The 144,179-nt window shown below is 38.0% G+C and overlaps 2 protein-coding genes across 4 annotated transcripts; one reads left to right on the forward strand and one right to left on the reverse strand.

Annotated features, from left to right (window-relative positions):
- Nucleotides 1-9,180: 9,180 nt before the first annotated feature.
- Nucleotides 9,181-44,994, reverse strand: MRPL14 (mitochondrial ribosomal protein L14). 3 transcript variants are annotated; one of them, XM_051997054.1, is made up of 3 exons: nucleotides 44,902-44,994; nucleotides 22,843-22,936; nucleotides 9,181-9,722 (listed from the first exon to the last, which is right to left on the reverse strand). In XM_051997054.1, the coding sequence occupies exons 2-3, from the start codon at nucleotides 22,914-22,916 to the stop codon at nucleotides 9,356-9,358; spliced, it is 441 nt and encodes a 146-aa protein (XP_051853014.1). In that variant the 5' UTR covers nucleotides 22,917-22,936; nucleotides 44,902-44,994; the 3' UTR covers nucleotides 9,181-9,355. The 3 variants fall into 3 exon arrangements, with proteins under 3 accessions (XP_051853014.1, XP_051853013.1, XP_051853012.1); XM_051997053.1 differs by lacking the exon at nucleotides 44,902-44,994 and adding an exon at nucleotides 44,731-44,836; XM_051997052.1 differs by lacking the exon at nucleotides 44,902-44,994 and adding an exon at nucleotides 44,722-44,831.
- Nucleotides 44,995-45,152: 158 nt separating this feature from the next.
- On the forward strand, nucleotides 45,153-81,259 carry TMEM63B (transmembrane protein 63B). The gene is made up of 25 exons (XM_051997051.1): nucleotides 45,153-45,244; nucleotides 51,895-52,068; nucleotides 52,454-52,533; nucleotides 52,858-52,896; nucleotides 55,650-55,740; nucleotides 65,642-65,679; nucleotides 68,582-68,724; nucleotides 68,979-69,030; nucleotides 70,386-70,494; nucleotides 71,073-71,143; nucleotides 71,307-71,387; nucleotides 71,807-71,930; nucleotides 72,521-72,654; nucleotides 72,931-73,068; nucleotides 73,316-73,469; nucleotides 74,381-74,487; nucleotides 74,981-75,067; nucleotides 75,325-75,390; nucleotides 76,899-77,061; nucleotides 77,818-77,923; nucleotides 79,530-79,697; nucleotides 80,099-80,214; nucleotides 80,428-80,499; nucleotides 80,640-80,750; nucleotides 81,163-81,259. The coding sequence occupies exons 2-24, from the start codon at nucleotides 51,922-51,924 to the stop codon at nucleotides 80,694-80,696; spliced, it is 2,343 nt and encodes a 780-aa protein (XP_051853011.1). The 5' UTR covers nucleotides 45,153-45,244; nucleotides 51,895-51,921; the 3' UTR covers nucleotides 80,697-80,750; nucleotides 81,163-81,259.
- The last annotated feature ends 62,920 nt before the right edge of the window (nucleotides 81,260-144,179 follow it).

Consider the following 144,179-nt stretch of genomic DNA (forward strand, 5'->3'; position numbering starts at 1 on the left):
TTCAAAAGTCTTCTGATAGTCCTAGGTCTGCAGGCCAGTGAGACCACTCCTCTAAGTTCTATTTCTAGGCCATAAAATTAGCATATCAATAACATGAAGAACTAGATAAATTTGTCTCCTTGCTTCTGGTTCTTTGCTAAATTCTTTTCCAATGATATTACAATTTTTTTTTTGAATTTAATATTCCTTTTTTAAAAAATTTTTATTTAATAATTACTTTATATTGACAGAATCCATGCCAGGGTAATTTTTTTTTACAACATTATCCCTTGCACTCGTTTCTGTTCCGATTTTTCCCCCTCCCTCCCTCCACCCCCTCCCCTAGATGGCAAGCAGTCCTTTATATGTTGGATATGTTGCAGTATATCCTAGATACAATATATGTTTGCAGAACCGAACAGTTCTCTTGTTGCATAGGGAGAATTGGATTCCAATGATATTACAATTACAATAAACTTGGCCCCTTGACTTAGATATAAGTTCAAGCCTGCAAATTCTTTCTTTTTTATTTTTTTTCCTGAGGCAATTGGGGTTAAGTGACTTGCCCAGGGTCACCCAGCTAGGAAGTGTTAAGTGTCTGAGGCCACATTTGAATTCAAGTCCTCCTGACTACGGACACGTGCTCTACCCAATGTGACACCTAGTTGCCCAGAGCCTGCTCGCTACACCAGTCTATGATCCCAAACCTTTTGGGGTCCCTTCCCAACTTCAACACTAGGACTATGTTTTATCCTATTTTGTACCTTCCCTAAACACTAATCCAGGACCTGGCACACAGAAGTTGCCTGATCACACTAACTGATTCAAATACAAGAATGACCACAACACTGACCGAAAAGAACTGAATTTGGATTCAGAGAACATGGATTTAAATCCTTATCTCTGCTCCTTACTCCCTTTCTATATGACTTTGGATAAACAGCAACTTCTCCCTGAGCCTCAGTTTCCTTACCTATAAAATGAAAAGACTAGAAGAGACAATAGTTATAGCAACTTCCAATTCAATTCCACAGGGCACTTGAAGGAAAAGGAGCTGACTGGCACATAACAATCTGATCAAAATGAATCTTCTTCCAAAGATGCCAAGACTATTTTCTTCCCTGAAATACCAATTAAGTTCAAAGTTTCTAACTTTTTAACATTGCTCTCTGATCAGAAAAGTTTTTTTTCCCCCCTTATTCCCTGATGTAAAAAAGGAAGAAACTTCACAATGGAAGAAAATTCTAGTTCCTTTATCTAATCTTAAATAATACCTTTCCCTAGTCCCCCAGTCAGGGACCCCCAGTCACAGAATTTAAGTTTCTTCCTCTTTTCAATTCCAAGAACACTAATTATCTCCACAAGTTTTGAAGGGAGTTACCACCCTACTGCCTTGTAATTCTCTTGTAAAGACTTCTCATCCCCCTGTTAACTAAGCTCATCACCAATCTGTCACTTTCTTTATGAATTTACCACCACTGTATAGGGGATTTTTTACTTATAAAACTAAACAGAAAGGCATCTGGCAGGTCATAATCCCAACCTTCTGAAAGGTACATTGCAGGGGAATGGTTATGTTCTCCTATTCTTCACCTCCTCCATGAAGGCTTCTCTGAATTTCCCGTAGTTAGTATCAATCTCTCTCCTCATACTTCACATATTTCTGCAGCTTTCTGATGCTCAAATCACATAGTAGAGTATACTTTACATATCTATATTTGTCTTAATCTCCTTGATAGACTAAAGCTCCAAAAGGGTAATTATGTCTCATCTAAACTTTCTAAAACTTTCTCATCTAAACCCTGAAGCCTAGCAGAGTGTCCTATATATTAGGAGCTTAACATTTGTTTGTGGAATGAATGGATTTTACAAATAAAATGAAACCAGGAGACCTAAAGTGAATAGCCAAGATAGCATAACAAATAACCAACAAAGTTATTAATTCTAGAAGCTGGACTCTACCCCATCTAGGCCAGGAGTTATTAATGTTTTTTGGGTTTTTTTTGAGGAGGCAAGGACTTCTCTGGTGGTCTAGTGAAGCCTATGGAACTTTTCTCTTAATGTTTTTAAATGCACAAAATAAAATATATAGGATTTTCAAGGAAACCAATTATTAAAATATAGTTAACAAAATATTTTTTAAAAAATTTGAAATCTATCACAGACCACTTGGAATGTAGTGCTAGAAAGGACCTCAGAGATTAAGTATGTGTAATTTTCATATTCCATACAGCAAAGTCACTCATCCACAGTCACATGGCATAGCTTTGGACTTAAAAAACTATTCCCCATCACAGACTGTACCTTACCTCTAGCTAGCCAGCTAGCTAAAGAAAAATCAGGCTTTTGGTCACAATGAGAACCAAATATTTGTAGAGAGTTGATTAAGTAAGAAAATGCATTTAATGATATTTATAGAGCATTTTAAAGTTTGCAACAATTCTTGAGGCTTACCTCTTTAGCATCTCACAAAACCAGTGGTGTCAGAAACCTAGGGACTACTGGCACTCTCCCCATTTTGGGAGATAAGGAAAACCAAGGCAGAAGGAAGCTATACAACTTGTCAGGCCACATAGCTATTAAGTATAAAAAGCAGAATTTGAATTCAGGTCTTTTAGACTAAGTCCAGTTCTCTACCATTCTGATGCTTTACTCTTTGTTCATTAAAGAAATCCCAAGGCCACTTCATTCTGTTCATGAGCTATGAGGGACATCTTACTATTATACTTCCTCCTTCTTCTCAAAAAGTTAACAAGGTAAACAGAGTACTTCAAGGACCTAGAAATGAATTACCTGCTTATCCCTAATCTGAGGAAAGGGAAAGAAAGGGAGAAAACACAACTAGTCTTTGCCCCAGTGACAACAAAAGGGAGAGAACAATCAAAAATTTAAGAACCTTCACATTAACAATTCACCATCCAGACTAGGACAAAAATTCAACTGATTTATTGTAGCTCTCACTACCAGCTCAGAGAATCCCATACATGGAAAACAACAATAATGGCTCATTTCAAATTTGATTTTAGTTTTAGAATCCCAACTACTGAATAGGCATCCTTTAATTTTTTTTTTTTTTTTTTTTACTATACTCAGATGCACGTTTAAAATCAAATTAAAGAATAGGCAAAGGTAATCATTTATATCTTTAGAGAATCTGGAGAGACAAAGGAAAAAAAAACAGCTGAGTTCACTAAGATAGCAATGTTAAAGTTTGGAACTATATTCGATGGGTTATAAAACTGTGGATATAAAAAACTCTTTGATTCAGTAATACCACTACTAGGTCTGAATCCCAAAGATATCAAAGAAGAAAAAGGACCTTTTTGTACAAAAATATTTATAGTAGCTCTTTTTGTAGCAGCAAAGAACTGCAAATTGAAGGGATGCTCATCAATTGGAGAATGGCTAACCAAGCTGTGGTAAACTTGTGAAAGAATATTACTTTGCTATAAGAAATGGTGGGGAGAATGGTTTCTGAAAAACCTAGAAAGAGTTATATTAACTGATGCAAAATGAAGTGAGCAGAACCAGAAAAATACTGTATACAGTAAAAGCAATATTGTAACAATGATCAACCATGAAATTTAGCTACTCTGATCAATACAATGATCTAAAACAACTCTAGAAAAACAGGGGAAGGGGGGAAGACAGAGGCAGAGAAACTGAACTTAGAGCCAATTAAAACACATTGTTTTGCACTTTCTTTTTCTTGTTTTGGCAAGCTGTTTAATATGGGGGGGGGAGGGGAAGATGGAGAGAACTGGCAAAACTTGCTTTAAGATATTTTACAATCATTTATTATCTCCTTGAGGGGGGTTTTGTTTCTTTTTTCATGGGTTTTTTTTTGGGGGGTGGGAGTGGTGGTATTTTTTTGGTTTCTTCATATGTTCTTTATGTATCTGAATACCTGTTTTTTTAAAAGAAAATTAAAATAAAAATTGACACAGTTTTTTAAAAAAAGACAACAATGTTGACTGAAAGTACTCCCCACTAAGAGACCAAAGAGTTCCATACTAAATCTAAAAAGATCTAGGCACAAATGTTACATAGCAAAGGATCTTCAGGCAATTCATTGTAGAAACATACAAAACTCCAAATCATTGGTTAGGAGTTAAGTCTAGACAACTGAAATCCACACACAAGTAAACCAAAAACTTCATTTAAATTCAGTTTCAGTCTTCTTCCACCAAATCTTAAACCAAAGCTGAAATTGTAAAAGGCTAATTAATTAGCTCAGCTGATGAGGAAAAGGATGCTAATGAAGCCAACATACAAAGAAAAACTCTTCAGGGGCCTCGGATTATACCAAGAGCTGAGGCAAATCCATGGTGCAAATGGATGCAATATTCACAAAGGGATCTGGCTGAATGTGTGTGTATAAATCAACATAACCCATACCTACGGCAAAATAATAGCAACTCAACGTCCTCCAAACTGTCGCAGATATCGGGCCAATCTGAAATCTTTAAATATTAGAACTGAGAGAGATCTCAGAGCTCATTTAGTATCAATATCTTCATTTTTTTAGAGAAGAAAGAATAAGGTGAATTGCTTAAAGCCACCCAGCAAATCAACTAAATTATAGTTAAGACTAGAACCCAGATTTTTTGACTCCTGATCCAGTGTTCTTTCCATCATACCATGTTTAACCCTTTCCCCACCCCTGCCCCAAATCCAACCTACTTTCTGGTGGTAATAAAGAGGTCAAATGTGAGGGTACAAAGAAGTAGAACACAAATGACTAGCACTTAAACCAGATAATCAGGTCTTCAGTTACCCAATGATACCTATATTTATCATGTACCATATTTAGTTTAGAACAGATTTGCAATCCTGCTTTCACAATGCTGGAGAGTGTTCTAGTCATCTCTGGAGGTGGTTATCACAAAAATCTCAAAAAAAATGTAACTTCAATCCACATTTTAAAAAGCAATCACACACAGATGATAGTCATTTTCACTGAGAAAAGGAGTCATAAACTCCAAAAAATTTGACACTGATAATAATGTTGGGGAGACTCTGGCTTTTCCAAGGCCATGGCCATGGAATCCAAGCTTTGGGAGTTTTTAAGGGCTAGAAAGACACTGAATGCTCCCAGCAATCTGTGAAGCAGTTTAGCTAAGTAGGAAAGGCCCATCACTAGTAGAATGGTTTCTTGATGAGGAATTCTTTGGCCCCAGAAACCCATCAAATAAAGAAAGTTAGTGGAAAAAACAATGCATCTCAAGTCAGAAAACCAGTTTTCAGTTCTACGTCTCACTAGTCATTGTGGCACCTTGGCCTGTTGAAAGTTGTGGGTCTTAGTTCCTCAGATGTAAAACAGGATAATTCAGTCTTTATTAGTACAAACAATGAATCTCCTGAAGCAGTTGTATGGATTCCAAAACACAATGTATACTTCCATTGGGTAAATTATATTTCATGTAAATATTTGCATTTCAAAAAGTATTTCAGAATTGGATTTCAGAAAAAGATCTGATGAATTGAGTGGAGACTAAAGCATACTTTTTTCACTTTATGTTTCTTGTTTTTTAATATTAGGTGTCTTGGTTTCTTGCAACATGGATAAAATGGGAATATGTTTTTTTGAATGGGCTTACATACATAATTGATATAGCTTGTCTTCTTAATAAATGGGGGAGGGGAGAGAGGAGAGAATTTGAAACTTAATTTTTTAAAAATGAATGATAAGGATAAGGAAAAAAGTGAACATTCAAATACTTCAGGGAACTCAATGTTCAAACTCATCAGGAGATATCTATAATTGAGTGCACTATTTGAATCAAAGAAGCTGTGAAGACAAGTTACGGTACTATATGTAAAGGACTTCATAACCACAAAGCACCACATATAAGGGAGAGCCTATTATAACTCTAGGGTATGACAAATCTAACAAAGGTTGGGAATTACTGGGAATCACAGAAACCCTGTATGAAGATGAAAATGGAACACAAATCTGTCAACCCCATTAGTCACTGAAGAGCCAAGAGATTTGGTAAAATACTCAATAAAACAGTATGGAAGGAAAATCAGTCCCTACATTGAGAAATGAATCCTGATCAATACCTACCAGAATGGTGCAAAAAAAAAAAAAAAACCCACAAAATAAGCCAATTTAAAAGATAATTTTAAGACAGAATTGTAGAATTAGTGGGAGTAAAAGCTACTTAGGACAGATTTGGATTCCATAGAAGTGGCTGATTTCAATGTCATACAAAAAGTCATGGCAAATAAGAATTCACAATAACTGAAACAAGGATAGTACAGGAGTCAGAGTGTAACAAAGTAATAGTAAAGATGAGGAAACAGACAAGTGATTTGCTCAGGGTCACATGACTAGTGTCTGATGTCCAATCTGAACACATGAAGATTAAGTCTTCCTGGATCCAAGTGCACTGCTCTATTCACTGCACCACCTAGCTGCCCTTAAAAATACTACAAGTATAATTTATCCTCCCACTTTCATAAAGGAGGAAACCGAGGCAGAAATTGAAATGACTTTCACTCATAAAATAATTAAGCATCAAGCATGAGATTCAAATCCAGGACTTGCAAACATAGATTGCTCTATCAAGTATACTTTCTATTGGCCATGGTCACCTTCCTCTACCCTCATAGTCTTCTTTTTTTCTCATTGGAGTCTCATCCATAGCTAAGAAAACCTCTAAGTCATCAAAGAATGAAAGAATCCTTTCATCTAGAATAAAAGAGTTTCACAATTTGGCTGAAACCTCTTTTTCCTGTCTCAATTCCCATTCTCCCCAACTTCTTCCACTCTAAATTACACCAAAACTGGATTAGCTGTTATCGCATCTCATCCCATTAGCAGTCACCATACATTTATGTGAACTAATACCTATAACTTTTCTTTACACATTTTCCTCTAAATATTAATCCCATCTTCACCCTTCAAGATTCAATTTAAATGTTACCTCCTCTTGAGGCCATTCCCTTCTTCCTACAACAGAAAGTCTCCCTCCTGAAATTTTCTTAAGAGAACTTTGTCTAGCTCTTTTCTTTGTATCACATATATTTGTATACCACATTTTGTATCCTAATTCCTCCCCATTAGAGTGTCCTTAAGGGCAAAGGGCTTGCCCATTTTCATCTCTATTATCTCCATACCAGGCACATAAGAGACACTTTATGTATTGAACTGTTGAGGGTCTCTCTTCTAGCAGCACGACTACGGCAAGAAATGTGGTCAAAAGGAACTGTGGGGGCAACTAAGATGTTGCAGTGGCTAGAGCACCAGTCCTGGAGTCAGGAGAATCTGAGTTCAAATTCGTTCTCAGATACTTAACATTTCCTAACCCCGAATAAGTCACTTAACCTCAATTGCCTCACCAAAAATAAAAAAGAATTGTGTAAAAGCATTATTTGTGATAACTAAAAGTTAAAAACGAGATATGCCCAAGGATTATGGGAAATGATAAACAAATTATGGTATGTGAATACCTTGTGGGATGATGATCAGTGATGAACATGAAAAATTCTACAAAGCACTAGATGACCTAGATAAAGTGATACAAGCTAGGACAAAAGAACAATAAACATAATGACTACAACAATGAGAATAAAGCCACCACTATGAGGTAACAAAGCTCTGGTCAAATTCAATAGTCAAGATTAGTAATACACTGTCAAAATTAAAGGACACAGCCCTTCTTTCTGTTAGAAATTGATAAACTAGCTTCTTTTTAGGGTATATACTTCGTGAGATTTGCTTGAGTGTTTATTGGGAAGTGTCTATGACAAAACAATATATCTATATGTTGTTTTCAAGAACTGAAAAGCAAAGAATCAGTGCAAAGTACATATTGGAGCAACAGGTCATTTCCATCATAGTCCTCCAAACCAAAGCAAGATACAGAAAACTCAAGAACTGTGGTGATGTAGTTAGTGCCCATCCAAGGATCAAGCTAATGATCTTGTTCGTTTTTGAGCAGCATGCTCTCACTCATTATGGTAACTGGTCTCAAATTTGGAAGTTGGCCTGAAAGGTAGATTGCAACTATGGGAACAGCTGTGTATAGCTTCAAGGAGACAACAATAACAAAAGATATATATAGGAAGATTAGAGGATAAGATACACATCTTCAAGGGATGGAGAGGGAAAAAAGGGCAAGTTTATAAACACCAAGAAACACAATCTGCGATCATAAATATTGCATGGGTAAAAGAAAGCTGTACCAGCTAAGAGCTAGCAGAGGGAAAGTGGACAGCAAATTAGATTCCAGTTTGCAAAGTGATAGGACAGCTGGAAGAAAAGCAAAGCTGAGGCTATTCTGGGCTGTGTATTGTAGGCAACTGCGTCACTGATGGGGAGAGGGTTCTGGCTGCCCAATCCTGCTGAAACCACAGCAGTTATGAGCTCAGCAAAGCACACCCTGGAAGGAAAGACTGAGTTCAAGGGAAATCAGAGAAAGGGACAATAAGAGTTAATGAGATTGGCTTTGAAAAGCCTCAACATCAGTACTATAAACTGAATTGGAGGAAGAAACCCAGGGTAGAGGAGACAAAGGGATATGAAATGGTAAGTTTCCACAATAAGTGTGTGAGACTAAAAAATACTTTCAGCTGACATAAAGGGCAAGAGGAAATTACAAGTGATAACTCCAAGAAATAAAGGTGTAGCTACAAGGGAAGCAGTCCTCCCTGAGCAGGATGTTGCTGCTCTGGGCCTAGAATCACTGCCCTCAAAGTCAAAGGCCAGCTGGAACTCAAATGCAGGGGACCAGAGTATACACAGAAATGTGCTGCAGGGGATAAGCTGAGAACACTTCTCCGCAGATCTCCTTAAACCAATTCAGAGAGCAATGAATCTGCGGGCAACAGCCACAAGTGTAACAACTTTTCTTGCAAAGGATGCAACAAGTGGGCCAATTTAATGGCTCCCCCTCCTTACCTGTGCTCAAACATTATAAAACAAAATGACTACTGCTACTATGAGACTCTTCAAAGCCCAAAATATAAAGGAAGCAGGGAAGGAGATACTATTCCTCAAAACACCCAATCCCCTGAATAAAGTTCAGGGCCAAGGATATTCCCTGGGACAGGAAACTTCCTGAATTAGCAAGATACAAAACTAAGACTCATGTCATTTGCTTGAAGTCAGTGTCCCAGAAGTCGCAGTGAAACCATTATATAGTGGTGAAGTGACTCGTCTAGAATCACATAATTAAAAAGTGTCAAAGGAAATATACATAAAATATTTTTATTACTTCACAGAATTTGGTTTCCCTCCCTCCTGGGGAAAGAAGGAGATAGAAAGGAGGAAGTCTCCATTTCCCCCAAGTCTTATTCTCAGTGGAGGACTGATCTGTGAATTTTCTCTCTCTAAGGGTACTTCCTGCAGTCAAGAGTCCCTGGCCTCTCATACGAAGGTCTGGGCGATGGCAAGCACTTTGGAATACTCGCCTTCCAGCCGCCGGAGACTCGTTGGAATTGGTACCTTGATGCGAGTACCCACTGGGTTTCCATTGTCCTCAATGAGGACTACATTGTTGGAATCAAACCTTGGTGTCATTGGGGGGCCAGGCATTCGGTGCCCCACAATGAGGGCCTTTTTCTTCTGCCCCTTGATGGCCAGCAGTATCCGGTCTCCCACCTTGCCCACTCCAGTCTTATTATAGACATGGATGCATCGAGGTGGGCGATGGTATGCAGTGTTGCCTAAGGCACTGTTGTCCACCACACGAACTCTGGTCATCTTCTGTATTGCTCCAAGAGCCTCCGTGGTGCTGGAAAGAGAAGAAAACAATCTAAAATTAGATTCTTCCAAGAAGCATCTCTTGGAAGCTTTACATTCACTATCAATTGATCTGGGAGGCTCCAAGAGGAAGACTACATATTAGTGACAAATTCTCTAGGTCACAATTCAACCCTGATTTTCCCTGTGAAAACTAAGAGATTCAATCTAGAACAGGAAGGTATATACTACTTTGTCCACGCTCACAGTTATTTCAGATCTCCTGAGTGGAAATTTCTATCACCAAAATCTTAATAAATCAATCCTAGGAAATTGATCAAGGTCACTATATAAGTAATCAACTGACACAATTGTACAATCACAAGCTAAAAAACATTAAAGGAAGGATTTGTACCTGTCTTCCTGATTCCATGATCAAAACCCTATTCACTGTATCATGCTGCCTCTAGTTGCTTGGTCTAAGGGAGAGAAGGAAGAGGGATTGACCTATGACATCAGTGAAAACTATCTGTAATGATATAGATGCTCCTGCTACCAAGGAAGATCTGCACTTTCCCTGGAACTTAGTCTTAACAGATGGACTGGGGCACTGAGAGGGATAACTGTCCAAAATGTGTCAGAAGTGGGATTTGAACCCAAATCTTCCTGACTCAGATGCCCATTCTCTCTCCACTAAGCCAATTTGTTTCTCTTACATGTCAATACCAAAGTCACTTTAGTGCAAAAATCTGAAGTCTTCTATCAGTGTTCAAAATCCCAACTTGTCAGATATGATAAAATATTCTTCAACTAAGAAACTGGACAATGCCTTTAGATTCATTTTAAAGGGAATCAGACTTGTCTAGTGTAAAGTATCTTCATTCCAGTCCTATCTCAATCTTTCTTTTCTAAGATAAAATTTTAAAGAACCAATAATAATAATAATATTACAGCAAAGTCATAATTCCTGAAAACTATTCTAACCAAATTACTCAAATCTGTTACTTTAGAGAAAACTCGAAAACTACTTCTTTCAAATGGCAAACCTTAGAGGGATCCCTCTAACTAGTCATTTATCATGTCTTGGCTACAAAGTAGCTATAGATTTGGAATAAGAATCCTTGATCATGAACCTTGAGCTCCTAAAACTTACCTATGTGACTGAGCAAGTGCCATAATATCTCTGTACTTCAGTTTCTTCACCTGTTGACACTACCTTTAAGATCCTCATTGAGATCATGGACCCCAGCCTGTGAAGAAGTATACCCACAGCTAACTTTGAAATATCAGCAAAATAGATATTCCTAATATAATAAAGAACTTAAACTCTAAATTTACTAACTCAAAAAAAAGTTTGCTAACTCCTCAATTAGAATGCCAATTTCAATGGTATATACACTAAAACTACATTCTTATTACATACCATCTTCTCTGTAGTCCAATTTCATAAGCCCATCTTTCATTCACCTATTAACTATTAAATGAAATGATAGATATACTTTTAAAAAACTGAATCTCTTGCCAGAGGAGAGTATATTCACAAAGTGCTTCACTTTGTTTTCTTCCCAATTTTTACTCTTTTGTACTAATAGTAGTTTATATATAGCTCTTTCAAATTTATAAATTATTTTCCTCAAGGCAACACTATGATGTAGGCAAGAAGGAAAAAAAATATTGGGAGATAGAGCAAAGGAAAAAAAGCATAGGAAAAGTCCCCAGCTGACTATAATACCCACTCACCAACACTTCTGGCTAAGGCAAGGCAGGTATCATGGTAAATAAACAATCGACCTTAAAAGTTTGTTGGAAAAAAAGGCATTTTAGAAACTTAAAAAATTCTAGAAATGTGAGTGATTGAATACAAAAGTTCTACTGTGCACCCTTGATTTCAGCAATAAATGGTTCCAAATAAAATTTCTCCACCACCTCTCCTCCAGGACAATGTCACATACCCAACTGCCATTCACTTACTATCATTATCTATCAAATGAATAATGGATGTAAAGTGCTTTGTAAACCTTGAACTGCTAGACAAATGGCATCATTTTCATCATTACCCTTCCACTAAAATACTCCTTCAATAGTTCCTCATGGAAGAGAGATGACCCTGGATTCTCAAAGGCTGAGTATAAATGCTGGCCAATCCTAATCACTCTGAAAAGCTTCAAGTACAGACCTCACAATATCTGTTGTGTGAGGACTAAGCAAGTCAAATAAATATGATGGTGAGAGATAGCCCCATCTACTCTCTACTACTTAAGAAAATTTACCAAATCACAGAGATGCTATGATTCCCATCTCTGGAGGGAAACCACACACCAATAAAATCAAGATTCTCAATATATCAATATCATCATGACCTAATCAAATTCTTATTCAGGAACTTTTCCTCATTCTTATGCTACCCTCTCCTCCAACCCTACCACCCAGCTCAGCCCAGTATTCACAATCTCATTTTCAGACCTTCAATATCTTTACCTATTATTCTACCCATAAACTCATCTCATTTCTAGACTCCTGCTGATTTCCAAACAGCTAAGTTTCTAAAGTCAAGATTTCTAATAATAAAAAATTTAGCATGCTGAACTTCTTGATTTAAATGAATGTTTAAATGGAACTATCTTTATGTTTTCAGTTGGAAAATTACCAGAAAAATAGTTATATCAAAAATCCTATAAAAAACTCATATTCAAAGTATATATGGAAATGATCCAACTCTAAGATCAAACACTTCCCAAGGGACAAATGGTCAAAGGATTTGAAGCAGTTAAAAAAAATACATCAATTAATCATAATTTAAAAAAATACTTCAAAGCACTAATAAGAAATGCAAAACAAAACATCTAAGGTTTGTCTTACATTCACCAAACTGGCAAAAAAAACCCACAATAGTCAATGTTGAAGGGACTGTGAGAAGACCTTGTTATGCCCATTGTTGGTGTTCTGAATTTGTCCAACTAAGCATAAAAACAATTCTGTATTATTAGAGCAAAATAACTAAACTATCCATATCTTTTTATCCAATGATCCCACTATTAGGCATATACTACATAAAAGGTTAAAGAGACAGAAGGAATGGTTGCATTTATATAAAAATATTCATAGCAGTATTTTTACTGATAAAACTAAACTGGAATTGATTGAGGAAAGACTAAACAAAGTATGGTTCATGAATGTAATGGAATATCACTACTGTAGAAACAGAGAACATGGTAGATAAATATAAAGAAACATAGAAAGACATAAAGTGATACAAACGGAGTTAAGTTGAGCCAAGACAACAATATGTACAATGAAAATGGAAAGAGCAACCACCAACTGAAATTAAATGCTGCTTTTACTTCAAAGATGAGACATGAGAAGACACTTCTGTCACTTTTAAAGGAATGGAAGAATTTGAATATGGGAAACTAATCACAGAGTCAGACTTTTTTTTTGATTTGATGGTTAGTTTGCTTTTCTTCTTTTTATAAAGGTGCCTTATAAAGGGATCTGGTAGAGAAAGATTAGAGGAAATTAGCACTTTTTAAGAATAAAATATTAAATGTAAAATTTTCAATAAAAAAACCACTATCAACAAACATAAAAAAATACTCAAAACTGCTATTAAGAGAAATTTAAATTTTTTCATACCCATCAAACAGACACATGGGAAAAAAAAAAAGGGAACACTGGAGGGGTGAGGAAAGGCAAATTCATTCAAACTGTTGGTGGAGCTTTCAATTCATCCTACTAATCTTTTAATGCAATATTTTAACACAATATCTAGGGATAGGGCCGAGAAGGTAAAGAAGCACTCACCTAAAGCTCTCCCAAGATTCCCCTCCAAATAACTTAAAATCAAATTAAACTCTGGAGTGGAAAAGCCAACAAAAGATTAGAGTAAGACATTCTTCTGGCCCAAGATAACATAGGTGTTATTACTTAAGATAGGTGATACAGTAGATTTGAGTATCAGGCCTAGAATAAGAAGATTCATCTTCCTTAGTTTAAATATGGCCTCAGACAATTACTATCTGTGTAACCCTGGGCAAGACATTTAACCTTGTTTGCCTCAGATGAAGTTCTAGGTAGTTAGATGGGGTTAGAAGAGAAACATCAGAAACACTGATAGAATTATAATACTTCCTAGGGCAAGCATTGAAGGTCTCCCTGGAATCTTCACAGCTTTCAGTGAACCTTTTGTTCCTAAGTAGGTCTTCTGTTCAAATTGACAGCTATTACAATCCCTTCCAGGTGGGGGACTCTAAAAAACTTTTTACTTATCCTTTAGTTATCCAATCAGAAAGCCAAGCTATGTCAACCCCATCCCCACCCCCCACCCCCAGGTTATATTTCCCCCTAGAAAAGATCCACTCAAGGTTTAGACTGACTGCTTTGCAAGACTAAGCCAGCTATGAGGTATTCTCTTCCACATTATAGCATCTTCCCTTTAATAGTTTCTTCCTTCTCCTTAATTGTGAGCCAGCCATGGGGTACTTCCTTCTCATGGCATCTTTCTCCTTATGGCTAAATCTCTTTTAGGGTAAACCCACCGATCAATGGTTAATCAATCTTTCTTTTTCCCTTCTGAGATATAGTTTGCTAAGCTTTTTTGCATATTTCTACTTCTGGCATTTTCTCTTTAATAATTTCTTCCTCTTGATTCTGAGTTCCACTAGGGAACTTGTCTTCCCCCTTGTCAATTGTTAAAAACTTGTTAATTTGTGTGCTAGTCATGTAATAAAATAGCAAAACCTTAATAACCAGTGACAAATTGATGAGGGAAAGATTCTTTTCTTTGTGACTCCCAACCCCCCTTCCCTTCTCCCCTCCCATCCCCCAGTTAATGTAATTAACTCACAAATCCTGGTCCCTTTGAATTCATAAAAGGGATGCGCTGGGACCCCCTCTTTGCAGAGGTCCCAAACATGCTAGCCATGTCAGGACTTTCTGTCCACTGGACCTCTGTCTGGTGTCCTTCTTATCTCTGCCTTCACCTATACTTTAACCTTGCTTCCAAATCCAATAATAAACCTCTTTTATTAATCTAGCTTTTTGGGCCGATAAATGCTTTTATTTGGGACTCATGCGGCTACTAGACCTCATTCCCTGCCATATCCTTGCGCCGAATCCAATGGGGTTGCAGGGGACCTTTGCTTGACTTCCTGTATCACAAATATGCCACTAGACCTCAACTAAACTCTAATTTCATTTAGGTCCCCCATATCTAGACCTCATCAAACTACCTATGACATAATTTCTTTGTCATGAATTGAATTGCTATTATATTTTTTATATAATCTTTTACAATCTATTGCTCTCATGAATCTATTTCGTATTATCACTCCTGGTGCCTATTTTATCTCTAATCAGTTTCCTCCATTAGTGATTCATTGAGGAGACTGTATCCCTCAAAAAAGCAAAAGGAGTGAATTACTATTATATTAATAACCAATTATTAATTTGGGATCCAGGTTTTCTTTATTTCCTCATTTGTGGCCCAACTCCTCTAAAAGGTCAGATTCTAAAGGACATAGCTGATTGAGATTACCATTAACCTTAGGGGAATATGCTCTTAGACCTTGGGTTGGACCCCACCCAACTAAAAAACCTTACTTCAGTTTAGAATTCAGTGGATTTCTTTGACAAAGAGACCTAATGCAGTTTCAATTGCTCAATGATGGACAGAAGTAGCTACACCCAAAGAAAGAACACTGGAAATGAATGTAAACTATTTGTATTTTTGTTTTTCTTCCCGGGTTATTTTTACCTTCTGAATCCAATTCTCCCTGTGCAACAAGAGAACTGTTCGGTTCTGCACACATATATTGTATCTAGAATTTACTGCAACATATTTAACATATATAGGACTGCTTGCCATCTAGGGGAGGGGATGGAGGGAGGGGAAAAATCGGAACAGAAGTGAGTGCAAGGGATAATGTTGTAAAAAATTACCCTGGCATGGGTTCTGTCAATAAAAAGTTATTATAAAATAAATAAATTAAAAAAAAAAAAAAAGAATTCAATGTAGACAAGTTTCTGTCCAAAGAAAACCTGTCCTAGTACCCCTTCATTACAGTTTAGAGTAACCCAGATCCTGAAGGAGAAAAAATAACCAGAGTGGTCTGGATGGATATAAATTTCCCTGTACAGATTTCTGCAGGCAGCTGAGCATTGGGATTAAGCCATATTCTCAGCAGGAGAACCTGAAGACTTCAAGCCCATCTCCTCATTAAATTGCCAATAAGGATTGATTTTCATTTGTCGGGCATTCCCTTTTGCAAAGGTACTTAATATATTCAGTGTCTCCATTGGTTGTCTTTGGTTGATAAGAAAAACTAGTAGGCATCAACTTATTTATTAGACTAAATAATAAATTGATTATTAATTACCCAGAAAATTTGTCTCTCAGAGTTGTTTTCATTTGTCACAATACCCACTTCTGTTAAATGGTGGAGAAAACCATTTTCATTCACAGTTCAAGGGTAGAAAGGAGAGAGAATGGAAACCCAGAAGAGCAATATCACTTCCAGCCCAAAGGGATTTAGGACCCTGAGGAATAGTAGTAATTACAATCCCAAGGGGTCCCTTACTGGTTAAAGACCATAGTGCAGATCAAGAAAACAGTGACCATAACTCTCCCCAGATCAGCCCCAAACCCCAAAACTAACTCTGAAAACAGCAGTGTGAAAAAGCCTGAATGTTGAGACAGACACCCCACACTACCAACACCACCCTAGCCCCCTGTGGCCAAAGTCCAAATTTAATATAAAGTTTCAAATGAAGAAAGACAGAGGGGGAAAAAGGGCAAACAACAGCAAACACCATAAAACCCTAACTACTAAGCTACTGTATGGCAGGGAAGATCAAGATGTAAAATCAGAAGTAGACTTTGAAGCCAGAAGTGCTACAAAGCCTCAAAGTAAAATGTGAACATAAATAAGCCCAACAAGAAGTTCTGGAAGAGCTAAAAAATTTATTTTCAAAATCAATAAAAGTAGAAAAGGAAAAATTAGATAAAGAAATGAAAATAAAGGCAGAAAATAATGAAAAGACAACATCTTTGTAAAAGAAGCACACACACACACACACAAAATGCTGGGGGAGGAAAACCAGAATTGGCCAAATGGAAAAAATGTTTAAAACACACACACACACACACACACACACACACACACACACACACACACAAAATGATGCCTTAAAATTTAGATTTGGGTGAGTGGGAAACTAATGATTCCATGAGACATCAAGAAACAAAATCAAAAGAATGAAAAAAATAAAAGGAAATGTAAAATATTTTATGGGGGAAAAAACTGAGTTGGAAAATAGATACAGCAGAGATAATTTTAAAATCACTGGGTTACTACTAAAAAGCCATGATCAAAAAAAGAGCTTAGACATTATGTTTCAAGAAAATTATGAGGAAAAATCTCTCTGATAATATAAAACCACAGGTCAAAATAGAAATTGAAAGAATCCATCAATAAGCACCTGAAAGAGATCCCAAAATGAAAATTTTCAGAAATATTGTAGAGAGCCAGGAGGAAATAAGTTTTTAAACAGTTCCACATCTTCCTGACCCCGATGCCCATCTCTCCCCACTAAGCCAATTTGTTTCTCTTACGTGTCAATACCAAAGTCACTTTAGTGCAAAAATCTTAAGTCCTCTATCAGTGATCAAAATCCCAAAATCCCATTCCTCTATGGTTTTAGGTTTTACTTGAAACTAACTCTCTGTTAGGGCTATTTCAGGCTTTTGGTTCACCATCCTTTCCAATAAACAATTGTAGAGACAGATCTGTTAAAAAAAAAAAAAAAACTTGATAGAGATTGCCTGTGACTGGAACAAAAGCATTCACTACTATACATAAATCAAAGACATACTTGGTGAACTTAGGAAAGGAAAAGGCATACTACAATACAATGAATCAAAGACTTTCTTGGTAAATTTAGGACAGTAATGAATCAAAGACATACTTGAGGTAAATACATTAGTATGATTACTTCTGCTCTGTAGTGGTAAATATCACAACTATTTGCAATTCTATTGTTGTTGGCTAACACCACAACTGTGCTATTTGCAATTCTGTGGACAAGCTTTGATAGTTAAGGTGGATACAGGACTGTCAAAGTATGATTGTATATTGACTCTGAAAAGCAAAGGACGCTAGTGACAACACTCAGATTAATAAAATAAAGATTGCATGGCATATCTTCTATCTGGTTCTCAGTTATTCATTCACACCCAGATCAAATAGAAAATACTTTAAAAAGCAAGTAAGAAATGAAATATTGTGAAACTACAGTCAAGAATACTCAAGATGTTGTGAACCCAAGAAGTTGTTTCTCAGTGTAATAAACCCAATTTTTTGTCAAAACCTCGCCCGCAGATTGGCACTGTGAATTCTTTTACAAAAACCTGCGATACCGGCCAGGATTCTCCATTGCTGTAAAGGTATCTCTCACCTCCCATTTCTCATATCTCAACAAAATCATAAGGCACTCCATAAAATTAAACTGTGTTCCTTTCTACATATGATGATGCATTGTATCTTCCAATAATTTTATCATTATTAAGGAAATTAAAAGGATTCAACGAGTGTAGAAGTAAATCAATTATGTTGGGGTGATGCTTAAAAAAAATGAATAGATCAGAAAGAGGGATGGCCTGGGAAAAAGGGATAAGAAAGAAGTAGAATGAAGAAACTAGGGATGGAGGGGTGGAGACATGCACTCTGGGCAATGCAGAGGGCAACATTTGAGCCCTCCTCACATCTAAATTGGTTCAAAGAGGGAAGATATATAGAGATATATACATACACTCAACTGGTAATGGATAGATATCTTACCCAACAAGAATTATATCTAATTAAGGGGACAAGAGACAAGAACTAGGGAGAGGGAGAAGAGAAGGGAGATGACAAAAGAGAAGGCAGATAAAAGAAGGCAGTGATCAGATGCAAAACATTCTTTAGAGGGGCAGGATAAAAAGAGAGAGCAGGATAAACTGAAGAATAAGGGATGGAGGAAAATTCATTTAGTAATCACATTGGTGAATGTGAATGGGATAAGCTCACCTATAAAACAACAATAGATGGAAGAATGGTTTAGATACCAAAATCCAACCATATGCTGTTAACAAGCAACACACCTGAAACAGACACACACACACACACACAGTTAAAATAAGAGGCTGAAGCAGAATCTACTTTAGCCTTAGCTGAAGTCAAAAAAAGGGAGAGATAGTATTCATGTTCTCAAACAAAGCAAAAGTAAACACTTTCAGTTGTTTTTCAGTCATGTCTAACTCTTCATAACCTTGTATGGGGTTTTCTTGACAAAGATACTTAAGTGATTTGTCATTTCCTTCTCCAACTCATTCATTGTACAATAAGGAAACAGCAAATAGACTTGTGATATGAACTCAGAAAAATGACACCATGCCCAACACTCCATTCACTGTGACATCAAGCTGTCCCCAAAGCAAAAATAAATCCAATTAAAACGGATAAGTAAGGAACTACATCTTGCTAAAAGAAATTGGAGACAAAAAAGCAACATGCATATTATTAACACATGCACTAAATAGCCAGCATCCAAATGCTCAAAGGAGAATTCTTAAAGTTAAATGAATTACAGGAAGAAATAAAGAGTAAAACCATATTAGTGGACAACCTCAACTTGTCCCTTTCAGAACTAGATAATTCTAACCAAAAAAAGACAAGAAAGAAGTTAAGGAAATGAATAAACTTTTAGAAAAATCAGATAAGCAAGACCTCTAGAGAAAACTAAATGAAAACAGAAATGAATACATCTGTTTCCCAGCAGGCTACAGAACATACACAAAAACTTACCATATATTAACTAAATGTAGAAAAGAAGAAATATTAAATGCACCCTTTTCATACAATAATACAATACAAATTACATTTAATAAAGAGTCTTGGAACTCAGATTAAAAACCAAATGGAAATTACATAATCTGATCCTAAAGGATGAATGGATCACAAATCAGAGAAACAATCAATTATTTCATTAAAGAGAATGATAATGAGACAATATTCCAAAATTTATGGGATCCAACCAAAGCAATTAGAAGAAAATTATATCTCTAAGAGAAAGAAAAAATATCAGTGAATAGGGCAAGCAAGTGAAAATTAAAAAAAAAAAAAAAAAGACAACCTAGAAAAAGAACAAATTAAAAATCCTAATTAAATACAAAACAGAAATACTGAAAATCAAAGGAGATTAATAAAAATTAAAAGTAAAAAAAAAAAAACACTGAAACAATAAATAAAACTGGAACCTGGTTTTATTTTTTAAAAAGAACCAACTATGAAACACACTAACCACTAATTAATTTGATTAAAAAGAAAAAAAGAAAAGAAAACATTACTAATATCAAATGAAAGGGGAAGAAGCCTAGCAGTTCTAGATTTCAAATTTATTACAGAGCAGTAATCATCAAACAATCTGGGTACTAAGAAAGTTGTGAATCAGTAGAACAGACTCAGAATGTCCAAACTGAGATGATGTGTCATTTGCAAGAAATGACAAGAAAGCCAGTGTCACTGAATTGCAGGGTACACAGAAGGTACACTTACTTATTTAGTAAGGTATAAGAAGTCTGGAAAAGCAGGAAGGGGCTAGGTTATGAAGAGCCTCAAATGCTAAAAAGGATTGATATTTGTGATCCTAAAGGAAAAAGGAAGCCACTGAAGTTTACTGAATAGGAAGGTGACATGGTCAATCCTATGCTTACCAAAGCAGCTATCAACCTGATAGCTAAATAAGTGCCCATTCACTGGGAAATAGCTGTATAAATTGTGGTTTTAAAACGTAATAGAACAATACCATGTAGTACTATTATAGAAAGGTTCATTAAAAGAAGACAAATATGAACAATTCAGGGGAACTCGGAAAGACTATTAAGAACTAAGTATACACAGTGCAAGGAAAACAGAACCAAGAGAACAACATATAAACAACCACAATAATGTAAAGAAAAACAAAGGAGTTCGAATTCAGTTTAATGTAATGACCAAGCTTGATTTCAGAGGGCGGATAAAATAATTTTCCTCTTTTCAATAGAGAAGTAATAACCAAATCAATCAACAAATACTCATTAAATACTCATTATGTGTCAGGTACTCTGCTAGGGCTAGAAATACAAATATAAAGAATGAAAATAATCCCTATTCACAATGAGTTTATAGTCTAATGAAAAAGAATGTTAATTATAAAAATGCAATATAAATACAAATCAATACAGACAAATATGTATAAAGAAGTTAAATACAAGGCAGTCTGGGAGAGAAGGTACTAAAATTTGAGGGATCAGAAAAGGAAAATGGATATAGAATATTGCAGATGTCAGACAATGGATGTCAGCTTGACCCTAACTGTTTCTCTATTAGAAGGTAGAGGTCTTTAGCAGAAGCAAATTATTAAGAAATTACTGTGATGGGAAAAAATAAAGTACCAATTAAAAAAAAGTTAACAGAGATTATAAAAGATGGGAAGTCAATAGTGGAAGAGTTATAAGAAGAGAGAGACACTACAGCATTACTGGGGGGGGGGGGGGGGGGGGGGGGGGCAGGCGGTGAAAAGGCCCAACCATACTGTATTTCAATTTGGAATTATGCACAAGTAATTAAAATATCCATACCCTTACACCTAGCAAATCCTCTTTATTAGTTAAGTTGTCTTCAACAGAACCACTTCCTACCAGGCATTTCTTCCTCCCCATCTTCCTTCAGAAGGTTAAGCTAATGAATGGCCAGGAAAATAAAGTGTAGCCCTGTCTATCTGGATTAATCAAGTCTTGAAAAAAATTAGCCCGATCCCTGTTGTTGGGGGATAAGGGAACCCTACTGGACTGTAGTTCTACTACATACATATCTCAATGAAATCAAAGAAACAGATTATTTGGGTATGTGTCTGCTCTTCAATTGAAGAATGGCTGAAAAACTGTGGTACACAAATGCAATGGAATAATACTGCACAAAAAGTTTGTAGCAGCATTCTTTGTGATGGCAAAGAATTGAAAAATGAGTAAATCCCCCATCAAATGAGGAATGACTGAATAAGTTATGGTATATGAAAGTAATGGAATATTGTTCTGTAAAAAAATGATGAACAGGCTGATTTTAGAAAAGGCCTGAAAAAATTGATATGAACCGATGCTGAGTGAAACAAGTAGAATCAGGAAAACACTATACACAGCAACAGCAAGATTATGCAATGATCAACTATTACAAATTTGATTCTTCTCAGAGGTTCAGAGGCAATCCCAACAAACAGGATGGAAATCGCCACCCACATTCAGAGAATGTGGGGAAAAGGAGCAATTTCCCTTTTGTTCTGATTTTTCTCTCCCAACATGATTCATAAGGAAACGTGCAAAAAAAATGAATGTACATGTACAACTCCCCCTTGTTTTTTTACATGTAACTGGGAAAAATAATTTTAAAAAGAACATTATTGCACAACTTTAAAAAGTGACATTTAGAGAAAGAGGAAGATTTGTATAAAGTGATGCAAAACAAAATAAGCAAAATCAAGACAACAAACATGACAATAACATGAATGAAAAGATCACTAAAATAAAATTAAACTGAGTAATGGGGGAGGATGATAAAGGCACAGGAAAAGTATTAAAACAAACTTCCTCTTTCATGGCAGAGGTAGAGGAATATTAAGATAGAGTATTATATACAATCAAATAAGTTTCCACAGCAAATATTTTTTGCTTAATTGTTTTTCTATGTCATTCATTAGAGTTAAATTTGTAGAGGGAATACAAAATGATTGTGATGTAAAGGCAAAAACCATCAATAAAATATTTTTCTTAGGTTTTAAAAAGATATTTCACTGATTTAAATATATTGAATAAATTTCTCTTGTATCCTTCTTTTATCACTTCTATAATTAAAAGAGGAAAAAAATCAGCAAAAGGGATCACTATATTGAAAGAAGTCTGACAACATATGCAATATTTTACATGAATAAACTTCCCATGTCTGCAAAGGAGTTGGGGGAGGTGTCTTCTCAAAATCTTTTCTCTGGAACCAGGCAGAAAGAAGGAAATAAGGAAGAAGGGAGGGAGAGATGGAAGAAGGGAGGGAAGGAAAAAGGAAGGGAAGGAGATAAGGAAGAAGGAAGAAATGAAAGAAAAGAAAAATTACCTGAAACAGCGTTGACTTAGTGCTCTGCTGGCAAGGTTTAGAATGCTCCCCCAAGGCCCCATAGAGAAAGCCATAGGGATTCTGGGATGAAATCCTGCAAAAGAAAATATATATTTATAAGACAAAGTTTTTACTAATAGCTCATTTGCACTTTGAAAAAGGGCTAGGCTTCCTAGCTGTGTGACCCTGGGCAAATTACTTAAATCCAATTGCCTCAGCCAAAAAAAAAAGAAAAAGAAAAAGAAAAAAAAAAGAAAAAGGACTGGGGACACATGTTGAAAATGGACAGAGAGGCAGCACTTAAAAGTACAAGCTTTTATCTACTTAATTGGCACAACATACAGTACCTAAAGAAGTTCTGGATTAAAAGTTGTTTCCCACGTTCCAACAATTACCCTACCAACCAGATTTCCCAGAACTTATATTCTAGTTGTAGGGTTGGAGAGACAGGAATATTCTTTTATTTTGTTTGCCAACGGCTAAGCAGCTACCAAAGCTCAAAGGAATCTAGCAGGAAACAAGTTCCTGGGTTATTTTCAGTTATACACTATTTATAGATAAAAAGCTAGTAGATATACCTAGTTAGAGAATATCTCCCAGTTTCTCCATAGAAAGGGATTTTGTAAATACTCTGAGCTCTGAACAGAAGTGTATGTCTTTCTTAGAACTGGACTCTGTGATCAAAAAAAGGGGAAAATACTCATGTGCAAAAATGTTTGTAGCTGCCCTTTCTGTAGTGGCAAGGAATTAGAAACTGAATGGATGCCCATCAATTGGAGAATGGCTGGATAAATTATGGTATATGAATGTGATGGAATATTATTGTTCTATAAGAATCAATTATCAAGATGATTTCAGAAAGCCCTGGAAAGACTTAAATGAATTGATGTTAAGCGAAATGAATAAAACCAAGAGAATATTGAACACAGAAACAAAAAGATATGATGATTAATTCTGATGGACTTGGTTCTTTTCAGAATTGAAGTGATTCAGGACAATTCCAATACACTTGGAATGGAAAGAGCCATCTGCATCAAGAAAGAGGACTGTGGGGCCTAAAAATGGATCACAACATAGTATTTTTACCTTTTTTTTTTCTTTTTTCATATGATTTTCCTTGTGCAGCATAGTAAATGTGGGAAAATGTTTAGAAGAACTGCATGTGTTTACCCTAGCTAAGGGAAGGAGGTGGAAGGAAAGGAGAGAAAAAATTTTGGAACACAAGTTTTTGCAAGGTGAATATGGAAAACTATCCTTATATGTATTTTGAAAATAATAAGCTATTATTAAAAATAAATAAATAAATTTGAAATATTTGGGGGGAAAAAACTGGATTCTGCTAGAAGAATTATCCAGCAATGGTTAAATAATGGCACCAAATAGTATGACTAAACTGGTTACTGTCACTTTTACCCCTAAATGTTTAAGAGGTAGGAATTCTAAGTAGCAGAGGAATGTATAACAGGGACTACTTCAAGGCAGTTATAGTTTTCCTCAACTAAACCCCAAAGTTAATTCCCCAAAGGACATTTTTTAACACCTAATTCCCCAAATCACCAGTTTAATACTAATCAGGAACCCTAAAATAGGCAGCTAGACTATCAGAAGGAGACATAATTAGGGTTTAAAAAAAAACTTTATAAGAAATTAAAGAAAACAAAAGGCACAAAGTAAACTTATAAGGTCATTTTTCACTTAGATCCCTCAGAAACTTGAAAAAGCCAGTCTATTCAATTTTTGAACCTGGTCAAGAAAAAGGAACAGAGCTCCTTTTCCCCAATGCTCCCACTCATTTCGTAAGAATATGCCAGCAAAAATCTAGGGGTGAGCACATCTCAGTCTGAGTCCTTATTCTGTCATCTGTACGACATGTGACCTTGGGCAAATCATTTAATTTTTCTAAACATCATTTTCCTCATCCAATGAAGATAATATTTACTCTACTTAGCAGGGCACAAGTTTGTTCTTTAAGACAAAAAGATAGTTCATGTGAAAGTACTTTTAAAACTTTGAAGAGCTAATCAAAAATAAGCTATTGTAATTATTTACTTTTTTTCAGAAAAGAAAAAAATAAGAATTTCAAAAATAAACTTACAAGATAAAGTAAAGGAATATATATTCTATAATCACTGGCTTCCTCATAAGATGTCCTCTGAAGAAGAAAAATCAAAGCAATTCTTTGTATCATAGGATAGTCCTAGGAAAACTAGGTGCCAAGAAGCTAATTTTGTTAGCAAAGTCACTGACTAAATAGTAAATACTGGAGACTTAAGATGAACTCTCAAATATGAGCATAATCTGACAAGACCAAACACATTATTGGCATATATTGACTAAGTATGTGCCTTGTACAACATTGGCTAAATAACTTGAAAGAATATTCAGAAAGACAGATTAAAAAAAAAAAAAAGCAAACTATGTAGCAGTTCTTTTTGTAGTGGCAAGGAACTGAAATTTTTTTTTCTTTGTTAAAGCTTTTTATTTTTAAAAACATATGTGTGAACAATTCTTCAACATTAGCCCTTGCAAAACCTTGTGTAAGGAACTAGAAATTGAGTGGATGCTCGATCATCACTTGAGAAATGGCTGAATAAGTTTTGGTATATGAATGTAATGGAATATTATTGTTCTATAAGAAATGATGAGCAGCCTGATTTCAGAAAAGTCTGGAAAGACCTACTTGAATTGATGCTGAGTAAAGTGATCAGAACCAGGAGAACAAATTTCAAAATTATTGTGATGATCAACTATGATGGACTTGGCTCTTCTCAACAATGCAGTGATTCAAGGCAATTCCAATAGACTTGGGATGGAAAAAGTCAATCACATACAGAGAGAGAACTGGAGACAATGTAAGTCAAAGCATAGTATTTTCACCTTTTTGTTTGTTTGTTTCTTTCTTGTGGGTTTTTTTTCCCTTTTGGTCTGCTTTTTCTTGTATCACATGACAAATATATAAATGTGTTTAAAAGTTCTTCACATATTTAACCTATATCAGTTTGATTGCTATCCTGGGGAAGGGGAGAGGTAAAGAAGAGAAAGAAAAATTTGGAACATAAAATCTTATGAAAATAAAAGTTGAAAACTACATTTTTACATGTCTTTGAAAATAAAATACTATTTAAAAAGATCACCCATATAAGTTTTAACTATAAAAAACAAACGAGAAAAACAAAGATCTCATATATACAAAAATATTTATAGAATTTTTTGTGGTAGCTAAGAATTTGAAACAAAGTAACTGCCTAATGACTAAAGTAGTTAAACTAACAGTAGCACATTAATGTAATGGACTATTATTGTGCCACAAGAAATAATTAATATGAATAATACCAAGAAACATGGAAAATCAAAATGAAATAAGCCACACCAAGAAAAAATATGTTCAATGATTACAATATATATGGAAAGAATAACAGCAACAAAATAATTGAAACTGTGCTGCAAAACTTCAATAATCAAGCTTGGCCACAAAGAGGAGATAAGACATTTCCCCCACTTGAGAAGCAGGAGACCAGAAGTGTAAAATTATGCATATAGTATCAGACTTTATAAATGTTGGATAGTTTTTTAAAGAACTTTTCCTCCCATTTCTTCTTTTTCTGTCATTCATTATGAGGGCTGACTTTCTGGGTATGGATGAGAGAAGAAAGTGGAAATGGAGACCAAAAAAATTTTTTTAATCAATTTAAAAATGTAAATTGTTTTTACAGGACAGTAAAGGACTTGTGTTTGGTCCCACAGGTTACCAAAAACCTTTAGAACAAAATAAAAATGGGCAAAACAAAATGGCTTTTTCAAAGCTCATGTTCTATACAAACTGATTTGATGATCCCTGGTCCTGTACCCTTAAGAGGCAATCTTGACCAAGCTGCCTCACAGCACTCAATATAGCAATCCTAATCACATGCAGCAAGAGTATCTCTTCTTTCTTCCTCACCTAGGTCACAGTTTAGGGCTGGAATGAAAGGAAATCCCCACAAGTGTCCAACAAAGGCACAGCTACCAGCCTGCTTTACCACCAAAAAACTGCACCACTGACAAATTTAAAGGATTCAGGTGATTAAACATCCATGTTTCCACTGCTACAGTACTTACACATAACCTCTTTCTTCCCTTAAGTTCAAAGCACTAAAGATAAGTTTTTACTAATATGAGTGGAAAAAAAAAAAAAATCACAGCTTACCTCCTCAAGAATACCTACCAGAGTATTCAATAAATATTTACTGAGTACTAAATCTCCTCCCCTCCCCAATTCCTAACCCAATTCTCTCATATTCTTTAGGGAAACAGCTTATACAGAACAACAACAAAAAAAAGTCACCTAGTCAATGTCCTTGCTTTACAGATAGCAAACTGAAGCCAAAGAAGTTAAAAGATCACACAGAGAAGTCCTTTGGGAGAACCAGGATTTCAATCCAGCCACTGGACTCCAAATCCATACCTCTTACCACTCAATTTTTTCCCAGAGAAACACTCGAAACAGTCTAAGAACAAGCAGAAATCTTCATTCCAAACGCAGTGGTAGGAAAATCAAGTGCCACATAAAAACTCTAGAATTTGAATATCTGACAAAGAATTGGCCACTTTTATAAAAGATTGCCATATCTCTTAGATTCATTCTCAGAACTATTAGAGCTGTTTAAAATTCAAATATGAATGTTATTCCAACTGTTAAATCATTCATGTTGCAGAAGCCAGTTTTCATTCTGAAAGCAGACATGCATTTTACTCATCCCAATGTTTGCACTGTCAGTTAAAATGTAATCTAAAGAGGGAGATCTAGGGAGAATGATCATCCAAAACAACTTTCTTTAAATGTTTATTGTCCAAATTCAATAATTCAAAGGGTGAGTTCTGTGGAAAGAAGAACTTGAAGCTGCTTTAAACGAAGAAGCATAATTGAAACAAATTATACAAAGTTTCCTCTTAAAAACAAAACAAAACAAACCACAATGTCTTGAAACCTGGTCTGCAATAAAATAGAAAATATTAATTACTTAGGAAAAAAAAGAGAAAGAGACATGGTCTGATACAGATTCAGTATAACTATTAGCACAACTTTTGAAATAATCTCTCAGTTGACTTGTAAAAAAAAAAAGCAGACCCTCATGAAAACTTAAGAGGAAGTACAGAAAGCAGCTACTTAATTTCTCCTAAGAAATATTTAAGGTTAATACATCACCATCCACATTCTTCTCTCTAGAGCATTGCAACATTCTCCACCAATTCAATGCTTCAAATGAATACTCAAGATATTTACATTTAATCCAAGAATTACAAATGGGCTCTTGGGACTCCCAGAAACTGGATTTAGATCAAAGGAGGACATGATTGAACCCACTATTTTAGACCTTTGCAGAAACAAAACTGGGCCTTAAGCTTCTTATCTATAGTCATTTGCTACAATCCCACTTTCCTACTTGTTCCTCAAACTTCTCTTCTCAACCTATTTCACATCTATCCAGCTCAAGCCTCTCCTAACACCTCTCATACTACCTTTTCTTCTACTTCAACATTTCCATAAAATTTAGTTTTTAAATATTAAAGTATTACTAATATGTCACCTATTATTAATTCCTTATATCTTTACTCACAATTAACAAGATGTTAACATAATCATCTATAATTAAAAGCAGGCTTTTAAATGAGTCTGTTGTATATATTGGAAGGAGTGGGAATGCTAGCAAATAACGCCCACCAAATTGTGAATGCATCCAACATTCTGGGGAGCAATGTGGAACTATGCTCAAAAAGTTATCAAACTGTGCATATCCTTTGATCCAGCAATGTAACTACTGGGCTTATACCCCAAAGAGATTTTAAAGGGAAAGGGACCTGTACATGTAAGATTGTTTGTGGCAGCCCTCTTTGTAGTGGCTAGAAGCTGGAAATTGAATGGATGCCCATCAATTGGAGAATGGCTGAATAAATTGTGGTATATGAATATTATGGAATATTATTGTTCGGTAAGAAATGACCAGCAGGATGAATACAGAGAGACTTATATGAACTGATGCTAAGTGAAATGAGAAGGACCAGGAGATCATTATACACTTCAACAACAATACTATATGATGATCAATGGACGTGGCTCTCTTCAACAATGAGATGATCCAAATTAATTCCAATTGTTCAATAATGAAGAGAACCAGCTACACCCAGCAAAAGACCTATGGGAAATGTGGACTACAACATAGCATTTCCACTACTTCTGGTATTGTCCATTTGCATTTTTGTTTTCCTTCTCAGGTTATTTTTACCTTATTTCTAAATCCATTTTTTCTTGTGCAGCAAGATAACTGTACAAATATGTATGCATATATTGTATTTAAGATATACTTTAACATATTTAACATGTATTGGACTACCTGCCATCTAGGGAAGAGGGTGGGAGGGAAGGAGGGGAAAGTTAGAACAGAAAGGTCAGTGCTGAAAAATTACCCATGCATATGTCTTGTTAACATAAAGTTATAATAAAAAATAAAATAAAAATAAAAATGAAATAAAAAAGTAATGCCCACCAGAATCACAAAAACAAAGATTTAAGAGCTGAAAGGAACTAACTACCATCTAAACCAACTTCTTCATTTTATAGATGGGGAAACTGAGGCTAAGAGAAATTAACAAGGCCCAAATTATAAAGATACTTAAAGGTACAAGTCAAATTTTATATTGAAATCCTGACTCTAGATCCACCTATACCATTCAACCTTCTAGGCAAGAAATCACTATTTCAAGCAACAACCACTGAATTTCATTCAAGAAATGTATACTATACTTGAGTTTCATTCAATGAAACAAGATCCATTTCTCCAAGTAAAATACCATACAACTAAAGTATCTTTGCATCCATGTCCATATGTTTATATGGACACATATATCTTGTATATTACAAGCTCTCCTAAAAAAGTATGTGTCATAATATGTGAACTGGAAGAGAAATGTAGGTTTTTTTCCCCCCAAAAGAGATTTCTCCATGAAAAACTGCAATCTTGGGGATTATGAAATTTCTTTAGAATAAAATATTTGAGATATTTGAAAGAGGATGTTTATCTATTGCTACCAAACTATTTATTCCCCCCAAAGCAATTTTTTAAAATGAGAAGCAGGAAGATTTCTATATCAACCTATCTACAATGTCATGAAAATATAATTCTAAGCATAATACAACTACTCAGTATAAACATTAATAACTTTAAAACACAAGAACAAAATAAATACATTTCTATCTCAAAAAAGCATGGCCATTTTCATAACAGAAAGAAGAGCAACTTAAGGGGGTTTTTGCTCGAGTACTTCCTCTAAGTGAGGAAGACTACTTTTTTTGAACTAGCAATTTAAGGGAAACATTCCTGCACTTCTAATTAGGCCTCAAAGGACTAGAAGTTGAGAGAAGAGTAGCCAGAGTATCTAGTTATTCCTGGAGAGATTAGGAAATAGAAGCTTAATATCCTGCTTGCTCAAAGAGCTCAGAATAGATTAAGTGCAAATCTAAAGATTTTTAGAGATGAAGTCTGGTAACTGGCTGCTGAAGAACCATTAAAGAATTGAAAGTATTCAACAAATATTACATAATATTATATTTAACTTTCCCATAAAAATTCCTACAACATATTTTGGAAGGAGAAGAGAGGGGAAGGAACAATGGAAAAAAGGGACAAAGAATGTTCTCTCATGCTTAAAAATATTTTTATTTTTAATTTTAATTTTACATCTCTGGTCCACGTGTTTTATAAGTGATCTATGTAGATAAGCATATAGTAATTCACCTAGTAAGGTTTTAATAAGATGATAATGAGAGGAATAAGATTTACAATACCTATCCTGGTGTGTGTGTGTGTGTGTGTGTGTGTACACACATATATAAAAGAAGTATTATCATGGTGGGCTCGATCCAAGATTGAATACTTTTTCTGAAACCAAATTCAACAATGGTCACTTTTTAAGCATCTACTATGTACTATTAATACACTTGGACTGGTTAATCTAGGTTGTATTCATTCGGGGGTGATTTTATGCTCCGCGGTCACCCCAACCAAAGACTATAACTCAGTGGCTTATACAGTTTGTTCCGGTAGGTTGGATGGTAGCATGTGTTGAGTTATGCGACTTAAGCTCCATAGGGTCTTTTCATCTTAGGTAGGCATTCCTGCCTCTGCACAAGAAGGTCAATTTCACTAAGTGGGAATAAGAGACAGTTAAACCCTTGTTGTGTCATTCATACTAGTCCCCACTTAAGAGACAAGTGATTATGCTACCTTTGCACCGTCAGGATACCGCGGCTGTTAAAGTCACAACTCAACCGACAGGCAGTGCCTCTAATACTGGTTAATGCTAGAGGTGACCTGTGCTGAAATATGACAGTAAGGAAAAATCAGTTTGCCCTCAAGAAGTGCACACTACAAAGGGACAGGAAACAATTACATACATAGAACATAAAGAGAGCAAATTAGAGCCAGTCTCAGTGGGAATGCATTAGCATTAAGAGGAACCCGGATATTCAGGAGACAAAAGACACTTATTTTGCAAACTCTCATTAAATGTATACGTGTGAGAAAGTCACATGACCAACAAAACAGACTAGACATTTTACCTGCTTCCCCTCAACCTCCCTAAAACAGAAAAGTTATATGCCAAATAAAAAGCAAGTTCAGTTATCTCTATAATCGAGTATATCTAGAATCTAAAAGGTTTAAAAATAATCAGAGGAAAAAACACAGGAACTGCCACTTAACCTGAGCTCCTTCAACTTCCCCATAGTAGCCAATTTAAGGACGTAAAAAATGGATTTTCTGTAAAAACCCAATGACCCAATACACAGGCTTGCAGCAAAACCTAATATCATACTCTTGTCTTCCTCTAAACAAAAACAGAAACTCCCAAAGATTCAAAGACCAGGAACATAAGCAGATAAATCTACAGGGAAAACATTAACAATAAAGGAACATGGCCTTCAGATCTAGCTAACAAATTCAGAATCTATGAATACTGAAAAGCAAAGGAAAATAATCCAAAACTTAGTGAAATAGAGAACCCTGTGGAACATGAAGAGGACATGACCCACAACATCCTGTTAAGAAGCAGTACAAAAAAGAAAGAAAGAAAGAAAGAAAGAAAGAAAGAAAGAAAGAAAGAAAGAAAGAAAGAAAGAAAATTTATGACCGACACAACAAAAAAAACCAATCATTTAAAAAATAAATCTGCAATGGCAAACCTCACCAAAGAAACAAAAAAGAGAACAGGTTGTGATTGCAAATACACAGAAGCAAAGATTATATAGAAAAAAAAAGCAAAAAACAATCTAACTAAAAGAAAACATGGTTAATAATCTAGGCTAAACATAACTGATCTCAAAGATTGGCTTAGTAGAAACAACTTAAGGATCAGCATTATATAACCCAGAAGAATATGACAAGGCAAAAAACCTGAATACCATAATAAAAGTAATAAAGAATTACCCAGAACTTCAGAACACAGAAAATTAAATAACTGAAATAATTAATAGATTACCCCCCAGGAAAAAAAAAAAAAAGCCACAAACTCTTAGACATAGAATAGCTAGATTTAATAAACCAAGTAAGAATACAATAAATTCTGTGAGGGATCAGTAAAAAGATCTTTAAATAAAAAGGAATTTGACTATAACATTCCTGGGAGTTTTCATATCGGAATCTTTTTCAGGTGATTAGTGGATTCTTTCAATTACCTTTACTCTCTCGTTCTTGAAAATAATGATAGTTTCTTTGATAATTTCTTGAAAGATGCTGCCCAGCCAGCCTTTTCTTCTGATGATGACTTTCAGGCAGTCCAATATTAAATTATCTCTCCTGGATCTATTTTCCAGGCTGGTTATTTTTCCAATGAGGTTTTTCACATTTTCTTTTTTTTCCTTTATTTTGATTTTGCTTACTTGATTCTTAATGTTTCATGGAGCCAGTAACTCCCACTTGCCCAGCTGTAATTTTGGGGAATTATTTTCTTCAGTTAGCTTTTGTCCCTCCTTTTCCATTTTGCCAATTCCATTTTTTAAGGATTTGTTTTCTTCAGTAAATTTTTGTACATCATTTTCCATTTTTTGGGTGCTTCTTTTACTGAGATACTGACTCTTTTCATGATTCTCTTACATAACTCATTCCCCCCCTCCGCCCCCAATTTTTCTTATATCTTATTTGATTTTTAAAATCTTTTGAGCTCTTCCATGAGTTCTTTTGGGACTTGAGACGAATTTATATTTCTCTTGAGGCTTCACATGCAGGCACTATCATTGTTCTCTTCTAAGGTTGTGTTCTGATCTTCTCTATTGGCATAGTAGCTTTCTATGGTCACAGTTCTTTTTTGTTTTTGTTCATTTTCTATGTGACTTTTAAAATTGAGCTTTGCTCCTGAAATACTGGAGGCATTCCTCCAAGCTTCTTGAGCCAGGGGCCTGGCCACTAGTCACCGGGGTGAACTTGGACATTCACCTGCTATATTAGGGCCTTCAGTGGCAAGAAAAAAGTCAGTAGATGACCTTTGATGTCTAACAAGTGCTAGGTGCTCCGGATCTCTGATTCAGCCACTTTCATGGCTCCTGAAACAAAATGTTCTCATCCACCCATCCTGTTGGGGGAAGTCTTCACATCTTTGAAATAAGACAATCCCCTAATTCACTAGGTTTGAGGCTTATAGATTATCCTCAACCTGGTCTAGATCATCTGCTGAACCAGGGGGAGAGTGCTACACGTACTATATGCTTCTTGAAGCCTCAGATGAAAGTTGGTTGATCAGATGGATACCAAAGGTAAAAAGCAGCCATGAAAAGGGCTTGGCAACCCTCATACCAGAGGTACTTGTCTTCCCTGCACACCCATATATGCCTATGTGATGAATACAGAAAAGCACGGGAAAATCTACATGAACTAATGTAGAACCAAGAAAAGAACACACACAATAACTACAATATAAATGGAAAGAACTACCATATATCATAAAATTAGAAGTTAATGTGGCAAAATTATAAAGATCGAGCAGGACTCAAATTAAGTGACATGAGACAACATCCCCAACTTAACTCTTCAATGGGCAATCAATACATTTCACACATTTCATGTACTTTCACACTTTTTAGCTATATGGGCCAGTTGTGCTGATTTTTCCCCCCTCTTTAAAAATATATTTATTAAATGGGATGGCTCTTTTGGAGGGAAATGGAAAGAGGTATCTGGAATAACTATGATGATGCAAGAAAAAGAAGACATCAGTAAAACTTGAATTTTAAAAATATTATTTTTTGCTCCCAAAATCAAGACTCTGCTAAACAACTGCCACAGCTATATAATCTATGATCATTTGCCCGTTCTACTATCCTCTTACTGGCTGTGTGGTCTTGAGAAGTCACTAAAAAAGTAATACCAATAATAATGGCTACTATTTTTATAACACTTCAATGTTTAGAAAGCATTTTACATGTTATTTCATGAGTCAGTACTATTATACCTATTTTGCAGATGAGGAAAGTGCGATACTGAGAGGTTAAGTTACTTGTCCAGGATCAAACAACTATTAAGACTCTGAGGCTGGATTTGAACTTAGATCTTTCTGAGTCCCAAGTCTAGTACTTAGTAAATCCACCATTCAAACTTGGTAAAATACAGAGCAATATACTTGATCTCTTTGGGTTTGTATTTTATATGCAACAATGGGCAAGAATAGATGACTTCTAATGTCTTTTCTAGCATTAACATTCCAAATCTATGCATACTCAATTGTATAAAATCCCCCAATTCTATAAACTCAATCTAAACAGGAGAGCTGAAAATTAGGTTATACCATTGGAGATTAAAACTGATTCTATAATTACATACCAAGTGACTTGGAAGCAAATTTAAATCACTTCAGACAATCTATATAATATTTTGTTACTCAAAAAAAGTGTTAATATAGAAAGATGAACCAGATGGTTTTAAAGAGTCTTAGTAAGAGTCTTTGTATCTAAAGAGGTCATAAAAAGGGGGAAAAGTTACTTTAAATAACTCTTTTTGTGGTGGTAAAAAATTGGAAATTGAGGGATGCCCATCAACTGAGGAATGGCCTGTACAAGTTGTAGTTTATGAATGTAATAGAATACTGTAGGCTCTATAATAATGAATATGCAGATTTTAGAAAAACCTGGAAAGACTTACATGAACTGAGACTGAGTGAAGTGTGTAGAACTAGAATATTGTACACAGTAACAATGACATTGCAATGATCAACTGTAAATGACTTAGGTCTTCCTAGCAATACAAAGATCCAAGACAATTCCTAAAGATACATGATGGAAAATACTATCCACAACCAAAGAAAGAACTATGAAGTCTACGTGCAGATCAAAATATACTATTTTCACTTTTTTGTGTTATTTTTCTCATAGTTTTTCCCTTTTGTTTTGATCTTTTTAAAAACATGACTAATGTAGAAAGATGTCTAAAATGACAGTACATATAGAATTTCTATCAATTTGCTTGCTATCTTGGAGGGAAGGAGAAAGAGGAAGAGAGAAAAATCTGGAACTCAAAATCTTACAAAAATGAATGTCAAAAACTACCTTTATATGTAATTGAAAAAAAGTAAAATACATTAACTGGGTGGGAAGGGGGGAGAGAAAGACTGCTAGTAATGTGACTTCTATTCCCAGGGTATTTGTTTAAACCACTTCCTAGTCTATACAAGAATTCTCCTCATAATCCCAAACACAATGAAATAAATTTATTCAATTAAAAGAATATATTTTTCATCCTAACTAATTAATGGAAGACTCCCTACAGCTATTTAGAGACCAATAGCAAGAATTACCCAAGTGACTTATTATTAGCCTGTAGTCAAAAGATGACTGATTGTTTCAGTAGTTCTCTAACTTCAAGAATTTATCCAGGTTAGATAAAACAACATAAACTGCCTTCACTACTGTTTTTGAGTAAAGATTTTTCTTAAGTTCATTATACATATTCTAGAGCCCAAAGACTCCAGGAAGCATTCTAGGTCAAAACAACTAAACTGAGCATGCTATTTTAAATACACTGGCAATGAGAACAGAAAATAGGATATAAGGAATCTGCACTTCTTCTATTCAATAGAAAACTAGAATAATTACCAGCTCTTTGAAAGCCAACCAGGAACATTTCCAAAGACATTCCTATGTATGCACAGAAGTGAAACAGACTTCTTTCTATACAATCCACAAATAAAGATTTTTACAACCATAGGACTTTTTGGTAAATATATATATTAGTACCATCTTAGGGTTTCTACTATATCTCCTCAAAAGACTTTTTTTCCAACTACTAGATATCCACAAAATTAATGGGGGCTAAAAAAAGAGAGAAGAAAGTTTAAAAAATTCCCAGAGATCAAGCTGCTCTATACTTATTTCCCCTTCCTAAGGAAAAGCAATATTAATAGATCCTGCTAGAACCAGAAAGCAACTCTCTAGACTGATCAACAATGATGATTTATAGACAGATTATTTTTAACTCAGAATCAAACCCAGCCACTCTTTTAGTGATGACTCAGGTCTTCCCAAAATCTATGGGCAGATCATGAACTAAACCACCTCAAATCAATGAAAATTAATACCCTATCCACTATTACAAACTAGCTGGTCAAAAGCTGAAGCTAAAACTGATGGGTCTCTCAGTAACTGAACTTTTTTTTTTCATAGCATCCATCAGCAAACAAGCCCAATTCTCATTATTTATAAACAAATCCTTTTATCTTTTTTATCTACTCAACCCCCTAACTGCCCTTTTTTTCCTTCAGTAATGTGAAAAGAAAAGTTATCTCCTCAAACCTACATATAAACTGAGAGAAGAATACAATTTATAGACCCATTGGATTTTGGTTTGAATTTTAGCCCCGGACCACTTGAGCAATTCCCTTTTTTAAACATTCATTTTTTAAAATCTGAATTCCAAATTCTCTCTCCCCTTTGCCCCTCCCCCATCCATTGAGAGGGCAAGCAATGATATCCATTATAAATGTGAAATCATGCAAAATCAGCCTGTTTCTTCATCTATTAAATGAGAGATTAGCCTATATATGACTTCTAAAGTCCATCCTTCCTAACTCTTGACCCTATGACCTACAGTTAGTTAAAATCTTTTTTTTTTTTCTCAACATGATCTACAAAGGAAAAATGAAATACTTATAGACAAGGTACTGTATTTTCAGAGATCTTTTTCTATAGCTACAGTATCATATATTCCAAACCAAACTCAATAATGGTATAAAAAAAGATATTCCTTTTGTAAAAACTCATGAGGTTCATAGATTTGAGAGCCTGAAGAGAGGCCTTTGAAGTCATCACGTCCTAATCCACCTTACAAATGAGGCCCAAATAAATGAAGCAATTTAACCAAAATAGTAGGTGGTAGAGCAGAGATTTAAAGTGATGAGGTCTAGGTTTGGGGGTTTCCTTTAGTAGGGAACCAAATGATGAGGTCTAGATTTATGGAACCAAAATGAGATTAGGGTTTCTGATGGTCAGGGAGTTAAATGATAAGGTCTAGTGGCAGGTTCGGTGTTCAGGAAACCAAATGGAGAAATTTGGTTCCCCTGCACTCCCTTGGGATTCAGTGCAAGGGTAGAGAGTTTTAGGGACTCCCTTCTGGAGGTGCAGAGATTCTCTGTAAAGGAATTTGCAGACCCAAAAACCTAGATTGCTAAGAGATTTATTATAGGAATTGGGAAGTTAGAAATCCTGACAGAAAGGCATAAAGTCTATTTAGGGAAATAGGTGAGGATAAAGAGAGGGTGGCACTGGAAAAGAATTTTATCCAGTGGGCAGAGGTTTCCTTGGCATCACATGACATAGCCTAGCATGACATAGCTGGCATGTTTAGAACTTCTGCAAAGAGAGGATTTTAGTTTGGCTCTTTTATAATAGGAGCTTTGGCTACAAGCTGAAGGAGGCTCATGGGTGGAATCCCAAATTGGCTCATCTACTTGCTGGGTTTCAGCTTGAGCTGGAATTTGAATAGAATTCAATGAGTTTCAATAGGATTGGAATTCCATTTGCTATATAACAAAAAGAAACTGTCTAGTTTCCCTTGGGTGGGGTCCCTCACTGAGGCAGAGCTGAAGATTTTCTCCTTCAAGAAGTTTTAGAGTTTTGGGGTCCCTTTTTCAAAAATAAGGTTCTCTGTCTGCAAATACAGGAGCCTATCCGCAAGCTCCAAAATGAAATACAATGCATTTTCTTGAAGTTAGAAATAAGAAACTGGCTTTGCTGGAATATTTTCTACAATTCTCTCCAATCTCTCCCCTCTGAAGTGGTCACCCTCCATGCCTGGAATATCTTACAGAATCTCTCACTTTCTTTAAGACTATGTTTAAGGCACTTTCTTCTATACTAAGGCTTTCTGGATGGGATTCCCCAACTGCAACTATCCTCTTCCCCAAACTACTCTTTATTGAACTAGTTTGCATTTATTCCTTATACTTATTTATGTACATGTTTCCCCTAACAGAATCAAAACCCCTTAAAAGGGATATTTCAATCTTTATCTTTATATTCCTACTGCATAGCAAAAAACCTGGAACTTAGTATCCATGGCTCTATTATATTTCTCCTTCTGGCTTTTTGGTTTCCTCCATCAAAAAAAGGGAAAATAAGTCTCAATACTTTACAAGGCTTGGCTTTCATAGCTTCTTTTTTATTATTCCAAAAAACTGAGTATTGAATATAATGAAAAATGGGAAGTTGGGGGCTGTGAATTTCATTTATCTAAACAATCAAAGCCCCATCTCTCAATCTCACATATTTATCATATCCTAAAACCAAGCTGTACTTACAAATAAGCAAAAAGTTTTGGTGGTCTTTGCAACACAAGCAACCAAAAAATTCTTCAAAGATTTAAAGTGGAGTGTGGAAGCTAATTTATTCAAACATATATTTCAAACATTTATCCAAGGCAAAGTACAATGCTAGTATAAAAAATACAAAATTTGTGAATATAAATGGAAAAAGCTCATATTTCACTACATATACATCTGGCTCTCAAAAGTATATATGCCCAAGGCTAATCAAAAGGCAGGGAGCTAGTACCTGTGGAAGGAACTAATTCATAACAGCATTTAAAGAAATGGAAAGATCTTAGAGAAGTGTTGGTTGGGGTAGGAGAACAGAAAAGTTGGGGAAGGAAGAGACAGCATTAAATTCTAGATAGGAGGCCGGTTTAGGGTTAAGAAAACTTGAATTTAACTAGAATAAAGCACAGATACTACCACTCCCACAAGATAGCAAACTTCAAACTGGTGATAAAATGTGGAAAACCCTTCTTAGCCAAGAGTAGCAGTACAAAATTAATAAACTGAAAGTTTATTGAAAATGGGAGGTAGGGGTGAGGAAGAAGGGTATCTCCTCCAAAAATGGTGGTTTTAAAATGTTTTACATAGTAGGCACTTAATATTTGTCAAAAACACACAACAGAAAAAGAATTTTGCAAAAATAAAATGAATAAGCTTATTCCCAAAGAGACTTGAGAAGATAGCTCCCACAACTTCTTTAGAGGAGGAAGAAAGGATTGGGAAACCAGAGGTCCATAAATGCAGAATATTCCACATTTTCTGATTTTTTTCAATCACTGCTTTTGCTGATTTTTTCAAACTCTTTCTCTTTTTTTCATTTTTAAAAGAATTCTATGCTAGTTCTCTGAAAGAAAGAGAGAAAGATAGTAAAAGAAATTTAGGGCATGTAAAAAAAAATTCATTTAAAAGGCAATTTTAATGCTGAATTTACTGACATCCCATCCTACTCCCACTCTGTTCTCTTCTTTTGCTTCTGGATCAATACGATGATTGAAATCACTTAAAAATGTTTTTAAGATTAAGAGGGAGCTAAAAAAACCACTGTATTCCCAATCTCCTTAGAGCCCCATATGATTTTTGAAAAAATCATTCCCTAATCTGAACCTTGTTTCACTAATGAATAATTTACAGTAAGCATGCTATTTGGCAGCTTCCTTAAGAAGGGACTAAAACATTTGACCTACAACTTTTCTTAGGTCTAAATTGGATTCTTTGGCACACTGATCTGTACTTGTTAAACATGCAAAAACAAGCACCAAGAAGAATAAAAACCCAGAACAAGCTACCAACCCTTCTAAGTAGTTCCCTTGGTTTCAACTATCACTTCCACCTAGGTGATTCTGAAATCTGTTATTGGCAGATGATCTGAGTGAATTTTAAGGCCTCTAAAATCAAAATTACATTTCCCCTAAACTTGCTTCTCCACCTGAGCATCAAGAAGAAAGAACATCAAGTTTGTATTCAGAAAATCTGGGCTAGAATTTCACTATGACCTTGAACAAGTTATTGTCTCTCTGGACCTCATTTTCCTCATCTAAAAAATGAGGAGAATGAATTTAAGATTTTTCTGAGGTTCTCTCAAGCTCTGAATTATAGCAAATTTTTCTAGTAAGGTACTGTGATATATAAAAAGAGTCCATTTGGAGTCAGAATACCTAGAATGCAATTCTAGTTCTACCACTGTGACACTGGGTAAATCATATCTTCTCAGAAACTCACTTTCCTCATCTATAAATTGAGAGGACTGAAATAATTTCTATGATCCAGTAATCCCACTTCTATCAGTGTCACCACCATCAATTCAATGAGCATTGTTCAAAACCTCTTTCTTTAATCTACTATATCCAATAGGTCACAAAAGGCCTGTCCAAATCCACTTGCACAATATTTCTCACATTCCCTCCTTTCTATCCCAACTGGTCCAAACCAGCATGGGCTCATTACCACCCACCTGTTTACTATAAAAACATGATTTTAAGTCTTCCTACCTCCAGTCCATCATTCGAATGGATGCCAGACTTGTTTATGCTCCTGCCAAACAGGATCATTCACCATTTCCCACTCTCCATGTTCCCAACTCTGCATCTTTTCTGACACTTCTATACTCCTGGAATGCAATCTACACTCCCAAAATTCCTATCTATTCTTTAAAACCCAACTCAAATACCACCTCTTTCACTAAGCTTTTTCAGTCTTTTCCTACTCTACAGCTACTAAAGAACTTCCACTCAATCCTGTCCTCACAAGAGAGGTACAAAACAAAATGCTCTTATTATAATTAATGTGGCATTAACTGGATAGCCTCCAATCTCCCCCAGATGCTAGCACAGTGTTCTGCTCTTAAGCATTTAATGAGTTTCTGGAAGTGAAAAATAACTAGGACAACACTATATGACCAAATTTTAAAATAAAACTTTCCTCCCCACAAACCTTCAAAAGGGTCAAAAATATTTTTGAAAATTGACAAATGCTGATAAGTAGGTATAGCATCACTCAAAGACAAAGAAAGAGTTCTACTAATTCACCTCTGAAGGATTCTTCTAACCTTAAAGATCCTAAGCTCCTACAGGGATTGTGATATATTCTGAAACAAAAATCAATAGATGTAGTTTGACAAGGAATAATCCTTTTTTTCATGTGAAGCTTAATTATAAATACACCTTCATGTCCTGAAATCAGGACTATCTCAGGAAATCTAGAACATGGTCACTATAGACAAGGCAGCACTGTCTGAACACAAGACTGTTCAGTAGAGTGCCCGAGACAGTCTTGTAACAGAGCTTCAGTATCCATGTCTAGTAAAGGAAAATGAATATCAATTATATTCTCAGATACCTCTTTTTTTTTTTCCCTTGGTGTTTTGAGAAGGCACTTTTCTTTCTTAATGCTTTCTTTCCTTGGTTTTCCTCCAAGTGTACTGAGCCACTTCTCTAGTTGAAAACATTATGTTATAGGTCATAATAATATTCTCAGAGCAATTTGAAGTATGTGGAGTACTTTCTTTACAATATAGGAGTATATTAGTCATATTTTGCAGTTGAGGAAACTAAGGTTCAAAGATGTTAAGTGACTAGTCCTCAATCATACTGCTAGGGCTCTAAAACCAGGTCTTCTAAATCCAGTGTTCTTCCTACTATACTACATTGCCTCATGTACTCTCTTCAGGCAAATCTAGAAAGCAATGCATGGTAGAAGAAGCACTGGATTTAGAGTAAGATCTAGATTTGGGTCCTAGGTGTTTTTTTTTTTTTTTTTTTTTTTTTTTTACTAGCTAGAAGTCAAAACATATGTGAGCCTCAGTTTCCCCATCTGTAAAATGGAGATAGCAATATTTGCATTATCAACATATCATAAACCTCAAAGTTTATAAAGAAGAAAAATAGCATAGATACAAAATGTTTATAATCCAGAAATCAACACATTTTATATTCACAGTGCCTGGCACACAGGAGGCAATTACTAAATGTTTGTTGATCTATTGATTCACAATTAATATTGCTACATTATCTTTAAATAGCTCAGGGTTAGCTGGGTTACACAATGATAAAAAATGCTGCACAAAATACTACAAGATTCTGTACTCAGAAAAATAGAGTCCAGATATAGAGAAATTCCTCCTATTTCAAAACTGAGAAAATAGGCCTCAAGTTAAATGATATGGCTAAGGGCAATGCACATATATATGTTACATATATGTATATGCGTTCATATATAATACATACATTTATACACACAGAGAGAACCAAGATTTAATCCCTATCTCCTGACTCCAAGCTCAGGAATCTTTCCACTATTCCTCACTGCTTCCCTAATAACCAATATTTTTGACAATATATCTTAAGAATGTCTCCTATGAGTAACAGACAAAACATTCAAGCTTCTTATCATAACCTACTGATGAAGGGGAAAAAAGGCCAAAATACTGAGATACTGAAAAACCACAAATCTCTAAAAGGAAGCAAACATTTAAAGGATCAAAGGGATATTGAGAAGACATCATATAGGATGATATATTCATTAGGTTAGAGATCACCTAGTCCAACTCCTTCAGTTTTAAGATGTAAAATTAAGGCCCAGAGAGGCAACAGATTTACCCAACAGTAAGCAAGCACCAGTGTTAGCATTTGAATCCAAATCCTGATTTCTAATCCAGCATTCTTTTTTTCATACCACTGTTTCTTTTAGGGTTTCCTTTTGGTTCTGCCCTATCAAGACAAAGATTATTATCAATCTGCAGATGACAATGCTGGGATCAGCTAAAATGTCTAATTGTGATTGAATAAGAAATTAAAAGAAATAAAAAATGTCCTTAACAGGTTAGAACCTTGGGCTAAATCTAACAAGATAAAATCTAAAGGACAAAAAAGTAAATCTTACATTTGGTTTCCAAAAAAATTTTGCTATGACAAGCTAGAATGTTTAACTAGCATAGCCCAGCGCTGTCTGAAATAACAAAGATTACCTGAAAGAGAGAATAGCAGTTACTCTCTGATGCCATTGGACCAGATTAGGGCTATAGTTTTAATATCTCTAGCCCTTGAACTCAATAAAATGTTCATAACATATTCACAAAGCATGCCATATGGTGACTAAGTACTTTACTGTCTCACTTGTTTTTCACATATATTATTCTCCTCAAAGAAAAAAAACAAGCTCAGAGTGGTCAGGGCATACAAGCAGTAGGTGGCAAAGATGGACTAGGTCAATTCTGGGGCTTTCTATAACTGCCCAACATGTTCTAAGAAATATTTGTTGAATAAAGGTTGATTCCTTATAGAATTGTAAGCTTGAAATTTATTATGGTAATAACAGTTAGCATTTATAGTGTTTTCAGGGTTTGCAATTTTAAAAACTTGAAGCTATTTACATTTTCAAATTATACAAACCAATTACCAATTGTTATGGAAAGTAGTAATTTCATTAGTCCTAAAACTATTTCCATAGAAATTCAAAGGGGATAGGATGGAGTCAGGACAGTTGTGTGGTTCTCTAGATTTGAAGAACAAACTGGGACTTTCCAGTCTTTTTCACAGTAACATTCTCTTTCAGTCCTTGGCAGATAGATTCTCTATTTCTAGTAAAATGAGACTGCAGAAAAATAAGTGCACTACAAGGAATTAATTTGTTCATCAGGAGTAATGAATTTAAAGCAAAAGACTGATCCCTATTCCACAAGTACACTGGACAAGAACATAAATAAAGAAGAGTTGGGGAGGGAAAGAGAAAGGAGGGGAAAGAAACCACACCGCCTGAAAAGAGAGAGAGCGGCTTCAGAGGGGTCATAGGCTGCTGCCGCCAGAAGAACAGAAGGCCAGGATCCACCGTCTCAATACTTTGAACTACAGTCAGGCCCACCTATGCACAAGCATCCTGGGAACAGAACAGTTACTCATTCCTAGGAAGACAGGTGAGTCCTCATCTCCAAACAAGAGTAATGGGGGCCACAGGTCTGGAGCAAAAAGGAAGAGCTAGGAGCAAATATCGGCTGAGGTCCTTCAGTTCTGTCAATTCCCCACCATTAGCAGCACCACCATTTCCCAAGGTGGAAGGGCAGGAAAAAAGCCGGGAAGATACATTACAGAGATGTAGGTATGAGGGCGCAGAGGGATGACACATCCTACACCCTTTCCTACACGTGACTTCTCCCCCAGCAACCTGCTCCAAGGAGGACTTGGTCTCTCCAATTTGTCCCCTAATCTTGCTTCAAGAAGTCCTTCTCTAGATCTTTCCCCAAAACCAGGCCTCTCCCTTACCATCCTTCGTTCCTTCACCCTCCCCCCAAGCCCTCCCCTCTCCGCCGCTCCTTTACTCTCAACAGGAGCCCCTCTCCCCGCCATTCTCCGTTCCTTCACCCCTAACAAGATCCCTTTTCCCCACCAGCTTTTTCCTCCTTCCCTAACCAGGACCCTGGCCTTATTCCCTCTAACAGGACCTCGACATTTACACTACCCTGAGTTCCCTCCCTCCTTGCCTCTATTAGGTAAAGGAACGCAAGAATAAAGAAGAATAAAGAAAAATAAAAAAATAAAAAAAAAAACTCCCCGCCATTACCGCTCTCACCGCCGAATTAGAGGAAACCTCGGGTCCCAGAGGTTAAAAGCACGCCCTACCCCGCCCCCACCTGCTCCAGCACTTCGACTCCACAGCACCACCCCCCAACACTCCGCCCCACCGCGTTTAAACAGCGCTTGCGCAATAGGGTCTCCCGGGCCCCATTCCACGCCTGCGTACCTATGTGCGTGTATTCGCCATGGTGCGTTAAGGGGTGGGCCCCTTACGGTCGGCGGCGACGCTGCCTCGCCCCCTGCAGCTTCCCCCCCCTTCCTCCGCCTTCCTCCCTCTCCCCCCTCCCTAACTTTGCTCTCTCCCCGCCCTCCTCCTCCTCCTACCCAATCTCTCCCTCCTCCTCCCGTGTCCCTCCTCCCCTTTCCCTCCTCCCCCAGCCGGGAGCCGCGGCCGCCTCAGGAGCCCGGAGCCCGAGCCGCCCAGCAACATCCCCTCCCCCCGCCCCCGCCCACCCCGGCCCGGAGCCCCGACTCGAGCCTCGGAGCGGGAGCCGAGTCTGCGCCCGAGGGTGAGTAGGCGACCCCTTCCCGCGCCCCCACCCCCCAATTCCTGAAAATACACCCCAGTCTAAAAACAGGGAATATAATTATGCGGACCCCCAAAAAAATTTGCCGACCCCCACCAGAGTTCCAGATGTGCTTCGCACTGTATCCGACCCCCGCCCTCGGAGTACCCAGCTGTTTGGGGCCCCCACCCCACCTTTTCACCCACCTGCCCATTCCAGGTGTGTGCCCTTCCCCCCCATGATGCACCCTCCGGGGTTCCTTTCCCCTCCCCTGCCCACTCTTTTTACGGCGATCCAGATGTTGTGGCCTTCCCTCCCCCTCCCCTAGATGAAGCTTGAGTTTGGTGGTTTGGGGTTTTTTGTTGCTGTTTGGGGGGATTTGTTGGGGTTTTTCTTTTTATTTGTTTGCGGGAAGGAGAAAGGAGGGAAGTGTCGCATGATCTGATAGACTCCGTGGATTTTACCGCCGCCCCCCTAGACACAAACACGCGAGCACGCGCGCGCGCGCACAAACACATACACACGAGTGGAATCTTTCCCTGCGCTGGGCCCCAGGCTGCGGTATGACTGCTTTGTGCCCCCTGGCCCAGACTGGGGGGACTGAGCCGGGGAGTGGGGGAGGCGGGGTGACCGAGAGGGCCTGGCCGGGGGGTTGCGGGGTGAGAGCGTGTGTGTGGATGTCTCAGCTTAAGCTCGCTCGTGTCCTTCCCACCCGGCACAATGCAGTCTTATTCACGGCGCTAGTCCGGGGCTTGGAGCGGGCAGTGGAGAAAGATCTGGGCTAGCTGGAGCCTGGGAACCAGGGCTCCTCCAGGACCCTCCTTTTCTGGCTGAGGCTGGGAATTTAGTAACACTGGGCTGCTGCCCCTTGTCCTGCTCGAAGGCCAGCGGGATGCCAGGGAATGGCGAGAGGGTGGGGGGGAGCGCTGGCTGTCCTTGGTGCTGCCACCTGCCTGGGTCGTTGTGGACATAGACTTGGCATCCACAGGGGACGTCTGTCCACAGTTCTGGCTCCTCCAGTAGCAAGGGAGTGTGTGTGTATGTGTTTTGGGGGGAAGCTGCTGCCTACTAGAGAAATGGTGCTGATGCCAAGGAACACTGAGGTTCTGGAGTGGGGAGTGTCTGCTCCAAAGCTGAAGAATACTGCCTTCCGTCCCCTGAGTGAAAAGAAAAGGTTGGCAGGGCACCGGGATGGCATGAGAGGCCAGGCCCTGGCATGCCCAAAGGGTTGCATGCTGGGACCTGTAGTTCAGCCTGCTTCCCATGGGTCGAGGGATCCATATAGATTGGCATCCCCCTATCATGTACCCTCCTAGGTTATAGAAACACAGGAGGTCACTCAGTGTTGGAAGAGACTTGTAAGATCATCTAGCCAAACTCTGGTTTTCACACTAGAGAAGACGGATAAAGCAGTGACTTGGCCAAGGTCACACAGCTAATTTGTGGCAGACCTAACACTGGAACGCAGGTCTTGTGGTCTCCAGGCCAGAGTGCGTTTCCTTATACCACACTGCCTTCCCCTGGTCCTGAGGAGCCCCACCATCACTCAAAGGGAAGAGTAGACCAGGAAATAGCTCTCTGGAGAAGCCTCCAAGGATAGCACAGGAAAGACCCTAAGTCACATTTTCAAAATAAGCTTAGTCATAGCTATCTTTAAGAAGCCCCAAAATAAACCCTGTTGTTTTTGTGTTTCTTGTCATTTTTAATTTTTTTTACCAGCTCCTTCCCCTATTAAACAACCTGATTATAACAAGTCCCTGTTATGCCACAAAGTTTCTCTTAAGAAAGCAAAAGCCAAATTAGAACTAGAAAAAAGATTAGAGATCACTATTCATACACACACACACACACACACACACACACACACACACACACACACACACCCCAGTTTAATAGATGTGAAAAGTGAGATCTAGAAAGTGTTATGTCCCAGGTGACAGGACTCCAGCCTCAGTTTCCTTAGCTATTAGTCCAGATGCCTTTTTTCTATGAATAATAACTTAATTTTAAACCCAGGGCTTACTGGTGGGAGAAATTTACACTCCAAACCCTGAATCATAAATGTCCACACTTGATAGATATGTATACTCCCTGGGCTATACCCTGACGTTCTAGAAGATATGGAGAAGTTGGAGGTTGAGAAAAGAAATCTACCAGAGGGAAAATTAAATTTTATACTATCACTACCCAGTCCCCAATGCAGCTAATTGGTATAATGTGGATAAAGGATCAGGAAGAGCTGAGTTCAGACTATATGTGTAACCCTAGACAAGTCACTTCACTTGTAAGATGGGATCCTATTAGAAGGGTTGTTGTGAGGATCAAGTGAGATGCTATTTGTAAAGTACAATGTCTGGCACATAATAGATGCTATTTAAAATGCTTAATCCCTTCCCTCATTCCTTTCAAATTACTTTGATAATAAATCATCTTTTTTTATTCTCATACTACTTGTACTTTTCAGGCCCCTTCTCAAAGTTTAGTCCTTACTAGGACATTTCTTCAGAAGGCAAAGATGTTAACATCTCTGTGTTATCAACAGAAGGACTGGGCATTAGGGATTTATCCAAGGTCATAGTTACCTAACTAAAACTAGAGCTCTAGTCTCTTATATACCACGTTAAGCATCCTTTCAATAAATACACTGTCTGAATGTAATTACAAGTCCTAAATTACAATTTCTCTTTTTGTAGTTCTACAATAATAAACTTTAAACTGTGACCCTCACAATAATAAAATCCTGAATTGGGCTGAAAATAAACTCTTTTCCAATTTAAATTAAGCATCTCAATAAAACTAGGGAAATTTCTTGATACCACTGGCACCCCAATAAGAGGAGGAAAGTTGCTACCTGTTATAAGAATTCAACTCTTTTCTCTTATAGAAGAGGCTTATATATATTATAGGCTGTAATGAAAATTATACTAATTTGGTTGTCAGAGGACCAAATTTCCTAGTTTTGCATTATATTAGCTTTTTACTTTGGGCAAGTTATTCTATACCTAATTCATCTGTGAAATGTGGGCAATAGCTTACAAACTTACAAAACCAAGTTGGATTAGAGCTAGATGAGAGGGAATTTGGAAATCAACTTTAGTCCTTGAATTCTTGTGAATATCAAATTAAATATTGTATATTAAAGGTCTTTACAAATTATATAGTGTTATATAAGTAAATGAACTATTATATTACTATTCCAATCCTCTTCAAAATCCTAAACTGTATAAAACCTGTTCCTCTGATTCCTTTAACTCCCACCATAACCTCTGCCATTTTTCTCTTCCTTCTGCTCATTTCTTTTACTTTCATTGACTTTACAACTATAGCTAGAATAACAGTCTAGCAGAGCTCCTTTTCAATTTCAGTTCCATAAACTAGCAAAGCAACTGGCATGACTCTTACCTACTCACCTTGGTTGGGTAGTTAGGTCATGAAAGGTCTCTTGCCCTTCAGGATATGGAGAATGGGTGTGGATAGTGCCACACAAACTGCCAGGCTCCCCTGATATGGAAGGGAGACTGGAAATTGGAGCTTGAGGGGACTTTGTCTTTGTATCTTGACATCAGAATACACTGTGGTATAGGAGAAGGGTGTTGCAACAAACTCTGGAGTAAAGGAGAATGCTTTCAGGATGAAGAGGGACCTTGAAACAATATTGTACCCCTAACTTAAAGTAACAGTCTTCTGTATATTTCTGTTTACATACCCAGGTTCATAACACAAGTATACAACGTATAGAGACAGAAATGTACACTTTCATGTACCTGAGAGATAGGCCATAATTGACATGTTGCATTTTCACAGCAGGACTGACATTACACATCTTCATACACAAAGTTCAGTAATTTAATAATCACTTATTAATTGCCCTTACATACCTTACTTAGGCACTAGGACAGGGGGGAATAGTGTTACCCATTTACATAGATACAAACATCAATCTATGTGGTCTGTCAATTGGCTCTCTCTTCTACTTCCCTCCTAAAATTTCCCCATATGGTATGGTAGAAAGAATCCTTGTTTTGGAGTTTGAATCTCTGTTCTACTTCTTACTATCTGTATGATCCTACACCAGACTTCTTTACTCTGTACCTTGGTTTATTTCCCTGTAAATTGAGAGAAATTTCAACTATTTGATTTCTAATGATCCTATGAACTTCAGATCCATTATCATTCCTCTTTTCACTACAGCCTCCAGTTTATTAGATCAGGAAGATCTCTTGCCCTCCACATAGAGGCAACCCTTGGGGAATGACAAAGGGTTTGAGTGGGGGAGCAGAGACCCACTGAATCCTGTCTAGGGGAGGTGAGAAGAGGCTGCCTTCTCTCCGAGTCCCTGACACGCCCCTGCGCTTGTTGTTTGGCCTCGGGCTTGGCAGTTCCTGTCCCCAGGCCCCCAGCAGTCTCCTCTCCTACTCCCAGAGACCCCTCTTGGGAAGCTAGCAAGTGACTGAGTGTGGGGAGGGAGGAGGGAGAGCAAAGAAGCTGGTACTTTGGCCTCCTTAGAGCTTTCTCCTCTAGCCTGAGGTTGACACCCCACCCCCCACCCCTTATCCCTTTGGGGCCTGGGCTGCCTGCAGCTGCTGCCTCCCATTCCCCAGGCTCTCCTAGAGCCCGGGTGTCTAGGCCACAGATTGGTTGGTCTTTCTCTTGGGATAAGGGTACTATTTGCCCCACCCTAACATACTTCTCAGAGGGAGCTTAAAGAGGTCTATAAATAACAGAGGTGAAGCCAGGCCTGCTGAGTAAAAAAAAAAAAAAAAAAAAAAAAGGGGGGGGGGGAGCTGAAATATTATTGTTTCCTCTGAAATTAGCCCCCTCCCACCCTCGGAGGGCCTTATTGAGGAGGGTAAACCTGAAGACCTCCCACTCTCCCCTCTGGTCTACCAATGGTGCAACCTAATTGAGGGTGTGGCATTCCCAGATAGCACTGCTCTATGAAAAAAGCTTAGCATTCCGGGAATTGTAGTCTAATATGGGCTAAATGAGGAGAAAACGATAGGAAGAAAAGAATTTCTTTGTAAGATTTAAGAAATAAAAATTTTTATAAGAATAAATATAACCTAAAATATAGCCTAAAACAGCATTAAGACCGTTCTCTTTTTAAAATATATAGCAATATTATATGGGACTTTAAAAGATTGCAAATATCCTGAACATCCGTTGTTGAATGGCTATGTAAACAGTGACACAAAATTTTCATGATATTAAAAAAAAACAAAACAGATCTTCCTAACATTTAGATCTGTTGGTAGATGGGGGTTGTTTAGGGGTTGTGGGTTCCTCTACTGGTATAGATTGGACTATTTAAAAGTACTGAAGTCCCTTGAAACTGTAATTCTGTGATTTTCTTGGCAGCCCCTATGTAAGAAACAGTTCAGCAAGAACAGCTTGAGAAAGCTGGATTGGAAAGAAAGGGAAGAAGAAAGAATAGGTCACAGGATTTAGTATATTACCAGAATCCCTCCATCTCTGTGACCATGCATGGAGATACTCTGGTGAAGGGGACCCAGAAATCCATACTTCTATTTGAAACCTAGACTCCCCTTCCTTCCTTCACAAGGATAGAGGGGTGAGAATAGGGAAAAGAAATCTAAAGTAGTATAAGGTGAGCTAATATTCTGTTTTTGTTGATGCCATTTAAATGTGTCATAGTACCTAATACTCTGTCTTGATGGTAGGTGCTTGGGACATATTTATTGGATAAATGAATCAATAAGAAATTTTAGAACTAAAAGGAATATTTTCATTCAACCTATCCTTTTTGCATGTGACACCTAGTCTATAATTGATAACCATTTTTCCTGGAAGGTGGCTACACCTTCCACCCTTGCAACTGGAATAAAATACCTGCATTCTTTAATGATCTTCTCTAGTTCCATTGGCCAAAAGTATTAATTGCTTAGTGGTCAGCCCTCCAAACAGTGAACTTCTCTTATATAAACATATATACAAGCTATAATTAGGCTGCTTTTGAAGCCTTAATAATTTAGCAGGAGGCTCAACAGTTCCAGCTACATTGTCACAGCCTTCAAACCTAATCACCTCCACACTGTGATGGAGGAATTTAGTATGAACAGGATAGATTGCCTACCCTGACTCTTTTGTATCCTCCTACAGGCAGCCACACTGATGTGGTTTAATCTAAGACCCTCTCCATTTAACATCACCATCCATTCCTCTCACAGATACTCCAAAAGCCCAATTCTGTTCTTTCTTTCCCTGGTCTTCAAAAGAGTCTAAGCCTTAGAGGATGGGAGGCAGGAAAGAATTGGAAGGAAAAGGAAATGAGAAATGAATAGCAAGGAGCTTCAATCCTGTTCTTATTAAGGAAAGATAGGAGGAAAGGACTCTGAGTCCAATTCTATGGAGTTTAGGGTGGGGCAGGGCACATGAGTTAGACTCTACCTCTCAGGTTAGCCCCCTCCCTTACTTCCCCAACAAATCCATGGCTTCCTCAGTCAGATCTTCCCATTCCCAGAGTTCCTCAGTCTGTCTTTATCCTTCCTACTGGTTTCTCTGGATGAGAACTAAAGGCACCCCTTTTCACTCATACTGCTTCTTAAGGCTGGGGGATGAAAGCAGGTAAACCCTAAGAACTTCAGCTGACCCTTTTCTTCCCTCCCTCCCCTCCCCGCCCCACCCCCCAACAGGAGGACGATGCGGCAATAGCAGTCACGATGCCCTTTCCACTGGGCGACTCGACACTCAACAACTCAGAAACCAAGGATTACTGTTACAAAGCCCGGATCAGAAGCACTGTACTCCAAGGACTGCCTTTTGGGGGGATTCCCACAGTACTTGCACTTGACTTCCTATGCTTTCTTGTGAGTGCTCCCTCCAGTCCCTTCTGTGAAGAAGTCCCTTAGCTCTAATCCCAGAACATCATTGGGAAGACACATAGTTCCATCACTGCATCTCACAGTCCTTGAATTTCCCTCTGGATGCTACACAGATACCTATTCAAGCTGCAGACCTCCTAACCAAAGCCCCAGCCTTCCTGTTCATACATAACTAAGGGATTCCCCCATGTTCTTTCCCTCTTCTGCTAATGTGCCCAGCTCACATCTTTGGCCTCAGACCCCCATCTTATGTGAACCTCCCACTTACTCTAAACTCCAAGACCCCTAAATTGTCAACATTGTCCTTTCCATATGGAGGACGTGCAGAACCCTAGTTTTGCCAATCTTTTCCCTGTATCCTTTGCCCCAGTTGTTGCTGTTCCTGTTCTCTGTTCTGCGCAAGGTGGCCTGGGACTATGGACGACTGGCCTTGGTTACCGATGTTGACAGGTGAGGATGGAGGAGGGGGGAGGGAAATAGGAAGGGAAGAGACAGACAAGAGTTGCCCCTGTTTTCTAAACCTTTGCCTTTCCCTTTATGAGGTCCCCTCATTTTCTCTTTTCTGAATGAATATGACTATGCTATTCTCCTATCCCTATATCTATTGTTTTTTTTTGGATAGGGGCATATGCTTTAGGGTCTTGGGGGAAAGTACTGCACTAAGAAGTGATCTTCAGTTAGAAGGCGATACTCACCAGGGGGAGGAGGGTCATGGAAAGGGTGCTGCCACCCCCTCCCCTGCTGACCTTAATGCTCTCTATTCTCTGTCCTCAGGCTGCGACGCCAGCAGAGAGACCGAGTGGAGCAGGAATAGTACGTGGGGCATCAGCCCCTCTCTTTCCCCTGCAAACCATCTTCCCTTGTTCCCTGGCTTTCTCACTTCTCATCTCTTGCCATTTTGATGTTTTCTTTTGCAGTTTGTCTCTCTGCAGTCTCATGGTGGTTTCGGGATTAACTCAAGCGGTGTGCTTTGCAAAGCAGGGAGTTCCTCAGCTTGTCTCTGGGTTTTATGCACACATATACAGACACACATACACACACAGGGGGCTTGTGACATACACATTCCCAAAATTGATTATCAGAAGGATTATAAGACTGGAGCTGGGGCACTCTTCTAGATATTTTATTAATAAGAGGGTTCATGGGACATTGAACCGCTCCTACTTGGACACACTCAAAATCCCCCTCAACTGCAGAGACAAGAAGGAGGTTCCCTGTAGCTTCCTTCCCTCAAATCCCTATTCTTTAGATTCCAGGGTCCCCTCCTTACTTCCTTGGCCTGGTGGCCAGGAAGTATCTCCACCCCCAGCTGCAGGATCAGAACTGTCCAAGGGGCACCGTCTCCTCCCCTTCTCCCAGCCCCTCTCCTGGACCTGCCCCTCTTGCCTTGGTCTCTGTTTGCAGGATAGAAGCCGCTTTTGCTGCTGCTGCTCCTACTGTTGCTGCTCCTACTACTACTGGGGGGAGGGGGGAGCAGGGTAAAGGGCCAGTTCAACAGGTGTCTCCCACCACACACACACACCCTCACAGGATAGAAATTGGGAACCATCTCTCCTCCTGTCAGACTCAGAACCAAGGGAGAAGGGACTTTGGATCCTTTATAGAGCCTGCAGTTTCTCATGAGAATGGTACCACTGCCCCCTGCTGGGCAGTTCCTCACACTGCAATGCAGATATTCCAAGGCTTTTTCAGGCCCTTAATTCTAGTCAGGACCAGCCCCTCCTTCTTGCAGAAGCCAAGGTCAGGCAGAAGTTGGCTCAGCTGCCTTCTCCTGTGGACCAATGTCCAGAGTATCCTGTCCACACCCACCAGCAGGAAATGCTTGGCAGTTCACACTTTATAGTCTTTTAAGCTTCTCACAACTACCTTGTAAGATGGGTAGTACAAACATTATTATTCCCATTTTGCAGATGTGGAAACTGAGGTTCAGAGATGTTAAATGACTTGGCCATCCTCACACAGCTAGTAAGTGTTAGAGCTGGGAATTGAACATAGTTGTCTCCTAACTCCAGGTCCTAGTACTTTTCCTCTGCTCTCTAGTTTTTTCACTTCTAACTTCAGTTTCTCCCTTAGAACACAAAACTATTTCTTGCCATTGCATTCCCCATATTCACAGCTTTAATAATCATGTAACTCACATTTATATCGCACTCTCACAAGTTTAAAAAGAACTTTCCTCACATCAGCCCTTGTGAAGTAGGGATAAATATACAGACATTTCTTCTATAATCTCTTAGTAGTGCCAAAGCTAGAAGGGATCTTGGAACTTATTTAGTCCATTCCTCACTTCAGACAGATGAGGAAAATGGCATGGCTAAAGAAATATTATCCCAAAGGAGAGGTGCCACAGCAAAACAGAAAGTAATTTGGCCCTTCAGCCTGGCTCTTTCCCTGACCAGTCTCCTTTTCCAGGCTTCAGAAGGCTTTCGGCACTATCCCTCAAGCTCCCTCTTAGACTTTGGTTTCCAAGACAACTTCCATTTCTAAGAGCTGGCTAGGACTTGAGGGATCACCGACTTCTACCTTCTGCTTTTATGAGTCAGGAAACTAAGATGCCGAGGAATAAAACAATTCAAGTCACAGGGTATTAGAACTCTGGTATCCTGACTCCTAGCACAATAAACTTTGTTTATTATCAGATGTCTCTCTCTTCATAACATTCCCGTATTCCAGCTTTCCCATTTACTAATTATATGGTGATAGGCAAGTCACTTAACTTTTCTGGGCTTTAGTGTTCTTATCTGTAAAATGGGAGTAGTGATACTTGAAACTTCTACCTTATAGGGTGGTCGTGAAGAAAGTATTTTGCCAACACTAAATAGGAAGTCATTACAACTTGGCGGCTAGATGGCACAGTGGATAGAGTGCTGGGCCTGGAGCCAGGAAGACTCATCTTCCCGAGTTCAATCCAACCTCAGAAACATACAAGCTGTATGACCTTGGGCAAGTTACTTAACCCTGTTTGCCTCAGTTTCCTCATCTAAAAAATGAGCTGAAAAAAAGGAAATAATGAACCACTCCAGTATCTTTGCCAAGAAAACCCCAAATGGGGTCACAGAGTCAGACACAACTAGAAAATAACTAAACACCACCAGAATTACTACAACTCAGCTTGCTCGTTGGATTCCAAATAGATTTATACTCCAGCCCCTGCCTGACCATCTCGCCCCCATTATCTTCCCTAAGGCTAGCCCCTGCCCGTTTCTTACCACTGTCTGGACTTCTCCCTGCCCTCTTCCTTCTAACCACCCCATTCTCTTCATTCATGCAGCATTGATTGAGTACCTACTGTGTTCACAATCCTGTACTAGGCATCCCCAGGCCTTGAGAAAGAGAGAGGCAGAAATGGGAAAAAGGGAAGAGGAATCACTCCATCCATCCCTGTCTTTTACTCCCCACCTCCATCCCCTGCTTCGCCTTTCTCTGTTGCCCTGTGCCTTCCTTGGCCCACAGAGCTATGGTGTAGTAGCATCTTCCCTCCTGTCTCAGGTGGGGGAAAGCATCAAGCATCTCTTCTCTAACCCTTTTCTTCCCCCCCCTCCCCAACCCCAATCCCCACCTTTTAGTATGTCCTCAGCAATGCAGGCAGACAGCCATGACCGCTACGAGCGCCTCACTTCTGTCTCCAGCTCCGTGGACTTTGAGCAGAGAGACAATGTAAGTAACCTCCTTTCAACCACCATGAACATTGGTGACCAACAATCTCATCTTTATTTGTAAGGCACAGAAAGGCAAGAATTCAATCCCATTAACCCCTTAAAAACTGTTTAACCTAGCCCTAAGTGGGTGGTTTATGGGAGGCTTTAGGAGCTTTGACTTGATCCTTCCTTGGGTAGGCTTCCCTGAGCTGACCAGTCACCTTCCTTTGCAAGTTCAGGGTCCTGATGCTTCTTCCCCAATGGGGGGAAAAAAAACAGGGCAGACAGCCACCAAAGAACATGCCCCAATAGCCAGATGGCATTCTTACTCCTGGTCTGTGACTTCCTCCACACCCTGTAACATCTTTAATTACTCATGGTCCTTGACCAGGAGATGGTAGCTAGGGTTCTTTCTTATGATAAGAATATAGTGTGGCAGTAGCTCACCCAGGGACCAAAAGTCTCATCACCTGACAAGTTAACTCAGGATTACCTTTCAGCTGACTAATAGAGCAATTCAATTTAACAGGCATTTATATGTTAGGTTTTAGAGCTACAAAAATCAAAATGAGACATTTTACTTCTCTCAAAGAGCTTACTGCCTTTTTGTGTGTGTGAGGGAGCACATAACGTGCATGTTGATAAATAATAATGCTAATTAAGTATTAAGTGCCAAGGATTTAAGACTCTACAAAGTGCTGTGAGTAATTCTAGAAGAGAGAGTAATCAGAAAGAAGTAGGAGGTATCATCTGAGGAGGACCTTGAAGGAAAGAAAGGATCTCAATAGTCTTAGAGATGGAGGAAATCCATCCTAGGTTTGCAGGCGCAAAGGTGAGATGAGACAGATCAGGGAACCTTTAACAATTCAGTTTGGCTGGAGCCTAATATGACAAGAAAATAGTGTTAGGTGAATGAAAATGCAAATAACAGACCCTTGGTTAGGTGCTGAGGATAAAAATACAGATGTGATGCAGTAGCTCTTTTAAAAGAGCTTTCCTTCTAATAAGGGAAGCCTTTTTATACAAAGGAATGATGACTAGAGAAGGTCATCTGTCTGTAAACAAAGGAAGCCAAAGGGCAGTCATTTTCCCAGAGTAATTGGATTACTGATTACTATTTCCAGAGTAAATATCAGAGAGGGAAAGATATCCATGTTATGGCTGGGCAGATGGCAAAATATTTGAAATGGATCTAATCTGTGGCTAGCCAGAGATAGACACATGATCCAGAAAGCCTACTATTCCAGATGGGAAAGCAGGGTGGTCACTGGCAGGTTAGATGTTAACTAAAGTTGCATAGTTGTAAAACATTTTCTAGAGTAATTTTCTTATCAGTTTGGTGAATTTCCACTCATTTGACAGTCAAGTTCAGGTAATATTGGAAAGATAAACTAGTATTAACTGGTGGGAGGCTTTCCATACCAGGCTAAAAAGTTTGTTCTTCATACAGGAAAAGGTAAGAAGCCACTGGTCATTTTTTTGAGCAAGGTAATAGAAAAATGATTTGAGGAATGTTACGAAGAGAGAGACATTTGAGAATAAAGAGAGAGACTAGAGACCAAGGGATCATTGTTATAACAGTCTGTCAGAGGCAATGAGTAACTGAACTAGGGGTGGCATTGTTATCATAAAGAAAGAAAAGTCAATGAGTTTTAGAGAACAAAGCTTAACAATCCGTTGAATTGGAGGTGGGAAGGGAGACAGGAATGTGGGAAAGAAGGAGTCAAAAAATGATTCCGAGATGTTTAGTCTAAGATACCTGGGAGAAATAAAGTAGTTTTAACTTTTTTAAACTTTAAAATAAACCTGAAAAACATATCCCCCAGTATATGATCCAATAAAACAAATTCCCATGTTAGCTTTGTCCAGGAATGTGTATCTCTTTCTAAATCTTAGGCTCATCACATCTCTTTCAGGAGGTGAATGACATGTTTCATCTTCATTCTTTTGCAATCAAAGTTCATCATATGATCAGAATTCTGGTCTTTCAAAGTTGTTTTTCTCAATAATGTTATGATCACTATAAATTGTTATCCTAGTTCTGCTCACTCTTCATCTGCTCATAAAGTTCTTCCTAGTTTCCCCTGACATTGTCCATTCCATCTTTTTTTTTGTTTTTTGCTCAAGCAATTGGGGTTAAGTGACTTGCCCAGGGTCACACAGCTTGGCTGCTGCTCTATCCACTGTACCAACTAGCTGCCCCCTTTCATCATTTTTTATGACACAATAATATTCTACAACATACATATTCTTCAGTATGTTTAGCCATTTCCCCAGTATGGCAACACATTCATAGTTTTCCAGAGCTGCTAAAAATATTTTGTATACATGGATCCATTTCCTCTTTCTTTGAGGTGTAATAGTATTGCAGAATCAGAGGATCCTCAAAGATAGATAACTTTCTGGGCTTTGTTCCAAATTGCTTTCTTAAATGGCTGGGCCAAGTCCCAGTCCTCCAAATACTATACCTGTTTTGTCAAGTCCTTCCATCATTTTCCTCTTTTATCATCCTTGCCAGTTTGATAATTATGAGATGGAACCTCAGAGTTGCTGGAATTTGCATTTCTCTAATTATTAGTGATTTAGAGTATTTTAAAAAATATGTACATGTCAACATTATGGATGTCTTTCAAAACTTCCTTCTGATATCTTTTAACCATTTGTCTGTTGGAGAAAGGCTCTTAGTCATAAATTTTGAGTGCCATATAGTCTTGTAAATGAGACTTTTATCAAAGAAACTTGTTGCAATGAGTTTTTTCTCCAAGTCACCTATTTATCTTTTAAATTTTATTATCTTACATATGTTTAAACAAAAATTTTATCAGCTATCTTTTGTCATTTATGATCCTCCCTATCATTTGTTTAGTCATGATTCTTCCCTTATGCTTAAAATCCAAAAGGTAATTCTTCCTTGCTTCTCTGATTTGTTTACAATGTGACCTTTTATATCAAGGTCACGTCAAATGGAAACTTAAGTTGGTGTGAGATGTTAGCCAAACCTAAATTCCTCCAAAATACTGTCCAGGATTTCTCCCAATTTTTTTTTTTTTTTTTGAAATAGCGAATCCTTCCCCTATTAACTAAGGTCTTTGGGTTTATTGAGTACTATGCTGCTCCTTTTGCTTCTTTACATTTAATCTATCCCACTGATCAGCCTCTTTTTTTTTTTTTTTTAACCAATACCAAATCATTCCTGTTATTATTGCTTTGTAGTACAATTTGAAATCTAATTCTGATAGACCTGCTCCCTTCTGGTTTTATTGTTTTTTCAATATTACCCTTGAGATTCTTGATTTTAAGTTCTTCCATGTGAATTTCATTATTATTTTTAATAGCTCTTTTGGGAGTTTGACATAGCACTTAATAAATAAATTAGCATAAGTATTATTGTTGTTCTGTTATAATAATTTGACCTACCTATGTAGTTAATGTCTCTCTAATTATTTAGGTCTGTGTCTTTCTGCTGAGAGTGTTTTTTATGTGTTGATTCATGTAGTCTCTGAATGAATCTGAATAGAGACTCTCTCAAGTATTTATAACTTCAATAAGTGGTTTTGAATGAATTTCTCCTTCTAACTTTTCTTGCTGATTTCTTGTTAATTATATATGGAATGTGAATGATTTATGTGGATTTTTCTGAATGCCTACAACTTTGTTAAAATTATTCTTTCTTTTAATTTTTTGTTGACTTTAGGAATATATCATCATATCTACAGAAAGAGATCATTTTTGTTTGTGCTTATTTTCTCAAAATTTTTTTCCATGTCTTACTATTCTTGCTAGCATTTCTAGCAATATATTAAATAGTAGTGGTAATAATGAGTATCTTTGCCTTACCAATTCTAATCACATTGAGAAAACCTCTGGCTTTCCTCCATTACAATTAATTTTGAATTTGAAGAAATACTGTGTTCTATATTAAAGAAAAGTCCATTTATTCCTAAGATTTCTAAAGTTTTTCATAGAAATAAACATTGGATTTTGTTAAAAGCCTTTCAGAATATACTGGTTAATTTTTTTTATTACTTATATTATTAACATAGTTTGTTAAAAAACAAAGTTTTAGGTTTTTTAAATTATGTTGAACCAGTACTACATTACGAATATAAACCTAAGCTTGTGATAGTGTATGGTTTTTCTAATACGTTGTTGTAGTCTACTTGCTAATTTTTATTTTAAAAAAACTTGTGACAATCAATATTCATTGGGGATAATGTTCTGTAGTTTTCTACTTTATTGCTGATTTAGGCATCAAAACTATGTTTTTCATAGAAAGAGATTGAAAGGGTACATTATTCCATGTTATTGCAAACAGGTTAGTATTAGAATTAATTGTTTTTTGAATGCCTTAAAGGATTTTGTGAATCCATCTGGTTCTGAAGTTTTTTTTCCTTGAGAATTCATTTGTCTTCAATTCCTTTTTTTTTTTTTTTTTTTGATAAGGAGTTTTTAAAATAGTCTATTCTTTTTGTCTTAATCTGGCCATTATATCTTTTTGTGAATATATATTTCCTCAGTTAATCAGGTTTGTTAGCAAATAACTAACTGGATGAAATAGTTTCTAATCCTTTATTTCCCCTATAAATGGTCTGAGTTCTTTTTTCATTTTTGATTTAAACAGTTGGGTTTATCTCTGTTTAAAAAAAATCAAGTTAGTTCTTGATTGTATCAATTTTTTTAAATCAGCGTTTAGATTTATTTATCAATCCAATAGCTTTTTTGCTTTTAACTTTATCTCCTTTAATTTTCAGACTTTCTGTCTTCTTATTTGGTGAACTTTTGTTTGTTTTTGTTCATTTAGAAACTGCATGCTCAATTCATTAATTTCTTCTTTGTCTCGTATGATCATGAAAATGTTTAGAGGTACACAGAATGTTTTTGGCTTCTTCCTTTAAGTTTTGGTATATCATCTCATATTAATTCTTCAGGGATATGTTCTTTTATTTTTATAATTTGTTTTTTGAACCATGTGTTCCTTAGAATTATGTTGTTTAGTTTCTCTTAAAATTTTTAAAGGCTCTTTATTGATCATAATTTTATTGCTTTATGATCATTAAATAATGTGTTGACTATTGGGGGGGACATTTTTAGTGGTGTCTTTATGCCCTGTACAGTTAGCTTTTTTGGGTATGTGAATTCCTTTCTATTCCCTTTGAGTATTTGTCAGAAACCTATCATCTCTAATGCTTCTAAAGTTCTAGTCATTTCCTTAACTTCTTTCTTCTTTATATTTTGTGTAGATTTGTTTTAACCAAATCAATTGGGACAAAAGAAGATACATTAAAATAGCCCTTATTAACACCATTATAGTTTTACTATTTCTCCTTTCAATTTTATTTTTTCTTTAAGTGTTTAAGTTCATATTATTTATTAGATACATATTATTAAGTATTTATATTGATTTGTTATATATATCTTTGAACATATTGGCCTAATGTAATAGGGCCATATGATTCTGCAAAGGATACATTTTTTAGGAAAAGGTGATTCCATTTTTTGATATGTATTTATTGACACACCAAACATTTATTAAGATATCTCCTACTCTGTACATATCCTAATGCTTAAGCATTAGGGAAAATAGAACATTTAAATTAACTATTTCCTCCCCTCATAACTGTAATAGCTAGTGTTTACATAGGACTTTTAGGTTTATAAACTGGTTTGGAAGTAGGTAAGTGGTTCAGTGGATAGAGCACCAGATCTAGAGTCAGGAAGACCTGAGTTCAAACTTGGCCCCAGATACTATTAGCTTTGTGACCCTGGGCAAGTCACTTAACTTCTTTTTGTCTTAATCCACTGGAGAAGGAAGTAACAAACTACTCTTATGACTTATCTTTGCCAAGAATACTACATGGGCTATTGTCCGCAGGGTCAAGAAGAGTTGAATGCAATTGGACAACAAAGTGGCTTGCATGTTATCTCATTTGATCTTCATTATAACCCTGGGAGGCAGATAGTATTATTATACCTATTTTGTACATGAGGAAATTAAGGCTGAGAGATATTCAGTTAATTAGCTAAGATTACTCTAGTAGTAAATGTCTAAGGCAGGAATTAAACTTGTCTTCCTAACTCAAGTCTAGCTCTCTATCCATTGTGCCACCTAGCTGTCTCCCTTTATGGAACATAATATCTAATTGGGAACTAAAACACAAATAAAAATAGCTGCAATGCATATATTATATAGGATGTGTATTAGAGGAGCAGAATAATGTACCTTATGGTATTTGGGAGATTTTATCAGAACCAAGGAAGGCTTCATGAAGGAGATAACTTTTGAATTAGACTTTGAAGGATAGGGATGAATTCAAAAGGCAAGAAAGAAGTAGGAAAGCATAGGGCATATTTGAAATACAAGGAAGACCCATTTGACCTGAACATAGAACACACAGTGGAAATTAATATGAAAGAAGACTAGAAAATAGGGTGATGCCAGAGTGTGTAAGGAGTTTGAAGAAGCTGAGCCACAGGAATTCTGTTGTCCCCTGAGGTTTTATCATCTTATATCTTCTTTTCCTCCTTCCCCTTCCTGTTTTTCTTCTTCTCCCTGGACCATTCCAGGGAGCAAAAATATAATCTCCCAATTTGTTTTTTTCATTCTTGCCCATCCCAGAAGTGAATATACAACATTTTAAAAATTGAATATGAGTCTTTCAGAATCTCAATAAAAATTATGGCATTCATGTATGAGTAAGGGTTCAATTTTCCTACTTTATTCATTCTTCTTCATCTGCTTCTCCTCCGAGAAACAGCTGTATTTAACCTTTTCATCCTTTTATTCTTGGGGCTGGTTCCCTAGCCAAAAATTCTCCTCGTCTCCACATCCTCACCCCCTCTTTCTCTCTCTTCAGCTTCCACTAATACTTTGGACCTATCCTAAAAGTTTATATTTTAATAGCATTCCAGTTTCTTTATGTGTCTTAGCTCTCCTGTTGTTATACTGTAAACTCTTTAAGCAATGGACTATTTGCACTTCTGTGTTGTATTCACATCTAGTGTCTAGTACAGTGTCTTAGAAAAAATTAAATACTGCCTAGTACTTAAGAGTTAAGTACTAAAAAATTACTGCCTAGTACATGAGATTGACCCTGCCTCATTTAATGAAGAAAATTTAAACTCTGGTTTGCATTAAAAAGTCCTCCATAGCCTGTCATCAGCTCATCCCCCTGATCTTATATTGTACTTCTTCCCTGCCTAGTGTATGCCCCACTGTACTTGGAGAAATGTATTCTCTTCTCAAAGGGAACACTGGCTCTATCTCAGGATCTCCCCATTTCACAAAAGAAATTTTTTTAAATCCATCTATCTATTCACAGTAGATTTCAACCTCTAACTTAAAGACTTCAGTGTCTTCTTTTCCATCAGTTTCACAAAAGAAAACGCTGAGTCTAGGAACTGAAATGACCAATATTTCAGGATTAGTAAGAAGCTAACTTGAAATTTGAACACAGAGCCTCTTGATCCCCAATCCAGTGTTGTTTCCTCTATGCCATGTTGCTTCCCTAATCATCATTCTCCCCAAACTTGGAAATTGGTGCTCTTTTTGTTGTAGAGGTGCTGGGGAAGAGAGAGGAAAAGGTGTAGGCAAGGATTCCAGAAATCCAAGAGAGCCTGGTACCAGCAAGAAGGAGAGCAGCAAACAAGTGGTTCATAAGTCAAGTATATGTAGGTCTCAAACCCTAAGACTTCCTGTGTGTGGAAAAGGAGTAAGCCACAAGTAACCAGGTGGGGCAGAATCAAGCCAAGACTAAAATGAGGCAATTGCATATTATTTCCCATCATCCTAGCCAACACTGCTGGAGAGTGGAGCTCACTTTCCATCTAAGACAGCAGAGCCTTTTTCTTTCTGCCCTTGCACCAAAGTCTAATAGGGAAAGATTCTGTTCTTAGAACCTTCATCCTATTGTTTCTAGCCACTATTATGTCAGTAAGGGAGGTGGAAAGGATACTCCACAAGCTTTTAGTAATAGCTGAAAAACAACCTCTTGACATAATAGAACAACTGATTTCTTTGCAACAGTATCACAAATTTTTGTTAGTGTCAACTATGGGGATCCCAAGAGACATACTATTCTTTTCCTGTGAAGAAAACTAGAAATTTAACCCAGACTCCCCATGGACTCAGCCCCTTTCCTTTAAATAATTCCCTCTTACTATTCATTATGGAACCCAAACCCACTCAGATCCCCCCCCCTTTTTTTTCTTCCAGAACCCTAAGAGACATCAGTTGCATCAGAATCTAACTTTGACCACATTCAGTCCCCAAACATGCAAGAAAAGCCCTGTACTAGGTGTCAAGTCAACTACAAATTTAAATAAGATGTGGCCCCTGTTCAAAAGGTGGGGATATCCAGTAGACATCTGACTCATATACAAATAACTTATAAATAATTGAGTACAACAGTTTGAGAGGTACAAACAGCCATGCCATTGGAGATACTACTGCAGGTGGAGGAAAGGAAGGCCTTTTGTAACACATGGCATTTTAATTGAGTCTTAAAAGAATGGATAAGGATGCCTGGGGACTTCCAGTCATAGAGACTGATTGGAACAGGTGAAATGGACTTAGAAAACATCAAAGATACTAATTTGAGTGGAGTATAGATTGAATGAAGAATGGAAATATGAATTGGTGCCAACCTGTACAGAGCAATGCTACCTTGGAGAGTTTAGATTAGATTCAGTACACAGTAGGAACCAAAAGTTATTTAACTAAAATCGGAGCTTTTTTTTTTTTTTTTTAAAGAAAACTTTAAACATGTAGGATGGAGTACAGGTGGGGAGAAATGGACAGTGGAAGATTTCATTAGGAATCTTTATAGAATGAACCAGTCAAGTAATCATGAGAGTCTTCACTAAGATTGTGGAAATGGAAAGAAAGGGGCAGACAGAAATGCTAAGGTAGAATTGGCTGTAGTGTAATGATTAGATGTTGAAGAGTAAGAAAGTAACCTTATTCTTTTGAGCTGGGTATTGGAGTTCTATAAAAGGAGAAACAGGCTTTGGGGAGAAAACATGGCTAAGATCAGTTTGGGATATGCATTTAAGGTTCTTGAGTATTCAGATATATTGAGATTTAGTTTAATAGATCAGAGGATTATTTATATAGAGATAAATCTGGGATTATATAAAATGGCTAAGAGAAGAAAGGAGAGAGACAAGACCAAGACTTTGGAGAATGGCTGCATTAAAAGAATAAGAGAGTAGACAGAAGGTTATAGCAAAGAGATTGAAGAACTGAAGAAAGGGATATTCATTTGTATCACAGTTACAGAAATATCCAGGAGAACATGAAATGAGAAAAGGCCATTGATTTTTGGTGATTAAGAATTCAGTATAGAGACTTTTGTGACAAAAGTTTCACACAATTGTAGTAACAGAAGCCAAATTCGCAGAGGAGGAAGTGGGGATTTCAAGTGTAGCCCATTTTTTATGGCTCAGCAGTAAAGAAGAGAGGTTCATAGGTATGGCAGAACCAAGGGAAGGTGGGGGGGGTTGGGTTTTTGTGGGAGTTTTTTACAGGGAAATTCTGAATATGTTTGTAGGCGTCAGGAATGGAGCTAGTGAAGAGGATGAAAATGATGAAGAGCAATGAAACAAGATCCCAATTGTGGGAAATTGAAGGGAGAAGATGGTTCACATCTTCCATGTTCCATGGGTTTTGAAAATAAATCTCCATTATAGTCCAGCCATTCCTCTATTGAGTCTTTCCAGAAAACAAATACCAGAGAGAATTTTGATTTTTTTTCCCCTCTGTAGCCTTTTTTGCTAGAAGAGCAAAGCTGGAAATTGTGGTATCAGAAAGACTAGGGAATGCCTTAGGTAGAACCTAATTATCTAATGGAAAATCATAGGTAGGGAACCAGCTCCAGGTGACATATCTCTTTTGTTCTGTCCTTTTCCCTTCCCCAAAACAGGGTTTCTGCTCCTGGCTGACAGCAATCTTCAGGATAAAGTAAGTATAATGGAGCCTCAGGCTCCCCAAGCCCTCATCTCTCAGTCCTCAGTCAATGTCCATAATGTCAAAGCTAGAGCCTATGAGGACTCTGGCTTGATCCTTCCTAGAACTCACTATCACTGGGAACTCATCTAAGATAGGAATTACCTTTATCCCCATCTTCCTGTCTAGTATCATCAGTGGCCCATCCTGTCATCAAGATCTCCCTCCCACTCAACAGGTCTGGGTGGCCAAAATGGTAGGGCAGTTAAGTAGAACAGTTCCCTATTTATCAACAGGCAGGGTGAAGTATACAACGTGCCAGAACAAGTGCCCAGCAGGCAGGATGAAGTATGCAACAGGCAAGAGCAAGTGCCCAGCAGGCAGGATGAAGTATGCAACAGGCCAGAGCAAGTGCCCAGCAGGCAGGAACAGCTGTCCAGAGGCGCAGAGAATCTACCCAACAGGCAGGAGCAGTTACCTAAAAGGCAAGAGCAGCTACCCAGAAACACAAAGGAGCTGCTCAGTAGGCAGCACTTGCCTCTCATCAGGGAGATCTATTGTCCAGCTGGCATGGGCCAGTGCACAGTAGGGAGAAACTACTACCCGACTGGCAGGAACTAGTGTGCTGGAAGACACTGTCCCTCCAGCAGAAAGTGGTGCATAACAGGGATGTGTCAGCACCCAGTTGGCAGGAGTTGCTGACCAGTAGTAAGGAGTGACTTCAAGAGGAAAGGGCAAGACACCAGAAGACAGGACCAATCCTCCTCCTGGTAGGAATAAGCCTTTAGCTGGCTGGAGGAATCCTTCAGCTGGAAGGAGAAAGCCATCAGCATGCATCCACAAGGCAGACAAATTCAATGACGAAATCAAGGATACAGAGAAAAAAACAAGCATTCAGGCAATAATGAATGCTCTCTTCTTGAGGTTAGCAGGCTGCCTAATCAATCCCTTAGGCAGAAGGACAGAACCCCTTAACTCAGCCTTTCTGACACTTTAATGTACCATTGATCCACCAACAGTACCTGCTCTTCCTTCTCTCATTCCTATTTAAATTGTCTTCACTTTGCACTACTGCCTCCTTCCCTCTTTGTTCCTCCTCTTTGCTTGCCTCTATTTTCTTCCCATTCCACTCTCATTCTCCCCACTTCTTGCTTCATCTGCCATGTTCAAGCTATGCCTGGTGGTCATACAGAGGTGATACTCCCTACCAAAAACACACGCAAGGCATGTGTGATCAGACCAAAGTAGAAAACAAAACCAAGTGATATATTCTAGGAAAATTTTTTTAATGCTTTCAATTGGAAGGGTCAGAAAAGACTTTACAGGAGAGAAGGGTACCTGAATTCACTTTGAAGGAAAAGCAAGTTGGGGACAGAGCGGAGCATATTTAGCCCCTGAGGAAATAGCTGGGAGCCCACTATGGGCTGGAATAGGAAGCACAGAGGGAAAAGTATAATAATATGAAATGAGGCTATATAATATGCAATGTATAAAATACATAATGCCAGTTATTACCTGTATCCAGGTGGTTCCCCAAATACATATGTGTGTGTGTATATATGCATATAGATATAGATATATATAGGGGTTGGCAAATATATATTTGGGGAACTACCTGGGTACAGTTAATATTAAACTCATGAAAGGTGATGACATTCCCAAGGGTGCAAATGTATAGAGAAAGAAGATTTTAGGACCCAGCCTTTGAGGACATTCACACCTATAAGGTGGGACATGGATGATGATCCAGCAAAGGACTCATCATTCATTTAGCAAATACTGGGAAGAAGAAGTCAGACATAAAGAAAGAGAGTCAGAAGGGAGTAGTGTTGTGGCAACCAAAGAAGGAAGGCAGACAGAGCAGATGATTTTTCCCTAGCATTTGTCCATGACCTTGAGATGACAGAGACTAGAGGAAATGATTTTTTTTTTTTTTAAAGGGCAGGCTTGCCGAGGAAAGGTAATTAGAGGGCTTTACCAGAGCACCAGAGGAGGCTAAACTAAAGGAAAAGAGAAGTGGAAATAGTGAGGAGAGAGAGAGAAAGGTGAGAGGTGATCTTGATTTTCTCAGTTAGGAGGCAAGGCCCTCCACAGAGAGGGAGGAAGGAAGCGAGGGGGAAGGAATGGCCTGAAGTTTACAGAAAGAAGCAGTTATTTGAAACAGCCTCCACAAGCAATATAATTATCAAATAAGAAAAAATTGGCTATGCAATAGTGAGGGCCCACATAAACCTCATATGGTAGATCAGAGGAGGCTTCTGTGGTAAAAGGAAATCCAGTATGCACTTTGGCAAGGTGTGAGCAGTGATAGAAAAAAGAGGCGAGGAGAAGAGTGTAACTGAAGTGGTCAACTGCAGGGTCATGAATGAAGAGAGAAAATCGAGACTAGTGGCACTCACTGAATGGGGTTTGTGTAGAGGGACTAGAGGCCTCAATGAGGACAAAGAACAGTTTTAGCATGAGATAGGATAGGAAATTATTATAGAGAAGTGGTGCAATTTGAGCAATGACGAGAAATAAATGAGGAAGATATCGATCATGGGAGTTGCAGGAGTTGATCAACTAGAAGACCAGAGTATTTGAGGTGACATCAACATATACCTCTTTCTTCCCTCATCATTCTCACCTCTTTTTTCTTATTCATCCTTGCTCATTTTCTATTCCCGCTTTTTTCCCCCATCCTCCTCTATACTTTTCAATATGCACAAACCAGCCTTCGTTCCATTTTGCATCCCTTTACAGAGAGAAGAAAAGCCAAGGGGATTATATTTCCTTGTTTGGAAGTTGGAAAAATATAGATGTGAAGGTCAGAAGTTAGGAAAAGGGAATGGCAATTGCCCTTCCCTCCTCCGTTGATTCTGATTCCATGTCCTTTCCCATCTCCTGCTTGCCTATCCTTTCCAATCCTGCTCCCCAGGGATGAGGAGATCTTGGACAAGTGTGGGGCTGACGCAGTTCACTACCTGACATTCCAGCGGCACATCATTGGACTGCTTGCGGTCGCAGGTGTTCTCTCCGTGGGCATTGTGCTTCCTGTCAACTTCTCAGGGAACCTGCTTGGTCAGTAGGGGGAAGGTGTGCTTCCTATCAATTTCTCAAGGAACCTGCTGGAAAGGGTGGGGGTGGGGGGGAGTAGAGGAAAAGGGGAGGGAAATGGCTTAAATGACTGAACAGATGATGAATGAATGAATGGAATGAATTTTAAAATGTTTATTAAACCCTTACTGTGTGCTAAGCACTGGGCAGCAAGAGATGGGCCAGTTCCTGATGCTCACAGCTTCCTCTCTCTCTTCTCTCTCTCCCTTTACCCTAAGAAAACAACCCCTATAGCTTTGGGAGAACTACCATTGCCAACCTAGACTCAAGGTAAGGATATGGAAAACAGAAGAAAAAATATACACTAGTGTGGAGCTGGAGAGGGGGAGAGGAAAGGGTAATGTAACATGGAGGATAGAGAAGAAATAAGACAACCATGAGCATGGGTAAGAAGGTAAGGAGATGAATGGCTGGGAATCGGACATAATAAGGCAGCAGGAAAAAGTTAGGCTTGCTTAGTAAATAGATGAGGGTGGGAACAAGAGTGGGGAATGAAGCAAGGGCAGACAGAGACTGTAGGGTGTGTGTGAGAAGATTGTGGGAAGAACCATGGGGAGGGAGAGTCATCTAAGAAGAGGAGATAGTCTTAAACCACATCAGAAGAGAACACTTAACCTGGAATATGTCACCAGAAGGAAGGCTTTGGGCTCTGGAGGAAGGGAGTTTCCCAGACAAAACAAGCCTGTAGGACACAAAGTACAAAGATTTTCTCCATTTTTACAAACATAACTGTGATGGAGGTAATTAAAGGGATTTTGTTCAAGGTCATACAGCCAGTAAGTGGTGAAGTCAGGCCTCTAGCCTCCAAGTTTCTTGATTCCTCACTCCAGGAACCTTTGGTACATCAGATTGCTTTTTAGGAGATGTCAAGTGAACAAGCATTTATTAAGTGCCTTCTGTGTACCAGGCACTCTGCTGAGCACTGGACATGCAAAGAAAATCAGTCCTTGCTCGCAAGGGATTCAAAGTCTACTAAGAGACACAAGATATGGACTGAATAAAACAGAAATAATCTTGAAGAAAGGCACTAAAAGGGTTTCAGAAAGACTTCCTGCAGAAGGTGGGATTTAAGTTGAAACCTGAAGGAAACCAGAAAGGAAAGAAATCCAGGTCTGGGACCAGTCCAGAGAAAATGCTCAGAGCCAGGAGATGGAGTACAGTGAGAAAGGTGGCAGGAGGTCAATACACTGACTCATTGAGGGCACAGAGGGAAATAACTGAAAAAATAGGAAAAGCTTAAAAGCCAGAGTTTTGTATGTGATCCTGCAGGTGCTCCAGAGGGAATCACTGGAGTTTATTAAATAGGAGAGTAACATGGTCAAACCTGAACTTGAGGAAGTTCATTTTGATAGTGGAGTGAAGGAAGGACCAGAGCAGCAAAACGTTAAAGATAGGGAGCCCAGCCAGAAAACCACTGCAATAGACCAGTATGATCTATACTGGTGATAGACCTTTTAGACAGTGAATTTGGTTAGAGGAGAAAGAGAGTCAACGAGAGGATCAGAAATGTAGAGATCCCAAAGTGAATTATTTAATGTTAGACCAGGTTAGAGATTAATGATATGAAAACAGAGGATTTGCTCCCAGCTAGACATATTCTCCTTCAAAGCCCTGTTCTTTTGCAGTAACAACCTGCTATGGCTGCACACCTCGTTCGCCTTCCTGTACCTACTACTCACTGTGTATACCATGCGAAGACATACCTCTAAAATGCGCTATAAAGAAGATGACATGGTAAGCAGAAATTATGTCACTTCCACATCAGCTCACCTGATGCTCAGCTCTTGTTCCCTAGTCTCAAATGTACACCATCCATTTCCTTCATTCTTCATCTCTAATCCTACTTCCTCTTTCCTCATCTTCCTTTTTGTCTTTCCCTTTTTCCTATCTTCTTCTCCATCTTTTTCCCGTGTTCCCCCCTTCATCTTCTGCTTCCTCCCAAATCTGCAGCATCTTCTTCCTCTTTCATGTTCTTGTTTCTTACCCCCCCTTCCTATCTTCTTTCCCTATCTCCACTTCATCCAACAAATGCCATCTCTTCATGACAACCCTTGTGAAATGAGACAGATGAGGCAATGCTATTTCCAATCCAGGTCTATTACTGAATATTCTTAGTCTCCAAAGTCCATCCTCTTTATTATGGTCCCCTAGCACCACCTATCCCCACCACCACACGCTGTTCTCTGGGGCCTTCTTTGGCCTCGGTCCCATCCAGACTCTGTGTCCCCCCACTTTGAGTGCTCTGCCACCCTTGAAACTGTTAAGATCTATCAAAATGAACCATCTTCCTCCACGTCTCTTTTCCCTCTCAGGTGAAGCGCACCCTCTTCATCAATGGCATTTCCAAGTACGCAGAGTCAGAAAATATCAAGAAGCACTTTGAGTGAGTTGACCCTCCTGTCCTGCCTGCACCAGCTGGGGCCTTGCCTGCCTTCCCTCTGGAGGCCAAGTGCCAGTGTGGGGCAAGGAGGAGGGGGAGAGACATGTTGGGCACATTGGTAGAGGGCTTTGTCCCTCAGAGTTGGTGATGGGGGATTATGTCATAGGGAGGCGTACCCCAACTGCACCGTGCTTGAAGCCCGGCCTTGCTACAATGTCGCAAAATTGATGTCCCTGGAAGATCAGAGGTGAGTGGTTCTGAGGGAGGGTCATAGGATGATTCCATTTTCCTGTCCCTTCTGATGGCAAAACATATTGGAAGAAGACAAGCTTTGGGAATAGGTTGAAGAACTCTGGTTAGATTTTAGGAAGGACTTTGAGAGTTGACACATAGAGAGAAAGGTTTGTGATTGTCTCCTTTCTTGGAGGGTTCTACAGAAGAAAACATATTCCCTTCCTCTCTATTTGTGTAATTCTGTCCTGAGGGAGGTACATAGAGAAGAGGACTTAGCAAAGTCTCCACCTTCAAAGCCAACTGAGCTCTCCCACACATAGTCTAGACAAAGGTCCCTCAAGGATGAGAAGTAGTAGCAAAGTGAAAAGTTAGGGTGCTACCCTCATCTTGCCTCACTATTGATGGGTGGTCTTGTCCCCTTCGGTCCCACAGGAAGGAGGCGGAGCGAGGAAGGATATACTTCAGTAATCTGCGGGCCAGAGAGAATGTCCCCACTATGATCAACCCCAAGCCTTGTGGGCACCTTTGCTGCTGTGCTGTTCGAGGCTGTGAAGAGGTAGGGGAGGACAGGCAGCGGGAAGTGGCTGGGAGCTGGGCGGGGGGCTCCCCAGAGCAATCCTGAAGGAGAAGAGAAACAGGGAGGTACACTAGATGATACACTGAGAGGCCATATGCAAGTGCCTATATAGAGGTCTGGACTCCCTACCAAAAACCCAGCTTTACAGAAATACCAAAATATCTATGAAATGAGCTGGGAATGTGGGATATAAATGTATACACATGTGCACATCTCCCCTCATCCCCCAAGAGAGGCTCATGCCCATTAATGCCAACAGAATACAGACATAATCACCTCTGTGTGCTCCAATAGCCTTCCCTTCCTTGTGGCATCCAAAAGACTCAGCACAGGAGAGGGAATGCTGCTTGACATCTCTGAGCCTGTTGCCTAATCTAAAGCAATTCTACTTGCAGTGCCTGTCACAGAGGGCTATTTTGTGTGAAAAGGGACCTCTCTTTCCCCAAGGTCCCTCCAAACTTCACCCAATTTACACTAAAAATGTCCATCTTTCCTGGTTTATGCCTATTTTCCACAAAACCTTGAGCTTCTTCTCTCTCTCAGCTCCTTACCTCTTCTCCCTCCTATAGGTGGAAGCCATCCAGTACTACACACAGTTGGAACAGAGGCTGAAAGAAGAATATAAACAGGAGCAGGAGAAGGTGAACCAGAAGCCACTGGGCATGGCCTTTGTGACCTTCCACAATGAGAGCATTGCTGCCCTGTAAGTCCAGCCTGCTTCTCAAACATCCCTAAACCCTACCACCAGTCCCTCACTCCACCTTGCCAGAACTTCTGACTACCAGGTGCATTTTCTAAAGACACCATCCCAAATACAAAATATGCATTCTTAAGGTCTCTCTTCCAGTGCCCTCCAACTCTGTCTTGCCTCCCCTATGATCTTTTCTCTCCTTTTCTCTCAGTGACAAGTATCCTTTTTTTCCAATGTCATCTCCCCTATCCTAAATCATGTATTCTAGCTACCTTTTCCCCTTCACAGTATCCTAAAGGACTTTAATGCGTGTAATTGGCAAGGCTGTACATGTCAGGGGGAACCCCGAAGCTCATCCTGCAGTGAATCATTGAACATCACCAACTGGACAGTCTCTTTTGCCCCTGATCCTCAGAACATCTACTGGTGAGAGGAGAAGTTTGGGTGTATTTATGGGGATTGCTAAAGAGGCAGGGTCAGAGAAGGCTAAGAGGATAAGGAGGGCAGGATATCTGGAATCTATCAAGTCAGACCCCACCCTCACTACCAATTAAACGTGGAACAATAGGGCAAGAAAGCTGAGAGGACTGACTCGGGAGAGGGGAGCAGGTGGTCCTGAAAAGAGTAGACTGGGAGATGACATTCTTTCCCTTCATATTTACTATACGTACAGGGAAAATCTCTCCATCCGTGGCTTTACCTGGTGGTTTCGATGCCTGATTATCAACGTGGTGCTCTTCATCCTCCTGTTTTTCCTCACTACTCCTGCCATCATCATCACCACGATGGACAAGTTCAACGTCACCAAGCCTGTGGAATTTCTCAATGTGAGGTTCCTTTTCCCCAACATCAGTCCTTCCTCAGCACACATAGAAGCTAGCACATAACACTAACTCCTACTTGCTGCCTCTATTCCCCTCTCCATACAATATCTAGACTTGGATTCTTCATCTTTAAAACGAGTAAGTTGCATTAAATGATCTACAAGATGCTTTCCATTTCTAAATCCTATGGCCCTCTTGTCTAGCTAGTGCATAAATTCTTTCTGAGAAGTCAACTGCATGGTTTTCTTTCTGGAACACCCTCAAAGAGTTACACATACTTTCAAAATCAAGCATTTATTAAGTACTTACTATGGACAGTGCTGTGAACCAAGGAAAATAGATTATGTGCTTATTTTCAAAAATCTTAACTAGATAAGTTAACTTTTTAAATTAGTAAGCTATTTCTTCCTTCATCCCTGCCATGAGACACCTCAGCCCTGCCACCACGATAGTTTCCATATGAGCCTCTCCAGCTCCCTGTACAATGAAATATTCCCTGCTCAGCTCTGTTTTTGCCATCTGCACCCTCTCTCGTGCCCTTCTTCCTCTTTCTCTCCTATCAGGCCTAGAAGATACTCTCCTGAGAGCCAATTATATACACACATGCATTAACTCACCCATGCATGTTCACATACTGGACTGGGGAATTGGCTAGCCTGCATTTTAATCCTAATGCTGCTGCTAATTAGCTGTGTGACCAGGAGCAAATCACTTTTCTTAAGAACAAAGTCTGGATGAAGTAGTCTTCAAGATCCTCTCACATCTTTAGTATTCCATAGGTTCTTTGCTCATACTAGCATGTGATCTTGCATTGGAATTCCCAGAATTCCCCAGAATGGGAAACTGGAACAGGCCAGGATGGGTGACTCCAAGTTTCATGATGGCCTCACCTCTTTCCCTTGTCTTTCCTGCAGAACCCTATCATCACCCAATTCTTCCCCACTTTGCTGCTGTGGTGCTTCTCAGCCCTGCTGCCGACCATTGTCTACTACTCTACCTTCCTAGAGAGTCATTGGACACGGTGAGACACCCAGGAGCAGCTCTATCTCATCTCAGCTTGTGCTCCCCTGGGGAAAAGGCCATGTGGCTCAGCTGAGAAGCCCTCCCTGATTTCAGATCCCACATATTCCACTTCTCTTGGACGGCTTAAGCAAATCATTTCCCTTCTTCCTTTTACTTCAATTTACTGCCCATGAGTGAGATTGCCCTGAGATTTAAAAAAAAAAAAAAAAAAGATCTCTATCCTCCAGAAGTTTACATTCTCCTAATGGGGTGGAGGATGGAGATGGATACAGACATAAGTAAATGTAAGATTCTTTGAGGAGAGAGAGAACTAGGACATCAGGGAAAGGCTTGGAAATGAAAAGGAGAGTATTTCTAGGTCCCCCCTAGTGCTAAGTTTCCAGTCCTTTGAAGAGAAGAGAAAGAAAAGAATGGAGAGGTAGTTGGGGAGGAGGGCATTGCTGTCCCAGACATGATGACCAAGGTGATGACTTTCTCCTCTCCCACCCCAGCTCTGGAGAAAACAGAACAACCATGCACAAATGCTATACCTTCCTGATCTTCATGGTTCTGCTGCTGCCCTCTCTGGGCCTGACCAGGTAGGATGTGGGGCTCAGTGGGGTGGGAGAAGCTCCCTCTCCTCACTTTCCCCTCCCTGCTTCTCCTTAATGAGGAGGCAAAGGGAGATTTGGGCACCTGCTTCCTGGATCTCTTGCCTCCCTGGGGTAGAGCTCTTCTGGAGGGGAAGGGAAGAAGATAAAAAGACCGATCCCTGGGAGTTGTGAAGGAAAGGGAATGGGGAAGTGGTCTGGACTGGCCCTCACCAGCATCATTTTCCCCCTCATACTCCCTGCAGTTTGGACTTCTTTTTCCGCTGGCTCTTCGACAAGAAGTTCTTGGCTGAAGGGGCTATTCGGTTTGAGTGAGTGACCAGGGGGACTCACAGGAGTGATGGGGGGACATCTAAGTGACAGCAAAGGTGGAGGGGATGACAGGATGGCAGCCTCCCATGGGGATAGGGAAGTAGCATCAGCAAGGGGGTAGGCTCTACTACTTATTGGGGAGTTCCTGGGACACACTTTCTGTGGGTCTTTGTGGCTGATATGTCTGTGGGGATAGACTCTATTGTCTACTTTAGGATAGCTAGATCAGAAAGGGGGATGGACGGGTCACTGGCAGTGGTAATGCTGAGATTGTCCCCAAACAGGTACGCATTCTCAGGGTATCCCTGTTCACAAGCTCTGGAGTGTCTATGGGAACACACATTCTAGTAATCCCTATGTATAGGTTATCTTGAGTTCGAGGGGGCAGTCATGCTCTGGAAGTCTGAGACCCACACTCAGGTCTGTCTGTAGGGACACATGTTCTAGAAGACACTTTCACACTGAGAATACACGTACTGGGCAAAAGGTATCTGGTCTAGTTAGATTGGGAGTTCATATTCTGATAGCGTCAGTAGGAGAGATAATCAATAAACATTTATTAAGCGTTAAGTAGAAGGTAGGAGACTATAGGAGAGGCAAACTCCGACATATGTAGGGGTATCGCTGAGAGTCCATAATCAGCTGGTTTCTATGGGTAGGAGGTTTAAGAATATGCTGTGGTATGTGGGCGTGGTGGTCTCTCCGAGGGTACTTTTTAGGAGTCTGGGGACTTATACTCTAGTGATCTTGTCCTGAGAGTCTGAAAGCCACGCTGAGCTGTAGCTGTAGGAACACCTGCTTCAGGAGTGTCTGAGGGCCTTCCTGGGAATGTACTCCTAAACTGTTGGTGTGGACCATCTGTGGGAAACACTCATGGGAATTTTTGAGGCCCCCCTGGCTGTTTTGTGGGCACCTCTGCCATAGTTATAGGATCACACTCTGGTGTGTCCGTTGTCCACATTCCCTGGTGCTCTCAGGGGGCAAGGTGCTTGTGGGAGTGTGCTCAAAGGAACATGTTTTGGGATGTCTGTGGAGTACATTCCATGGAGACCTCTATGGGTATATTACCCATGGGAACACACTGTCTCCATGCAACAAGCCTTTCTGGGTAGTTTTTATGGTGGGGTGAGAAAGATGACATGCTTGGGACCATCTTTTGGGACATTGGGGGATCCTGTGGATGACATGTGCATGAGACTTAGACATGTGGGAGAAGCCAAACCGCAGTCGCTGGGGCACTGACTATCCTTGAATTGTTAGTTTTCCTTTGGAGCTAGATGGTCTGATGTTAATCAGATCCCCACAGTAGGACTACACAGGTCATCTCTCAGGGTGGACAGGGCCCCACATGGGCTGGAGTACACAGAGGGACACAGTGGGAGGGAGGCCCGGAGAGTGCTCCTGAGGGCTGGGGTAGGAAGGGCCAGTGAGTATGTGGATTGGGGGCTGAACCTTGTAGTGCCCTTCGCCAGTGGGCATGGTAGTGGAGCACCAATGGTGCCCACAGGTGTGTGTTCCTGCCGGACAACGGCGCCTTCTTTGTCAACTACGTCATTGCCTCGGCTTTCATCGGCAATGCCATGGACCTGCTGCGAATCCCAGGGCTGCTCTTATACATGATCCGCCTCTTCCTCGCTCACTCCGCCGCCGAAAGGCGCAACGTCAAGCGGGTATGGTGAGGGCCTCCCCCGTAAATACCTCAGGCCCTGGTCCTGGTGGGAGAGCAGAGCAGGGGAAAAGATGTCAGGGGGAGAGGAGGGGCTTAAGGGAGGGCATTGGGAAGGACAGAAACAGACAAGGTTGGGAGTGGGGAAAGGGAACAGAACTGGCAGCCATCTGCTATTAACCCCACAAGGGGACACTTCATCCTTTTTCTAAGGAGATAAACCTAGGGAGCTTGTTTCTCCTTCTCATGCTTTTGTCCTCTGACTTCTTCACGCAACTACCCACGCACACACGTCCCCAGCTCCTCTGTCCCCTTGACCCCTTCTCCCTCTGTCTTCTACTCTCTCTTTCCATTTGTCCTCTCTTCCCAACTCCCCATCATCTATCCTTCCTTCCCTCTAAATCCTTTTTCATCTGCCTCATTCCTTCTCCTGCCATCCATCCTCCTTCATCTTCTGTCACCCTTTCCATTTCCCTTTCCAGTCATTCATCTTCCTTCAGTCCCTATCACCTTTTCCCTTGTCCATAACATCTCCCTCACCTCCCTCATTCCTTCCCCTTCCCCTACATACTTATCTTCCCTACTTCCCTACTTCCCTACTCCATTCATCTTTCCTTACTCTATGTACGTCATCTCCCCTGCTCTGCTCCTATCACCCTAGTCTCCCAGCTCTCCATCCCTGTCCTATTGCCCTGCCTCTTGGGTCCCCAGAAGTCTCTGAGCCACCCACTCCCCTACCCCTGCCCCATCTCCCCCCCAGCACCAGGCCTACGAGTTCCAGTTTGGCGCGGCCTATGCCTGGATGATGTGCGTCTTCACGGTGGTCATGACCTACAGCATCACCTGCCCCATCATCGTACCCTTCGGTAGGCAGCGCCGCGCCGGGACTTGGGCCCTGCTGAGGGGGACTTCCCTAGCCAGGGCTACTCCTCAACCTGGGAAACATTATGCCGGGCTATGAGGGTTAGGTCAGGCCTGGCCCAGAGTGGGCAGAGCCCTGGGCTGGGAGGACAGAGCCCCTGGATCCTCCCACCCGGTCTCTGCCTCAGTCTGGGACCTGGCCTGTGGGTGGGAGGAGAGAACAGCCCAACCCAGGTCTGCCCCTTGCAGGCTCCAGGCAAAAAAAGGAGGGAGGAGGGAGGGCAATGGGAAAAAAGTCAGAGACTCTGAAGTGCTCAAACCACTGAATACTTAGGCACCTTCCTAGATGTACTCCCGTTCCATCTATCCATGCACACAAACCCACACTTAGGCACATTTAAAAGAGCCCTCAGGACCAGGAGAGGAACCTTTGAGTTAGGGGGGAAGTACTGGGGGACAGCACTGGAGGGAAGGCGAGTCATGATGCGGAAGTGAAAGCCTCGAGGAAGACTGTGCCTGAGATGTCTGCTGTAGGTAGGCTGGGCTAGCCAGCCCTTGGGATGAAACAGGGATTTGGCCACCTCAGAGACAATATTTATGGAGATTTCAGATCCTTGGGATGAATGCATATATTGTTAGCAGCAAAACCCCTCAAGGTACGAGGATATTTTTGGTGATGTCTCCCTAGTATCATGGAGATAAACTAGCAAAGGCCATGTGATTACACTTTGTCACACTTGGCCTAACTTGCACAGACCTCCCTGCTCTGAACTGCCAGACACAGTAGAACAGTGTATGCTCATAATTGGTTTCCTCCTGCCTACTGTCACCCAAAAAAACCTTACCTTGAGCTGTTATGCAAATAGCCCAGCAATGCAGATTTCAGCTTACTCCTTTTCCCAGGGTCCCATGGACAAAGCCAACTGGAAAATGATGGTTTGTCTTAATTGGCCTAGCCTTTTAGCCCTCCCCCAGACACCCTTCTCTTTAACCTACCCCAGTCCTTTTCTGGAGTCTCCCTTCTTCCTAGGCATTGTCCTCCATAGTTCTCCCTTCCTGTCCCTTTACCTAGAATCCTAGACCTTCAAGGCACTTACTTGTGTTTAGCCAAGGAAGAAGACCCATCATCTAAGTTGATTCATACTAAATGTGAATGATTGATCAAGTTAAGGAGTTGGCCAACTACCTTAAAGCCATTTACATTCAAAAAAAGTAGCTCAATTTCCATATCACTACTTAACATTTTTTGTGTCATGTACCCCTCTGGTAATCTAATGAAAGCTAATGGGCCCCATTTTCAGAATCAGAACCAATTATATTGAAATACAGTTTTCAGAATATTTCAGCAACCACAGCAAAAAGTTCACAGACCCCAGGCTAAAAGTCCCTACCCTAAAGGAACTTAACACATGATAGAATTTCAGAGGTGGGAGGAGGGAGGGAGGCAGAAAAGGAGTTAATTCCAAAGTAATCATTACAAAGTAAATTATCCTTTTATTGGGTCAGTGATTGATAAGTTACTGCCCTGTTGGGCTGTGGCTTGCTATGGGGAAGGGAGGGAGGGTTGTGCAGAGGTCAGAGGTCAGGGCACTGCCCTAACTGTCCCCCCAGGGCTCATGTACATGCTGCTGAAGCACCTGGTGGACAGATACAACCTATACTATGCATACCTGCCGGCCAAACTGGACAAGAAGATCCACGCTGGGGCTGTGACCCAGGTGGTGGCGGCACCCATCCTCTGTCTCTTCTGGCTCCTCTTCTTCTCTATCTTGCGTGCTGGTGAGGGAGGCCTGGGAAGAAATGGGGTGACCAGGGTGACCAGGGTGGGAACAGAAGTAGGGGGAGGTCTTGAGACATTAAAGTTGGGAAGCTAAGTAATGCCCCTGGACTTGTGTAAGCCATTTGGAAAGAGGAAAGGAAAAAGCCCAGGACCTTTTGGGGCTGAAATACGCCATAACTCAATTTGCACAGTTTTTCCTGAGTTCTGGGGGAGTTAAGTAATGGGAGAAGAGGATGGAGTGGGATGGGATTGAAAAGGTGGGGAAAACACTGCAGGAAGAGATTAAAGAATATAGAAAGGAGCAAAGGGATGGGGAAATGTGAGGAAAGAAGGCAGAGCTGTTACAGAGAAGCCACATCTCTTCCTACCCCAACCCTGTTCATTTCTCCAAATCCCACAGGGTTCACGGCTCCCACTTCCATGTTTACATTTGTGGTCCTGATCATCACCATTGTCATCTCTCTCTGTCACCTCTGCTTTGGATATTTCAAATATTTCAGTGCTCATAACTACAAGGTGAGATGGGAGAGGATATCCAGGTAAATCCATCTTAGGAACTACAAGTTAAGCCTCGAGGAATTTGGGGATGGCTGGGAAAGCTAGATGACAATGGAGGCTGTCTGGGCATTGTTGGACAAAGCAACTGGAACTCCCAGGGAGGCGGAGACTAACAAGTCCTGGAGGTCAGTGGTTTCTCCTCATTGTTCACAATTGAAACTTTGTCCGTAGATCGATCACACCGAAACTGGGGATGTCACTGACTCCAGAATCAATGGTAATCGCTCCTCCGTCAAATCTGCAGTGAGTATTCCTTCTTTCCACCCCTCATCACAGTCTTCCCTCCTACCTTTCCCTACTAAGTGCCCACAAGGAGAGAAAAATCAATGTCATGTTGGTAATAGGAGATTCATGGCAGTTTTCCATATTCCTCCCTCCACAAGTCAAGGGAGGAAGGATGCTGCCACTCCGGCTCTCACCAAGGACCACAAAGTTTTTGAGGGAAACACTTTGGGAACCTTAAAAAGATGTACAAATGGCAGGAGTTCTCCAAGGTACTGTAGTGTATTGGCAAAAGCATGAGCTCCTTGAGGGCAGAGCGTGGCTTTGCTTTTGCTTTTTCTTTGTATCTCCAGCACTTAACACAGTGCCTGGCGCGTAGTAAATGTTTATTAAATGCTTGTTGTTTTGATTAGAGTCAGAGAACCCAGTTTCAAATTCTGACTCTGCTGTTAGTACTGTGTGACCATAGGCGTTACTCCTCCACCAGGCCGCCGTTTTCCTCATCTATTAAGTAGTTGGGTTAGATGATGTCTAAAGTCTCTCTCTACCTTCACCCCTACTATGGAAATAGCTTTACCCAGAGACCCTTCATCCAATCCCATTGCTTCCACCTCGTCTCCCCTCCCTCCCTTCCCTGGTTCCATGCTACCTTTCATTCTCTCTCTCTCCCCCCTCCCCCCACAGAGGTACATTGCACAGGTGCTGCAGGATTCAGAAGAAGACAGGGATTCTGGAGACTCTGCTGGTTCTGGCGGGTCTGGGGGTTCCAGGACCTCTGAAGTCTCTGGGGTCTCTGGGATATCTGGGGCCTCCGTGAATTCCAGATCTATGAAAGAGGAACCTCCATTATCCTTAGAGCACGATGAGGAGACTTTGATAACCCAGGAGGAGCTCTCAGACACAGATTTCCAATCCTATGTGGAGAGCCTTATAGAGAATGAAATCCACCAGTAAAGGGGGTGGGGGAGGCCCTGGTGGCTCCGCCCCTGCTCCTGACCCTTCTTCCCCCACCCCCTCCCCAACGGACACTAAAACGCTAATAATTTATTAGATTTAAAGCCTCTTCCTTCCCCCACTCTGCTTTAATTAAGGTATTTCAACCTTGGGAATATTGCCCACTGCCTCCCTCCTTGGAGGCCAGCCTCTCCCCTGAGAGCCCTCCTCCTCTACCCAATTGAGGAGAATCGCCCCGAGCTGGCCCCGGGGCAAAGGGGAAGGGGAGGGCAAAGGGGAGGTTCCCCCCCAAAAAAAACCAGGGGCCCTTCTCCTCCCCACCCAGGGCAATGGCCAGAATGGAGTAAATGAGAGCCAGGAGGGGCCACTGTATATCTGGTGGGGGGTCAGGGTGGACAATGGGACCTACACCCTTTCAGCCCCCAATCCCCCACCAGGCCTTTATGCTTCGGGGACACCTCTATCCTTACCTACCCCATTTGGGGGTTGCATGAGAGGAGAGGGGGCCAAGTGGGAAGTGGAGCCTATCTGTCCCCCAGATAGTGGGGAAGGAGTCGGGGAGGGGGAGGGGGTTGGGAGAAAGGGGCACAGCTGACACTGGAAAAAGGGGTTTTGCACTTTTTTTTTCTCCATTAAAATAAAAATGAAAAACTGGTTAGCTTGTATGTCTGGTCTATATCCTAATATACCGTCCATACACCTAAATCCATCCATACACCTCAGCACTCTCCCCTTCATGCCCACTCCCCATCATCTGTTTCCAGCTGCCTGCCTATGACTTCCATGTAAAAGAAGGCAAAGCACTAGAGGGGAGGCCACCAGCCTAAGTGGGGCAGTGGGTCCCTAAGTGGGTCCCATTGTCCACCCTGACCCCCACCAGATATCCAGTTGGGCTTGAGTCCTTTGGGGAACCTGGGGAATGGTTGCAGATATTCCTAGACTCACCCCCTTTGCTGTGGGTCCTTTTCTCCGAGGGTCCATCAAGTGTTACAGGCCTAATGGATCTTTTCAAATATGGTGGCTAGCACTGAGCCCTGTAGCACGGAGACTAGCCACCCATGTTACATGACAGCCCTGTCTCTTCCCTTATCCTCTGTACCTACCACTTCTCATGATTAAGTCATCATTAGTAATAGGCCACAGCCTACATGGGCCCTCCATGATCGAGTGCCCCATCATGCCACTGGGAGACTTCTAGTGTTAAAAAGATGAGCCAGATTGCTGCAAATGGGCCCATGTATAGGGCAGCAGACATGCAAGGTAAAATCAACCAACATAATTTGAGCAATATATTCATTTTCAGTTAAGATTTTTCCCAAGCTCTTCACAAATGTTAAATTCTGTCCATAGATGTCAATTATTTTCATGATTATCCACCAATGTGGATAGCCTTTGATAAGCTATCATGCATTCTAAAAGTGCCCCCTGGTACTACCCTGGCGGTGGAGAGGTTCTGAGGTCTGAGTAGGATCCCACCTAATTAACTGTGGAGAAGGTTAGCTGTGAGCTAGCCATGCCTTCTTTAGTCATGCGTCTCAGCACGTTCGTGGCCTAGTATCTCACACACAGCAAGCCCCTACGAGTAAATCAGCTGTTCATTAGTGAGAGAAATACGTAGAGACGGAGCAGAGGCCTCCACACGAGACCTATGACCTATGAAATTAAGGGGGCCTAATTCAGAAAGGGGGGGTGGGGAAAGGCAATGGGCAAAGGGACCCACATCCCCTCCCCTTTCAGTTTCTCCTTACCATTTCCCCAAATCCTTTCTGGAAAAGAATGGAAAAGTCTAGGCCTGGACTCAAGAAGACCTGACTTCAAATCTGGCCTCGGACACTTCCTAGCTGGGTAACTGGGCAGATCGGCTAGCTCTGCTTCAATCCTCTCAAGAAGGAAATGGCAAGCCCCTCCAGTGTCTTTGCCAAGAAAACCCCGCGGCCCGTAACGGAGAGCTCACAGGCTCACCAAGACTCGCACACGACATCGTGGGCAAAAATAAATTCTGAGGGGAGACCAAAGGCTGGGGGACTTTCCCATCCCCCCTTTATTTCCGCTTTCCCCTCCCCCCACGCGCACGCAGGGCTGGCGAACCCGCTGACCTGGGCTCCACCGCCGGTCTGCTCAGGTTTTAAGAAGATTACGGCTGGATCACCTCCACAGCGGACATCACCGCGGGAAGAGCCTTGGCTGCAGACCAAATGAGGACCAATTGGAAACAAGCAGCATGCTTAGCCTGGAGGTGTGGTGCAAGAGAGGCCGCCAGGTGGCGCCAGAGTGCGCAGAGCGCCCAGCTGCATCTGCTCTCAGACACTTCCTGGCCAGCCGCTTCAGCCGGTTTGCCTCAGTTTCCCCATCTATAAAATGAGCGGGAGAAGGAAATGGCCACCCGCTCCCGCGGATCTGCCGAGAAAACCGCCGAGCGGCTCTTGGAGAGCGGATCATGACTGAAAAATGGCCCAGCCACGTACAGGGAGACCCGGGCGGCGAAATGAGGCGTTTCAGGGAGGCAGAGATGGGCTTGAGGTAAAGAAAAACGGAACCGTGCTTGTCAAAAATGAGGAGGAGTCTTGGCTCATCCGGCGCTGGGGTTCCGTTCTCTGGATTCTCTTTTTTTTCTTCCCCCTCCCCTTTTTTTCTGGTTATACATATACATTACTTTTTCTAATTATATTTTTCTTTATGAATCATGTTGGGAGAAAAAAATCAGAACAAAAGGGGAAAACCATGAGAGAGGGGGAAAAAAAAGAAGAAAAAGAAAAAAAAAATGTAGCGTCTGTTGATTCCCTTCAGTCTCCAGGCTTCTGGATTCTCTCAGGGCCGGTATTCTATCCACTGCACCACTTGCTGCCCTGATTATTAGATATAGTCTTTCTTTTTCAACACAGTTCATGTGAGACTTTCTGTATTCCTCCGAATTTCTTTTTTGTTTGTTGGTTTGTTTTCCTGAGGCAATTGCGGTTAAGTGACTTTGCCAGGGTCACACAGCCAGGAAGTGTTAAGTGTCTGAGGGCAGATTCGAACTCAGGTCCTCCTACCATCAGGGCCAGTGCTCTAGTCACTGCACCATCTTGTCCTTGTCAGCCATTCTCCAAATCCATGGGAATCCACATCATTTCTAGATTTTTTTTTTACTACTACAAAAATAATCACTGTAAATAAATATATATTATGTATTATATGTATGTTATATGTACATATATATGTTAATGTATATAGGAACCTTTCTGTTTTTGACTTTCTTAGGCTATCTGGTCATTGGATAAATTTTTTAGGTCAAAGAATAAGAAAAATTCAGCAACTTTTCTTGAATAATTCCAAATTATTTTCTAAGACTATTAAATCTTTTTACAACTCTACCAAGAGTATGTCAGTTTGCCTTGTCTTCTTATTGCACCTCTACTATTAATTATTTCTGTTAAATGTTGGCAGGAATATGGAAAAATTGAGATACTAATACATTATTGGTATCAAATTGTGCCTACCCTTTGATGTAGCAGTATCACTCCTGAGTCTATGTCTCAAAGAAAGCATAAAAGAGGGGAAAGGATCCTTGTGTTTTGGGGTTTGTAAGGTGAAAAATAAACATGATTTTAATTTAAATTTCCCTTTTAGTGTTTTGATGCATTTTTCCCATCCCTGCTTTTTCCAGTGGACACAAACATATAAATGTACTTGAAATGAAGTCTGTGGAATTACTTATCTGGAGGAGGGGATTGCTAAAGTGAAGTTTAGGAAGCTTCAGGGGACTTGAAGTCAGGAAAACCTCAGTTCAAATCCAGCCTCAGAAACTTCCCAGCATTGTGACCTTGAGCAAATCACTTAATCCTGCCACTGAAGAAGGAAATGGCAAATCACTCCAGTATCTTAGAGGTCCACAGGGTCACAGAATTGTACATGACTGAACAACAATAATCCCAAAAAGCAATATAGAATAATAGAATTTTAGGTCTGGAAGGGACATTTTAAAAGGAGACAAATAAGTGAAGCCAACCCTTTTCTTTGTGCTGTTTATCCCTTACATTTCTGCACAATAGGGAGCTAACTAATTCAATTATCCTTTCTTATTCTCTCTCATCCTTTCTCTTTCATCTTCAATCTTTCCTCTTTCCCCACACCTACAAATATGACTAGGTATACCTTCACTTGACAGACTTTTTCAACCGTTGGTTGGTTGGTTGCTGAACCAATTTCCATCCTCCTCCCTTTCTTTATTCTTTGTTTAAAAGGATGGTTCCCTAGAAGGTTTTGGGGAAGACTAGATGTCATGTGAATGTAAAAACAAGAGTTCATGTAAAAACAAAAGATATCAATTTAAATTTTACTTAAAAATAAAAAAGCCTTAATTTAACCTTGCCATATTTTCAGGTTTTATTAAATAAATGTATGAGAGGAGGCACTAGGGAATGACAGGACAGTTCCTGATATCTTGGATCTTCCAATCTGCTAGGGAAAGGCCACGAAGAAAGAAGAGCTAGAAAGCAGCATAGATAGCTTGGAATGATGCCCAGGAAGTGATGTAGAGGCCTTGTTCAAGGTAAAAATATAATAAAAGAACACTTCTCAGAACCTAGCATCCAGAGGACAGAATCCAAGATTGGGGACAATATGGGGAGGAGGATGAGAGAGAAGTAGTAAGGCTGATGGAAGGAGTGTAATCAGCATGGTTTGAAAATGATGAAGGAAGAAAGGAAGGAAGGAAAGAAGGAAGAAAGGAAAGGAGGGAGGGAGGATTTATTAAGTATCTATTTTGTGTGAACTACTTAGTATATAATGCTAAGTATATAAACTATACTATATAATAGTACCATACTATATAATAATTCTATACTAACTATATATAATATATAAGGCTTAGTATATAAGCATTTTACAAATATCTTCATTTAACGGTTTCATGATTTAGACAAAGTATGACACTATAAGCAAATTTAGTAGAGCAAGGAATAGCATACCTGTCAGATCAGTGGAGAAGGGAGGAATTTATGCCTAAAGAAGAACTAGAAAACATTTTGAAATACAAAATGGATAATTTTGGTTACATTAAATTAAAAATGTTTTACACATACAAAATCAATACAGCCACGATTAGAAGGGAAGCAGAAATCTGGGAAACAATTTTTTAACATCCCATATTTCTAATAAAGCCCTCATTTCTAAAATATATAGAGAATTGACTCAAATTGGTAACAATATAAGTCATTCCCCAATTGATAAATGGGCAAAAGATATGAATAGACAATTTTCAAATGAAGATATTGAAACTATTTCTAATCATATGAAAAAATGCTCTAAATCACTATTAATTAAAGAAATAAAAATTAAGACAACTCTGAGATACCACTTCTCATCTCTCAGATTGGCTAAGATGACAAGAAAAAATAATGTTAAATGTTGGAGGGGATGTGGAAAAACTGAGATACTAAGCAGGGGTCCTCAAACTTTTTAAATAGGGGGCCAGTTCACTGTCCCTCAGACTGTTGGAGGGCCGGACTAGAGTAAAAACAAAACAAAAACTTTGTTTTGTGGGCCTTTAAATAAAGAAACTTCATAGCCCTGGGTGAGGGGGATAAACATCCTCAGCTGCTGCATCTGGCCCGCGAGCAGTAGTTTGAGGACCCCTGTAATACATTGTTAGTAGAATTGTGAAATGATACAACCTTCTCCGGAGTAATTTGGAATTGTGTTCCAAGGGCTATCAAATTGTGCATACCCTTTGATCCAGCAGAGTCTCTACTGGATCTATATCCCAAAGAGATCATAAAAGAGGTAAAAGGATCCACATGTATAAAAATATTTGTAGCAGTTCTTTTTATAGTGATAAGAAACTGGAAATTGAGTGGATGTCTATCAGTGGGAAATGACTGAATAAGTTATGGTATATGAATGTAATGGAATATTATTGTTGTGTAAGAAATGAATCAGCAGGATGATTTCAGAAAAGCCTGGAAAGACTTACATGAACTGATGCTGAGTTAAGTGAGCAGAACCAAGAGAACATTGTACATAGTAATAACAAGATTTTGTGATGATCATAGACAAACTTCTGAAAACGGGTTGTCTACACGGGTTGTCCCTCTTCCTCATCTCCCATTTCCTTCTTAACTCCTTAGAATCTATTATTCTAACTTCATCACTTGATAGAAACAACTTTCTGAGCTTGCCAACAATTTCTTAACTTCTAAATCCAAGGGTCTTTTCTCAGCCCTCGTCCTCTGTTCCCTTTCCCCACCCCCGTCCCTGATATTCTTTCCTTCCTTAGCTTATTTGGCTGTTCTCTGTTGGTTCTCCTATCTGAATTGTCTTTCTCAGGTCCTTTGCTAAAATTTTTATGTCTTATTCCCCAAAGTTTTCCTGTAGGCTTCTCTTTTCTCTATATATTTCTTCTTTCATCTCATAAATTTTTAATCTCATTTCCTCTTATAAAATCAATGATTATCTTTCTATCCAGATGAATCCCAAATTTGTGTATTCAAACCCAATTTCTTTCCCTCAATTCTCTTACTTGTTCTACAACATTAACTACTGAATTGGTCTTTCAGATTTTAGTCTTTCCTTCAATCCATTTAAACCATAACTTCCAAAGATAACCTTCTTAAGGAACAGGTCATTCCCTTGTTCAAATACCTTCATAAGCTCCCTATTACCTCTAGGATAAAGTATTATGAAGCCTAGCTTGGCCTTGAAAGTCTTCCACAAACTGACTTCCACCTCCCTACTTTTACAGCCTTATTTCATAATGCTTCCTTTTTTACACATACTACTTTCCAAAGAGTGAATTTTAACCCATCTCCATGCCTCACATACACTCACATCTACCAGCTCTCCAAACTCTGTGGCTGTCTCTTCAGTGAATCCATTCACAACTCCACCTCCACCCTTACTGATAGCTCACTCATCTTCTTTAAATTACTTTCTATAGAGCAATTTGGAACTGTGCCCAAAGGACTATCAAACTGTAAGGAACAGACCTTTGATCCAGCAGTGTCTCTATTGGGTGTGTATCCCAAAGAGATCTTAAAGGAGAGAAAGGACCCACATGTGCACAAACGTGCCCTTTGTGTAGCCGCAAGGAAGTGGAAACTGAGTGGATGGCCGTCAATTGAAGAATGGCTGAATAAGTTATGGTATATGAATGCTATGGAATATTATTGTTCAATTAAACAACATTCATCAAGACTATTTCAGACTTACATGAACTGATGCTAAGTGAAGTGAGCAGAACCAAGAGAACAATGTACACAGCAACAACAAGATTATGTGACGATCAACTATGATGGATGTGGCTCTTTTCAACAGTGAAGTGATTCAGACCAGTTCCAATAGACTTGTGATGGAGAGAGCCATCTGCATGCAGAGAGAGGACAATGGGGACTGAGTGTGAATCACAATATTGTATTTTCACCTTTTTTGTTATTATTATTTGCTTGCTTGTTTTTTTTTTTCTTTTTTTCTTTTCTCTTTTGATCTGATTTTTCTTGTGCAGCATAATCAGTGTGGGAATATGTTTAGAAGAATTCCACATGTTTAACCTATATTGGATTGGGGTTAGGTGTTGTATAGGGGAGGGAATAGAAGGGGAGGGAGGGAGAAAAAAATTGGAGCACAAGATTTTGCAAGGATGAATGTTGAAAACTATCTTTTTGCATTTAGTTTGAAAAATAAAAAGCTATTATTGTTTTTAAAAATGCTTCCTATATTTCTATGTGTGTATTCACTCTCCCACCTCAGTAGAATATAAGTCCTTCAGGGGTTGGGGCTGTTTCATTTTTCTCTCTGTATCCTCATAATTTAACTTACTGCCTTGCCTTGTACATAGTAGGTACTTAATAAATATTAGCTGAATAGGACTGATGTATCTGAACCTTAACAAGAACAAGTCTAAGCTTGCTGATACCATGCTATATCTTTTTTTTGTTGTTTTGATACCACGCTATATCAAAGCAGTTTGAGGATATTCCTAACTCAGGAAGAATCCATGACAAAAAAGAGAAAGTATAATAAAGCTCAGCCCAAGACTTGTGGGAAATGGAAAAGTAGGGCTTCACAAAAAGGTTAGAAAGCCCTAATGGAGTCCTTTCATTTCATAGATAAGAAAACCAACAAGGTAAATAACTTGCCCCAAGTCATAGAGTTAATTAGAAGCAGAGCTGGAGCTAAAGTCCAGCTGTCCTGACAGCTCATATTTCTATAATGGCTTAAGGCTTATAAAGTACTGTGAAACCTGTTTTATCCTTGTTTTTACAGATCAAGATACTGAGAAATTAAGTGGATTTTTCCTTTAAATGATGAAAAGCATCTACATTAAAAAAAACAAAACCATTAGCAAATATTATTTAAAATGAGTACAAACTGAAAGCCATGCTCCCAAAAATCAGGAGTTGAAACAAGGATATTCATTATCACCAGTATTATTCAATATTGTATTAGAAATACTAGCAATAGCAAGAGAAGGAAAAGAAATTGAAGGAATCATATTGAGCAATGAGGTATTAAAGCTATCGCTTTTTGCATATAAGGATAACATACTTGAAAAATCCTAAAGCAACTCAAAAAGTAGTTGAAACAATAATTTTAGCAAAATCACAGGTTATAAAATAAATACATAAATCATCAGCATTTCTGTATATCATGAACTAAACTCTGAAAGAAGATATAGTAAGAGATAGCTCATTTAACATAACTGTAGACAGTACAAAATATCTGGGAGTATACTTGCCAAGACAAATCCAGGGACTATATGAAGATAATATAAAACACTTTTTATACAAATAGTCAGATTTAAATAATTGGAGAAATAGTAATTGTTCATTGGTGAGTAAAGCCAATATAGTAAAATAAAATAAAAATAAAAGTGATTATTCTACCTAATCAATGCCACCCCAATTAAGCTAACAAAAAGAAGCTTATTGAGCTAGGAAAAAATAGCAAAATTCATTTGGAGAACAAAAAGTCAAGAATATCAAAAGAATTGATGAGGAAAATATAAAGAAGGAAATTTAGCAGTAGTAGATCTTAAACAATATAATGCATTAAAACTACCTAGCACTGGCTAAGAAATAGAAAGGTAGAACAGAGTATACATACAACACATAATAGCAAATGATTATAGTAATCTTATATTTCATAGATATAAAGGTTTAATTTTGGGGGATAAGAATCTACTATTTGGTTAAAAAAAAAAGGATGAAAAAACTAGAAAGCAATCTGGCAGAAATTGGATCTTGGCCTATCTTACACCATTTATACCAAGATAAGATCAAAATGGATATATAACCTAAATATAAAGGGAGATATCATAAGAAAATTAGAAGAACATGGAACATGTTACCTATCAGTCTTATGAATAAGAAAAGAATTTATGAATAAACAAGAGATAGCATTGTGAGATGTAAACCAGATAATTTTGATTATATTAAATTTAAAAGGCTTTGTACAAATAAAACCAATGTAGCCAAAATTAAAAGGAAAGCAGATGTGGGAGTCAGGAAGGACTATAAGCCGGTTCTGATATAAAAGTCTCATATCTCAAATATATAGAGAGTTTTATCAGACTTATAAGAATATGAGTTATTTTGATAACTTTTGATTATAATTGATATTATTGATACCAATTGATAAATTTCCAAAGGCAATGAACAAGCAGTTTTTCAATGAAGAAATCAAAACTATATATCATTACATGAAATAAATTCTATAAATCATTACTGATTAGAGAAATACAAATTAAAACAACTTTGAGATCTCATCTTACATCTATCAGATTGGCTAAAATGAGAGAAGAAAAAAATGACAAATTTTGCAAAGGATGTGAGAGACCTGGGACGTTAATACACTGTTGGTAGAACTGTGACCGAACCAACCATTTTGGAAAGCAATCTGGAATAATGCCTAGAATTATAAAACTATGTATACCCAGAAATATCACTCTTAGGTCTGTTTCCCAAGGTGATCAGGAGGAAAGGGAAAGAGCCTACATAGTCCAAAGTATTTTTGCAGGTCTCTGTGGTAAGAAAGAACTAGAAATTGAGGGAATGTCCATCAATTAGGAAATGGCTGAAGAAGTTGTGGTATATGATTGTGATGTAATACTATTGTGCTATAGAAAATGATGACCTGGTTGATTTTAGAAAAGCATGGAAAGACTTGCCTGAAATAATGAAGAATTAAATAAGCAGAACCAAGATAACATTGTATACAATGACAGCAATATTGTTGAATAAACAACTAGTGAATGATTGATTAAGTTATCCTGAGTGTAGTAAATACTCAAATCAACTACAAAGGACCCACGCTGGAAGTATCCACTCCCAAAAATAAATGGAATTATACATCACATGATTTTACACATGTATATATGTATACATAGACATACATATATACATATACACATGTACATACACAATGCTCTTCTGGTTGTGTGACAAAAAAAGATGCAGGATTAAACATTTTCTGCGATCCCCATGACCTTCCAAATTTTTCCAAAACAGAAACTATGCACCAAAGATAAAGCAAATTCAGCTGTTTTCCATGATCTAGAACATTAGGAACCCAAAAGAAATTTTTTAAACCACTAATATAAACCCAAGCTTAATTAGCACCTCCTACCACAGGGAGAAAAGCCATACTATCCAATCCAAGGAACTAATGCACAGTTTTATAACAAATCCCAGCCCCATACCTTGACCCTTCCCCCTTTCTGTCATTCTAGGATCATGGAGATCTGAGCTCTAAGCTCTTGCAATTTGCTGAGACCAAAATACCTTATGCTACAACACCCTATGCTACAAAAGATCTCTGCAGGTAAGTGGAGGGACAGAGCAAAAGGGGCAAGACACGAGTCTGGCTTTGAAATAAAGCTTAACTCACACCTGCCATGGGGCAGCGATCTCTATGTCATTTGCAGAGATTGACATTATTTTAGCAGCACGGGATTAAAAAAAAAAGAGAATGTGCAAGATAAATTCTACAAAGCCGTGACAGAAAATGTCTAGAGGGAAGAGTTCATCATGGATTCCGTGAAAGTTTTGATTCTATAAGGAATACAGAGAACAGAAAGCTATTAGAGACAAATAGAAAGAAATATAAATATATCTCTCATAACTTTAAATGTAAATGGATAAAATAATAAAATGAAAATGATTGACAGCTTGCATAAGAAAACAAAACCCTATAATCTATTGATTAAAAGAAACAAAAAACATTCAAAAACCAAAAATAAAACTGAAGGAATAGGGAAAAGGTTATTATATATTATTAAGTGAATACAAGAAAAGCAAGAATTGTAATCATACTATCTAGCAAAGCAAAAACAAACATTCAAAAGATTAAAAAGGTCAACAAGGAAACTACATTATGCTGAAAGGCACCATAGACAAATAACCAACATAAATATTAAACTTTGCTCCAGAAGCAGATTAGTTGTGAGACATAGGGGACCTTAACACAGGGCCTTAGAATATAAATTCTTTCAGAGCAGAGCCTGAAGATTTTTTTGTCTTTATCACTATATTATATTTTTTTATTATTATTGGGTCATTTCAATTGTATCCAACCCAGCTGGAAGTTTTCTTGGCAAAGATACATAAATCATTTGCCATTTCCTTTTCCACTTCATTTTACAGATGAGGAAACTGAGCTAAACAGAATTAAGTGACTTGCCCAATCACACAGCTAGTTAGTGTGTGAGGCTGAATTTGAATTCAAGAAGATGAATCTTCCTAACTCCAGATCTAGCATTCTAAACATTGTGTCTCTCAGCACCCTCTCCCCATTACCACTCCCCACCAAAAAAAAGAGAAGAGAATAGAAAAACAAATAAATAAAATAGTAAACGAACAGGGTGAAATTATAACAAAACGAAGAAAGAAAAAAATAATCAAAGCATGCAATGCACAGTTGCTAACAACTAACAGTTACTAACAATGCTAACAAACTATAAAGAACCACCAAAAAAAAAAAAAAAAAAAAAAGAAAGAAACTCTTGGTCCTGAAGTATTCACAGGAGGATTTTATTAAATCAACATTTCAGAAATTATCCTCAAAAATTGAGAAAGAAAGCACCCTACAAGAATCCCTTTATGAAATAAATATGAACCTAATATTTAAGCCAAGAAAAGAAAAAAACACAGGAAGAAGACTACAGAATAAAATCATTAATGAGTATTGACTTGAAAATTTTAAACAAAATCCTATCAAACTACAAAGATTTATCCAAGAAATCATTCATTATGACCAAGTGCAATTTATACCAGGGAACAAAGTTAGGCTCAATATTAGGAAAATAAGCAACATAATTAATCATATTAAAAATCAAAATATCCAGGGCAGTTAGATGGTGAAATGGATAGAGCACCAGTCCTGAAATCAGGAGGATCTGAGTTCAAATGTGATCTCAGACACTTAACACCTCCTAGTTGTGTGACCCTGGGCAAGTCACTTAACTTTAATTACCTCAGCAAAAAAAAAAAAGTCAAAACATCCAAAACCACAAAATCATCTCAACAGCAGCAGAAAAAGTTTTGAGAAAACATAGCATTAAAATGCTAAAAAACTGACAAAATATAGCCATAAGGATCTTTTTTAAATATCAAAAAAATTATCTAAAATCAAAAACAAGCAGTATATGAAAAGGGGATATATCAGAACTTTCTCTAATAAATAAATGAAGCAAAGATGCCCACATTCCCCAGAATTATTTGATATAGATGCAATGCACACTTGCTAACAACTAACAGTTGCTAACAATGCTAACAAACTATAAAGAACCACCAAAAAAAAAAAAAAAAAAGAAAGAAAGAAACTCTTGGTCCTGAAGTATTCACAGAAGGATTTTATTAAACCAACATTTCAGAAATTATCCTCAAAAATTGAGAAAGCACCCTACAAGAATCCCTTTATGAAATAAATATGAACCTAATATTTAAGGCAAGAAAAGAAAAAAACACAGGAATTGCTAGAAATAACAAGAAAACAAGAAAAAGAAAGTAAAGGAATAAAGATTTGTAAAAGGAAACAAAACCTATTTGCTGACAATATAATGGTTTACTTGGAAAATTCTAGTGAATCAGCAAAGATACTAATTGAGACAATTTATATAGTTTTAGCAGAGTTGCAGATTGCAAAACATACCTTCAAAAATCAATAGTATTTCTTTATCATAGTAATAAAATGCACAAAGAAAAATAGAAAGGGAAATTCCATTTCAAATAACTACAAAATGCATAAATATTGGGGATCAAGCTACTGAAGCACACAAAGACTTGAAAAGTTTCAATAATAAAGTGTTCCTTAAAGAAATAGCAAGCAACTTAAATATCTGGAGAAATAGTCCTCATAGTTATACTAAATAATTAAAATGGCAATACTACTAAAGTAATTCTATACTTTTAATGCCATACCAAATTACTAAGGGGACACTTTCTAGAACTTGTTAAAATGATAATACAATTCAATCAGAAAAACAAAAAACCTAGAATATTAAAAAAAATGATGAGAAGAAATAGAGAAGAAGGAGAAATCACACTTCCAGACCTTAAACTATATTATTATAAAACAGTTATCATCAAAATTATGTGGAAGGAAAAAACAAAACCCAGAAATAATTTTTTTTAAAAAGTTTTTTAAGTCATCTGGCAGAAGGGGAGAACCAAAAAAGGAGTAGTCTGCTATTATTACCAAAGTGTCTGTAAGATACACATTATATAAGATTCAAACAAAGAAGGAGGCTAGTAACCGCCAAATAATAGGTCATTTGGATTGTTTGAAATACTTAGTGGGAGGAAACTCTGTTCATCAATCTTTAGATCTAAAAGGTGTCGCGTGAGCATATCCTGAGTCTTAAGTTAAGCATTAAACAAATCTGGTCTCTAAGTAACAAGTCTGGTCACTCAGCCTTGCTCATTGTTTGAGCTAGAGTTCAAATAATGCAATAATGTTTTCCCACAAAAGCCACCTATTATTGATTTAAAAAAAAATAGAGAGAGAGAGCAATGGAACAAAATTAACAAGAGAATCAGAGAGGAGGGAATGGAATTCAATATCCCAGTATTTGATAAATAAGAAAACATAAATTACCTGGGGGGAGGAGGGGACCTCCTTATTTGATCAAAAAAAAAATGTAGGGAAAACTGGGAAGCATGCTGGCAGAAATTAGGCTTAGGTAGATATTTTATACCAAATTCCACAATACATTCCAAATGGATTGTAATCTTAATATTAAAATTAATGCTATTAAAAAAATAGAAAAGAATGGCTCTCTCATTGGTATGAGTAAGAGATGTATCAAACTAGAGATAAAGGGAGTTACAAAAAGATAAAACAGATAAATTTTAATTTTGTGAGAAACTTCTGCACAGACAAATTTAATACACCCAAAATGAGAAGAAAAGTGGTGAAATGGGGAAAAAAACTTTGAATCATATTTCTCTGAAAAGGATTTAATACCCAAAATATAGAAACAATTAGTAATAATGTTTCAGATTAATAATCATTCTCCAATAAATAAGTGGTCAAAGGACTTATACAAACAGTTCTCAAGAGGAATTGCAAAGTATTTGTGACCACCTAAAAGAATACTCCCAATCAGTAAGAATAAAAAAATGCATATCAAAACTATCCTGAGATTTCATACCCTACAAATTGGCAAAAATGACAAGAAAAATATAAAATACTCAATATTAAAGGATTTGTGGAATGATAGGCACAATAATACATTGTTGGTAAAGTTGTAAAAAGTTATACAACCATTTTGGAAAGCAATTTGGCATCATGTAAATAAAGTAACTAAAATATTCATAACCTTTTGAAACAGATACTTCATTATTGAGCTTACACCCCAAGGAAATCATTGATAAGAAAAAAATCCCCATATGCTCCAAAATATCAATAGCAACACTTTTTGTGATAACAAAGAATTGGAAACAAAGTCGATGTAATAACAACTGAGGAATAGCCAAACTATGATCCATGAATGTAGTGGATCACAATCAAAATGATGTGTCATTATTTCATTTGAGCTTCAAAACAAACTTGGGAGGCAACTACTACAGATATTTATGTATTACAAATGAGGAAGCCTAGACCCAGAGATTTTATTTGTCTATCATTACAAAACAATAAAAGTGGGGAGGATTTGAATCCAGGTCTTCCTGACTCTAGATCTAATATTTTCCACTACCATTTGCTGCCTCTCTAGTAAGTCTACTCAAATATTATTTAGCAAAATAAGCTTCAGAAACTTCTTGTTACAAATAAAAGATTAGAGAGAAAAGGCATAAGATGACTTTATTTGTTCAAGTTAGGTAATATTTAAAATGGAGACCACTTGTCTGAATTCATACTGTTCACCTAGTAGAATCTTTTTGGGGGAAAGCAATCTGTCAGTTCACATGAAAAGTTACAGAAGTAATAATACTTTTGAATCATAATCTGTGGTTGGGAATATACCCTAAAAATATGACCCAAAATTGTCAAGGATTTTCATAGTAGAATATTTCAAAATTGTTTTTAAAAAATGGAAGCAACCTAAAGTTTGACAATAGGGAAGTGGTTAAGTACATTGTATTACATTGTTTGATGAAATATTATAATGATAATAAGCCTAACAAATATGAGCAAAATATAAATATGAATAGACTTTATGAAATAATTGAAACTATAAAAAAGCAAAACTAGAAAAATGGAATATACTTAATATAAAAAGAATGGGCAATTAGAGTCCTGATTGAAATGACTGAAAAGTAATGACATCTGCATTGAAATTCATTATTTAAATGTAAATAGTTGCAAAGAAAGAGGGGGAAATGATATATGTGATAACACAGAGAAACATGGAAAGGTCTACATGAATTGACGCTGAGTAAAATGAGCAGAACTATAAGAACATGGTACATAGTAACAAGATTATGTAATGATCAGTGTGATGGATTTGGCTTTTCTCAACAATGCAGTGATTTAAGGCAATTACTCAAGGCAATCACTTGAAATAGAAAAAGCTAATCACATCCAGAGAGAGAGCTATGAAGACTGAATATATATCAAAGCATAGTATTTTCACCTTTATGTTTGTTCTCTCTCAAGGTTTTTTTTTTTCCTTTTGGTCTGATTTTTCTTGCACAACATAACAAATAGAAAAATATATTTTAAAGGATTGCATATATTTAACCTATATCAGATTGCTTGCTGGCTTGAGCAGGTTAGAGATAAAGGAAAGAGAGAAAAAAAAATTGGAATGTAAAGTTTTACAAAAATGTTTGTTGAAAACTATCTTTACATGTATTTGGAAAAATAAAATATTATTTTAAAAAACAAAATTCTTTATTCCATAAAAAAAGCCATTTGTTATATGAAATGACACTCTGGGAGAGAGAACAGAGACACTTAGGTATCTATGATGATGCAAAAAACAAAAGATACTAAAACATATTAAAAAACATTTTAAAATATCAACATATCTCTGCTTCCCCTCAAAAAAACCACTTTTTCTAAAAAAGTACAAAAGAAAAAAAAGAGGGTTTTTTTGATTGACAAAGATGCAAACATAAATGATTATATAACCTGTGGGTTGATTGGTTCCAAGACCTGATACTATAGGTTGAGAGCCATCTTAAGGGTATATCTCATAAATATCTGTCTTATCATGTAGAATAAATGTGATACCACTACATGAAAGACTAATGTCCTAATTTTCAAAAAAGAGAAGAGAATGGAATCTGCAGTTCACATAGGCCAATAAGCCTAACTTCCATTCCTGGGACAATCCTAGAATGCATTGTTAAAGATGATAAGGGCTAAGGAAGTAGTGATTCCCAAGAAGCTAACATGCCTTTGTCAAGAATATTTCATGCCAACTTTACTGCCTTTTTTGACAGTTACTAAATTTATGGAAGAGGAGATTGACATAGATTTTACTTATATTTAAGTGTTTTTTAAAAATCTCTCATGCTATTTTTGGAAGAAAAGATGGCAGGATGACAATGTTATATATTTGGAACTGGTTGAATAGTCAGTGACAAAGAGTAGTCATTCCTGGTTCCAGGTCTTCTTGAAAGTGGGTTGCCAGGAAAATGTTTTAGGGATTTGTGCTTTGTCCTGCGCTGTTTAACAATGTTATCAGTGATGTAGATAAAGGCATAGATGATTCACTCATCACATTTACAAATGACACAGCTATAAGGGTTAGCTAACTCAGAATCAGGATGCAAAACAACCTGGCAAGCTAAAACACTGAACTAAATCTAACAGGATAATATTTAATAGGGGAAAATATAGCATCAGGTTTGTAAATACACAATAGGAGATGCACAGCTAGGCAGCTCATTATCTGAAAATGATCTGGCTTTTAATATTCTGAAAGTTTAATCTGAGTCAGCAGAGTAATATGGTTGCCAAGTCAGCCAATCTGACTAGGAGTTATATTAATAGAGACATTATTGTGTAGCATTTTCTCTGGATGCCCCCTTCAGCCTGAAATGCTCCCTTCTCAACTCTGCTCACTCACTTCTCTGGTTTCCTATAGTTCAATTCAGTTCAATTAAATAAGCATTTATTATATGCCCACCATGTGTGGGCAACCAGGTTGTTTAGTGGATACTGGACTCAAGAAAGCTCATTTTCCTGATTTCATATTTAACCTCAGACACTAACTAGCTATGTGATCTTGAGGACTTTACCCTGTTTGCCTCAATTTACCCACCTGTAAAATGAGCTAGAGAAAGAAATGGCAAGTCATTCTACTGTCTTTGCCAAGAAAAGTCCAAATAGGAACACAAAGAACTGGATATAAATTAACAACAATTTGTATATATCAGTGTATACTATATATTAAACTTTGGCAGTTCACATAGTAGGAGTTAATAAATATTGATTGATTGATTGAATAAAAAATGGATAGTTCTGCCATACTTTGTCCTGGTAATGTCACATCCATAATACTATGTTTAATTCTAGACAATATAGTGAGGAAAGATGATGCTAAACTGGAAAGTACCTTGAGAAGAATAACCAGCATGGTGAAAGGAACTTGAGATCATGGCTTAAGAGGAAGGAACATAAGAGGAAAGAACAGAGGATTCTTGGTTGGAAGAAGAGAAGGCTCATTGGGAATGTAATCACTCTCCTCAAGAATCTGAAGAGCTTGTTCTGTTTGACATCAGAGGTCAGAATTGGGAGTAATGGATGAAAGTTACCAAAATACAAATTTAGACTAGATTAAAGGAAAAGCTTCCTAATGATTAGAATTATTCAAAAGTGGAATAAGCTGTCTCAAGAAGTAGTGAGTGCTTGTTGCTGGAAGTCTTTAAATTGAAGCTGAACAGCCTCTTTTCAGGTATATTCTACTGAGAATTTTTTGAGGGAATATGGCTACTACGATCCTTTTCAGCTCTGAAATTCTTCAATAAGAAGGGTTTCTTTTGGGCATTGCTAAATATGGTTTGTTTTTCTCCCTAAACAGTCTGCAGCTCCCACTTAGACATTCAGGCCAACAAGACATCAAATATTATGCAGGCTCTATTTAGACCAACAAAAACAAGTGACTTGTATTTGAGTTATTAATTAGGAAAATTCTTCCTTATGATCTACCCCACCAACCTTGGTTACCTGTAGTGTCACTCTGACTTAATAAGTATAGTAACTCTCTAATATGGAAAACATGACTAATATGTCAACAGGTCCAGTAAATAGAGTGTTGGGGCCTGAAGTCAAGAAGACCTAAATTCAAATCAGATCTTAGACTCTTCTAAATTGGGCAAGTCACTTAACCTCTGTTTCACTTTCCTTATCTGTAAAATGACCTGGAAAGGGAAATGGCAAACCACTCTAGTATCTTTGTCAGGAAAACCCCAAATGGGGTCACAGAGAGTGGGACACAACAAAAAAATAACAGCAAAATGAGAGTACGATCCCTTTAGTCCCTATTCCCAAAGAAACATGGATGGAGTTGGAGATTTTCACAAAGATAATGTACATATTTTGTTGCTTGCCTGATTCACCAGGTGGGGTTAATGGGATGGGATGGAAAGCAAGGGAAATATCTGCTCTGACATCCATATACATGGTCTGTACCCATCTCTCATCACTCATCACTCTACTTGAAGCATGTTTGCCTTAAGGAGCTAGTTCTAAATTACAAATCATTTCCAGAATTATTCAAATGTCCTTTCATGGCTCCTCTTCCCATAAGTCCTCTCTGTTGCTCATGTACTTTAGTCCCATGGTGTCACATGAAAACCCAGCTCCCTTTGAGTCTTTTTATAGGATACTTAGCTGCAATAAAGCCCTGAAGTCCTTTTCTATTGGCATATGTCCACAACATGGGAAAGAACATGGATGGGAGGATATTGACCATAACTCTTCCTTGTGATAGATACAAAGTCTTAAGTATCAATTTTAGTACCTAAGCCCAGGGACACAAAATCCTCCTGCAAGTTAAGGTCTCAACATCCTATCCATCTATCTCTCAGAGTTCTCTGCCTTCTAAACTCCCTCTCCAGTGCTAGTTGCTTCTTTACTCATGTCCCTTACACAACGGGGTGATGGGGAACTTCTTGTTCTCCACAACTACTTTCATACTCTTCCTTTGCCATCATCACGTATCAATCTCTCTTCCCTTGAGTTTGACTCATTCATTTTTTTTTATCATCCATCCAGACCCTTGTTTTCAACATTCCTTTTTGTAAGACTTTGTGTTCCAGATTTTTCTTCCTCTCTCCCTTAACTCCCCCCTCTTCAAGACAGAAAGCAATCTGATATTGGTTAAGTATGTGCAATCCTTTTAAACATATTTTCGTATTAGTCATGTTGTGTAAGAAAAATCAGATCAAAAGAGAAAAAAGAGGAGAGAGGACACAAATAAACAAAAAAAGTAAAAATACTATGCTTTCATCTACATTCATTCTCCATAGTTCTCTCTCTGAATGTGGATGGCATTTTCCATCCTGAGTCTATTGGAATTGCCTTGAATATATTGTTGAGAAGAGCCAAGTCCATCACAATTGATCATTATATAATCTTCTTGTCATCCAAACCCTTATTACTTGGATCTACTGGCACTCTTTCTCCTTTCTCAAAGATTTCTGGATTTAATATGTTTGTCTCCAATCTTATTCTTGAGGACTCTGTGCCTCCTCTAACATTCTGACTTCTCATTTGTATCTACTTCAGCCATCTATCAGGATGCTCATACCTTACATCTGGACCATAATTACTGCCTCTATATTCCTGAACTCTGAAATTCCTCTGATGTCCTCCCCACTCACTCCTCTTAAAATTATTCTTCCTCCTCACTGTAACAGCTTCACCTTCTATTCCTTCCTATTCTCCCTGTTCTCATCTCACTTTTTTTTGCATTCTTAAACCTTTAGTTGACCACATCAACTCTATACCATCGGCCACCCATGATTCACTTTTGGCCCTGCCCTACCATTGTTCATTCATTGAGAATCCTCACTCCTGTATTACCCTCTACCATTCTTCTAAGAACTTGTATCTCTTCTAGAAGAATCTCTGACCACCTTAGCTCCCTAGACATGATGATTTCTCCCTCCCCAGTATTCCTACAGCAAGAACTGTTTATAATTTCACAAATAATTTCACAAATTTCACAACTTTCCTGTCCCAAGTACAGGCTCTGCTCATAATGTGTCTTCCCAAAATTCCTGTTGAGTACATGAGCCTTTTTGCTTACTGTAGAGCTCCCCTCCCCATCTTCAGTTTTTCTACTCTTTCATATCCATTAGTTATAGAAGGCAGCAAAGTGCAGCGGAAGGAGTCCTCAATTAGCTGGGGTTCAATAGGTCTAAATTGGAATCGGCTATGTGCATGTGGGTTAAGTCAACTAACAAATTCTTGCACTTCAGTTTCCTTATCTGCAAAATAGGCATCATGTTGCCTCTACTACAATATCCCATTCACAAAGTATTGAGAAGAAATAACTGTATAAGCTTTAAAGCAACACAGAAATGCAAGCTTTAATAATTGTTCTTTTGTTATCAGGTAAGATCCAGAAAATAAAAAAAAAGAAGAAGACATGAGAGAGCAAGAAAATCCATTCATGAAGAGAGGGAAGAAAAAGGAAGAAAGATCAGAACACAAATATTATTGGGGCAGGGACAATTAATATTAGTCTATAATTATGTTGGGGTAAATAAATAGGAGCAAAAGCATCTTTTAGGAAGGGGTTTGTACAATAAATTAATAAAAGAGATGGGAGGCTAAACAGTCCCAAGAGTCTGACCTCACTCAGGGCAAATAGAATGTTGACATGTGGAGTCAAGAGCCTGACAAAGGCCAGACAGAGATTACATCACTAGTGGACATGGGCTGTGGACCCAAAAGGCAACACCAGATTTTGACATAGATGGGTTAGGGACATCCTGGGCCAAGACTCAGCTAATATTTTCCCCCTCTTTTTTGTTTTGTTTTGTTTTGTTTTTATTGAAGTTTTTTATTTTCAAAACATATGCAGGGATAATTTTTCAACATTGACCCTTGAAAAACCTTGCATTCCCATTTTCCCCTTCTTCCCCCTACCCTCTCCCCTAGATAGCACATAATCCAATATATATATTAAACATGGTAAAAATGTGTTAAATCCAATATAAGTATACATACCAATATAATTATCTTGCCGCACAGGAAAAAATCAGATCAAAAAGTTAAAGTGAGGAAGAAAATAAAATTCAAGCAAACTATAACAAAATGCTGTGTTGTGATCCACCCTCAGTTCCCACAGTCCTCTCTCTGGGTGTAGATTGGTTCTCTTCATCACAAGATCATTGCAACTGGCCTGAAATCATCTCATTGTTGAAAAGCACCACATCCATCAGAACTGAACCTTGTATAATCTTGTTGTTGCCATGTATGATGATCTCCTGGTTCTGCTCATTTTATTCAGCATCAATTCATGTAAGTCTCTCTGGCTTCTCTGAAATCATCCTGCTGATTGTTTCTTACAGAACAATAATATTCCATAACATTCATACACCATAACTTATTCAGTCATTCTCCAACTATTTGGCATCTACTCAGTTTCTAGTTTTTTTTAGCTAATATCTTTTATACACATTCAGGAAGGGATAGTAAATCTGGACAAGCCTGAAAGCTGACAGTGATGTGCAAGGCTTCCAAGTCTTGAGAGGGCTAGGAAAGCTGACTGGATGGGCTTATTGGGGAAGGAGACAAAGGGTGGCAGGTGAGTCTCAGCATGGATGAATAAAGGTAGAACATTGATGGAAAAATAATCCAAACTAGATTTTGAAGAAAACGCGTTCAGATTCTGGCATAAGACTCTGGTGTCCCTTCAGTCAGAAGATATTTGCTTAATGTTTTATACAAGCTCAGGAAGAATAGACCGTCTAGAGCTGGGCAGTACCTGATAGAGTTCAACTCCCCCCCCCCCCTTTTTTTTTAAACAAGTGAGGAAGGTAAAACCCAGAATGGTCACATGATTTTCCTCAAGTCACACAACTAGTAGCATGACTCCAAACCAGAGAAAGTTTAGTAACCTTCAAGAAACATAATATAGTGAAAAATTAACTGGATTTAGAATAAGAGGAACTGGATTTGATTCTGATCTTAGGTGGTCTTAGGCAAGTTACATTTACTCCAAGTTTAATTCCTCATATGTAAATGGAGGGGCTTCTCAGGTCCTTTCTGATTTTATGATGATCCTATGACCTAAGAATCTGAGACATTATCTAATCAAACCCCCTAACATTACAGAGAGGTAAACTGAGGTCCCTAGGTGACACAGATAAACCAGATCCTCTGACTCTCCAGTCAACAGCCCTTCCCACATATCACAACTGTTTCTTTGCTTCCAGTTCCAAAACCTACCATGCCCAGAACAATAATTTGATACTTTGGAAGAACCACATTTTCTTTTCTTCTTTTTTTTTAAAACTATAAGTCACAACAAATTTATTGATCTACTGAATATTTAATATGAAATATATATACACATATAAATTTTATAAACATAAATATGTATTTATAAATATTAAATACATATATGCATTTTGTAAATACATATGTATATATAATATGTGTTTCATATTATTTTTGGAAAGAACCACATAGGATAGGTGCTTCCCATCCAAAAGTAGATCAAAGTCCTTTTGAAAGTTATGGTAAATCTAAGATAAATCATCTAAATAGGGGAGCCCTCTCCACAATCAGCACTGAACCAAGAGACATCTGCACTTCCTTATAAGAGATAGGAAGAATACTATTATGGAGGTTCAGGAATTGTACTGGAAATAAATCAATTCTATTCAATGCTTCCATTTCTGAAAGGACGTGCCATGTACAGGTCTTGTCACTTTACCTTTCTCAGCTTCAATTTCCCTATGTGTAAAAGAGGGATAATTATAGTATTTCTTTACAGGACTGTTGGGAAAATTACATACAACAATTTATGTAAAGCCCTCTGCAAACCCTAAAGTGCTATGCCATAATAATAATATTAGCTAATATTTATATAGAATTTAGTATGTTTGTCAGTGGGCTAAGAACTTAACAATTATGATCTCATTTGATCCTCACAACAACCCTAAGAGATAGGTATTCTTTATCATTGTCCTCATTTTACAAATGAGGAAACTGAGGCAGAAGTTAAGTGATTTGCTCAGAATCATATAACTACTGTTGTTATTATTTTCACTAGCATGATTCAGCCTCTGCTTTAAGATTTCTAATCAGGAGAAACCCACTGTCTTTGGAGACAGCCTATTCCACTTTTGAATAGTTTGTTCCTTATATCCAACCAAAACCTATACCTGGGGCTTCCATCTCCTGTTCTGAGACCAAGCTTACTAGTTCACTTGATATAAAGTTCCCCTTGCTCTACCAACAATAGTCACCTGCTCTGCCCAGGGACTGGCTCCTCCACCAGATTGGGGGAGCAAGAAGTAGTAACAGAAGGTGCCCAAGGTGGGTAGGACATAGGGCAAAGAGGCAGCCAATCATAGGAAGCTGGTCTTTGCCAAGTGCGGCAGATTAGAGAATAAAAAGGGCAGGGCATAGTTGGTTGGGTGTCCTGAGCTGTTATCTTTGTGTCTGTAGCAGAGGACCCAGCAAGGGAGGAGTGAGCCAGAAACTGATTCTTGGGAACTTTACTCAGAGGTGAGGAGGGACCTGGAACAACTGGCAGGGGTGAGTGGGGCACCAGGGTCAAAGACTATATCTTATGCTTAGCATGGGCTATGATCATCAGGGAACTGGACTAATCTGCGAGTTCTCTGAGGGCAGGGACTGGCTTTTGCCTTTATTTGTATCCTCAGGGTTTAGCAGAGTAAACACATAGTAGGTTCTTAATAAGGGTTGATTAATTGTTTGGATCTACTACACTTTATATACTTAGGAAGAGAATCAATTTAAGGTCCATTTATATAAGAATCATTTATAAAGCACACTACTGTGTGCAGACCACTAAGAGCAATTTGTTAAGTACCTACTATGTGAAGAATAGTATGCTGAACACTGAGGGAAAAGTAGACAAATAAAATTGGTTTCCTGTCCTCCAAGGACTTTGATTGGCAGGAAGATGAGGCACCCCCATGAATAACTCTAATACAAAATAGAATACGATGTACATATATGACAAATGGGAATTATATACAACCAGAGATTCTAAGGGGAAAGTCTGATTGGGTCATCAGGGAAGGCTCCATGGACAAGGTGATATCTGAACTCGGTCTTAACAAATGGGTAGGACTTAAGACGGCTAAGATTGCATAGTAGAGATGAGGAAGACATTCTAGGGACAAAGAACAATTTGATCATAGACAGCAGGAACTCTGGAATGGTGAGCCTTTGAGGCTGGATGGTGTTCAAGAAGTGAAAGATAAGGTTGGAAAATTAAGTTGAATATACAGATTTTGAATATCAGGCTAAGGAGTTTGTTTATGATCCTATAGACATGAAAAACTTAATAACTTTTTTTTTGATCAGGAGAGTAATTTGAAAAGAACTGGATATTAAAAAGATTTCACCTTACACAAGGTTTTGCAAGGGTGAATGTTGAAAACTATCTATACATATATTTTGAAAATAAAAAACTTTTCAAAATAAATAAATTAATAAATAAGATAAAACGATTCCTCTCTCAATGATGTATACACTATTTAAAGATGCAGGGTGGGTTTCGGTTTAGGGCATGAGGGAGGGGTGCGTGTGACCAGAGGCAGAAAATTGGTTTTGGAGACCTGATGCTATACTAGATGAGCCTAGTATAGAATTCTCTACTTAATAAGTTTGTTGAATGATTGAATGGAACTGAATGATTAATTGAATGAATGAAAGGCTTCATGTTATAATGAAAAACTCACTGATTTGGAGTCCATAGTTCAGGGTATGAACTGTGTCTGCTATATATGTGCCACTTAACCTCTCTGGGCTTCAGTTTCCTTATTTATAAAATTCAGATGCTGAACTAGCTGGTCTTTGAAGCCCCAGTCAACTCTAAATCTGAGATTTTGTGAACTTGAGTCTAATTTGAGTTAATTATGCATTTGATCCTGTAGCCTGAACTCTCCATATCTATCTTTGGTTGTCCCTCTCCCTCATTTTAGGGCTCCTGTGCAAGGAGATAGGAACTGTGTGTGTTGTAGGAAACAAGAGAAGGAAGAGAAAAAGGGTTTGTGTATCTGCATTAAGTACAGAAATCATTTCAAACTGAATGGAGAAAATAATATTGGAATTCTCTATTGCAAAAAGTCATTGGTTTTTTATTTTTGGTAATGCATTGTTATTGGTGGTAGTTGTGTTTTGGGGATTTTTTTGGTTTGGGGTTTGGGAGATTTAGTATTTTATTTTTTCCAATCACATGCAAAGATAGTTTTAACATTCATTTTTAATAAGATTTTGAGTTTCAGATTTTTTTTTCTTCTAATCTCCATCCCACCTATCCTGTAAGATGGCAAGAAATCTGATATAGGTGACACATGTGTAATCATGTAAACATATTTCTACATTACTAAGGTTTTCACAAAGTCTTTGGGAGAAAAATAATTTAAGCCTCAAAAACCAGGAGAAATAGTCCAAGAAGTATTTTGTTTCATTGTTTTTCTGCCCACATTCCTCCCTCTCCCTCAATTGTAGAGTGGTTCTCTGGGCCAATCAAAGTCTTGCTGCTCACTTTCTAGACTTCGTATATACTAATTCTGGGGAGAAAAGTGTTAGAACAGGTTAGGTTAATCAGGGAATGCTTGATGAAAGAAAGTATAAAGTAGAGTTTCAAGGTGGAAGGGGAGGAAATAAGGAGGAAAAACAATGTTTATTGAAAGTGAGTTAGGCACTAGATATCCTAAGAGGATGGGGGGCTGGCCTTATCTCCTCTTTTGTTATTCTGTTTTTTTGTATAATAGTATTTTATTTCCTCCCATATACATTATGAGAAAAATTTTTGCATTCATTTTTGCAATATTTTGAGTTCCAAATTTTTCTCCTTCTCTTTCCTCCCCTCTTTCAAAAAAGGTAGGCAGTTTGATCTAGTTCATATATGTGCTATCATTTCCATATCAGTCATAGTTGTGAAAAAAGAAACAGATTAAAAGGGAAAAAAAATACAAAAAGGAATCAAATAAGTGAAAAAAAATGCTTTGATCTGCATTTAGAGTTCATCAGTTCTTTTTGTGGGATGGATAGCATTTTTCATCATTAGTCCTTCAGAGTTGTCTTTCATCATTGAACTACTGTACTGTCACGTCATTCATAGCTGATCATCTTACAATATTGTTACATTGTACATAGTACATTTCATTTTACATGAGCTCATGGAAGCCTTCCCAGGTTTTCTGAGAGCATCCTGATGACCACTTTTTAAAGCACAAAAGTATTCCATCATAAATACATACCATAATTTATTCAGCCCAACTGATGAGTACTCCCTTAATTTCCCATTTTTGCCCCCAGAAAAGAGCTGTTATTGATATTTTTATAACATAGGTCCATTTCCTCGATGTTTTTAAAATCTGTTTTGGCAAACAGATCCAGCAATGGTATTGCTAAGTCAAAGGGTATATATAGTTTTATAATTCTTTGGGCATAGCTCTTCTACATAGCTCTAGAATGGTCAAATCAGTTCACAACTCCACCAATAGTACATTCATGTCTCACTTTTTTTCACATCCCCTTCTTTGCTATCCTATTAACCAATCTAATAAGTGAGAGAGTCTCTCAGAATTATTTCAATTTGCATTTTTCCAATCATGTTATTCTCTTCTGAGTTTCTGCATATTGGGGCACCAGAGATGACTAGAATCTCCTTCCCTCCCAGCAGCCTCTAGGGCAAATCTTCAAATCCTACAGAAGTACAGTACCACTTATTCTTTGACATGCCATTCTGGGAATGAAGGCCCCTTCCACATCCATATCTTCTGTCATTTCCTCAAAATCTTATTTCTTCTGCCATCCACATCCAGAGAAAGAACTATGGAGACTGAATGTAGATCAAAAAATACTATATTTACTTTTTTTCTTTTTCACGGTTTTTCCTTTTTGTTGCAATCTTTCTTTCACTACGTAAATAATATGGGAATGTGTTTAAAATGAGTGTTTGCTGTCTTGGGGAGTTGAGGGGAAGACAGGAAGGGAGAAAAATTTGGAACTCAAAATCTTACAAAAATGAATATTGAAAATTATCTTTGCATGTAATTAGAAAAAAAACAAAACACTATTAAATAAAAAAAATCTTATTTCCTTGGTTTATTCTTTGATAGGGCAGCTAGTTGGCCCAGTGGATAGAATACAGGGCTTGGAGTCAGGAAGACTCATCCTCTTGAGTTCAAATCTGACATCAGACACATATTAGCTATGTGATACTGGGCAAGTCATTTAATTCTGTTATCCTCAGTTTCCTTATCTACAAAAAGAGTTAGAGAAGGAAATGACAAACTACTCTGGTATCTTTGTCAAGAAAACTCAAAGGGAAGAGTCAGACCAGAATGAGCAACAACAAATTCTCTATCACAAAGGGACACCACCCCCAGCCAGAGTGTATTTGTTGATCTAGCTGAGAAGTTTTGTGGAAAAAAAGGAAGAGAGAACAACACTGGAAGGTGAATATAAACTGCTTGCATTTTTGTTTTTCCTCCCAGGCTATTTATACCTCCTAAATTCAATTCTTCCTGTGCAACAAGAAAACTGTTTGGTTCTGCACACGTATATTGTATCCAGGATATACTGTAACCCATTCAACATGTAAAGGATTGCTTGCCATCTGGGGGAGGGGGTGGAGGGAAGGAGGGGAAAAATCGAAACAGAAGTGAATGCAAGGGATAATGTTGTAAAAAATTACCCTGGCATGAGTTCTATCAATAAAAAGTTATTAAAAAAAAAAAAGAAAAAAAGAAAAAAAGGAAGAGATTGAGGAGGAAGTCCTTCTGCTCTACCATGGGATTAGAAGAATTTTCTGTAGGAATTGATTCATTCTTTCTATTTAAATCCACAAGATTTAGAACTTAGGTTTATAATAAATGACTTTTAATAAATTATGGGATAGACAAACATAGATGCACAAGCATGCATACACATACACACATATATTGCTAGAGCAGAGGGATAAACATCTTGCAGCAAGCCTTCCCTATTAACCTCACCCACCCTTTCTTAAGTGTATTATACTAATCCCACCCAAAGTCTAGTTCTAGGCTATAGAATTATAACATCATATCTCTACAGTTAGAAAGAATGCCAAAAACAATCTAAGGCAACCTCATTTTTTTCAGATTAAGAAACCTCATGAAACTCAGAGAGATTTGGTGCCCAGCCTGAAGTCTCATAAGTAGAATCTGAACTCAGAATTTCCCTTCCATATACTTTTGTTTAAAAAAAAAAATACTACTTTTCATAATGCTGAAGAGACTCTAGGGCAGGAGTCCTTAGCCCTGGGTCCGCTGATTTCCCACATTCTGCCCCTCCCCTCCCCCCCCCCCCAAAAAAATGTTTATCCGTGGCTCTTTTCAACAATGAGATGATTCAAACCAGTTCCAATTATTCAGTGATGAAGAGAGCCATCTACACCCAGAGAGAGGACTGGGGGAATTGAGTGTGGACTGCAACATAGTGTCTTCACTCTTTGTGTTTGCTTACATTTTGTTTTCTTTCTCATTTTTTTCCTTTTTAATCTGATTTTTCTTGTGCAGCATGATAATTGTGGAAATATGTATAGAAGAACTGTACATATTTAATATATATTGGATTACTTGCCATTTAAGGAAAGGAGTGGGGAGAAGGAAAGAGAAAAAAATTGTAACACAAGGTTTTGCAAGGAGAATGTTGAAAACTATCTATGCATATATTTTGAAAATAAAAAGCTTTAAAAATAAAAAAGTGTCCATCAATTTAACTGGGGGAAAAATTACATCTTTATTTTCACTAACCTTTGATTTCCTTTACAATCCTGTATATTTTTTTTTTTGCATTTAAAAATATTATTCTTAGAAGTCTTAGAAGCTTGTGGTTCCATAAGCTTTGCCGTATTGCCAAAGGAAATCCAAAATAACTGGTCTGTATATAGGACAAACCTTAAGATTTGCAAAGAGTTTTCTGTTTTTATAAAAAATAGAAATATAATATTGGCATCCTTATTTTACAAGGTTGTTGAGAGCAAAGTGCTTTGTAAACCTTAACATTCAATAGAAATGGTCTAGGAAGTCGTTGATTTCATCGTCTTTCTGCCCCTTTTTTTCCCTTTCCCTGATCTGTGGAGTGATTCTCTGGGCCAACCAAACCCTTGCAGCTCTTTCTAGACTGCGATCCTTAAATCCTCAGATTCCTTAGCTAATTATTATTGGTGCCTTAGAGGCTCAGGTTCTTCCATTTGATCATCATCTAGGCTAATTAGTTATGAAAGAAGGAAAACAATGTTATCTGGTTATGCGAGATATTACTTTTCTCACTCCAGGCAATGATGTCTCAGTGATTTAGCACAAAGGGATGAAAGAATGTGGATAATTCAGCACAATCCATTTCCACCAAAAGAGAAACAAGTCTGGGTAAATGTCCAACTCATTAATTGGGAGGGAGAAAGGGAAAGAGAACATAATTCTTTCATACAGAGCCTCTTCTTTTTAAATTAAATTGTTTTTGCAAAAGTGAATGTTGAAAACTATTTAGGAAAATACTATTTTAAAAAAAAATTTAAATTAAATTAATTTATTTTACATTTTAAGTCCCAAACTGTCTTCTTCCCTCCCTCCCCATTCTGCACTAAGGAAGACTATCATTTGACACAGATTTATAAATATATGTAACACCATATACTTCTGTTTGTCAGTTCTTTCTCTGGAGGTGGATAGCATCTTCCTTCATGGGTCTTTTGTAAGTTATTTAAGTTTTTATAATAATCAGAATAACTTGGTCATTCACAATTATTCTTTAAACAGTATTGCTGTTACTTCATACAGTGTTTTCTTGATTCTCTTCATTTCATTCTTCATTATTTCATGCAAGTCTTTCCATGGTTTTCTAAAATTAACCAGTCCAACATTTCTTACAGCACAATAGTCTTACATCACAATCACATGCTATAATTTGTTCAGCCATTCCCCAGTTCTCTGCTGCTGCAAAGATAGCCATTATAAATGAACGGGCAGTTTTTAAAAAAGAAAGATACATATATATATGAAAAATGTGATTGGATTAAAAACATGCAAATTAAAACAGCTTTGAGATATCATCTCACTTATCAGTTTGACTAAAATGATGGAAGAGGAAAATGACAAATGTTGGAGGAGATAAGGAAAAATTAGCACACTAATACACTGTTGTGGAATTATAAATTGATCCTACCATTTTGGAGAACAATTTCAAATTATGCCCAAAGAGTTATAAAATATATATCCTTTGAACTAACAATACTATTAGGTTCCAAGAGCAATTTGGAATTATGCTCAAAAAGTTATCAAACTGTACATATCCTTTGATCCAGCAGTGTTTCTACTGGGCTTATACCCCAAAGAGATACCAAAGAAAGGAAAGGGACCTGTATGTGCCAAAATGTTTGTGGCAGCCCTGTTTGTAGTGGCCAGAAACTGGAAAATGAAAGGATGCCCATCAATTGGAGAATGGTTGAGTAAATTGTGGTATATGAATGTTATGGAATATTATTGTTCTGTAAGGAATGACCAGCAGGATGAATACAGAGAGGACTGGCGAGACTTACATGAACTGATGCTAAGTGAAACGAGCAGAACCAGGAGATCATTCTATACCTCAACAACGATACTGTTTGAGGATATATTCTGATGGAAGTGGATCTCTTCAATAAAGAGAGTTAATTCAGATCAAAGATGGACAGAAGCAGCTACACCCAAAGAAAGAACACTGGGAAATGAATATAAACTGCTTGCATTTTTGTTTTTCTTCCCGGGTTATTTCTACCTTCTGAATTCAATTCTCTCTGTGCAACAAGAGAATTGTTCAGTTCTGCACACATATATTGTATCTAGGATATACTGTAACCTATTCAACATGTAAAGGACTGCTTGCCATCTAGGGGAGGGGTGGAGGGAGGGAGGGGAAAAATCGGAACAGAAGTGAGTGCAAGGGATAATGCTGTAAAAAAAAATCACCCTGGCATGGGTTCTATCAATAAAAAGTTATTAAAAAAACTATTAGGTTCCAAAATGATCAAGATAAAAGCAAAAGAACCCATACAGGGTCTCTTTACAAGCTCTACACTCATCTAACAATAAATATTTATTTATTTTTGTTTTTCCTTGGGTGCAGAAATGTTTGTGTTAATTAGTATTTTTCAAGTACAGAATAAGAAAAAAAATTTATAGATAATAAACATTTATTGCATATCTACTGTGTTTAGGACACTGACTTCTGCAGGGAGATCAGGAAGATGAAAAAAAATGACAAGCCCTTCAAGGAGCTTAAAGTCAAATAGAGATTCTTTGTGGGGAAAAATAAAAGAGATATTTTCTGGCATCATTAGGATTTAGAGCTCAGTGGGGAACTTAGAGGTCATTCTTTTACAAATGAGAAAGAGTCCCAAATAAGAAAGAAAGATTCTTGGCCAAAGACCATAGGCAAAGACATGAATTAATTAAATCTATGTTCTCTGATTCTTATGTAATTTCCACTATTCTATCCAGCCTCTGAGAATATTCATAGAGCACATAGAGCACTGGCTGAAAGATAGAAAGGCCTTTCTCTAGAGCCTGTACTTTGTTTGAGATTCTACAAGAATCCTCCAGAGGTCAATCTAACCTTCCTCTCCTTCCACACTCCCTTCAAGCTATAGTCACTCCATTCCCTTAGTTGGCCCAGGCCTGCCTCTTGTCTGTTGTCATTGTTCTGGTATATGATATACTAAAGTTTTCTTATGTAAGCAAGATATACCTGGCTACTTCTCCTGCCCTTAAACTCCTAAGGTCTTTGTTTTCTACTCAGTAAAATAATGAGAATGACCTGGATCCATTGATCCCTGTAGGTTGTGTGTGTAAATAAATACAAAATATTATAATGTAATTTTAAAAATAACTTATATGTTTTGTTTTTATGTCAACTTTTCCAAATATACTCTTTCCTCCCCTTCATCCACCTCTTTTTTTCCCTAGAGAGTAATTTCTTTTCTTTCTTTCCTTTTTTTTTTTTTTTTTTGGAGCCATCTCTTGTAACAAAGAGTAAAGAGAAGAGGAGGGAGAGAAAGAATTCTGTAAAACTAAACAATACATCAGCCTAGTCTGACAGTATAAGCCACGTTCCACACACAGTCCCTTTCTTCTTAGGGGCCATTAGACCAGGTTTTTTTTTTTTTTTTAAATTTCACAACACTTAGCTGAATTTCTTTTTTCCATTTGCAGAGCTGTCATTCTGAGCATTGTTTTCTTGGTTCCACTGACTTTTCTAATACAAAGTCATTTTAAGAGAGAAAGTGCTAATAAATAAGATCAATCAATTAATCAAGAATGAGCTAAGCACCTACAATGTGGAGAAAGGAGGGTGGGAAGGACAGCTAGATGGCCCAGTGGATAGAATGCCAGTTTAGAGTCAGGAAAACACAATTCCTTAAGTTCAAATTCAGCCCTACTAGCTGTGTGACCCTGGTCAGTTCACTTAACCCAATTTGCTTTCATCTGTAAAATAAGCTGTAAAATAGGAATCAGAAGACATAAATTTAATTAATTCATGTCTTTGCCTATGGTCTTTGGCCAAGAATAAATGACAAACCACTCCAAGTTTGCCAAAAACAAAAAACCCAAATAGGGTCACAAAGAATCAGATGTATCTGAAAATGGTTGAACAACAAAATATGTTAGGTACTGTGTATCTGGAAAAGCCTCAGATTGATTTCAGAAGAAGTATGTGAGTTAGTCAGTAGGCATATATTAAGGACTTACTATGTTCCAGACACCATACTAAAAGGCAAAAGATAGTCCTTGTTTTTAAGGAACTCAGGTCCAATCAAAAGTGCATTCTAAAAATGAAGGAAAATTTATGTAAATATAAATAACTTTGACAGGGGAAATGGACTTCAGACATCATATAATTCTAACTTTTCATGTGAAAGATGAAGCAGACCAAAACCAGGGATGGGCTGGCTAAACAGTAAGACACTTTCACAGAACTATAGGGTTTAAAGCTAGGAGAGCAATCAGGGATCATCTAGTCCAACTTCCTCATTTTAAACTTGAAAAAACTGGCACCCTAATTTGTATAAAGATGCAAGGAGCTGGGATTTAGTGAGTGTGGTTAGAGCACTGAGCTTGGAGTCAAGTTCAAATTTGGCCCAGATACTTACTAGCTGTGTGAACTTAGTCAAATCATGTAACTTCTGTTTGCCTCAGTTTCTTCAACTGTAAAATGTTATAATAGCACCTGTTTCCCAGTGTTGTTGTGAAACTCAAATGAGATAACTTTAGTGAAATGTTAAGTGTCTGGCACCTACTAGGTGCTATATAAATGGTACCCATCCCTTCTCCTTTTACTCAGTTACCAGTTCACACTAGGTAGAGCCCCAAAATGAGGCTCACTCACAGGCCACTAAACTGAATGCAATCAATCAACTTGTTTGTTATGAGTTGAGGAAGAGAAGAAGAAAAATAGGGCTTAACATGGGGAAGAGGAATAGTCAAAGTAAGTAAGGTAACTATTGGGAGGGGATTATGGTGCCAGGCAAAGGGAAGGTTAGAAGGAAACACATTCTGTGTGTTGCTATTAGTGGTATATGTCTGCAGTCTGTAACAAATATGTTTGTCTCTCTGTGTACCATTCTCAAATCGACTAAAATTTGTTAGCAGCCTACTATGTGCTGGGAAATGGTGCTTTATGCAAAGAAAATACAAATAATTGCAAAAAGAAAGGCAGACCCTATCCTCAGGAAGCTTCACTTAACCTCAATTTGCCTCTGTTTCCTCATCTGTAAAATGAGAATAAAATTAGTCTTACTTCCTAGGATTGTTGGAGAATAAAATGAGTTAATATTTGCAAAGCATTTAACACAGTGCCTTGCATACAGTCAACACTATATTGTTGTTAAGTCATTTTTCAATCATGTCTGACTCTCCCTGACTCCATTTGTTGTTTTCTTGGGAGAAATACTTTGCCATATAAAGAACGAGATTATAAATAAATTAGAAGAACATAGCATAGTTTACCTCTCAGACTTGTGGAAGAAGATGATCAAAGAAGAATTAGAGGTCATTATTGATCACAGAATAGAAAATTTTGATTATATCAAATTAAAAAGCCTTTGTACAAACAAAACTAATGCAAACAAGATTAGAAGGGAAGCAACAAACTGGGAAAACATTTTTACAATTAAAGTTTCTGATAAAGGCCTCATTTCCGAAATATATAAAGAATTGGCTCTAATTTATAAGAAATCAAACCATTCTCCAATTGATAAATGGTCAAAGGATATGAACAATTTTCAGATAAAATTGAAACTATTTCCACTCATATGAAAGAATGCTCCAAATCACTATTGATCAGAGAAATGTAAATTAAAACAACTCTGCGACACCACTACATACCTGTCAGATTGGCTAGGATGACAGGAAAAGATAATGACGAATGTTGGAGGGGATGCGGGAAAACTGGGACATTGATGCATTGTTGGTGGAATTGTGAACAAATCCAGCCATTCTGGAGAGCAATCTGGGATTATGTCCAAAGAGTTATCAGACTGTGCATATCCTTTGATCCAGCAGTGTTACTACTGGGCTTATATCCCAAAGAGATCTTAAAGGAGGGAAAGGGACCCACATGTGCAAAAATGTGTGTAGCAGCCTTCTTTGTAGTGCTAGAAACTGGAAAATGAATAGAAGCCCATCAATTGGAGAATGGTTGGGCAAATTGTGGTATATGAATGTTATGGAATATTATTGTTCTGTAAGAAATGACCTACACGATGAATACAGAGAGGCTTGGAGAAACTGATGCTGAGTGAAATTAGCAGAACCAGGAGATCATTATACACTTCAACAACAATACTGTATGAGGATATATTCTGATAGAAGTGGATATCTTCGACAATGAGAAGGTCCATTTCAGTTCCAATTGATCAGTAATGAACAGAATCAGCTACACCTAGATAAAGAACACTGGGAAATGAATGTGGACTACTTGCATTTTTGTTTTTCTTCTCAGGTTATTTTTACCTTCTGAATCTGATTTTTCTTGTGCAACAAGAGTACTGTATGGATCTGTACACATATATTGTATTTAAGATATACTTTAACATATTTAGCATGTAGGAGACTGCCTACCATCTAGGGGAGGGGGTGGAGGGAGGAAAGGGAAAAGTTGGAACAGAAGTGAGTGCAAGTGACAATATTGAAAATTATCCATGTATATGTTCTGTCAATAAAAAGTTATAATAAAAAAAAGAAAAGAAATACTTTGCCATTTCCTTCTCCAGCTCATTTTATAAGTGAGGAAACTGAGATCAATAGGGTTAAATGACTTGTCCAGGGTCATACAGCTAGTACGTTTCTGAGACCAGATTTGAACTCACCAGAAGGCAATAAATAAAAGAAAGCTGGAAAGAAGGAAAGGGAGGAGAAATCTAGAGATGCAGAATCAGGAGCAGAGTCCATTATGGATTGAAGAAATAAACCTAGCTGATAGTTTCCTTGAAATAGCAGGTACAGGAAAAACTAAGCAATCAGCGGGATGAGATGCATTCCTTGAATTATCCAACAGATTGTAGGCATCAACTCCAGCAAGGCAGAAAGTAAATAAACAGAATGGAAATAGAGTAAACCTGGGTTCAAATTCTCTCTCTGATATTTATTATCTGGGCAAAGATCGACTAACCTTTCAGTACTTCAGGCAATTACCTGGGATTTCTCTACTTAATGTCTAATAGTTTACCTTTCTTCTTTAAAGGAGGAAGCATTACACCAGATGCTGCCAATTTTAACAAAGAGCCTTCACTATTATGAGCAATGATTGGAGATGTAGAGAACAGGAAAAATCTCAAAACGATTAATAATACAAATTGTCATTAGTATAGTACTTTCAAGTTTGCAAATCATTCCTTACAATAATCCTATGAGAAAGTAGGATGAGTATTATCACCATTAGCTTAAAGCCTGATGGGATTAATATGACAAGTGAGTCAGCTTGACATAGTGACTAGAGCAATATAGACTTGGAGTTGACGAGATGAGTTCTTAATACTTACTTGTTTTCTCACTATGGGCGGTTCAGTTGCTTCAGCTGTTGAATTAATATAGAAATCTGGCTTCTGATTTCCTTAGAACTGAGTGAAGAAACTTTCTCCACCAACCTTCCTCTATCAACACTAGTCAGCAACTTCTTTACAATTTAATAGTCTTAAGAAAATTGACTAAACAGTTCCAATAGACTTGTGGTAGAAAGTGCCATCCACATCCAAAGAAAGAACTATGAAGAATGAATGTGAATCAAAGCATAGTATTTTCACTATTTTTGTTGTTATTGTTTGTTTGCTTGCTTTTTTTCTCATGTTTTTTACCCTTTTGATCTGATTTTTCTTGTGCAGCATGATGAACATGGAAAATGTTTAGAAGAAATGAACATATTTAATCTATTTTGTATTTCCTGCTGTCTTGGGGAAGGGGGAGGAGAGAGAGAAATTTGGAACACAAAGTTTTGTAAAGGTAAATGTTGAAATGTATTTACATGTATTTGGAAAAATAAAATACTATTAAAATTTTTTAAATCACTAAAAATAAAAAAAAGAAAGTTGCCTAGAACTATGGCCTAAAACTAAAGTAGAAATGATAGGTGCTAAACTTGATTCAATTGGGCCACATGTTAGCTTAGAAAAACACATGATTAACATTACCTAAGTTCTCTCTTGTGTTTTTATTTTGTTGTTGTTAAATATTTTCCAATTACATTTTACTCTGGTTGAGGCAGCAAGCAGAAGTGTCCTCAAGCTACCACAGGGCACATTTGATGCCTCTGACATAGAGCACTTTAATGTTAAATGGCTTTCTCAAGGCCACACAGATCCATCTGGTCTCTGTAAAAAGAAGATATTCCTCTAAGGGATTATGAGGCTCCAGTGAGATAACCTATGGATAGTACTTTGTAAACCTTAAAACCTATGTAAATATTAGCTGTTATTTAACTAATCTCTAAGATAATGACATATGAGAGATCCAGGATAGTTACCTAGAAAAAGTCTGTTGAGGAGTAAAAGCTCCTGGGAGAACCAATGCACATTTATGCAGCACCTACTATAGCAGACTCTCCCTCTGCTCTTTTTCACTTGGGATCTGATAATTTCCCATGGATTCAAATATCATCTTTAGGAATCTACGTATCCAGCCCTAACCTTTCTGTTGATTTCTAGTTTTTCATTTCTAATTTCCTACTAGAGAATTCAAATGGGAAATCTTAAACTCTATACATCCAAAATTGTACTCATCTCTTCCCGCAAATCCTTCATACTCCTATTATTATTGATACCATCCTCCAAATCCCCAAGCCTTGAAACCCAGTTGACATGCTCAACTTCTCAATATGTCTCGTGTCCCTTATCCAATCTGTTGTCAAGGTCTGTTGATTTCACTTTTGCTACACCTCTCCAATATCCCCATTTATTTCCTCTGACACTACAACCATCCTAATGCAGGCTCTTATCTCCTCATGGCTGGACTGTTGCAATAGCCTATTTAGATTGGTCTGTAAGCCACTAGTTTCTTTCCATTTTAGTCCATCAACTACCAAAGTGATTGTCCTAAAGTTAAGCTCTATATCACTCTCTGTCCCTTTCCCCTAACCCATTTAATAAATGGGCATTTAATAAATTTAATTTGTTTAATACATTCCAATGGCTCTCTATTACCTCTAGGATCAAATATAAAATTCCCTGATATTCAAAACCTTTTATATTCTAGCTTCACTCTCCTCTCACCCCTGCTACTTTTTCAATGGTTTTATACCTTATTCTTCAGTTCAGTATCACTTACTTCTTTGCTACACCTTAAACAAAATATTCCATCTCTTAGCTTTGGTTATTTTCACTGGCTCTCCCCTATTCCTGGAATGTTCTACCACTTCATCTCTGCCTTCTGGCTTCCTTTAAGTTCCAAATAAAATCTCACCTTCTATAGGAAACCTTTTCTAAACTCTCTAATTCCGATGCCTTCTCTTTGCTGATTATTTATCCTGTATACTACTTTTTGTACATAATTGTTTTCATGTCTGTCCTATTAGAAAGTGAGCTTTTGAGGACAGAGGCCATCTTTTGCCTTTCTTTGTGAACTCCAATGCTAATGTGCTTGGCACATGGTAGGCCTTTGATAAATTCTCATTGACTGACCATTAGCATGTGTTAGGGTCTACATACTTAAGACCTAGTTGACTAGTCTAAGAATAACCTAAATAGGGGTAGTATGTTAATGCTTTAATTCAGACCCATTATGTAGAGGATTATAACCACCCTCACGAGCAAATGTGTTCCTTCAGGGTAACCACTTCCCCAGTCAGCTGAGAATTTGGGGAATTTACATTTGGCTTGTCTTGGGGCCCACAGGGGTGTGTATGTGTGTAAGAGAAAAAGTGAGAGAGGATGGGGGGGGAGGGAGACAGAAACAGAGAGAAATGGAGACAAAGAGACAATGAGAGAGAGAGAGAAAGATAAATAGAAACAGACAGGCAAGCAGAATCGAGAGAAAAGGAGAGGGAGAAGAAAGAGAGAGAGAGAGAGAGAGAGAGAGAGAGAGAGAGAGAGAGAGAGAGAGAGAGAGAGAGAGAGAGAGAGAGAGAGAAAGGAAAAAGGAGAGGGACAGGGATAGGGACAGAGAGACTCAGGACTATGGTTTCTCCCTGACTTGTTTTATCATTAACTTTTATATCCTGTGCTGAGTGAAATGAGCAGAACTAGGAGATCATTATACACTTCAAAACAATATTGTATGAGGATGTATTCTGATGCAAGTGGATTTCTTCAACAAAGAGAAGATCTAATTCAGTTCCAACTGATCAGTGATGAAAAGAATTAGCTACACCCAGAAAAGGAACACTGGGAAATGAGTGTAAACTGTTTGCATTTTTGTTTTTCTTCCCAGGTTATTTTTACCTTCTGAATCCAACTCTTCCTGTGCAACAAGAGAACTGTTCAGTTCTGCACACATATATATTGTATCTAGGACATACTGTGGCATATTTAACATGTATAGGACTGCTTGCCATCTGGGGGAGAGGAGGAAGGGAGGGGAAAAGTCGGAACAGAAGTGAGTGCAAGGGACAATGTTGTAAAAAATTACCCAGGCATGGGCTCTGTCGATAAAAAGCTATAATTAAAAAAAAAAACTTTCATATCCTATACATATACCAAACACACATGGATAGAATATGAGGCTGGAAGACTAAGTCCAAAGTCAACCTCAAATACTAGCAGTGTGAACCTGGACAAGTAAGTTTACCACTGTAACTTGTGGTAAATAAGGATTACAAAGTATCTGCCTTCCAGGGCTATGAGGATGAAATAGATAATATTTGTAAAGTGCTTTGCAAACCTTAAAGTGTTTTATAAATGTTAGTTATTATTATTATTACCTGAGGTCAGTGGGGAGCAAGCATTCTAGTTAGACAACAGATACAGAGAAACATGGAAAGATCTATGTGAACTAGTGTAGAATAAAGAAAACAGAGACAAGAAAACAAGATACAAAAAGCTACAAAAATTGAAGTGGGAAGAACAAGCACACACCAAAAACTTAAGAACAAATATCACAAAAATTTAGAAGTCATGCATGACTTAAGTAAAGAGATATGAAAGGACACCTCAAAGGAATACTGGAGATAACTATGATGATTAATGATTAATTAAATGATTAATTAAATTAAATAAATAAATTCTAAAATTCATTCAAACTTTATTTATTGGGTTATTTATTTGTTTTTAATTTAAATAAATAACTAAATTATTTATCTAAATTTAATTTAAAATAAAATTTAAACATTAATAAAAATGATTAATAAAAACACAATAAAAAAATCACATTTAGACTCAGTTGGAGCTATAAAAACCCACCTTCTAACGTAGACTTCATCCTTTTCTAGCTGAAAGACAAAGACCACTGAATTTGAGTTCAAATCTTATGTTACTTTATGAATTTGTATGGCTTTAGTCTCTCTAGAAGACAACTAGGTGGCATAGTGAATAGAGCAGTGGGTTTGAAATTGGGAAATTTTGAGTTCAAATCCAGCCCCAGACACTTAATAGTTTTGTGACTAAGTCACTTAACTCTGCTTCAGTTTCCTTATCTGTAAAATGAGCTGGAAAAGGAAATGACAAACACTCCAGTACCTTTGCCAAGAAAATCACATGAGGGGCATGAAGAGTCCAACTTGAGTTGACAATAATCTCTGTAGATCTCATTTTTCACATCTATAAAAAGAGGGTGAGGCAGCAATGTTTTTTTTTTTTTTTAACTAGATGAACTATAAAGGTCCTTTTCAACTCTATATCCTATGAATCTATGATAAGGCCAATTTGGCTTGGCTTGATTTAGGTGCTTATTTGTACCCAAGGTAGATTTCTGTAGTATCTAAGGTATTACAAAGAGTGGGCAGTTAGTTCCACCTATTTTGACCTTTGTAGAACTGGGTGCTGATATGGAAAGTGATTATTGTAGTTTCACAATAACTATAAGATTGACTCAAATTTTTCTGTATTTCTTTATCTCCTGATCTCTGTCATCTTCTCTATTTTTAAGTCATTCAAGTGACTTAGAGCACTGGGACTGGAGTCAGGAAGATCTCAGTTCAAATTCAGCCTCAGACACTAACTGTAAGCTTGTTTACCTCTGTTTCCTCATCTGTACAATGGGGATAATAATAGTACCTGCTTCCCAGGGTTGTTGTGAGGATCAGATAAGATCATCTTTGTAAAAGTGCTTGGAACAGTGTCTGACACATAATAGATATTTAATAGTGCTCTTTCCCTTTCCCTTTCCCTTGCTTCTCAATATTTCCCTTGTTTCTGCCTCTTTTTATTTTACACAAAACCCTTTTCCTGTGCTTATTGACTTTCTTTTCCCCAACAGTCAGGGCCTTTGGTGGCAAAACTACGATGTCTTTTGGTGGAATGGCAGCTCGTCTCCAAAGGGAGAGACTTCAGAATGAAGGTTTTAGGGAGCTATGACAAAGCTATTCCATATTTAAACCAGGATTATGAAGAGATTAAAGTACAGTGCCTGCAGAATGGGCAGTTGTTCATAGACTCATACTTTCCTGCTGGTCCAGGAGTGCTTAGTTATAAAGATTCAAGACATTGGAAGAAGCCTCAGGTGAGCAGTAGTCCTATTCTTGTCATTTCTTCTGCTCCCAGTACTTCTGAAAACCTCTGGTCCTATCAGTTCAGTTCTACTCCTTGATTTCTCTACTTGGCCAGACCAACCATACCCCCAGTATGATTCTACTTTGTTCTCCCCTTTGAAACGAAACCTCAATGGCATCCCATTTTAGAGTCCTAACAAGAGGACGTAAAATAATTGGGAGGGAGGCAGATTTGGGAATAGAGGGCTTTACATGGAGGGAGTATTTCAATATTAACCCAAAGCTAAAGAAACCTTATTATCCAATCCCAAATTGCCTCCTCTCTCCTATTTTGTCCTCTCCCTTCCTATAAAAATTCATAGATTTTTCCAGTAACTTTCCAAAAATCTTGTATGATTATCTTAGAGCCTTTGTCTTTAGTTTGAATTTATCAGGCACATTGAGGGAAATTTGTCAATCCCCTGGGTAGGGAAGGAGGGAGTCCTAAGATATATATATAAGGGGCGGGGGTGTAAAGTAGGAGTTTAGGTGAAGAAGATATCTCAGAACAGAAAACAGGGATGGTTTTGACTGAATCACCTTCCGCTCTACCTGCCTCTTGGCATTGGAGTCAAATGTCGTAGAAAGGCAAGGAGTAAGAGTCCATATTCTTTTTCTCATTCCCATCCCCATAAGGACTCACAAGAGCCCATGCTCTAAATCTATTAGAAGTTATCGAAGAGATACTGATCTGTATTGGTGGGTGAAGTTTTTGCACTGGGAGATGTATGTGCCAATGAAGTCACAGTTTCGATCTAAAAATAAAAAACAAAAAGGAATGTGTTTATGCATGAGTGACAGGCTTAGTGGTATTGGGTTAGTAAGACTTCTGTTATATGACTATGGGCAAGAGCCATTCCTTGCTCCCCCCTCTGGCTTTCAGGACGGGTCCTAATCCATACATTTCCCTCATCCAACCTTCAGTATATCCCAGGAAATAAAGATAAACTAGTATTCCCCAACCCTCAATCCAGTTAGCTTCTCAGCCTTTTTTCCTTATGCCTGCTGCCTCTCTGAGCCTTTCAATCCCAGGTCTTGCTTCCCTTCAGCAGACATGTTTCAAGTAATGATGTCTTCTAGTGAGGAAGTAGGAAGAAAGTCCTTTAACCTGACAAAGTTCATTAAAACAGAAGTGTGAGATTATAGCTCCTCTCTCCATTTCCCCCCAAAACCTCCCTCCCTCCAAACCTCAGCTGAGTTTCCATTCATTGTCATGGGGGAAGGAAAGGGATTCTTTTTCTTATAGACTTGACCTGCCCAAGAGACGTTGTCTCTGAATTTCTCTGACTAAAAATACTGAGAAGTTAAAGGATAGGGAGAGGGCCTATATTAGACATCTACAATCTAGATCCAAACCTTGAATATCTCTGGTTCCTTATGCCACCTCCATTCCTACTCTTTTGAGAGTTGGGAAGAAGAAATTCTCCTCTGCTTCTTGTTCATTTTTCTTCCTTTCAAGCATTCCATAGCTGGTTATGTGGCTAAAATAATTATTAATGATAATAAGAGAAGAAAAGTATATAGTTTCCCTCTTGGTATCTACTTAGCACACATTTCTGCCCATTTACTTCCCATCAAGATACAGAAGAGACTAAAAGGCAGGAGAAATGGCTTTGACTTCACCTTTTCCACACCACAGAACTCTTAGGTCAGACTCATTATTCCTTTTTTGTAGCTATATCCCCTAAGAACTCAGCCATAATGAGACACAGGACTTTGGATACCTATCTAGGAACCAAGCAGGACCCTCAAATCTAAGTGTCTGAACTTTGGACTCTCAAGATAAATATGATCTAGCTTTGATTTAGAATTATTATTTTTTTTTAAAAAATATTTTAATAGGTTTTTTTTAATTTTTCCAAATAAAGATAGTTTAAAGATAATTTTGTAAAGATAGTTTTCAACATTCACCTTTGCAAAACCTTGGATTCTAAATTGTAGACATCAAGTAATCCAATATAAGTTAAATATGTACAATTCTTCTAAACACATTTCCATATTCATCATGCGATGCAAGAAAAATCAGATCAAAAGAGAGAAAAAAACAAGCCAACAAACAACAATAAAAAAAAAGAAATATGAAAATACTCTACTTTGATCTATTTACATAGTTCTCTTTCTGGATGCAATTGTCTCTTTTTATCACAAATCTATTGGTATTGCCTTGAATCACTGCATTCTTGAAAAGAGCCAAGACCATCACAGTTGATCATCACATAATCTTATTGTATACATTGTTCTCTTGGTTTTACTCATTTCACTTAGTATTAGTTCATGTAAGTCTTTCCAGGCTTTTTTGAAGTCAGCCTGCTCATCATTTCTTACAGAACAATAATATTCCATCACATTCATATGTCACAACTTACTCAGCAATTCCCCACCTGATGGGCATCCATCCACTCAGTTTCCAATTTTTTACTACTATAAAAAGGACTGCGACAAACATTTTTGCACGTGTGGGTTCTTTTCCTTTTTTATGATCTCTTTGGGATACAGACCCAGTAGAAATACTGCTAGATTTTGATCTAGCATATGGGTATGCATAGGGTATTCATAGTTTGATAGCTCTTTGGGCATAGCTTCAAATTGTTCTCCAGAATGGTCAGATCATTTCACAACTCCACCAACAATGCATAATTGTTCCAGTTTTCCCATGCCTCTCCAACATTTATTTTTAGCTTTTTCTGTCATCTTAGTCAATCTGAGAAGTGTGAAGGAGTATTTCAGAGTTGTCTTAATTTGCATTTCTCTAATCAATAGTAATTTAGAGCATTTTTATATGACTAGAAATTAATTTCATTGTCTGAAAATTGTCTTTTCATATCCTTTTGACTATTTATCAACAGGGGAATGAGTTATGTTCTTATAAATTTGAGTCTTTGTCAGAAACATTGGATATAAAACTTTTCCCCAGCTTTTTGCTTCCCTTCTAATAATTGGTTTTGTTTGTACAAAAACTTTAAAATTTAATGTAATCAAAATTATCATTTTGAATTTCATAATGTTCTTTACTTCTTCTTTGGCCATAAATTTCTCTCTTTTCCACAATTCTGACAAGTAGACTATCCCTTGTTCTACTAATTTGTGTATAGTATGACCCCTTATGTCTAAATCATGAACCCATTTTGACCTTATCTTGGTATAGGGTGATAGATGTTGATCAATGCCTGTTTTCTGCCATACTATTTCTCATTTTTCCCAGAAATTTTTGTCAAATAGTGACTTCTTGACCCAGAAGCTGAAGCACTTGGGTTTATCAAACACTAAATTACTATAATCATTGACTGTTATATCTTATGAAACTAACCTATTCCACTGATTCACTACCCTATTTCTTAGCCAATACCAAATAATTTTGATAATTGCCGCTTTATAATATAGTTTTAGGTCTGATACAGCTAGGCTACCTTCATTTGCATTTTTATTAATTCCCTTAAAATTTTTGACCTTTTGTTCTTCCAGATGAATTCCATTATTATTTTCTCTAGTTCTATAAAGTACTTTCTTAGCAGTTTGATTGGTATAGCACTGAATAAGTAAATTAATTTAGGCATCATTGGCATTTTTATTATATGAGTTTGGTCTATCCATGAACATTTGACAGTCCTCCACTTGTTTAAATCTAGTTTTATTTGTGTGAAAAGCATTTTATAATTGTGTTCATATAGTTCCTGGATTTGTCTTGGCAGGTAGATCCCCAAATATCTTATATTATCTACAGATATTTTAAATTGGATTTCTCTTTCTGTCTCTTGTTGCTGGTAACATATTGAAATGCTGAAGATTTATATAGCCTTATTTTATATCTTGAAACTTTGATAAAGTTGTAATTGTTTCTAGAAGTTTGTAGTTGATTCTTTATACTATCATATCATCTGCAGAGTAATGATTTTGTTTCCTCATTACTTATTCTAATTCCTTCAATTTCTTTTTCTTCTCATTTCTAAAACTAACATTTCTAGTACAATATTGAATAGTAAAGGTGATAATGGGCAGCCATGTTTCACTCCTGATCTGATTGGGAATGCTTCTAGTTTATCCCCATTACATATAACATTTGCTGATAATTTTAGATACATGCTACCTATCATTTTAAGGAAAACTCCATTTATTCCTATGCTCTCAAATGTTTTTAATAGGAATGGGTATTGTATTTTGTCAAATGCTTTTTCTGCATCAACTGAAATTTGATTTATGATTATTGATCTAGAAGGATGGTTTAGCAAACTAAACTTTAGCAAAGTTTCAGGATATAAAATAAACCTATATAAATCATCAGCATTTCTATATGTTACCAACACACATGCACTCACACTGAGTAGCTAAATTCGAGATAATTTAGGAAGAAGACATACATATTTGGAAGCATCAGAAAAAAGTTTCACACTCTTGGTGCCTAGGCTGAGACTTGAGGGGGATAGGGATTTGGAGAGCTAGAGTGTGGGCAAATCACTGGGTATTGTCTCTCCCAGGCAACTGGGATTGGTTAAGAAGAGAATTTCCATATGGGAAATTAATAATCTAGATTGGGAAAAATATAGGTATGTATGTATGTGTGTATATATGTGTATCTGTATACATATATATATATGTATTGTGTTTGTGTACATGCATACATTTTCTATTTAACATATATCTTATATGCAATTTTATATATTATATACACACACATATATAAAATTTGTACTTTCAGAGCCTCCTCTACTTAAGACTTCTTAGATATCTCTCATAATTCAGATAAGACCTACTCTCTGAAAGCTCTCTATAGTAATTGAACTTGGACTAAGCAGGAGAGCTGGAAAGAGTGGAGCCTGGGAGGAGACTATATCATCAGAGGACATTGTGTCTGAGTTAGAGAAACTCCATCCATAGGTTGGTTGCAGGATAATGAAGTTTTCAGCCAAGCCATTTTAAGGCCATCTACTAAATCAGAGTGGTGTTTCATTCTTCATTGGGAAAAAGAACAGGAACTGAATAGATCTCTTTCTTTTTTGTAGCTATATTGGACTAAGCTTTGTTATTATTATCATCATCATCATCATTATTATTATTGCTGAGAATACCATATCTATTTTTACCATTTCATTAATAGGAGTTTGACTGTCACACAAGTCTGAAAGAGAAATGGCAAAGCACCAGAGAATCCCTATGGACTTTTCTAAAGGATGGAGTCATTTTGTGATGGGATTAAAGGGGAGATGGAGCAGGAGTTTTCCTTCAGAAGTTTCATTTAAGCCTAATAAGTACCAAGAGGACTTGGACTTTCCCCCCTGCCTACTTCTAGAAGAAGGCTGGGCAAAGCAGAAAGTAATGAACTCAAACAGATGTTTCTTCCAGAATCATTATTCACTCTGGTCCTGTGGAGAGAAAACTAGGGCAAGTTTCTGGAATAAAAGATTGACATCCCCATTTCTGACTCTTAGCAATTTTGGTCTAAGAAAAATTGGAAGAATGGGGTTGTCAAAAGACTGTCTTGGAGCCTTAAGTTTATTTGGGGAGAAGAAATCTAACACAGGAAAAATATTCAAGACAATACATGCCCCAAGGACATTTGTGCTATGTAAACTGAACTCTCTATGATTTCACAAAGAACAGAGAGACCTGACTTCAGGCAGGAAAGAGAGAAAAAGCTTCCCTTGTTTTGTTCTCCCTCTGGGCAATTTAAAGGTCTGGCTGTCTTGAACCTGACAGACTGCCAGAGAAAATGAAACAAGGTCAATGACCTTCTTAGAAAAAGCATAGAAGAGATACTATCAAAGCCACTTCTTCAGCTTGCCACCGATTCTACTGAGATACAGGACCCTCGAATGGATGGATAGGTGGATGGATGGATGGCTGGATGAAGGGAGAAATGGAGGTGGGAAGGGCCTGAGCAATTAGGGCTAACCCAAGTCACCAAAGTCAATAATACCTCAAAGGTGTAAGAGGAAAGGACAATTACATGGATGAATTAATCATTAATTTATAAAAAATTATGAAATGAGGCAGGCACCTCTGTATCTTTGAGTACTTTGGGAAAGACCATGATGGTAGCAGGGAATGGGGCTGCAATTACATTTAATTAAACACTGGAAGTGTGGGGGCAAATGGCACAGCTGATTCAGAGATAAGCAAACAAAAGGGGTACAGAGACAAACAACATGGGGACAGGGAATGAGGTGGTGAAAGAAGATAGGCAAGGTGAGATAAGAAGATGGGAAGAGAATGAGTCACTTAAGTAACCATGGATTGGAGTTGAGAGTCCTTGAGCACCATGGATCTTGAGTAGATGGAAATGTTCTGAGGACAAAAGTTTTAGTTCTCATTTTTATGGAATTTGGGACAAGAGAAACAGACTAAATCTTATTTGTGCCACTAGTTCCCTTAATATATCCAAATCATTTCAAAGTTGTCTGTAAGATTTTCATTTCAAAGTGATCACCATCCTTTGGTGATCTGTTGGTCTTTACTGTGGAGGTCTGGAATTATCTGAGATCCATATAACATAGAATAAAAAGCCCTGACAGCAGTGCCTAGATGGCTTCCCCTGATTCAGCACATATTACCACAATATGATTTTTGGTTAATATATAATTCAATTTGTAAATTATGCCTCTTTGATTTTTTGTATGGTTTGTATATGATTTCCAGATTCCCCTTTGCTTACTTCTTGCTGGCTTTATACTGACTACCTTCAAATATACTATACTACCTAGAGGGTGAGTGTGGACAGAGGACAGTTGAAAGGGGTGGGGAGGATGTGGAATAGTGGTCAGGGGAACAAGAAGATGACACAGTTTTAACACAATGAGCTAATGAAGGCAGTTCCCAGAAATCCTGGGGAGTTGTGGTGGTCCTGAAGAGCCCAAGATCCTGGCTGGCCCTGAGAAATATTCCAATGGCCTAACTCACACATCCTTGAAATATAGGAAAAGAACTTAGACATTTAGGATCATCTGTTCTAAAAGTTCTTAATCAGGAGTCCATGAATTTGTTTATTGATGTTTTCATAACTATATTTAAACAATTGATTTTTTTTGTAATTCTATGCATTTCTTCTTCTCATTCTACTTCTTTTTCTTCTTCTCTTCCTCCTCCTCCTCCATCTCCTGTGTCCTCTATTACTTCTACTACTATTATGATTACAAATACTATTACTACTTCTATTAGTACTAATTATGGTGTTCTCTTCTTTAAAATATAATGGTTCTCTCTGAGAGCAGGTTTCTTGGGGAGATTTTCTGGAGGCAGCCTTAGTTTCAGTTAAAAGTAATAATCACCCAAATGCAGCCAGGTGCTAAAAGTTCAGATCTTTTATTGCTTTCTCCAAAAATAGCCCAGTTAGTCTCCAAAATAGACCGTTTAGTTTTCTTGGTGGCCTATTTCTCTGCTTGGTTCCAAGAGCTCCCTCCGAATGTCTCCAAATCCAAAGGTTTGTCCTTCAACCTCCAGCCAGCCAGATGGAAAAATGGAAAAATCTCTCTTGCCTCCGAGAGGGGGCTTGTGGGCTTCCTCCCAGAGTGCCTCTGTGTCTGTCCCAGAGTGCCCTTTGGCCCTGGGAGCTTCTTGCTTATATGCTCTCTCTAAAGGTGTGAACACAAGCATTGTTTCTATCAGTTCCACTTAGTACTTTGTTTCAAGTTCTGGCCCATAACAGCTCCTGGTAGGATCAGATCAATCATACTGAACCATGCTAAATTAGATAATTATTGTCTCTATCAACTCTAATGACTTAACAGATTGTAAGGATTCTAACAACTAGTATTCTTCCTCCTTTTACTTCTTCTTCTTTTATTATTACTACTACTACCACAACTACTACCACTTCTTATTTTGCTACTACTACTACTACTACTACTACTACTTCCTCTTCTTCTATAACTACTATTACTTCTTTTTCTTCTACTACTGTTACTACTACTTTTTCTATTATTATAACTCCTCCTCCTCCTCCTCTTTCTTTTTCTTCTTCTTTTTCCTCTTTTTCACAATTGGGGTTAAGTGGTTTGCCCAGGGTCACTGTAATAGGTATCTGAAGACAAATTTGAATTCAAGTCCTCCTGGCTCAAGGGCCAGTGTTCTATCCACTGTGCCACTTAGCTGCCCCAATCTTATGCATGTAAGCATATTATTCTGAGAAAGGGTTCACATGCTTCACCAAACTGTTAAAAGAGTCCATAACACAAAAGGCTTTAAGAATTTTTAAGTGCTCATCTGGAGAAAGTCTATGCTAAGTGAGTCTTTGGTTTGGGGAAGCCTCAATGACGCATTGCTCCCCTGGCTCTCTCAACCCCTCCAGTCACCCACCTTCTTTCACTGTTTTTCTGGTACTCAGGTCCCAGATCTTTCCCTGGAGTGTCTCTTTCTTCTATTCTTCAAACTTCCAAGTATCTCTGGCACTGTGCTAGCAGTCAAAGACCATATTTTGTATCCCCAGTGTTTAATACAATGTCTAGCCTACAGTAGTTACTTAATAAATGCTTTTTGACTGACTAACTATACCCTTCACAACCATAGGCTCATATGAAGCATTTGCTGGAGATACCTCATCTGAAGACTTTGAGGACTTTACAGAAGTGTGGCTGAAACATATGACCTCAAAAGACCTCCCCAAACCTTGCCTACCATCATCCAGAATGCATTACAGCGAGGCTCTCTAGTTGGCTGTAGTATTGAGGTAAGAGATATATTCTCTGCCTTTGAAGCTACCCAACTGTCCCCAGTACTGATTAACTTGAATAAACATTTAAGTTTTTCTTCAATTAATGAATCCTACCTTCACTCGCTTACTTTCCCTATCCATTGAAAAAAGAAAAAAATACAAACTTTGAAACAAGCATACATAGTCAAGCAAAACATATTCCTGCATTGGTTATGTCCAAAAAGTAGATACCTATTATGTAGCTTGAGTCCATCACCTTTTTGTCAAGAAATAGGTGTATAAGAAAAAAATACAAACTTTGAAACAAGCATACATAGTCAAGCAAAACATATTCCTGCATTGGTTATGTCCAAAAAGTAGATACCTATTATGTAGCTTGAGTCCATCACCTTTTTGTCAAGAAATAGGTGGATAATATACTTTACTAGGAGTTCTCTGAAATCATAGTTGTTCATTGTGTTGATCAAAGTTTATAGGTCCTTCTAACACTGGGAAATGAATGTGAACTATTTGCATTTTTGATTTTCTTCCCGAGTTATTTTTACCTTCTGAATCCAATTTTCCCTGTGCAACGGGAGAACTGTTTGGTTCTGCAAATATGTATTATATCTAGGATATACTGCAACATATTTAACATATATAGGACTGCTTGCCATCTTGGGGGGGGGGTGGAGGGAGGGAGGGGAAAAAACGAAACATAAGCAAGTGCAAGGGATAATGTTGTAAAAAATTACCCTGACATGGATTCTGTCAATACAAAGTTATTATTACATAAAATTAAATTTTAAAAAATCAAAAAAAAAAGTTTATAGGTCCTTCAAAAGTGAGCAAAAAGTTTTTAAATGCCATAAAAGGTGAATTGCTCATGGTAGATCAAGCTAATATAAACACTTTATAGATGCAGGATAATGTGCTGGTCTTGGTTCTAAAGGACCATATCCTTCTCATTGATCTCTGGAATTTATGTGGAGGGAAGGGATAGAGAAGATTGGCTTTCTTTTTTAGCTTTGTCTTTGAGAAGTCATTTAACCATGCAGAACCAAGATGGCAGAGTAGTAGGAAGTAGTGTGGCTGAACTTCCCTCCAGAAAATTCCTTCAAACAGATCTGGAAAATGTCCCAGACCATATCCTGAAGAGGAAATACAGAAAAAGTCATAGTGAGTCATTTGACTAGCCCACTTCAGCATAAAGAGAAAGACATAGAGGTCTGCAGATACTGGGGACAGGGTCAGACCAAGAGCACACTTTTCACAGATCACCCAGGGCAAGAAGAGATCCCAGACCCTACCTATACACCCTTACCGGGACAAGTGCCAACTGGTACTATGCAGTTCTGGGTCAGAAATCCAGGGTGGACAAAGAAGGAGACCTGAGCAAGGGGAAGATATTTCTGGGTAGGCAGGCCCTGGGTCATGTACTGAGTGTATTTTTTTTTAAATGAGGCTCCAGAGAAAATAGTAGCAAAATAGTTCAGACTCTAGGAACAGAGCCAGATCTCACTTCCATCATTTGGCCTAGTCTGCAAAGAAATAATCAGGACAGGAATCCCAGACCAAAGAGGAGCCTACAATTCTATTACTCTGAACCAACAGAGCTTTTCAGCTGGCCTAAAGAGCTGAGGTCCAGCAGAAATCTACTATTGTTCAGACTAAAATTCAGATTAGGAATTTGCAGAGTTCAGACCAGGAGGGCAGCAAACAAACTCTTCCCTGGATTAGACTGTTCTGGGAGCACTGAAAGCTTGCAGGTCCCCAACCTATCCTGAAAACCTAAAATAACAGCGTACTCAAACTGAAGAAAGCATCAACAAGACCAATCCAGACCTTCTCTCTAGAAGTTCCACAGATCCCAGCCTTAATATCAAATATAACGTTAGGAAGCAAACTGGAAGAATGAACAAAAAGAAAATAAGAACCCCACCATAAAAAGTTACGGTCACAGGAATGCTCAAAATACAAATTCAGAAGAACAGAATGATTCCAAACTATCTTCAAGAAAAGTCTCAGAGACTTACATGAACTGATGCTAAGTGAAATGAGCAGAACCAGAAGATCATTATATACCTCAACAATGATATTGTATAAGGATGTATTCTGATGGAAGTGGTTTTCTTCAACAAAGAGATCTAACTCAGTTTCAATTGATCAAGGATGGACAGAAGCAGCTACACCCAAAGAAAGAACACTGGGAAATGAATATAAACTGTTTGCATTTTTGTTTTTCTTCCCGGGTTATTCTACCTTCTGAATCCAATTCTCCCTGTGCAACAAGAGAACTGTTCGGTTCTGCACACATACATTGTATCTAAGATATACTGTGACATATTTAACATGTATAGGACTGCTTGCCACCTGGGGAAGGGGGTGGAGGGAGGGAGGGAAAAAATCGGAACAGAAGTGAGTGCAAGGGATAATGTTGTAAAAAAAATTACCCTGGCATGGGTTCTGTCAATAAAAAGTTATTTAAAAAGAAAAAAAAGAAAAAAAGAAAAGTCTCAGAATAAAACACAACTTGTGCATAAACTCAAGCAGAATTCTTGAAAGAGATGGAACAAGAGTTTAAAAAATTCTAAGAGGAATAAGAGTATGTGCAGAAAAAAATTGAAAAAAAAGTAAGAATTATGGAAAGAGGAATTGAAAAGGGAGTTATCAGCTTGATACAAAAGATATATATATATATATATATATATTTTTTTTTTTTTTGCTGAGGCACTTGGGATTAAGTGACTTGTCCAGGGTCACATAGCTAGGAAGTGTTAAGTGTTTGAGGCCAGATTTGAACTCAAGTCCTCCTGACTTCAGGGTTAGTGCTCTATCCATTGCACCACTAAGCTGCCCCAAGATATAAAATCTTAACCAAGCAGCAAATCCCCTGAAAATCAGACCATTCAAATCAATTATATTTGTATTATATATAAAAATAGAAGCCAATAACTCCATAAAACAGGAAGAAATATTAAAATTATGGAAAAAAATGTAAGGTATGTCATAGCAAAATTTGATCTGAAAATTAGGTTGAGGAGAAAAAATTTAAATCATTGGATTATCTAAACAACATGACCTATTTCAAGAGATCTTAGAAGAATAATGCCCAGATAACTTAGAACCAGGGAGCAAAGGAGAAATAAGAAGAATCCACTGGTTCATAAATTGAAAGAAACTCCAAAATTAAAGGTCCCAAAATTATTGTAGCAAAAATCCAGAGCTTATGGTCAAAGAAAAATTTCTGCAAGTAGCCAAAAAAATAGAACTCAAGTGCTGAGGAACCACATGATTTAATAGCCACCATTATAAAGCAGTGAAGCACTTGGAATACAATATTGCAGAAATGAAAGCATATGGGCTCACAATCAAAAATGACTTCACCAGTAAAGTGAGCATAATTTTACAGGAGAAAAAACTGAATGTCAATGAAATAAAAGATTCTGAAGTATTCCTGATGAAAAGAACAAAGCTGCATAGACACTTTGAAGTTCAAACACAGGAGGGTAAAGAAAACTTAAAAGGTAAACTTGAATAAACAATAATAAAGGACTAAACAAGGAGAACTGATTACAGGTGAATATGTGTTGATGATACATGTGTTTGATCCCTATCATTTTCCAGGGTCATAGAAGAAGTCCAATTAGATAAAGCTTAGGAGAAAAGCTTAGATAAAGCTTAAAAGAAGAATGGAAAGAGAGGGGGAAAAGAATACACTGGAGTGCATAGGAAAGAGAAGAAAATGAAGGTTAGAAAAATCATTTCACATAATCAGTGTACAAATAAACATATATACAAACAAAAAGGAAGGAGGATAGGGGTAGCAACTGACACTTCAGCTTCTTTCTCATCTGAACTGCTCAAAGAAAGGAAGGAGAGAGAGAGAGAGAGAGAGAGAGAGAGAGAGAGAGAGAGAGAGATTAATACAAAAGGAGAAGAGAGAAGGGAAAATAGGAGGAAGGTAGAATAAGGAAGACTAAATTCTAAGTAAAACAAATTCTAAGGATTTTAGAAAAACATATTTAGGAGTTTTTTAGGTGTCAAAGAAGAGGAATCTGAATGAAATAAATTGCCCATAAATTAAGAAATGGATGAACAAGTTCTGGTATCATAACGTAGGGACTGTTGTGCTGTAAAAAAAATGATGAAGAAAGTTTGAAAGAAACCTGGGAAGATTTCTATGAACAGGTGCATAAATAAGGTGAACAGAAACAAGAGCAAAATGGGTACAGTTAAAACAATATAGAAAAGACAAAAAGTCTTATAAGAGAAACTACCAACTATGATTCTATAGAACTGCTGATGAAACATGCCACTCATTTCCTAATAGAAGAAAGACTTAGATTGCAATATTTTGACAGATGATACATGTTTATAATGAGTTTTGTTTTTCTTTTATTCTTAAGTTTTTGGAGGTGGGAGTGAAATAAGAGGATAAGAAGGTGGATTTTTGTTAATTGAAATAACACATGCACATTTATATATATTATATATATGTATATATATATATATCATAAATACACACCCTTTTAAATAAATATACATAAAATGTATGCATGTGTGTGTACATATGAGGATCTATCTATATAGTAGGTACATATTGATATATATGTATATTCATACAAATTTTGTTTTTTTCAGTCATTTCAATCATGTATAACTCAATGTGATCTCATTTGGGTTTTTCTTAATAAAGAGACTGAAGTGATTTTCTATTTCCTTCTCCATCTCAATTTATAGATGAAGAAACTGATGCAAAAAAGGTTAAGTGACTTGCTCAGGATCATACAGCTACTAAGTATCTGAGGTCAGATTTGAATTTGTGAAGATGAGTCTTCCTGATTCCAAGTCCATTGCATATGTATGTGTCTATGAATTTATACACATATACATATGTGTGTTTATATATTTATATATGTATAAATACATATACACATGCACATATTCTCTCTGTCTCTCTGCATGTATACATATTGTATATATATACAATGTGGTGTGTGTGTGTGTATACATAGAGACAGAGTATGTGTGTAAAATTGTCTGACCATGGCTTTGGTCCTAAAGCAGGACAGCCTACTAATTCCTTCAACATAATGTTTTCTGACATCGAATATGATGAATAAAATAATGTTTATTAAGTTCCTGCTTACTTGCAATGAAGACAGCAATCGTACTCAGTCATTAATCAATACTGATTGTGCCTATTGTGTGCTAAGACACTGTTAGACACTGGAGACCTAACTACAAAAATGAGACAATTCCTGCCCTCCAGGAGCTAACTTACAGAGTACCGTGTTAAATTTTAAAAGAATGAAGGAAACAATAAAGAAAGAACAGTATTTAGGAAATGCACATTGCATTTCACATAATTTTACTCTTTTGTAGAAGCAACTATAATATAGCATGTACAGTGAAAACAATATTAGCTATGGAGTCAAAGAACCTGTATTCAAATCACTTAACATCAAAACACTTAACAAAGTCTTAGTTACCTTATTTATAAATGGGGGAGGAGGGTTTGGAACAGATGGTTTCTGAGGTTCTTTTGAGCTCTGTTATTCTATGACCTATGAACTACTATTACCTGTTAAGTATCTTAGGTATCAATGAAGAACTATGAGAGGGCCAAGCATAAAAGTCATTACCTCCGGGGAAGAAAAAGGCTCTTTTTGGTGGCTTATATTCTTATGAACATAAGAGTGGTACAAATTCCACCCTTTAGACATTGATTTCATGGTCCTGGGGAGAGAATTGGGTGATGGGCAGTGTGTACGCACCCTATTGCCTATTTCAATTAAGCTCTCTATTCTTAATTTACTACTAAATCCTCCTTCATATCTTTATTTTAATAGACATTTCGTTGTGTTCTAATATAGAAAATGTAGCCCATTGCTTCCCTTTCCATATGCTACACCTTGACCTAATGTTTTTGTGGTTTCATGATTTTGTTCACTTTGGTTCCCTGTTGGGGTGAGCTGACGATGGTGGTATATAGACTGATAAGCGAGAAGGGGTGAGGTGTATCTGGGTTTATCAATTATAGAACAGGCTCCTCTAGGAGGGTCTAGTCCCTGGAAAATCTACAAAGAGGACCACCTTCCCTCACTCTCACCTAAGACATAAAAAGACTGTCCACCCCCTTAGGACAGAGATGTCCTTGACTTTCTTACATGGGAAGGAAGTTATGGTCCAAACTGAGGTCAAAACCAGGCTTTCCTCCATCCTTGAGGCCACTAGGCAGGGCTTCTCATGTACCAGGTACTTAAGATGACATGGGAGAAGAAGAGAATGTGAAGAAACCTGTGATCCCAGCACATCCTCTCCCCAGTCCCAATTCCCTCAGCCTCACCTTAAGAAATCCTAATTTGAAAGCACTGAGTTTAGCATCTTCTCCTCTCTCTAGGCTTCAAGGAACAAGATAGAGGCTGTGACTTACATGAAACTAATGCGGGGTCTTGCTTATTCAGTGATTAGACTTGAGGAGATGAGTGCTTATCCCATGATCAATCAATCCCTAAGTATTTATAAAGTTCTACTATAGCTCAGTCATTGAACTAAGTGCTGGCAATGCAGTTGCAAAGAATGAAATAGCCCCTATTCAAAAGGAGCTCCTATTTTAATGAGGGAAAACAAGCATACGTAGAAATGTGAAAATTAAGCATAAAGAGAATAAATACAAAGCAGTTTAATGTAAGACAGTTTGGGAGAGTGGGTATGAGAAGTTGAAAGGATTGGGAAAGTCTTCATGCAAAAGTTGGTGCCTGAGTTGCATCTCAAAGAGAGAGAGAGAGACCATGGAGCAGAGATGAGGAGGGAGAACATTCCATGATTTCCTCTGACTCCTGTAAGGATCCCTTCGTGACAGCCAAAAATCCCTTACCAACTGATCAGCTACTGGGGAATTAGAGAGAATCCAATCCGTATCCAAAAACCTTGGGGTCAGGTGGAATGGAAAGGAGCCTGGAATGATGAGTAAGTGTCACACACACACACACACACACACACACACACACACACACACACACACTCTCCCCCCTCCGCTTTCCCTATTCACTCATTTTTTATAAGATAGCATATTGCATTTTTTTATTTTCTTTTTTTCCCTCAATGCAAGTGAATTTGGGTTTAAGTGAGGGAAAGCTGTGCAAGATCATCTGCCTTACTTTCCCCTCCAAAGCTATCTGGTCCAGTGGGCAAGATAACTAGAGATGGACCTTGATGAAATTAGTATTTTATTTTCCCAAATATGTGTAAAGATAGTTTAAATATTCAGTTCCTGTAAGAATTTATGTTCTGGGGCAGCTAGGTGGTACAGTGGATAGACCACCAGCCCTGAAGTCAGGAGGACCTGAGTTCAAATCTGACCTCAGACACTTAACATTTCCTAACTGTATGACCCTGGGCAAGTCACTTAACCCCAATTGTCTCAGGAAAAAAAAAAGAATTTATTTTCCAAAGGACTATTAAATTGTGTATACCTTTTGATCCAGCAATGTCTCTACATCCCAAAAAGATCATAAAACAGGGGAAAGGACACCCATGTGCAAAAATATTTGTAGCAGTTCTTTTTATAGTGACAAGGAACTGAAAATTGAGTGGGTTCCCATCAATTGGAGAATGACTGAATAAATTGTGGTATATGAATGTTATGGAATATTATTATTCTGTAAGAAATGACCAGAAGGATGATTTCAGAAAGGCCTGGAGACACTTACATGAACTGATGCTAAATGAAGTGAGCAGAACCAAGAGAACATTGTACACAGAACAACAAGATTATGTGAAGATCAACTGTGATGGACTTGACTCTTTTCAACAATGAGATGATTAAAAGCAATCACAATAGACTTGGGATGGAAAAATGTCATCTGCATTCCAGAAAGAGAATTGTGGAGACTGAATATGCATCAAAGAACAGTATTTTCACCTTTTTAGTTTGTTTCTCTCTTTCTCATGATTTGGTCTGGTTTTTCTTGTACAACATGGCAAATATGGAAATATGTTTTAAAAGATTATTAGATTACTTGCTGTCTTGGGAAAGAAGGAGGTAAGGGAGGGAGGGAGAAAAATTTGGAACAGTCCTTTTTTTAAATAGTATTTTATTTTTTCCAAATACATATAAAGACAGTTTTCAACATTCATTTTTGTAAGACTTTGTGTCCTAAATTTTTCTCCCTCCCTCCCTTACCTCCTCCCCCAAAACAGCAACCTGATATATTTATAAACATATTCCCATATTTGTCATATTATATAAGAAAAATCAGACCAAAATGGAGAAAATCACGAGAAAGAAAAAGCACAAATACAAAATGAAAATAATTATGTTTCAATCCACACTCAGTCCCCATAGTTCTTTCTTGAATTCAAATGGCATTTCCCCTACATTCACTCTTAATAGCTATGAGTGAGGGACCAGAGGGCCTACTCAGCACTTAGTATCTAGACTGAAGTGTAGAATTCTCTGGGTAGTATCACTGATAGGGCTATGCCCTGAACCTCCCATTGAGTAGTAGATCTTCCCCCTTCAGATTTTCCAACTTGTTCCTCTGGAGGATGCAAGATACAGATGTACCAGTAGAGGACCCAAGGAGCTACTAACCTCACCATGTACTAGAACAAGAGAAAGGAAAAATTGACTAAAGATTAGGATGTTGGGATCAGGATGACGGATGTATCCTCTCATCTATCTCTGGTGCTACTAGTACCTGACTTGAACTCAGCCACTGGGATGAGATGGGATAAGAGGACGATGTGGAGAAGCCAGGGATGGTGGAACATTCCATTGTCTTCTAAGAACTGGAGAGCCAGAGAGAAAGACAGGGAAGAAGGGAAAAAGAAACAAAGAATTAGAAAGAGACGGAAAGAGAAACAGGAAAGAGGGGGAGGTGAAGAGAGAGAGGGAGGTAGAAATCACAAAAAAAAAAAAAAAAAGGAAATGATCCACATGTACAAAAATATTTAAGGCAGCTTATTCTACAATGGCAAAGAATAGGGAACTGAGGAAGTACTCATCAATTGGGGTATGGCTGAACAAGTTATGGCATATGAATGTGATGGAATATTGTTGTGCTGTAAGAAATGATGATGAGCTGCTCCCAGAGAGAGGATTGTGGGGACTGAGTGTGGATCATAACATAGTATTTTCACCTTTTTTGTTGTAGTTTGTTTGCTTTTTGTTTTCTTTCTCACTTTTTCCCCTTTTGATCTGATTTTTCTTGTGCAGCATAGTAATTGTGGATATATATCTTAAAAAAAGAAATGATGATGAGGGAAACAGCTAAAATAAAACTTGGGGAAATTTTGCATGAGCTGACGCAAAGTGAACAGAATCAGAAGAGCACTTTATACGGTAACAGCAATATGGTAAAGATAATCAGCTTTGAAAAACTTAGGAGCTCTGATCAACACAATTACCAACAACAATTCCAAAGATCCATGATGCAACATATTATCTACCTCCTAAGAGAGAGTGGATAGATTCAGAGAAAGATTAAAAGATATCTTTTTTCTTTCTTTTTCTGTTTGAGTATGGCTGATGTGGGAATTTGTTTTGGATGACTATGCTTATTTGTAATGGGTTTTGCTTTTCTTGTCTTCGCAATGGGTAGGAGAGGGGACGGGAGAGAATTCAAAACTAAAAAAAAAAATAACATTGAACTTTTTTTAAAAAGTCTATTTGGGACAGTAAAGCCAAGATAGTAATCTTATTTTAAATTCTATTTGATTTTATTTTCAGTTTTGAATTCTTTGCTTCTTACCTCTCTCCTCCAAAGAGAAAGCAAGAAAAACAAAACCTGTTACAAATATATTAGTCAAGCAAAACAAATTCCTTCCATTAGCCATGTTAAATATGTGTATGTATATATATATACATACATACATATATATGTATGTATATATATATACATACACATATATCATTATATATATGTCTCAATCTGAATCCATCAGTCAACCTATTCTCCAAATGATGGGTATCTCCTCAGCGACCAATTCTTCAACACCATAAAAAGAATTGCTATAAACATTTTTGCACGTATTGGTCTTTTCCCTCTTTCTTTTATCTCTTTGGGGGTACAAAACTAGTAATAATATTGCTAGGTCAAAAGGTATGCACAAATTAATAGCTTTTTAGGCATAGTTCCAAAATTGCTTAGCAGAAAATTCCACAATAGTGAAGTAAAGTATTCATTTTCACACAGGCTCTTCAACATTTGTCATTTCCTTTTTTGGTCATCTTTGCAAATTATGGGTATGAGGTGATACCTCAGAATTGTTTTAATTTGCATTTCTCCATTAGTGACTTAGAGCATTTTTTCATATGACTATTGATCATTTGGATTTCTTTCTCTGAAAACTGACTCTTCATATTCTTTAGTCATATATCAATTGGGGAATTGCTCTTATTTTTATGGCTGAGGCAATTAAGGTTAAGTGACTTGCCCAGGGTCACACAGCTAGGAAGTGTTAAATGTCTGAGACCAGATTTGACTTCTGGTCCTCCCAACTTCAGGGCTGGTGTTCTATCCATTGCACCACCTAACAGCCCCTATTCTTTTTTTTTTTTTTTAAATTTTTATTTAATAATTACTTTATATTGACACTCGTTTCTGTTCCAATTTTTTTTCCCTTCCTCCCTCCACCCCCTCCCCTAGATGGCAAGCAGTCCTTTATATGTTGGATATGTTGCAGTATATCCTAGATACAATATATGTTTGCAGAACCGAACAGTTCTCTTGTTGCATAGGGAGAATTGGATTCAGAAGGTATAAATAACCCGGGAAGAAAAACAAAAATGCAGATAGTTCACATTCATTTCCCAGTGTTCTTTCTTTGGGTGTAGCTGCTTTTGTCCGTCATTTATCAATTGAAACTCAGGTCTCTTTGTCAAGGAAATCCCCTTCCATCAAAATATGTCCTCATACAATATCGTTGTCGAAGTGTATAATGATCTCCTGGTTCTGCTCATCTCACTTAGCATCAGTTCATGTAAGTCTCGCCAGTCCTCTCTGTATTCATCCTGCTGGTCATTTCTTACAGAACAATAATATTCCATAACATTCATATACCACAATTTACCCAGCCATTCTCCAATTGATGGGCATCCATTCATTTTCCAGTTTCTAGCCACTACAAACAGGGCTGCTACAAACATTTTGGCACATACAGGTCCCTTTCCCTTCTTTAGTATTTCTTTGGGATATAAGCCCAATAGAAACACTGCTGGATCAAAGGGTATTGCACAATTTGATAATTTTTTGGGCATAATTCCAGATTGCTCTCCAGAATGGTTGGATTCGTTCACAACTCCACCAACAATGCAATAGTGTCCCAGTTTTCCCACATCCCCTCCAACATTCATCATTATTTTTTCCTGTCATCTTAGCCAATCTGACAGGTGTGTAGTGGTATCTCAGAGTTGTCTTAATTTGCATTTCTCTGATCAATAATGATTTGGAACACTCTTTCATATGAGTGGTAATAGTTTCAATTTCATCCTCTGAAAATTGTCTGTTCATATCCTTTGACCATTTATCAATTGGAGAATGGCTTGATTTCTTATAAATTTGAGTCAGTTCTCTATATATTTTGGAAATGAGGCCTTTATCAGAACCTTTAACTGTGAAAATGTTTTCCCAGTTTGTTGCTTCCCTTCTAATCTTGTTTGCATTAGTTTTATTTGTACAAAGGCTTTTTAATTTGATGTAATCGAAATTTTCTATTTTGTGATCAGTAATGGTCTCTAGTTCATCTTTGGTCACAAATTTCTTTCTCCTCCACAAGTCTGAGAGATGAACTATTCTATGTTCCTCTAATTTATTTATAATCTCGTTCTTTATGCCTAGGTCATAGACCCATTTTGATCTTATCTTGGTATATGGTGTTAAGTGTGGGTCCATGCCTAATTTCTGCCATACTAATTTCCAATTATCCCAGCAGTTTTTATCAAATAATGAATTTTTTTCCCAGAAGTTAGGGGCTTTGGGTTTGTCAAACACTAGATTGCTATAATTGACTATTCTGTCTTGTGAACCTAGCCTTTTCCACTGATCCACTAATCTATTTCTTAGCCAATACCAAATGGTTTTGGTGACTGCTGCTTTATAATATAATTTTAGATCAGGTACAGCTAGGCCACCTTCATTTGATTTTTTTTTCATTAATTCCCTTGAGATTCTCGACTTTTTATTGTTCCATATGAATTTTGTTGTTATTTTTTCTAGATCAATAAAATATTTTCTTGGAAGTCTGATTGGTATAGCACTAAATAAATAGATTAGTTTAGGGAGTATTGTCATCTTTATTATGTTCGCTCGGCCGATCCAAGAGCACTTAATATTTTTCCAATTATTTA

Source organism: Antechinus flavipes, chromosome 4, assembly GCF_016432865.1.
Source record: "Antechinus flavipes isolate AdamAnt ecotype Samford, QLD, Australia chromosome 4, AdamAnt_v2, whole genome shotgun sequence".
In the NCBI taxonomy this organism is placed as follows: domain Eukaryota; kingdom Metazoa; phylum Chordata; class Mammalia; order Dasyuromorphia; family Dasyuridae; genus Antechinus; species Antechinus flavipes.

Bases quoted from the DNA above. Each gene is read 5' to 3' on its own strand.
- MRPL14 (XM_051997054.1), bottom strand. From the start codon at position 22,916: ATGGCTTTCTCTATGGGGCCTTGGGGGAGCATTCTAAACCTTGCCAGC. The intron at 9,723-22,842 runs GTAATTTTTCTT...TTCTCTTTCCAG, and splicing joins CTAAGTCAACGCTGTTTCAG to CACCACGGAGGCTCTTGGAG.
- TMEM63B (XM_051997051.1), top strand. From the start codon at position 51,922: ATGCCCTTTCCACTGGGCGACTCGACACTCAACAACTCAGAAACCAAG. The intron at 71,144-71,306 runs GTGAGTTGACCC...ATTATGTCATAG, and splicing joins AATATCAAGAAGCACTTTGA to GGAGGCGTACCCCAACTGCA. The intron at 73,470-74,380 runs GTGAGGTTCCTT...TCTTTCCTGCAG, and splicing joins AGCCTGTGGAATTTCTCAAT to AACCCTATCATCACCCAATT.